The sequence below is a fragment of the Patiria miniata genome, unplaced genomic scaffold (genome assembly GCF_015706575.1).
Source record: "Patiria miniata isolate m_02_andy unplaced genomic scaffold, ASM1570657v1 HiC_scaffold_21, whole genome shotgun sequence".
Taxonomy (NCBI): Eukaryota; Metazoa; Echinodermata; class Asteroidea; order Valvatida; family Asterinidae; genus Patiria; species Patiria miniata.
Window position 1 is genome coordinate 2,393,341 of NW_024037060.1, and position 144,179 is coordinate 2,537,519.

The window sequence follows — 144,179 nt, forward strand, 5'->3', positions numbered from 1 at the left end:
ACACTAACCGAAGAACAAAGCAATACGCTTAAATTTTTAATAACACTTATAGCAGAAAGAAGAAGCTTCATCAATGAAGGTAAAATGATAGCGCTAGAATATATCGACGGTATAATAAGCGAACCTAGAGCGAGAGTAATTAGAAATGCTGGGATAACAATACGTGGGAGTCTTGTCGTGTCTGGTGATAATTTAGATTTTATTTCTCCGAGTCTTTTAGCGCCGTTACCAGCCGGAGTCACCGGTTCGGTCACCATCCCACCTGGGTGGTACGACGTCGATTGGTTCGATTTCATTTTAAATTATATACCCGGGGTAAGTTTTCGAATATTTAGAGAATCTAAAAAGGTGACGTTGGTTGTAACCGACGTCAATCTCAAATTGCGTTTAAACAGAGAAGTCTCTCGATTACTCAATTTACCCAAGGGAAGACTGATACCCAAAGTGGTGTATACGGGGTCTTACGACATTAATCCGTTTAAATTTTTGTTTATTCGCTGCCCGCAATTAAGTACGAGTGAAAACTTTTTTGATGGCCGTCCATCCGACATCTTAAAAATCGTACCCGTGGGTACGCGCAAACCCGAGCCTGATAGAGTCGAGGATTTCAAGAAACTTAAAAACGGTATAATCGACAAACTGACATTTTCAATCATAGGTGAAAAAGGACAGATCATCAACAACAAGGGTGTGAGTATCATGATCGAGTTGGAGATCTTTTAATTTTAAAATCTTTTTATATTAAAAACATGAGTGTAGATGGTAAGGTGTTATACCCCGATATTTCTGGAGATGTACTCCGATTAAATAGTAACGAAGAAACAAAAGTATACAGACTAAAAAAGATTGAAGAGATTCGATCTTTAATCTTAAAAGAGAGAGACCACCGAGAGCACACTTATAAAAAAATAAAGAGAGTGATCGACACTATTAATTACGTAGAGATAGGATTAGAAGGATTGGGGGCTATAGCGGGGGCTGTCGGTATTCCCGCTCTCTTGGGTGTTATATCAACCCCCGTTGGATTGGTGCTAGAAGGAACGTTTATAGGCGCTTTTGGTGTAGATATTCTGCTTAGAATCGCGTCTAGGCGATTATCCGCCAAGCTAAAAAAGCACGACCAGATTAAGATATTAGCAGACTCCAAACTTAACACGATTGAAGAATACGTGTCTCAAGCCATCAACGACGGAGATATATCGCACGAAGAGTTCTTACTGATTACGAGAGAGCTCGCCAAATTTAACGAGCTTAAGCAGAAAATCAGAACAAAGACCAGCACAAAGCTTCAAAAGATTAAAAACGATACAGACTTTGAAAAAGAAGTTAAAAAACGGGTAGACGAACGGCTGGCAAAAGAAAAAAAATCTCTTATCGAAAAACTTACAAGTTCAAATTCTCGGTAAATAAACATTATGAAAGCGATCCGCCGAGTTATACCTCTATTTCACCTCTTGGGGTGTTACCCTCGGCCCCGCCTTTATTGTAGTGGTCATCGTATATTTTTAGTGCTTTATTAAATTGATTTTGAGTCACTTTAAATAAATCTCTAACTCGTTCTTTGTCTAATCCAACGACGTGATGATAACACGCCGCTATTAACGACCGTTTGACGCAACCATTCCCCCTCAATGTTTTGTAATTAACGAGCTCGTTATATTTATTGATTGTTTCTTGGACATCTTCTAAGTCTTGCTCTGGACAAACAGACAAAATAAGTTTCTCCACAGTTTTTCTTTTGTTTCTCTTTAAAGTTGACCAATTGATACGATCTTCTTGCACATTTTCTGCCGAAAAATCAAAATAACGTGAAACTATTTCACCGCACGTTTCACAAACTAAATAACCATTCTCGATGATTATATGATGATCGCACTTATCCCCAAGTTGTGACGTCCCAAAGTATTCCATCTATTTAATAAAAACCGATATTATTTTTTATTCATTTTTCAAATACTCGTCGGTCTAAACATATTACTCTCCATTTTTATAAAAAAAAACAGCTTCTCTACCTTTTTTACAGGTAGAGGAGCTAATTTTTTTCTTTCTCTCACTCTCTCTCCGTTAGATTTATTTTTTTTATTTTTTTTTTCTTGAGATCGGGGGATTTCCCATTGGCCCTGTACTACCCACAGACCTATGACAAAGTCTGGTACCCAGACTTCTCATTAATGGCCCTGTACTACCCACAGACCTATGACAAAGTCCAGCACCCCCGCCTCCCTTACTACTTCAATAACGATCTCTGCCCTCACATGTGTCAATTTGTACCTGGGTGGGGAGCTCAACAATGAGTGGCAAATTAAGTGCTTTGCCCAAGGGCACACGCACCACAACCCCAGGGCGAAATAAGAATTATTTTAGTCCATACACTTCTCTTTTTGTCGCCATAACAGTTTGCAATGGTACCACACCAGTTTTGCTCTCATACCTAAACGCAGAAGTTTCAACAGTTCGTACAATGTGGCCATGAACCATTCTTACGTTCGCTCAGAGCAAACTTTTTATTATGACCTGCAAAAAAACAAGAAAGCCATAATAAAAACATGTATTTTTAGATGATAAACATATGTTGCATAAACTCCAATGACTCAGAAGCTCCGTCAAACTCCAAATTGAAGTCTACCGACACTGTTTCTGTTTTTGAGTAGTCGTAATGTGAACCCAAAAAAATATATAGCCTATATATCACGTCTCCCATATTAGGCAGCTTTTTTCTCCTCATACTTCGACTGAATTGGCTGGCTTTAAAAAAAATTGTCATCACAAATTAATATTCATGAGTAGAAACGAGGAAGAACGACTGTTTTCATCAGAGACAAATGGACAATAATTTCACCCTCATTTCCAACAAGCCTCCTTCTACAGTATCAGATTTAGAGGGGGCGGTTGCAACCCCCTCCGCCGTTCAGCAGCTGCCTAATTATTTGTAAACTATTAAAATGGGACCAAAATTAAAAGGAATGCTCAAATTCTTGAATTTATTCTTGAATTGCCTTAGAATGCAAGACAAATAATCATCGTACATTTCAGAACTTTCGGGGGGCATGCCCCCGCCCCTATCAGGGCGTGCCTTCTGCACGCCTTAGACTCAACCCCTCCCCCCCCCCTTTATATCACCGCCCCCGCCCCCCCCCCCCCCCCCCCCCCCCCTTGATATCACCCTCCTCCCGTTTTCCTGAAAGCTAGATCCGCCCCTGCCAAATTTTGTGAAGGTTCTGTCGCCCGGCGTCGAAAACGTAAAATATTTCATGTATTCAATTTTCCTATGTACTTTAGTGTTCGTTTTAATGAATGTACTTTTTAATTTGTTTTATATTGTCTTGTGACTGAGTGCCTGTGGGCAATAGTGATTAGGTTCACTGTTTGTGTTCCAGTCGTCACGTTTTGTATTGTACTTGTCTGTTGTAGTGATGGCAAATAACTAGAAAGCACTCAGAGTTCGCAAACCTCCGCCAAGGCTAAACAATTCCCCGCCATGTTGTCGGTACATGTGTACACCCAAAAGAAATACTCGCATACACACTGGACTTCCATATTTTATTGCACATTTAAAATGTCAACATGATTGCTCATATTCTAAATTTATTTATCAAAAATAGCAGCCAACCAACAAACAAACCAACGCCGATGAAAACATAACCTCCTTGGCGGAGGTAACAATACAAAATAATTTACCGATAATGGGTCACTAGGGGGACATTCCATAGACTTCCGCACAAACGTTTTTCCAACTTAAGTGACCCCTAACCCCAATTTTACTTTATCCTATCCCTTCGAAATGTTGGTAAATTAGAGCCAATGGAATGAAGGAGGCATCAATATTAAAACAAACGAAATTTCTTCCAAACGGCTCACGATCAGATGCAACCCTTTAGAAACATGACAACTTCTCCAAAAAAGTGGATTGTGTCTGACATCATCATGACGTCATAATATATTAACTTGAGCTGGGGGATCTTGCCCTGGGCAACATTTTTAATGTCGGGGCACAAAACTTCTGGACCTCTACTTACTACTTACCAGGAACTATTTTATACTGATAGCCTAGTACATTTTCTATTTTTTTTGCCAAAACTGATTGTAATCGTACCTCACTATTTCCTGTCATACTTTAATGCAGGAGAATCCTCACAATGTGGCCACGAACCATTCTTTCGTTAGCACTGAGCAAACTTTTATTATGCCCTGCAAAGACCAATTAAAAAGCCACACAATGCATTAATTTTTTTTTTAAATAAGCATAATTTTATTATGTAGCTTATGCAGAAAATTAATGATTCGTACAGTCTAGCCACGAACCATTCTTTCGATAATTTAGAATAAAGTTTTATTGCGTCTGTGCAAAGACAAAACAGCCATAAACCGTGTATTTATAGATGATAGGCATGTGTTACAATATCGCCAAAACATAATCATTATTACGGTTAGCAGCAGCGCTAGCAGCAATCGCACATGCTGGCCCTGTTTTGATTGGCAACCGTGGCGTTCACTATACTGTGAAAGCCAAGCTCTTTAAAACTATCATTAGCGTACTGTACTACAGCCCTTCAATTGTTTTAGTCATTACAGATATAAATTTGAGAAAATAGTCGTGTAGGTCGTGTCGTTTCGTACTTATGAGCCCGTGGTACACTTACTACCAAATTAAAAATCCACAGCAGGGGCGTAGCAAGGTCATTTTTATTGAAGGGGGAGAGTAAAAATTTCTTGAAAAGGGCACTCACACATCCGTGCTGAAATGTAGACACTTTTTTTCTCCCGACATTTGGCCTCCGTGAAATCTAATGGGGGAGGCTTGTACCCTCTTCCGATGGGGGCGCTGTTCAAAACAGGAGATTATGCACACTAACCATAGACATCACATGCGCGAAAATGTGAAAAAAGCACTAGTAACGGCCACTGCCACAAAAAGGGGCACGATTTTTTTTTGGTGAAAAAGGGCACTTGTTCAGAAAAAGGGGGCACTCGTTAACAATATGGGGGGGGGGAGTGGTGAAAAAGGGCACTTGAATGAAAAAGGGCAGTCTTTACAAAATATTTTGTTGGGGGATTTGTTTGTATCTGGGGGTTTATCGTATCTGGCAGCCAACATAGCTAGCAGTGACATAGGCGTAGCCAGCGGGGTGGGGGAGGGGGGTCCCCCACGCCGCTGGCTACGCCTATGTCACTGCTATAGCTATGCTGGATTCCAATTACGATAAACCACGTACAAAACCCGCTTAAACAAATGGAAACATTGGAAACGTACCTAGTCAGCGCTTTCAGGCAGACCAGACCTTTATATTCACGAGAAAGCCATTTTCGAGTTCCTTGAAACGATTATAAATAAATTGGCTTGTTTTCTCCCCCTCCCCCCCCCCCCCCTCTTGAAAATTCTTCTTTTTTTAAAGACACTTTGAGATTTTTTTAACATTTAACATTTTGCTAATTTGTGATTTAGAGGATTTTTTATCAATGGAAAAAAAAGTATGAGAACCTGACTTGCAAATCAACGTGCTTGGACACATACGCCAGCGAGTGTGCATTAGTGTTTGGTGAAAAGCCCTCAGAACTTGACAGAGGGCGCACTCTGGAACTCTCAACATCCAATAGAGGGCGCTCTGTGGAGCACCGTTAAATTCGTCTAGCCCGCGTCTTTTGTGCCGTGGGCGGGGTTATCTTTGCGAGGGCGGATGGGCGGGGTAATTGTTTTCTTAACCCTTCAAACTTTGGACATCATGGGTAAAACAGAGGCATGTAAATAACCCTTTCGCTTCATAGACTTTTATTTACTTGCATCACCCCCAAAAACTATACAGACCAATGCCTTTAGCGTCTGTACTGAATACCAACTTTTATGTATGATTTTATTTTTTTTTGAGGGCGAGGTTGACTGGTAATCGTAACGTGCCTCGAGTCAATATCAGAAAACTCGCAGATGAGCCACACCTTTGCTTATGATGTATATTAAATAGGGAGTACACATAACATATTCCTTGGAGATTCTGTCAAGATATAGGGCCGTGTGGTGATTGGTTTTTCTACTTAGTTTTAACAACAATTAAGCGATTAATGGCATACGGATTCAATCATGTGCGCAATGCACAAATTTTAAATTAGTTGATGTAATTATGGAAAGAAGGCGTGGTCGATTGTGAGGCAGCGTTGAACGAGTACACACATGATACCTCTGCACACATAAAGAACCGCCCATGCCCCGCCCATCCCTGGTATGTTCTTCACAGTTCTTGTGACCGACAGACCGAGCACTGAGCCTCGGTGGTCACTACAGGCCAAAAGTTTTGATCTAATTAGTGTGTGGTGTTTGATTGACAGGTGTAGGAAGCTTAGCCATGGTCTTACTACCCGTAGGTTAGTACAGTCCACTAGCCATGTATCCCACACGATCGTCCCTCGAGTGTCATGCCATTTCTGTCACTTCCGCTGAGGAAGTCATCAATTGCTACAGTTGTTTCCTGACACGCTGTGTGAGGTTCGGTGACGTCAGGAGGTATACAAGAACTAAGGGATAACTTGGGAATAAAGCTTAAAAAAAAACTACAAGGGGATGTAAGCCTGGGCTATGAGAAGAGTGGACGGGAGTACCCCCGCCCCCTTCTTGTGGCCTTGAGCAGCCGAGCCTTCTACCCCCCCCCCCCCCCCACGCCAAACAAACACAAGATGACGACAACGCAACAGAAAAATTGTATTCTCAAAATATCTTGTCCCATATTTTCGGTCATGTGGTTAATCGAACGTGTAAAGTCGTGGGGGACAAACCCTCGTTCATTCCCGATCCAGCCACGGCAACTCTAATATTTTCAATCACATACTGTAAAAATGTCTTGAACTTTTTCACACATTTCCCTTCCACAAAATGAAGGTTTTCAGCAAACCGTTTCCGGTCAACTTCAAACCCGAATCTTAGAGAGCGCAACTGACGAAGCAACACAACAAAATAGAAATTAAAATAAGTTATAAAACTTTGGTAATTTGTATTCTTTATGTTTGTTCTTTGTTCACGGCAGTCCACACCCAGATAATTACTATGTTGGGCCTCAGCTCGATACGAGTTGCAGCGCAAGATGACATCATCCATAGCAACCAATAGCCACACCCAACAGACCATGACCGCATCTGCCGCTTTCCCTAACCACTTCAAGATAAATTGCCCTGGTTACCATGGCAACAGATAAAACACAATTATATGACAAATAGAGTTGGACTCTGAAAATAAAAACAATGGTGCATTTTTAATCAGCTTTGCATTCCAAACAAATTCGTCATCGATTCCATAATTTACGAGTGAGAAGTCAGAATTTTTTTTAAAAGCCCGGGCACAATAAAATTCTGAGCTAGAAATATAAGTGACTGAATTTAAATTTTAATGGCTGGTGCAGCAGATTTGAAAATATTGGGTGAATGAATGGAATAATATTGAGGTCATGTGGGTCAAACAGTGACCTCAATTTCGACACTTTCCGGCCCTCTTGTGATTTCGGCTCACGATTGGATCTTTTTACAGCTTGTAGTTGAGTATAGCCACTGCAGGAGACAGATTCATATTTTTATGAATTTGGATGGAATCTGAAGACTCTGAAATGGAAAGAAAATATCCAAACTCAAATCGTTTCCCAGTAGTGAATGAATGAAGGCTAATTAGATGAATGACTTTCGGTGAATTTTTCTCACAATCTACACGTTGTAAAATATTTTTGAAAGCCGCAATGGCCGGGCGATACGTGTAGGCGTAACGTTAGCCGTCCAAAGATAACGTGATTAATTTGTGAATCCGGTTTGAAAACATGAAAACCACCTGAAAAGCCGTAACAAGAATGTTTTCATGATCCAAGGAAGATACCGAGATGTCGACACAAGAGTTGTATTGCAAGGTAAGATTTAAGTGAGGAATTTCCATGAATACGAACGGCGGTAGTAAAGCCGGCTTTTCCATTCGTTTACACAGATTATGTAGGCTTCAGTCATTCACAGGAAAACAGGTGTTCGGGTACGGCACCCACGGGTCACACTGGGATATTTCGCCTATACTTCCTCCCTTTTTACTCGCCCGGTGCAACGTAGATATTGCCAAATAACTGTCAAACTTTGAAGCATGGACAGTGATAGAAACTTAGTTGATGCTGTCCAAACAAACTGACACCGACAGTTTTAAAACTCAGTCAAGTCAAGCATTAAAAAAGACGGATGAGTTCTTTCATTTGGGGATTTGTTTTAGGCCTATTTATGCCTACAATTAATATAACGTTACACATTTTGTCATGAGAGGATACTGTATATGTTAGCTTACTACTACTACTAGAAAAATATTCTGAGATGATTATGAATCGTGAAAAAGTGGTTACTGAATACTGGTTGCATGATTCTGTGGTTTCTCTGCAAATCTGTTGTACAATGTATATGTAAAAAAAAAAAAAAAGATCAGGAACAATAACCAAGGAAATTTCAGTATCGTGCAGTTTAGAACACTTAATTTTCATTGATAACTCAAAACCCTGCCCTCTTTCCACAAATATGGAAATAAATATGGAAGTGGGTCCTAAACTACATGATTACCGAACATTCAGCTGAAATTATTGAAACTGATCTTGACTTAGTTCTTACAGTTTGTTTTAGATAAAAACGCCAGTTTATCAAATTGGTTTTTGTGACTGATGATACCATTTTTTTTGTTAGCAATTCAAATGCAGTTTTTGGCTAATAGCTAATGTATGCATCTAGATCTGTATGGTGTCTGTTCATTTCATTTCTTCTTTCAACAAGTTAAAACTCATAATTTGCATGATCTTTTCTCTCAAATTGATGTTTGTTCCATGTCAGATTTAAGTCAAAACAATATTAAACAAAAACCCCAAAACAATCAACAAAATCAAATCACAAGCACAATCATTGTGTTCAACATGGTAAAAAGACTCTTGACATTTCTTGTATAAATTTATAAAATGCCGCCCAAGGACAACCACTGTACATTGCATACAGTTTGCGTCCATGGACTTTATTTGAATGAAACATTTACAGCAAGACTCATTCCTCCGCAAATAGTGTACTACATGTAATAAGGTTTTTTTTTAATCAAACAAGTCATGAGCTGCAATTACGGTCAGTAAACTACATAGAACAGGTTTGACACATAATAAGGAATAGTATTTTTGCCATTTTGTAAAAATTATTTCTTTTACAAATAATTTAACAAAATTTCAGTTGTGTGTTTTGGACATGTTGTAATTCGAGTTTGAGTGGAAAAATAATTAGCTCATCACGTTTCCGAAGACTGGTACAAAAAAATTACTCATTTAAGACTTAACTGAGTTCATGATATATACAGTGACGTTCTACATGTACATGTAAATGGGCGTGTTTACTGAATAGCTGCTGGATTCGCGGACCACTTCACTTTAGAAACTTCTTTCAGGGTCTGGTGTCTGGTAGTACAATGAAAAAACCTCTAAAACACATATTGCATTCTGTACTCAGGGTCGTTGCACAGACTTGTACGGTACATTTGCCATATACTGGGGCCTATTGTTAAACTTTGTCAAGTTATTTCCTTTTTCTCATTGTGCTCAGTCTGTTTACCATTTATTGTAGTCCGCCAAACTCTGAAAATATTTGACACAATAAAACCCAAAGGAACATTACATTGGGTGAGCAACTCTCTCAGGAATTCCAGTGAATCATGACTTGCAAAGTTCCTAAATTTAATCCCCCCCCCCCCCCCGATCTTTCAAAATCCACCGAAGATTTTTGAGGATTTTCGCAGGATTGAGGAAGGAAGATCCCTGTCAAGAATAGCAACTTCACATGGGGCTTGATGTCCCTTTTAAAGTTTAAGGACAAAGAGTGTGTCTTTTATTGCCTGCATAGATGATTTTGGAACAATTTTGGTGGATTTTGGAACCCAATAATATTTTAAACCAAGTAAAAATGCCAACTTTGGTTCAAGAAGTTTCTTGTTGAATGTTTTGTCATGTTTTACTTACACTCACAGAGCCTTTTTGTGTTCAACATATATAGACAAATTAATTCAAAGACAGTCGTGTGAAAGATAATTTACATGAATGTGAAAGCCACATACTGTGGCGGTTTCTGGCAAATCCATCAAAACGAACACAAGTGCCCATTTATCCATCAATTGGTAAACAATTTGATTAATTACCAGGTTTTTGTGTACCTTGAAAATACTAAAACTGAAACCTATCCGAGAAATCTGGAGAGAACTGACCTGGACACGTGCAGTTTCACTACAATGTATGGAAATACCTGACAAGTTAAAACAAAATTTCCACAAGATAATTGTCTCGTTGTTACCAAATATTGATATTTTGTTATCAGAATTTTTCTAACCATTTCTGTTTTGTTTTGATGACACTGTACTTTCTGTACTTTCTGTACTGTCTGTATTTTGTTGGATTGTAAAGGCACACATGACTCACCATTGATTTCATGTATGTACATCACATTTTAGGGGAAAAAAAGGTATTTTTTTTATTACAGTAAAAAATTTAGTTTGAACGATATATGTACCGGTACATGTGCACAAATATTTACCAAATTTGAATCCAGGAAATGATAGGTCTGTTTACGGTAGTTTCATTTCACACTTTAGTGTAAGAATGTCTGAAGAATTGACAGCAGAATTGAAACTGTCACTTTAATGACACTTGGGCTGTACCACCCACCACAGCATAGATGTAATTACCATGCATGTACATGTACCTCTGGCAATTGTAGAGGTGTCATTTTTTTTACCATACCGGGCAGTCCCAACGACCTGAACCGGGTCCTCTCATAAATTAATTACATGTACATGTACCACACAGCCTATCTGCAGGGTTCATGAATGCACGGTCTGTCTGGTTTGTCAGGAAATCTCAAATACAATTACTGCGATATTTGAGCTTTTCATTTATTCAGAGTCATTGAACAACTGATTTAATTAAATAACCAAAGGAAGACAATTTAAGAGGGAATTAAGGGCAAATGTTGTGCAGTGTATCAAATCAACTTTTGACTTTTGAAATGTTTGAAACCTACGTGTACATGTACATCCATGTATGTTTTTTGTTCATTAGATTTTAACAGTTTAACACTTGTGTATTAAATTGTACTATATTTATTGTATACTCCTTCATGAACCAATAAAACCATATAGTGCTGAGACAGTTTGAGGCAGTCTGACTCTGAGGAGTAATAACAATTAACAGGGAAGTTTTGAGCAGCTAAACAGAAAAGATGTTGGCAATTAAAGGGAATATACAACATTTGCTTTTGCTGCAATTTTCAGAAATAAATGGATTTGGAGGATTAGTATGTTACATAAGATATTGTTAAACTGACTTGTTTCATGTTTTGGGCTTGTAGATGCTGGAAAAACCAAGAAAACCTATCATGTTCTTCTAGTCTGGTTCCCTGACCCCACTTAAGATGAAACGAAACAATTAATACACTTTGGGGAATTGTAAGGTCAGAGTATCAGTCTAGCAGGCTTGTACCCCTTCACAGGTGTGTGATCAATTGCAAAGAAAAGTCAGAATAACTAAATATGAAAAATTAAGAACAGTTTTTGAAAAAAAGCCAGTTTTCTCCAACGCTGGTAAAATGTCAGCCCACCAGGAGCCACGATTTTAAAGGATGCTTTAGACTGTCAGTCCCTAATAATCCAGTAAGGTATTTCGTGATAATTTGATCTTTTCGTTTTTTGATGTTTGCAAATGTTGTATTTTCCCTTTAAATTGGTATGCACCAAAACAACAAGCAAAAGCTGGGAAATTTGTAGTACATGTACTCTGTACAAACACTAGTCCTCTTCTGGGGGAACGGGTCAGTTTATTCAAATATTGATAGTGGCCATAAATTATCCAGGCACCAGTAATAATTTGGACCCACTGTCACAGGTACATGTACATGTACCGGTACACTGCACCTACAAGTATACAACAAACTACATGTACATGTATGCAGTGGTTGTTAGACACAGTATTCATCTTGAATCCAATATTTGATGACTCATTGTATGGTATAATAGGACAAAGTGCAATTTGCCATTGGATCACACACGGTGACTCCATCGAATGTCGAGTGCAAAAAGAATTGGCTTTTTCTGGGGTGTTATATCAAATTGATAATACTTACAATACATCAAATTGACCTCGTTGGGAGAGGGCAAAGGTCAAAGTTTATTTGCTCATCTGCGAATTATGGGATATGAGATTAACATGGATGATATTGAACACATGATGTACACATATATACATGTACATGTAGCATTATATCATTGTAACATTATTATGATTGGAAGCCATTGTGGTTATCATTTTATTTCTGCTCACTTCTTACATTTTCGCTACCATTGTACGCAAAACATGATTTTTTGGTGTAAATTGTGTGGTGATGGGTATCAGCGTGCTGCTTTGAAGCCTTTTCAGACAGGTTATAAAAATAACATTGAGAGAAAAAAAACTGAATTTTACTGTTGTGAATTGTTGAGCGGTCTTTACAGTTTGTTTTGTGAAGAGCAGAGTTTGCACATAATTCCATACATTATTTAATATCAAATCAAGCGATTACTAGAAGTGGAAGATGTCTTACAATACATGTGATCTCTTTTGTGATGTTTGCAGGCATCAACAAAATTTTCCACGAATATGAATGTTTTTTTTCCCCCAGTTCCAGTGTCTATTCGATTCCACTTCTAAAGGGCAGTTCTTACAAGTACCGATACATGCACTGCACCTGTAGGATTTCATGTGAATGGACTACATAATGAAGAACAGCACGCGATTTTGATGTCAGATACTTGTTATTTGTTTAAAATAGCACCTGCAGCTACGGGCCAGACAGAATTCAGATTTAACTGCTTGGTGAAAATGATACAGCAAATGCGTGCCTGATAAGTTGTTCTCGCTTAGATCCCTGAGGGGGGGGGGGGGGGTGGCGGGGATGGCAGTCATTTAAACGTTGAAGCTTTTTAGGGGATAAGAGAAACAGAAGACGCAGTCGGAAACGAGCGGCAGGCATTTGGCAAGATCAATACCCTGCGCAAATGGCTTGATGCGCTCGAGTGTAGCTGCTTAAAGGCAACCCTGTCAGAATTAACATACTGAATCATTATCATGTCATCACTTTGAACTGTTCAATCAGGCACACATACCGGTACTTAGTACATGTAGGCTTGGACTATATTTCAATAATACCGCACAGTGACAATATTTTTTGATACTGAACAGAACCGAATTATGTTTTCCAAATACTGACTAAAAAGTACTGTACTATGGTATGGATTTTCATGACTTTAATTTTCCCTCTTAATTTCTTAAATGTAACCAAATGCGTGCAATTTCCTTAAATTACAAAGTGACAGAAACAACTGGGCCAGATCTGCTTATAAATAGGAATAAATAATGAAACTCCTTGTGGTCACGGTGAAAATTGTGCTTGCCAGTCATCCAGCAGGGCTTTTTAAGTTCTTCCTAACATAGCGTTCTTATTGTTTTTTTTGATATCATAATTCAGTCCACCCAGAAAAGTACACCATAATACCGAATACTGCCATATTTTTGTGGCGGTATGCTGTGGATTCGCATTATCTAATACCAACCAAGCCCAACACAACACATAAACATTTAAAAAATATGATGTACCGCAGTACGTAGGCCTACTGCTTGTTGTCTTAGAACAGTCTAAAAGTTACAATTTAGTTTCTTTCTTCAATATTGTTTTGGTCTATTTTTATACTGATCTGGAGTTTCATTTTTAAACAGGAGGACTGTTTGATGACATACAATGTATACAACTGTACATGTATCAGGCATGCAACTTTTCCTCGGATCCGCTGATTTCCTCATTTTTACTAGATCATGATTGCCGTTACAAATTGAAAAATTGGAGTTTACTCATTTATTCTAATGTCCTTGTTGCATGCCTGATGTATGCATGCACACATGTACATGTAGTTGGTTTACACTATTCATGTATCATTCGGATGTGGAGTTTAATTATTTCACATAAATTTACAATGTATTTAATTGCATGGTGCAGCTCAGCATGTAAGGTGCTGTATTATGGATAATGGAAGAAGTTTGAATAATGAACATCAGCACATACGGATCAGCACATGAGGATAAGCACATGAGGATATGTACATGTACATGTACCAGTATGTATGTAAATGATGTAACAATGTTTAGGTGCTGCAGGCATCAAAGCTGTTATTGGACTGATACAGAGATGATTTAATCTTCAACGCATACATTGGCATATATAGGCCTACTGTATATCAGCCTCAAAAGGTTTCCTAAATTATTTCTTGCATCACTTCCTTGCAGTGTCACAACTGACAAGGTACATGGTACATACATGAATACCGGTATGTGGCATTACTCTTGCTGTTGTGCACATGAAATACTTAGTCTATGCATCATGTACATTCATGGAAAAATATGTGACGTGGTCCTGAAGGTGAAAGAAATTTGGAGTTTTAATGCAAACAATACTCCTGTACGTACATGTACATGTACGCGTGCAGTATGTTCGTGTATCTTCAAATCTAGCCCTTTTATAAAATACGATGCTCTTTTGTTTGGCTTGAATTGAAAGAGCAACAACAGGCATACTATATCGGTACCATAACCTAAATCAGTGGTAGATGTGCTGCATCTTTTCAAGGTTAATTTTTTTAGGTGACTGAGATTTTATAATTGGATGTCTGATTTGCTTATTCAGCCATTCAATGCACAACAGTGACTGAGAGATATATACAGATTTTTTGATAACATTTGTATGGGCCTTTTTTATTTTGTTTATTTGTTTGTTTATTTAGTAATTTTTGGGGCTAAGATGCCTACACTCCATACGATATGATGGTACCGGTACGTATGTACATGTACATGTGCCATTTACATAGCAGTTAAATCATAAATTGCCTCAGGAAATTAAGGCATTAAAATTTAGAAACTCCCGATCAAATTAATTTGGATTTCTCCAGGTCTGTTCAATATTTTCATGCATATTTACCGGTACTGTCCGACCTTAATTAAACCTGAGGGACAGGGTGCCCTTCATATTTCTTAGTTTTGAGCCTTTAGGGGATTAATTCTCATGGACGATTTCCTTCATTGTTTCTCTTCTGTTCAAGATTTTTGAAAGCTTGACACATTGTGCAGGTACTTGAAGCATTATCTAATCAAACATCAAAACACTGAAAAGTTGCTGCTGATTTCAAATAAAAGCATGCATGTCTTGCACGTGTGTACTAAGTATTTGCTGAAACTCCATGTCCAATGGGGCAATTCTAGTTGAAACTTGAACTTGGTTTCCCACCATTGTGAACACTGCCCTCTGTTGAAATGAAGTTGTTGGCGTGGAACCGGTAGTTGGAAAGCTATAAATAAATGATGCTGTACATACCTGTACCTGTACGTGTACAGTGTATAATTCAATCATTTTAAGTTTAATGGACAATGGTGTGCATTTACAGGTTGTACGGTAAACTGGTTGTATCTATAGAAGTAAAACGCAGGTACCGGTTCCTGGGTACCCATAAAAGAAATCCAACCCCAGAATTCAAATCCTGGAAGTTGCTGTTGAGATGGTTTACATAATTGACCTATCACTGTTTGCGACGTAGCCACGCCCCTTAGACAACCCCATGATTGTACGCTAACTTTTGTTTGTCTCAGATGTTGCGCGTTCTGTGTCCATTTGTATTTCATGTAATTGGACAATATTTCACAGACTGCGTTGACGCGATTCTAACGCGATTCTACCACGATAGGTCAATAAAGGTGCGCAGGACAACACTACTACCTACATTGTACCGGTACATGGGTGCATCAGTGCAGCAAGATACAAGTGTGGGCTAAAGGATTTGCAACTTTCAATTGCACAAGTACGGTACAAACGTGAAATCTGTTTTAGTTTATTTTCAGGTAGCCTGGTTTTCATTTTGAAATTTCCCAAAAGTGGCATTCAAAACCTTTCTTTTTCATTGTCTGAGAAGTTACTAAGTAATTTGTAAAGTTGGCTGCGGGTACCCAATCCCATAATCTGGAACCGGTTCCTGATATCAGCGGTCGGGTACTCTGATACCTGGCTCTGATGCACACCCCTTAGCCATGCCCCTTAGACAACCCTATGGAAGTTTTGTAGGCTAAGTTTTGTTTGTCTCAGATGTTGTGCGTTCCGCGTCCATATGTAACTGGAATATTTGACAAGCTGCGTTGGCGCGATTCTAACGCCATTCTACCGTGATAGGTCAATTGTGGGGTATGGGCCTAGCGCCTCATTTGAACTGTCGCCTTAACTGTGACATCAGCGACCCCTCTTTCTCTCCCCCTCCCACCCCCTTCCCCCCAGACACAAAGCCTTTAAACCAACAAATCCAAGATCCAGACATGCCATGCTTGTCACTCATCGTCTTCAAGTTGATGTGCATGTACGGTAGCTGGTAAAGTGGTAATTCCTTATCAGGGTTAACAAATCTTACACCAACGTCTTAATTGAGACAATGGATCCAGGGAAATCTGGAGAAAGCTCCAGAGATTTTGACAGTTAAGAACCCCACTGTTTTGTGTTCGTCATTGCCGGTTACCAAGTTCCTTTGGATTTCTTTTTTTCGTGGATGTGCCCCAGCCAGCTCAGCCCAACCACAACATTGCTTAGTCATCAAGTGAGACTGGGTCTTGAAGACACGCTCGAGCCTCTCAGTATTCCCCCCCCCCCCCCTTTTCCTCCCTTCCTGTCTACAGGTGAAGATAAGACTCCAGCTTTGACGTTTGAGGAAGTCTCAAGACCTTTGTAATCAGTGTGTATGTTTTGCCAACTTGTGAATCCAAACTTTTGAGTCCACATTAGGAGGTGCAGTGGGCACATGCAGACAGGGTAGCATCTTTCTCAACTCCCCATTTGAGCTGCTGTACGTAGCCCCTCAGTTTGCTCTCAAAAGCTTCCAGCTTCAGCTCTGATTTTGGAGAGCATTAGTCCAGGCTTCTCTCAGTTGTGATGGAAATCTTTGACTTTTAAACGGAGGATTCTTTTGGGACAGGAAATGGCCAACTTCTTGGATAAAAGAGAGCTCAAATGCTTGGAGTATTATGTGTGCTACTATCCAGGTTGGGTAAGTTTATAGACTCAGTGTACGAAGAGAAGACGGCACTTTTTTTTTACCTCTTTCGAGAGCATCAGTGCAAGGGACACACTGTACTGTCTTGTGCGCGTATGGCATGAATTACACGTAACTAATTCTATTCTGATTCTGCACGTTCACGTGAGCAATATCCCTCCTAGTGGTCTCTCCCATCTCTCTCTACCGGTATGTAACCATTGATGTAGTCTTGGATCAAGAGTTGTTGTTATGTGATAACCCACCGCCATGAGGGCCTCATTATGACGAACCGCTATCACCCAATAGCAGCAACGTCTTGGGGATCTTGTAAAATCTCTCCCTGAAAAATGGTGAAACTAGTGTGCATGCATTACTTCTGCAGGCAATAACGGTCCATGTTTAGTCCCACGCGTACTAATGTACATACTTACATTGTACCACAAAAGAGCTCCATGAAGTTGCACCGAAGTCTTGCTGCATCTTGTATACCGTATTTTGCCAAGCTACTTGTTTTTGCTAAGTAACACACTTTTGCGCTTAAAGGGAATGTACATCATTGGCTTTTGCTGTAAGTTTCAGAAATGAACTATTTGAGGGGTTAGTATAATAGATAAAATATTGTTACACTGACATGTTTGACGTTTTGTGTTCCAAAATGCTGCAAAAATCAAGAAAAACAAGAATGTTCAAGTAGTCTGGTTCCCTGACTCCACTGAAGATGAAATGGATATATTTATTGATGCCAGAAAATTGTAAGGTAAGGGAACCAGTGTAGCTGGCCTGCACCCGATCATGAACATGTTACCAATAGCAAACCCAATTTGGACTGAAAAAAAGGTAAATTCGGAGCAGTAGTTGAATAATAGTTAGGTTTTTCCAACGGTGGTCGGCCGACCATCGTTAGAAATTTGTACAAAATACCACTTTTCTTGAAAATGACTTCAAACCAGGTGCCATAATTTTACAGGATGCCTTAGACTGTCATTTACCAACACCCTAGTAAGCTATTTCGTAAAAACTAGGTAGTTTTATTTTTCGATGTTTGCAAATGTTGTATATTCCCTTTAACAAATCTGGATGAGAGCAGGGCCCGTTTTCATGGCACTGCTACATGTACACAGTATATGAGCACACGATTTTCTGGTAACAGTCTCCGTCTATTTCATAGAGACTGTAAGCAGTAAGCAGTAAGCACAGCAAAAGGCACGCTTACGTGCTTAAAAATGCTTAAAAGCTAGCACAATTTTCCGCTTTAGGTAGCACCACTTTTCTGCTGACTGTTAAGCAGTGCCATGAAATTGGCACCTGGTCGGTGTAATTGGCCTCATTTGAACCTGTGTTGAGTCAGATTGGAATACAGCGAGGGTTAACGAAGCAGAAGATTTGGGAGGATTAAGCTCCACCCCCTTCATTAGTCAACGACTTAGAAATGGTTCTGAGTCACTGGGTTACGAGTAACAAGCTACCTGGACAGTATTGGTGTAGTTAAAGGGAAGATACAACATTTGCAAACATCAAAAAACGAAATGATCAAATTATCAGGAAATATCTAACTTGATTGTTAGGGAATGCAGTCTAAACGCATCCTGTAAAATTGTGGCTCCGGGTGTGCTGAGATTTTCAAGAAAAAATGTATTTTTCCAACGCTGGTTGGCCGACCAGCGTTGGAGAAAACTGGCTTTTTTCAAGAAGTGCTCCTAGTTTTTCATATTTAGTTTGTCTGCATTTTCTTTGCAATTGATTACACACCTGTGAAGACTACAAGCCTGCTATACTGATTCTCTGATCGTACAATTCCCCAAAGTCTATAAATTGCTCCGTTTCATCTTAAAGGTATAGTCCATCATTTGTAATTTGTGCATTTTGTTCGTTTGAAGCAACAAAAGAGTTCAAAATCTAATGAAGGATACTGAGCAACTAACCTGATGAAGTTTCAGCTAAGCTTCAGCTGTACATTCCGAGAAAAACAGCATTCTAAGATCTCAATTTCAAATCAAACGTTGCTGAATCATGTTTTGAATTGTTTTGAATTGCAACTATACGCAACGTCGCGCACTGATCCGACGAATTACAACAACCGCGCGCGCGTGTGCGTCGTTCCAATACTTGTGCGCGCTTCGCTGAATAACAAAACGAACTACTAATTTAAATTTTCCTACGGTGCTTCTTAAGAATCACCGTTGGAAATGCCTTCTTTCGTTGATTACTTCAAAATGACAGGTTCCCAGAAAGAATAATTTCACAGGGAGTTTAGTCCCCTTACTATCTTTCAACCAAGTTAGTTTTTCAACAATAATTACGCCAGTTACTTCTCGGATGGCTGCAAATGATGGACTCTACCTTTAAGTGGGGTCTGGGAACCAGACAACAAGAGTATGATTGGTTTTCTTGGTTTTTCCCAGCATCTACGAACCCAAAAAGTGAAACAAGTCAGTGTAACAATATTTTCTATAGCATACTAATCCTCCAAATCCATTTATTTCTGAAAATTGCAGCAAAAGCAAATGTTGTACATTCCCTTTAACTCTGGAAGCTGCTTACTTGACGGAACATCATACAAATAGTATCAGCAATTATTCTAATGAAGGCCATTTCGTACTCAGTGTGAAAGCGAATACGAACGCGAATTTATGAGTCACAACAAGTACTGGTATTTTGGCTACGAATTCGCAGAAGTTTAAGAACACATTTTAACTCTGGCGAATTTCGCAGCGAATGTTTTGTGATGTCATATTTGCTTGGCATTCGCATTCCCTTGAAATACCATACACGGGAAGAAGGTCTACCAAATATCTTGTCAGCTTGAACACACTGCAGAAATATATGCGAGGAATTGATACGGAACAGGACACTGTCTTCAAAACATTTTTGCCTACATTTCAAGGATTTAGTCAAGTCCATCATAATTCCAGTCACAAGTAAAATCACAAATCCAGTTCCAAGTAAGAGTGGATGAACAATAACTATGAAATATCTTTGCAAATCAGAGTTCATTTGAATAACTTGTGAGTTGAATGGGACTGATGGAGGACTTGCGATGGACTTGCAGGGACTTGTGATTGACTTGACTACATTCCATACTTTCACACCTGTGTGAGATTAGTTGTAGAAATCCAGTGTTGAGAACTTGAGATACATGTACATGTACTACAGGAAATTCAAGGGCAAAATACATGTAAGAGCTTTGTGATGGTGAATGTACACGTATACATACATGCAACACTGCTGCTGTCAATACATCTTTGACATTTTGAATTCCAACAGATCATTTACTCATCTGTAGACGTAAGAGGAGAGAAAGAGGAGAGAGTATTTTGATTTACTAAGGAATGATGCAAAATTACCTACTCTCAGTTTTGGCAACAACATTCTTACACATACATAATATTTTTACCAGAAACTCCATTTACCTTGATGCAAAACGGGTAGGTTGAACCGCTTGAAGTCTGCTGGTGCAGTAAGTGTGTATAAACCAACTAATGTCCCTGTGCATTGCCTGCGAATTCAATTATTTATTGAGGACTGGTGCAAAATACCGTCTACCAACTCGTGATGGCTTTCACTGAAGTTCCGAGTCTGCGCAGCCATGAGTCTGCGTATTCAACTAGTTGGCTGTGCAAATCTGCAGGGGTCGAGCAAGAGGTCAAGAGCAGAATAATGTCTATTTTGTTGCAAAAAAGAAAAACCTGCACACTCCATTCCAATGCTTGGAAATATGAAAACCAGCCGGGGTTTGTGAGATGAAATGTCTGGGCCTCTGGGACTTGTAATTGGCAATCCGCCAACAGGTCACAGCAATAAGCTATGTACATGTACATCATGTACATTTGTACAGTGTTGCAAAACATAATAATAATAATAATAGTGGATATTTATAAAGCGCACGTATCCACCAGGACTGGTGCTCAAGGCGCTACATCATTATTACCCCTGCTCATTGGGCACATGAAACATTCCAAATACCATCTCAGCTCCCTGGGGAGTATACAGCTCGATGCAGCCTGTTAGGCGCAAGGAAGCTAATTCAATCACAATAACCATCTCTGCCCTCACAGGTACCCATTTACTCCTGGGTGGAGAGAAGCAATGAGTGACTAAGTGCCTTGCCCAAGGGCACACGCACCATGACCCCTCCAGGACTCGAACCCACAACCTGCAGCTTTACCCACAGACCACGAATCAGTGCCCTTAACCAGGAGGCCACAGTACTCCACATCAACATTTCCTGAAGCTCTTGTTGGAGTGGGGGGGGGGGGGGGGGGTTACTGGTTGATGGGGAGAGGGGGAAATGTACATGTACAATGAAGGTGTCCACAATACATGTTATCTACATTTGTACATAAAGAACGATCTGCATTGATGGAGCAGGGTCATACAAGCATGGTGGAAAGGAGACCATGACGACCATTTCATGTCTAATGAAAAGTTGATTACAGAAAAAATCGATAAAATTTGGATGTGTCAAATGTCAGTCTTTAGAGAAGAGAGGACCGCGGCCGATTTAGGAGTGAATGATGTACATTCCCTTTAATAAATATATTTAATTGTTCAAATTAAACCCACTACTTATACTGTACAGGGTAGCCATTATTTACATGTACCGTACGTACATGCAGGAGTATGTACCGGTACATTTACATGTTACAATGTACATTTGTAAGTTACTATACTTGAGTGGCAAGTACATTGCAGGCCACATGTCTGATATGTGTACATTTCGAAGTACGAGTGTCACCTTCACAGCTGGGTTAATCCAGGCTCTGTCAGTCATTGGATAGATCACCTGAGATGTCATGACATTTATGACCAGGTGCAGCGTCAGTCTCCAACTATTTACATAAACATTGTAATTACTGCGCAGCGCTTCAGTTTTCAGCAAATACCGTTCAGCTCACAGAAGTTGACTCTGTAGGGAAGAGCATCATTTCTAATATTTGCTGGTACTATGCATTTGTGCGTTACACCAGTAAAAGATTGACGTGCATACATGTATCCATACCTTGACCATTTGTTCATCAGTGGACAATCATACCACGGATCAAGGAATTTAAGGAAAACAATTTATATGACCGTGACACTCTCACTTTATAATCTTCCAGACAGAAACCTGCTGAGTTTGTTAATTTCAGAATTGTAGAAACAAACCAGATCATCGCGGGACATGTCGCACGATTGTACCACCTGAAGCGGCGCTATTTAATCATCAAAGATCGCGGTTGAGTTATGAGCAATGCAGCACCTGATCCCAGCTGGTCTTAAGCGAGATAATTTAATGACGTTCAGAGCGAGAGCTGACGATGAGTGTGTGGGAAAGAGGAGGGTCAGCGCGTAATATTTGCCTGGTGTGATTGGGATTGGTGTTGGCAGTTGTCACAAGTTTGTTCTTCATTGCTGTCGGCTTCTGTGCTCACCTGGCGTTGTGCGCCTTTGACAATAGGGATCACTCGTCGCGTTCATTTTGCCTTGGGTCAGAACCTGTCATCTTGTGCTCGATCGTCTTGTGGTGCATCGAAGGCTGTGTCTGAATGAAGTGTTGACATCTTTAAGAAACTGTCATTTGGTGAATTATCTGCATCTTTTCTTTTCTTCATGGAGCAAGTGTTGAGTGTCAGGCAATCTTATCGTAGATGTTGACGATATTCAGTTGTGATCTGGCATAATTGTGATTCTTTGGAACAGATGTGGACAGTTTTGATGCAGTCACTGAATCGTTTTTTCTGCTCTGCATTAATGTCAGAAGTTTAAAAAGTGAAGTTTGTTTTGTCTGTGTGAGTCACTCTTAAAGAAAAGGTTGTAGACACATTTCAGAGAATGAAAGTTTGTATTGAAACTTATTTTGCAAACCACTGAAACTGAACTTACTCTGTTCGGACGAAACTGTTTTTTTCACTTTCACAGCCTAATATCTCTGTTGATATCTGCTGTTGAAAATGAACTTGAGCACTGGTAGCTTAGCTATTGTTACTGATATTCTATTTTAAATACACCTGTACATCTATGGTTGTTTTTTTCACGATCAAAGGAATTAAATTAAGCTTGTGTGACAAAAATTGCACAAGTTCATAGCCGAAAATATTTCTTTATGGAAAGTTGGAGACAGCATTGAATCACGTACACATTGGATTATAGAATGCACCGCTGTCACCTATACCTGCGGAAAATCTCACCAGCTTGTGTATTGAATATGACAACAACTGGCATTGTGTTCACAGGTTGGCATTTGGGCTAGATGCCAAAAATCGTCTCTGAATATTTTGTTGTTGTGTGTGTATTTGTCTGTTCGACTTGTGTCAGCATGCCATATGGCCTAGCCTTAGTTTGACATTCATGTAAATGTACATTTGAGCCAGGTACGCACTTGGAGCTTCCTGTTTGTTTACTTGTCAAGTATATCGGGTCGTTTCTGGAATATAATTCACACATTAAGCGAAATGCAATTTTGACTGATTATACAAATGCAACAGGTAGGGCCTACATGTTCATACTTGTGTTGGATGGTTTGAGCCGTGGAATTACAGCAGTATAGCTCCCTTGAACTTGCGACTGCATCGTTTCAATTCCGACCAGTTTTGTGGAGAACAGAAGTAGAAATGACTGGAATGAAGAGATAGTGGCGATGTCATCTTAAAAGCAATCTGCCACAGCACTACGGTTTCCTGGGGCAATCTGCTAAAATGCTGAGGATCTGGAGAATAGGTACCGGTATCTAGTCAAAGTAGAGAGATATATTGCACAACTGTCATCAAGTTAGGTCGACTACAAAATAAAAAAGCATTTGACAACAGCCTTTTTTCAGCAAGCGAAGGACAGAGGAATCATTGGAACTGAGTTTTTAAATCCATTGGATTACCTGTTTTGATGGAGATACTTGCTGTGTGCCAGAAATCTTCCAAGCGGAATCCAATTGAAAATTGACTGGATCTATAAGGTGGAGAAAAACGCAACACAGAAGCAGTGTGCCATATTTGTCTGTGCTTCTATTGTGAACTCACTGGAAGTCAAGTGGAAAAGCTTAAGTTCTGGAAAGCGAAAGTGGAAAACTCTTTGGCCACCTTTGACCCAGCTGACATCTGTTTTCTGGATTTCATGCCGTCACGTGTCTCAAATTTCACCTGTGGATTAAGTTTCCTGGTGGCTCATAATTTCTCCAATATTCAGATATTGGTCTGCTGTCTGAACTCGGAGTACATATACTTCTCTTAATACCTGAAGGAGTTGTGCTGTGCAACAATACTTGGAAAAAATGTTTCATTAGTGAAGTTTTGGAGTGTTTCTTTCAGCTGGGCTGATTTTTGAGTTTTAAATTGTGGAATAACTAGTTGGTACTCCAATATGTCTTTGGATTGGGTAGGCCGATCTGTCAACTACACTCTCATTGATACAGTGGTTTACTGCAAGGTAAGTACCGGTACCAAATTGTACACATTTATAAGCATACTTCTATTCAACTTTTTGGTGTACTATGTACATGTACTTGTACACAAAGTCACAAGTCAAATTTTAGAAATAGTGCTAACTGTCAAATTTACAATTTTAATAGTCAATCATTATTTTGCAAGCCCTATGGTGATCTGGCAGAAAAAAATACTTTAAATTAACAGCGATACAATATAATGGACTTATTCATGCATGACTGCCTCAATTGTAGAATTTCAGATACAGTGTAATATCAAAGGAAGCCGCAGTGTTTACGATTGGGAACAGATGGTTAGCACCCCATTTTTGGACAGTATAAACTGCATATGTGTAGTTCCCCAATTTTGTAAAAGTACAAAGAAAAATGATCGGAACAAAATTGATATTCAAATCTTGAAATTACCTCAGTAATGTACCGGTACATGTGTCCATTAAATGTACGCTTAACATCAGTAAGAGTTATACATGTACCGTACATGTAATTACATGAAAATACAACTTTACAAGTACATGTACACTGTTCATTTTCATGAATTTTACATACCGGTACGTGAACATGTACATGTACATGTATACATGTACACTTGTATGCAGTTTGTACAAAATCGTTGAAATACCAAAAGTGTTTTGTACTTGGAGTATACCGGTGCATACACCGTATTGTACATTATTCTGGAGTTAAACTGTTCATGTACATGTACAAACATCATGATGAACCTGTACATTGTACATTTACAGTATGTAACTCATCTTTTTAAGTTAGCCTTTTACTGATTTTATTGTTACTTCTTTGTATTTTAACATGTGAAATGGTGGGTCGTTCTAAGCTCCTTGCGAGTAATTTTTTGCTGTTACTTTTTTATTATTAATGTGTGTAATAGCGCGTCATGGTACATTTTTAGAGTGTATTTTCTTGTATTTTAATTAATATTTTTACTGTACAGCGCATTTGAACAAAATCATATTGGAATTTGCGCTTTATAAATGAATAAATTATTATTATTATTATTATTATTATGTACTGGTACATGTACATGATGTGACTGTGTGCACATTAAATTATGTATGATATGTATACATGTGCATTTATTTACATGGATGTGTAAATACATGTAGAATGTACGTTGTACAAAATGTACATCACATGCTTTTGCCTACATTCATGTACGTGGGTGTACAAGTATGCGCATGTACCGGTACATGTATACATTGTACATGTACAATTGTACCATATGGCATAAAAATAGTGAACAGATACAGTAAAGACAATTGATGTGTAAAAGACAGCCGACCCAATTAAGTATTTAATTTGCAGGCATCATTTGTTCAATTAGTACTTATTTGCAAAGGGTAACTTTCCTAGTACAAATAAACTGAAATGCCAGAGGCTCCGCGCACTATGCAACACGCAAGTGTATGTTTACTGGCTAAACATTGGTGGGCCGGTAAATCATACCAGCAGATATTGTAATGATGTCATAATGTCAGCTTTCATGGGACTGAATTTGAGTTTGTGTCGGGGCCAGAAGTACCGTACATGTACACAAGGCTCATATTGGGCTGGAAATCAACTTATGGATCACATGACAATCATCTGATTATTTGTGCAATTCCATAAACACCAGATGGACTATACATACATGTACATTGAATGTGCATGTGCGTATACATAATGAAAGTAAAAGAGGGAAGAATTAAAGGGAAAATACAACATTTGCAAACATCAAAAAATAAAACTACCAAATCATTTTGAAATACCTTGCTGGACTGTTAGTGAATGACAGTGTAAAGCATCCTGTAAAATCATGGCACCTGGTATACTGTCATTTTCAAGAAAAGTGGTATTTTTGTATCAATTTCCAACGCTGATCGGCCGATCAGCGTTGGAAAAAACTGGCTTTTTTTCAAATACTGGCCCCAATTGACCATCACGCACTTGTTTGCAATCGATTACACACCTATGAACGGGTACAAGCCAGCTAGACTGGTTCCCTGACCTTACAATTCCCCAATATATGTAAACTGCTCTGTTTCTTCTTAAATGGAGTCAGGGAACCAGACTACAGGAAAACGATTGTTTTTCTTGGGTTTTTATAGCATTTTCGAACCCAAAACCTCAAAAAAGTCAGTGTAACTATATTTGATATATATTTCCAACCCCCCAATTCCATCCATTTCTGAAAATTACAGCAAAAGCAAATGATGTATATTCCCTTTAACTACTGAATATTTTTTGGGGGGTGGGGCTGGGGCTGGGGCTGGGGCTGGGGGTGGGGTGGTTAGGATGACTTTGAAAGCACCAAAAGGAGGTCCTTTCTCTACAGTTAAAGCGAGAGTTCCCACATTTAAAAGGAGGATCACCAAGCATTGACCCATGGGACAGTTGTTTTCACAGCTGTTTCACTTGAACGCCATCATTCAAACGGGAAATACTGAATTACCTAAGGGGTTGGTTTGGCTATTTGCAACACCTCTTCGGACAACCCAACCAGGCCAAGTAGTTGCCAATGTACACGGTGGTCCCGTGATCAACGACTTCCGTCTTTCTGCGAGGCAGTCAGCGTGAATCACAGCGATGGGGATTTTCACTCAAAGTTCATTCGCACTGGCCGGGTCAGTACTTTCCCCACCTGTGATTAGGAATTATATGCAGTTTGCTTTCAAAAATGTGTTTGTTTGTGTCACTCACTCTCGCTCACTCACTCGTTCACCCACAGGCGGGCTAAACATTTGGGGTTTTGTTTGTGTACCTGTATTAATTAACCCATTGTTAGTCCCTATGCTGCCCCAAGCTATATATTTTTTTTATTGAATAAATACATTAAGTAGCACAGGTGCTAATTGGTTAAGATTTGTGTTTTTTGTTGTATTTTAGGAGGGTTGTTGTTTGGATAAAATACAGTGTAGGAAGTTCTGGGGTTTGTTGACTATCGTATTGGGATTTCAATTCAAGACACTTTCTTGTATCATCCGAACTCGCGATCGATATACATTTATAAAGTCATTCTATAAATATTGGGTCCACATTTTTTCCTGACCCCGTTACATGCACATGACATCTGTGATTTTATAATTCTGATGCACTCCTTCCATCAGTCATCCTCCAAGAGTAATTATGAATAGCAAACTACCTACCCAACATATACAAAAATCATTTGAAGTACTTGAATCGCAAATTGCAAAGTACCAAGATAACAGGGACAGACAAAATGTCACACTCCGGACCCTATATTATTGACCTTAGTGCACTATTCATGTCCATCATGGAATATCAGTTTCATGTCATACTTTTGTGCAATTTAAACTCTAGGCTAAAACATAAATAGAGCTTTTGGAAATTCCCACCCCCCAAAAAGAAAGAAAATTGTAAGAAGCTGTTTTCTGGGGATATATAGCAAGTGCTTGGTAAACCCTTCATTAGAAGTCCATGACGTGACCTCCAAAAGTACGTCATTGGTTGAAGGAGTTTGGGTTGGACAAAAGGAACAATACTCCAAGAAATTTATTTGCCTGGCGCACAAGCTCAGTAAAGAGATTTTAAGGATAATCTCCACAAAAAAAGATCATTCATTCTGATCCTTGATTACTTTGATCAATCTCTCTGACCTTTTTTGTACATGGGTTTTAACCGGAGTTGATTTGATGTCAGGGATTTCATGACCTCTGTTGCCCGGATTCTGACCTTGTTACCCTTTGAAATGTTCCCACAGATGTTCAGATTTTCTCATTGAAGTTCCCGAACAACGGGAAAATGTCCTTGCTCTTTTCAAGGTTGAGCCATGGTCCTAAACAACGTACTGGATGAAGCCTTCTAAATCAAAGACTGCGCTAAGTAATAACCACAGAACTTTTTCGTCTAATTCTTGAATAATAGTGTTAGATGTGATCAAGACAGATTGTAGGACTATACTGGCAGCAAGTATTGCCAGCAATTTAGACCCTTTCTCAGGATGGATTTTGTTTATATGGGACCTTAAAAGCATTTTTTTTTAATTATAGATTTCGGAACCTAATGCGCTGAGTAAACTTCTATTAAAAAATTAAATCATATAGAGCTACAATAGCCTACATGCCCATTGTGTACTTTGTATTTGGGGGTTGGTTTGTTTAGAGAAGAATTGAAACTCAATAGGAAAACCAAAATAGTTTAAGTCCAAAATTGTGTAAATAAGTTGAGACATGTTTATTGACAATGGATATTTTACAATAAGTTATGACTTCAGTTGGATTTTATTGGAGTACCCAACAATACATGTGCCAAGTCTGTACATGTATGTATTTGTACATAAAATGTTCTGGTACCCCAGTCACACTAGACCATCAGTAGCAGCATGCTACCATGCATGCATCAATGAACCTGCTAATACCACATTATTAACTATAAATAGACTTATCTTCTAATCCCATTCTAGCAGATTAGCTACTGATAGTTGATCCTAATTTGCATATAACTGATTAACATGTTGAACTCTGCTGAGTAAAAGGGGGGGGGTGGCAGGGAATGAAGCAGCATCCTGCATATATGGAAGGACCGTTACAAAACTAAAACTATAATTTAAACAAATTCACATAAACATGTACAAATGTACAATTGTTTTGGTCTTCCCCCTAAAAAAGGGCAAAAAGCATCACATGTCCCTTTCTGTAGCCCAACAATCTCTTGTAATAACAGCAATTTCTAACAGACATATCCCAACAATTCCCATTTTATGTGCTGAACAGCCGAATAGGGTGGCACACGTACATGAAAACATACTGTCTTGTGTTGCACATTTTTGGGGTGCACTTTTTGTATGCTGTAAGCTTTACGTACACAATGTTCACATCATCATTTGAATATGATTGAAGCGGGATTCGAACCCTCATTCTTAAACCACATGTTTTATCGGTATCTACATCATCGTAAGGTATCTTACAGTCAATGTAGTCTTTCAAGTTTCAGTTAATAACTTTGCGGCAAGGCATGAAACTCAAACATGCCACCTAACCAGGGTTCACTGTTGCAAATTCTTCACTAGAAAAGATAGAAGACAAACAAAAAATTCTCCTTTTCTTTTTCTGCAGGGTGCCCGGGTATGGGTACGTGACCCTGATGTGGTCTGGAAGGGAGGGGAGCTGAAACAGGACTACAAAAAAGGAGACAAAGTCGTCAATGTTGAACTGGAGGATGGAGGGGTAAGTCGCCAGGATTATTGTAGTGACTTCGTTTTTTTTATTTCAGCTTCTAAATTTCAATCTAAAATTTACTGTCGAGTATTTTCTTACTTGATTTTGTGTCGGAAAATAATCAGAATATGTACGTATGTAGCACATCTTATAATAATAATAATAAATGGAGCATTTATAAAGCGCTTTTAACAAAGATCAAAGCGCTGTACAAAACTACAAAACTACAATCTACAAATAAACAAGGCAAAAACAAAAAAACAAAACAAAAAAAAACCCCTTAATTTAAGAATAACTCAAGGGAACCAGGAGATAATGAGGGGTAAAGATGAAGGTGAATTGATTAAAGAAACAGATGTGTTTTGAGAGATTTCTTGAAGGTGATGATTGAAGAAGCAAGTCGGATCTTCATATTAAGAAATGAGTTTCAAATGAAACTTGATGACAATTCTAATAACATTTTTGCTTACTGTAAATAACAACACTTCTGTAAAATGCATGTACTTTTATGAAGCTGAAATAAGAGCTACGCAAACAAAATAATTTTCCAGGATGTGAATTATATTATATTCTGATGTACATGTAAATTGCTGGTTTTATATGAATTTTTTTTCTTAATCGTCCAAATCTAAACCTGAAACAGGACAAAACCCTCCAACTTAAGACCAAAGAAGACCTCCCCCCGCTGAGGAACCCAGATATTCTGATTGGTGAGAATGACCTGACGTCTCTCAGCTATCTCCACGAGCCGGCGGTCCTCTTCAACCTCAACGAACGCTTCATTCGAAACAATGCCATCTACACTTATTGTGGTAAGTTTGGTAAGGCTGCGAACACCGACTAGTATTCAAGTCCTCAAAGCCTGAGTCCATGTTAAGAAGATGATGGTAAATGTGTTGGAAAAGTGCTTCCCTGAACAAAAATTAAGCGTGAAGCACAGCAAAAGACTACTAAGGAGCACTGTCTGTATACCGTTATGCACTGTGCGTGATAGTTCCAAAACACGACTCCAATTTCCACACACATAATGATGTGATTGCTACACATGAGTAACATGACCGTCAAGTATCTAAAAGGTTTATAAAGTCATAAATGCAATTGGTTTATGATTCATTAAAAAAAAAAAATTAGTCAGGAAGTAAAATGTTTATATTTACATTCCCCTCCTTTGGTTTTTATTTATTTATTTACTTATTTACACCTGGTAATGAAACCAAGGATTCCTCAAAAGCGCCCTAGGCACTTTAGCCCGAAAGCCTGAAGAAACCTGTCTAGAGAAGACAATGAGAAGAAGTTACAGTTTTAGAGGTGGGAGGAAAAGCCCCGAAGAGTATTCTGGGAAAACTCACGGAATCAGGTAGGGACTGAAAACCCAATCCACATATTGGCCCGGGCGGGATTCGAACCCGGCTCACATCGGTGGAAGGCGAGGCAAGTACCGCTACGCCAACCTGACTCCCCAAACTTTGTCTCAGTAACACATGTACAGACACACATGTTCCGTAGTTGTGGGGACTACATACGAGTTATCCCATGGTACTATGGGACAGCAGAAAGTCTCCACAACTGGGTCCTAATGTTCCTAACAATAAAAAAACTTAATGCGGTGACGGCCGGCCCATGTATTCATGTATGTACACACATATATATGCATGAGTGTTGGAATAGCAAAAGAAAATTTGTAAAGTGTAGTTTAGTGTTTCATTAACCTAACAATATATACCCGTATCTTAATTTATTGCCCAAATAATTTTATTGCTTTGTCCTCTGTCATTGCTATGGAGACCATCTTGATACTCAGAAATCAATGAATCGCCATATGTCATTTGTTTTTATTTTACACACGGTGGGTCCAAAGTCTGATGCAAATAAAACAACATTTGTTATTGTTTGCTGTGATGTTTGAAAGCAGTTTTTTTCTTGTTTATTGAAAACAAAGATAGAGCGACATGCGAAGACTTGTGTGGGTTAAGCATTAAAGAGCACCGCTGAATAATGCATTTTTTGGACACTTTCACTTCTTTTAAACAAAGTCTCTCAACCAAATAGATTTTTAAAATTTCTGACGGCTTAGATCTTAAATATAAAATATGCTCACTGTGATTTATGTAATGAAGCAAAAAATCTTCATCATCGTACTTGACTATGAATTAACAAGAAAAAAGTTAGACTTATGTATTTTGAGCACCAAAAGTGGGAATTTGTGGACAGCCTAATTTAACAAAACCATAAACCATTGAACCAAAGTGAACCAAAATACTATTACGTTTATTGAAGTACATGTAGTTTAGTACTTTTATTTAAATTTCCATAATAAAGATAAGATGTAATTTTTGAGCTGTAGTAAACTTACATCAATAACCTTGGATTCACGTCAGTTTGTGATAAAAATGGTGCCTTCGGTCATTCATGAATAAGGGCTGTTGGTCCCTTTCGAAAAAATGAACAGCAAGTGTTCCAAGTTTGGAAATGCTCCCTTTATCAAACAGTCCTCAAAGTCTAAGCTAGGGATGTAAGGGAGTCCATCACATGTCAGTTCAGAAGTCCAGTCACAAGTAACAGTGGATGAACAATAAAAAGGGATTATCTTTTTCGAAATGCATTTGAAGAGCTTGTGAGTTGAATTGGGACTGGAGGACTTGTGATGGACTTGCAGGGACTTGTGATTGACTTGACTACGTCCGCGTTCTAAACTGTGCGACTCGTATTTTTTTCCCCTGGTGTCCAGGCATCGTGCTGGTAGCCATCAACCCATACCAGCAGCTCCCACTCTACGGTGAGGATGTCATCTATGCCTACCGGGGTCAGGACATGGGGTCCATGGACCCTCACATCTTTGCCGTGGCGGAGGAGGCGTTCCGGAGGATGTCTAGGTAAGGTTTCAGCACCCTCTCCAATTGGCATGTGCATGCGCACAGGCCCTCTAAAGCAAAATTGTTGTTTTGCCATTGCCAAACTTTGGGTCTCATTTGACCTAGTCAAATTTGCACGAAAGTTTCCATCGTCTGTTTGGTTGCACGAAAAATTGGCAGAAGTCAGATTCGGTTACCGCGTCCATCGTAGTCTTTTGTGCATTCATCTGCCGTATTTATCCCGAGGTAAAGATGGTCGAATCTTGTTGTAGACATGCACAGTTGGATACCAAACTGGCTTGTTTTCTACCTGAATAGAGCCTCTCAAGTCACCCCGGTCCTGACCAGGATTGAATTTTACCTGTTTAGAGTGACGGCCCATGTAAAAGCCTTAATGGGGTCTTGTTAGGGTGAAAGGGGTTCCTGAAATCCAGGGTTCGACCCAGGTCCAACTCAAAGATTTTGAACTGGGTCAAAACATGTATTTATGCATGCGCGCGCATAACGTAGTGTCAAACTGGGCCAAGTAAATTGCTAGATGTGTCAATAGGTTGTGATGTGTGTGGCTATTGGTAGGAGATTAGTGCATTTCTCCAAGTTCAAAGCAACAAAAAAATTAAACACCCTAAACCAATTTAGAAAAGAAAAAAAATGGGGGGGGGAAATAGAAAAATATGTCATATTGGTCTTTTGATGTATTAATTTTTTGTACAGACAGCTGTACGTGTAATTCAAGAGTGATCATAAATAGTATAGTCCCATCAGAATTTCTATAATTTATTGGTCGTGCTCCAGTGATCATAGGATTGCATTTCAAGGTTTTAAATTGGAGCTGGATTTTTTTATTAGTTATGAAGCATTTCGAGCCCACATACATTGTACTTTTAGGCAGGGTCAAATAATTAGTTTTTTAATTATAATAATATATCTGCAGCACATGTAATTTTTCACTTTGTGCATTGTCATTGTCTTTGTTTTAAGAATTAATCTCAGCATGGAGATTCTTTAACAGGAACTTCTTTTTTTGTTTAAACTTTCGCAAGTTATTGTTATCATTTACATACAGCGACGAGCGTGTGTCAATAAAAATGTAGCAGTCAATCCATCAATATTAAAAATACCACCACTCTCTATTTTGCAAGCTTATCTATGGGGTCTGAAAGTAAAGTAAATACTTATCTATAGAGTCTGACTGTATAGTGACTACTCTACACAATGGTCTTTATCCCATCTCATTTGGACACCCCAGTCCAGAGATACAGCTAATTAAATGAGAGGACTTGAATTCCAAGTTGGGCCGCTTTTCAGATTATCTGGTATCTGATGAAATGCATTCATGGTGTGTGAATTCCTTTCATTAGATACATGTACCAAATAAACTGAAAAATGGCCCAAACAGATTTTGACAGTCTTTACTGGCTTTGCCGTAACTTTTAAACAAAAATGTCCAAATCACACAGATCATTAATCCTTTCGAGGATAAAGAAACACTCTATCATTTCATGTTAATTTGTTTTTACAAAAAAAGTATTTAAAAAAAAAGAAGCTTTAGTTTCCTCAGATAAAAATGTTCGACTGCTACATTTTTTTTAGAGACACGCTGTATGTACACAATGTTTGACTGTTATTATCTAAAATAAAATGCAATCATGTGGGAGGATCTGTGCAGGAGTATAAACCTTCTTTTGTTTGTCAGAAAGAGACTCACAGTAAAAAGATTTCACAAAGTGCCTTCTTTTGATTGTAAAGGTAGTGCAGCAAACCTCCATAACACCAAATGTAGATGTAGGAAGAAATATAGTCTGAAAAATTTAACCAAAGATATATTAACAAGTGTCTTTTTTGCACATGTTTAGAGAAAAGTCTAATTCAGAAATTCCTTCAAAATTCCCAGAATAGGTGTTCCTCAAGTCAGCCGAGCTTAACTCGTATTATCTTAAACCAGATCATCAGCCAAGGGGAAATTCAGACATATGTTGAGAGTGAAGTTGCAAACTCACTCACTTACTGGAATTGGGCCAAGAGATTGAAAGGGATTTTTTTCAGAGTTCCGGAGAACATGAAAGTATTAAGGCTTGGGCTGTAGTCAGGATGCACAGTCGGGAATGACTTGTAAGGATAAAAAGGGAGTTGCACTTTTGGATATGTGGCAAATGGAAATTGGAGATAAAATGGGATTTGTTGAAATGACGGGAAGTGACATTCAGGGAAGGAGGAAAACAGTTGCAGTTGTGGTTATCAACTTAAATGGTTATGGTGTTGAAAAAAAAATGTGATTTCCATTCAAGAGCAGTTACATACATATGTGCAATGTACATCTTTAATTTGTTCCATCTTTTTCTCTCTCTTTCCGATGGGGTGAATTATACATGTATGTATTTAGTTTAATGGTCATTCCATATATTGGGCTTGTATTGAATTAAATATGTCTTAGTGGATAGATTGGATGTGGAATTAAAATTTTCACTAATTTAGTTTAGTAGAATAGATAAAAGAAAACAATTCTACATTTACAAGGATCTTATGGCATGAAATATGTCAATAAGACTTTATTTCCATTAGTGTTCTGTTATGCATGATAGTGGAATTTGCCTACCTTGTGGGTAAAAAGAAACTCATGTAAAAGAGGTACTGGAAAGAAAGTAGGAGAAAATAACCCATAAAAGTTAAAGAGAAGAAATTGGCTTTCACTTAAAGAAGAAAGTCATCTTGAATGTCAACATCCTTTAATGTCTCTGTCAAGGATTTCACCCCCCCCCTTCCTTCCTTCCCTCTGAATGATGCTCTATGTTTTCTTTGCCCCTCCGCTGGTTTACCTTGTGACAAGTCATAACTGTTGAAAGTGGGCAAGACTGAACTATTGTACGGTAGCTTCCTTCACGTGTCCAGCCGAGACATAGCGTAACAAAACTATAAACCAGGCCATCCTTGCAGCCAGGAACTTAAAGGGAATGTTTTACAAGTTAATAATCTAACTTGAGTTTAAATGTCACCTAGACTACGTGTACGTTAAAGGTACATTGGATAATTTGCTTTTTTGTGTATGTTTTGTTCGTTTTAAGCAGCAAAATTGTCCAGTATCTTAAGAAGGGTGCATGACAACTAACTTGTCAAAGTCTTAGCCCAGTGGATACTTTACATTTTTACGAAAATAGAGTTATTCACAAATGTTGCTAAAAACTGTGCCAGCAGGCACACTTTCTTCAACCAACTTCAATGATTGGTGTTTTTTTTCCAGAATGATACCATTTCCGGTGGAATGATATCACAGGGTATTTGGTATCAGTCCAATCTTCACTTTGAGCAAGGATTTTCTTGTTAAATCAGATATGCACATTTCCGGGTAATTGAAAATGTACACTACGTTCCTTTAAAGGAAGCATAACCCCGTATCAGTCATCAGGCATAGGGAGTGAGATACCTCGGATAAGTTACCCCCCCCCCCCCCCCCCCAGCATTTGGAAAAACCAGACAGGATTATTGGAGGCACTGATAAACCAATAGCCCATAGTGCTGTGACATTTGGAGTAATTACAGTTTTTTGGAGTTCTGCCATATAGTGCTTGCGTATGATTTGTATCCTTTTTTGGGGGTATACACAAGCACACATGCCCTTGTTGCTAGGTGACACAAGGCCCTCAAGAGACGGCAGGTGTTACAAATAATAAACGATCAAGTAACATTAAAACAAAAAGAGATTTAAAAACGGGTAATTCAGGATATCCTACAAGGGTTTGGTAACATGGCATTGTCAGCTTTTGAAGATACTTTCAAATTTTCTCCATATTGTTTTGTTTCCTCCTAAATTAACAACACATGAATAAGTTAATGCACTCCGCCATCCATGCTGCATTAATTATCTGACTCACCCACTTGATTTGAGTTAAAACAGCAACAATATTTCACGTGCTGTCTTTTTGTCCACTGCCCAACACAACGAGTAGGCAGATGTCATCAAAAACTCAGCATTTTTTTATTGGCAGCTTTTGCATAAATCCTGTATAGATTGGTAGACCACCATATTCAGTTGAAGTCCCTCCTTGATTTTGTGGATTTATCCATTTCCTTGATATAAAAATATGTTGCTTGGGATGTTGCTGACTTCTAAATACTGTAAAATCATTTAACGTTTTCTTAAGTCTGCCTAGAATAAAGAACAAAGATACATGTACTAGAGTTGACACTTTAATGTTATGAAGACTGAAATTGAAAAATCATCACTTTGAATCAACATATTTCCGAATGTTTCAAGATCTACCACTTGGATGGATAATCTTTTTTTCTCAGTTTAACAATTTCCAAAGAAACCATCAGAGAAGGTGATAACATTATGCAAGTTAGTGTGAAAATGACCAGCAGATCCAACAATTAACGTTGAATTCTTCGCTTGTGACGTTTCCAGACAAACCGAGAAGCGACAAGCTACAGATGTTGTAGTTAACCAAAAAATAACAACATGTACAGAAAAAAAAATCTGCAAAGTTTGATTTTGACAAGGGTGTGAAACTTTTGAATGTTCTGACTCACTCTTATGTTTTTTTTTCTTTGTTTCCATTTTGGGTAATATTCTCCCCAGGTTTGATCAGAATCAGTCGATCATCGTCAGTGGGGAGAGCGGGGCAGGAAAGACGGTGTCTGCCAAGTACGCCATGCGATACTTTGCCATGGTGGGCGGCTCCTCAGCGGAGACACAGATTGAGAAGAAGGTCCTCGCATCCAATCCTGTCATGGAGGTAATTTAAACAAAAACAAAAACGAATGAAAGGTTTGCGGAAACACCATGTGCGAAGAATTTGTCAACTAAGAGGATGGTTCTTTCTTTTGGATTAAAAAGAAGGGCCTCGCGTCAAATTCTGTCAAGGAGTTTAATAGTAAAAAAAAGAAAGAACAAACAAAGACATACAAGAGGAAAGAAGTCCGTTAGTTTGTTAAAAACAATGATTGATTTGCCATATTGTGGATCTCCTTTTCTTCCAAGATGTCTGGTCCCACATCGAGTTTGTGGATCCGTAAAAATGCTTAAAATCTGTCAGTATGAGGTTTTTTTGTTAACATGACAACTTTAGCCTTTCATTAGAGGTTAGCCTTTTAGAGGTATTTCAGCTGTACAGCTTTTCTTTACCGACTCGCACAGTCTGCAACATACATTTCCATATCTGGAAAATTGACCTGGTCACTTATACTTAACAAAGTTTGGTCAGTAAATGTAACCACTGGGTTTGGGAAAAATAACCGAGATTTACCATCGTCTTGGTGAGTTTTACTCAAAAAAGTTGGGGAAACAGCTTTGGTGTCCCTCTGTGTTCTGAATCCCTTCTTTAATACATGTACATATATGTGACTTAACCCAGGCTATTGGTAACGCCAAGACAACCCGCAACGACAACAGCAGTCGCTTTGGCAAGTACATCGAGATCAGCTTCAACACCCAGCATCACATCATAGGGGCCAACATGCGCACCTATCTACTGGAGAAATCCCGCGTCGTCTTCCAGGCGGAGGAGGAACGCAACTATCACATCTTCTATCAGCTCTGCGCCTCGTGCAACTTGCCTGAGCTGGCGGCGCTCAAACTAGGTGAGTGTTTGTTGGAGGGTGATTCCATATATTTGGGGCCCAATTTTAGGGGTTATTGTCATCGCCTACGGTGTCATGGCCCGCCCCACATTAATGGAATGAAAAGATCTTTTCCCCAGATTTGTAGTTACAATGTAAGTCATCACTAGTCAATCACAAGCCAATCACAAGTCATCACAAGCCAATCACAAGTCAGTCACAAATCATCACAAGCTAATTACAAGTAATCCTTGTCATGGGAGAAGCTACATGTATTCAAATGAACATACCGGTAAATTGTAGGGTTTTCCCAACTAAAAGAGATTTTATCGTTTGTCTCACTGAGTTTAGTGTATACAAATTTTCACATCCATTTTAGAAACTATTCCGTCCACTTTCAAATTTTTTCCTCTCATTTAAGAAAGGCTAAATGTTCTCTTTTAATCATAGCTTTGATAAAATGTCTGGTAGAACAAAAATTAAAACCTTAGTTTATGATAACGTTTAGGGTTTCTCTGAATATTCTGGAAAGTTTATTTGAAGTGACTTTCTGCAGATAAAGCTAATTTATAAATTCTTGAGCAACACTATGGTACATGTTCAGATTGAAAAGCCGAGTTAAAAAGGCATTTGTATACAAAACGGGAAGTGTGTATGTAATTGTTTTAATAAATCAAAGAAACACGGATATGCCGAAGATGTCATGCAGTGACTAAGGTATCAGAAAAAAATCCCACTCTCCTTATAAACCAATCCACTTCTTGGAACAAAGGCAGCATTGATATTGCAATATCTGCAGGAAATGATCTGGTTTCACTTCCATATTTTTCTGATCGTTATCGGTTTGACTGAGCCACAGTCCACCCTGACTTCCTCTCTGTATTCCCCAATACAGGATGCTCTGTAATGTCAACTGCTTCCTCCAAAGCTACTCACATGAACTCATCAATTTAGCAGTGGGATTGGGTTTGGGGAAATTCTCAGCTGTGTCACTAAGGGATAAGAAACGGGAAGATAGGTGTATAAAACAAATGTTTTTTTTCTGTTTGCAAATAAATTTGTTTCCTTTTGAGATTATTCTCATTTCTGTTACGACTATTGTCATAATCATCTTGTGCATACAAACGGTATGTACGTGTCATGTAACTGTATTTAACGTCAGTTGAAATTTGCTAAACAATATTTTGTGAAAACATTTTTTATTTTTTATATTTTTCTTGAGAATGCGCAAATACATACATATTTATCATTTCAAAGCCCTATGTAATAGGTAAAATTGAAAAAGTTTCTGAACAATTGAAAAAAATTGGAAAAAAATTTACTGCAACTTTTCAGTCTCTTAATGAAACTATGTTTTGTTCCTCTAAGATAAATTTAAGTAAAAACGATGTAAAATGAATTGCATTATCGATTTTGTTTTTTTACTTCAAAACGTACAAACTTTTGAAGCATACGTTTTTGACAGCAAAAATTCATTGTCCTGATTCAAAGGCCACCTTTGTTACAGTTTTAAACACTTTGCGGTGGTGTTTAAACAGCGGTTTAAAAACCCACCCATGTGACAGGCTCTCGACTTATAGGAATAGGTAAACTGTCTCAAGTGTTTATGAATGACAGTTTAAAATAAGGACTTTTAATTTTGTCAATTTCTTACTGTATGTGTATTTGCGTAAGGCTGTTGCCTTGCACACTTGATAACTCCGTTTCTAGTTCATATATATTATTAAATCATACACAACACTCAAACTCTCAGCTGATAAGCCACAGTAAAATTTTGTATTTTATTATTCATGAAATATTCATATCACCCCTTCTTGAATTAGAAAGCTACCTTGTCAAGGAACTACGCAAATAAGCACAACAATTCCCTCCTTCCCCTACCCCTCCCCCTCCCCTTCCTTAATGATTCATTCTGGACATGTGAAACTGGCAAAGTCAGACAAGTCTCATAAGAAATGGATTTCCCTCCATTTATTTTCCCCTATCGTAAAAACAAAATGAGTTAACTGGAAGCAAAATGTCAAAGGGCGAACATGATTCTTTTTTTAGCTGTGCACGTGGGCTGTAGACATTTCCTTTGACACATGCAGCGTCTAGATTTGGCATTATTTATGGTGCAGGGTATACATGTATGTTGACGGGGAACTTGAGCAGACGACGGTTCTTCGTATGACGTTGGAATCTGGTGTGACGTGGGAAACTTGTCTAAAAGTCGCAGTTGTTGAACTGTAAAACCAGACAGGCCAAGATCTAAATAACTCTATAACTCTATAAACCAAAAAAGAATTGCTTGTGTTTGTTGGGTTTTTTTTTCATGGGGTGGGGTTTATATTTGTATTTTTTTGTCTTCTTTATTTTGGGGAGAAAATGTTCAGCTCTTGTAGATTCTTCTTCCTCAACAGGGGCAAGTTGTAACCCCTGTGTTTGTCAAAGAACTTGCCCCAAAAGTTCAAAGAACATTTAAATTTAGTGATGTTTGCTTTCATAAAATCTTGAAAAACTAAAAAAAAAGAAAATTAATGTCAAAAATTGTTGTAACACCAAAAATCAATTTGAAACAAATATAAGTCAGTTAATATTGGAAAGTAAGCGTTCCCCGAAACATCTCCTGCAATGTTTATGAAATGCAGCACAAATAGACTTGTACATTACTCGTTTTCAAATTCAAATGATGACTTTTTGTCATCCCAGGTCACCCGGATGAGTTTTTCTACACCAATCAGGGAGAGAGCCCAACTGTAGACACCATTGACGACGTAGCAACGTTTGAAGAAACAAGAGATGCCCTGGCTTTACTAGGTAAAAAGAAAAAAACTAGGTCAAAAGAAAAATATTAGGTAAAAGGAAACATTACCAGGGTAAAAGAAGAAAAAGTTCTCAATGCAAAGAGACTCTTTATTGTACATACGTACATGTATGTGTAACTGCGGCGCGGAACATTTCTGATGGACACAGATTTTTGGACGGCGTATTTTCAAAGTTTCCCCATAGGCTAGTTTCATCTCTGCAAATGGCATCAGGCCTTATTTACATGTAAAGTGATCTAAAAGATTAGGGTTAAGGTCTTTTAAAAATAACTGATCGTTTTCTAATAAAAGTCTCATCAAGGGACACTCTTACAAATAGTTGAACGAAAAACACACACAAAAATAGCCACTGTAACCTGTACTGCTGCGCACGCTATAATATTGAAATGAACTGACAAAGGTTCTGTGCCAGAGTTATTGCAATCAAGAAAAACCATTGATTCTCCACATCATTTACTTCCCAGGCATGCCGGTATGTGACATGATACACCAAAGCTTATCTGGGAAACAGTACAAATGTACAGTTAACATGATATATATTCCATTCCAGTGAAAGTTCTATTGATTTTTGTAGTCATTAGTTTTGCTGCCATATTGATTGTGACACAGTGACCACAGACAAATTCCGACGGAATTTCAAATAAATGTTATCATTCTGCCCCTGAAAAAAAAAAAAAAAACGATTGTGAAAAATTGTTCAAACCTTTAAATGCATTTTTCTTTTCAGAGCAGTTAAGTCAAACTTAACAAATTGTTAATTTTCAATTTTTTTTTTTTAAACTTGAACAGCTGTCAATTAAGTTTTAATCCATAGGTATGCCAAAAGTATGTACATTTTAAACATTGATGATCTAACACCCTAGTATTCTGGTTAGAGTTTATTTTATCCATTCCTTTTTTCAGGTTTTGAAGAAGAGCACATGCAGCAAATGTTCCGGATTATCGCCGCCGTGTTGCACTTTGGGAATGTGGACATCAGACCCGGCGACCATGAGAGCAGTAAAATTGAGGTAGGATGTCAGCCTAATAATAATAATTCTCCTCAGTTTATAATATCTGAATTTTGGTGAATACTGACATGATCGCAGGTTTTTGTTTAAGACTTCTTTTCTGAACTAGCTACCACATATCGTCGTGTCCGTGCAACAAGGTCGTATCTCCTAAAATGGGCCGTATGTTCAGCGCGAGTTTCAGAATTTCAAAAGGTCATATCTCACTTTAAACAACCCGGATGTACACACAACGTCGATGGACGTTGAGATACAACCTTGTTGCACGGAGCGCATTCGCGCGAGACACGACTTTGTCGCAGAATGGAGTTACGACCTTGTTGCACTGACGCGACGATATTAACTATGTTTAAAGGCACGTTGGAACAGCGAGTTGTAATTTCCTAGACACGGAGCTACCAATTTAATGAGAAAGTGAAGATAGTACTTGTACCAAAATCCCTGTGAAATTATTCCAACCAAAATGGTATCACTTGCAAGAAAACAATCATTGAATGTGGCTTTAAAAAGTGTGCCCGTGGGCACACATTTTTGTTAGCAAGGGAATCCGCCCAAAACTGTTGGCATTTGTTTTCTCAAAATATACAGTAGTCCACTGTGCTGAAACTTCCACAGGTTATGCACCTTATAATTTTAAGCAATTTTGTTGCTTTCAAAAAACAAATGTACAAACAAGCAGCAATTGATCCTATGTGCCTTTTAGCTGAATACATGAAAGGTGTCCAAACGTTTTATTGGTTGTTTGTTTTTCCCCATGCAGAAGAACAATGAGAACCTTACGGCGCTGTGTGAGCTGTTGGGAATCGAGGAGGTGCAGATGAAGAAGTGGCTATGCAATCGTAAGATCGTCACGGTCCGGGAAATCCTGACTAAACCGCTCACCAGAACCCAGGTACTGTAGTCACTGGATAGTCAAACTGCTGGGGGTCAGTCTTGAAATCTACATAGGAACAGAAGAAATGAGATATTCTGCACAATTTAATAGGATAAGAATCTCATTCAAATCCTAACCCAAACCTTAAACCGAACTCTAACCCTAACCTGAACCCTTACCCTAACCCTAACTGAACTGCTGAGAGCAAAAGACACAAATAATCTTTGGGAAATTTCAAAGCCATTTTTGAAGACAGAGTAACAGTTTTCTAAATCCACATAATTAAGGAAACCTGCGTGGCTATCTTGAAAGATGTTTTGCATTTTTATTCTATTTTGAAAATGGAAGTTAAGCTCAAAGAGTTGCCGACTGTTAGAAAGTCATTTAGGGCCGTTTCAATTCATATTGGGGACGAGTTCTAGACAAGTTGCGGGGAGAATCGTTCACTTTGTTCGGAAGAAGCTCTGCACTTGTTCCGGGACATGTTCTGGGGAAATTTCATAAGCAAATGCTTGACTCACCAATACTGATAACTTCATTGCGGGAAGATTGCGGGGAAGTTGTCCAGAAACCTGCAACTTATACCGGATACGATGTCCGCAACTTGTCAGAAACTCGTCCCGGATATAGAATTGAGACAGGCCCTTAGAAAGAATCACATTTCCTTTTACCCCTTGAAGTTGTAAACATGCATGTTTGTACCCATCTTAACCCGTCTCCATATTCTCCTCCTGTCTTGTAGGCTGTGTTCTCCCGAGATGCTCTAGCCAAGAGGATCTACTCCGAACTCTTCTCCTGGATCGTATCTCAGATCAACAAGACCATTCAGGTCACTAGTAAAGCTAAGAGCTTCATTGGCGTGCTGGATATCTATGGGTGAGGAATTGAAAAAGGAAAAACAACGCTCTGCTTACCAAGCTAAGACTTGTTTGGATCAGTCTAGGCGTGATTTAGCCACTTCCTGATGGGATGATTTTTGGCCAAAAACACCATTTTTGAAAAAGACAAGATATATTGGCCAAATTTGAAAATTAAGTCAAACACTACAAATACTGACTCTTGAGAGTCATTTGTGCAATATTTGAATGATACTTCTCACCGTGACTTCATATTTTGCAACACTCCGAGGCACCACCACAAAGTGATATTAGCTACGACGACAGGCCGTATACAGTGGCCAAGTTCAAGTTCAGATCACGGTGTGTGCCAAACCAATGGGAACCACTGGTGTGTATACACATCCACCGCCGGAGTCTCGGGGAAAGCTAGACAATTTAACCCGTTGCCCATCCCTGCGAATATACATCGCCAGATACACATTCTCCGTCATTACCTGGTTAATGATTGTGCTTAGTAGAATTTTTCAATTTTGTAACATATCATTACCTATGCTGATGTAAAAGTTCATGGAATACGGCACCTGCTTCTGTACCAGATTTAATTGTGCAAGCCACCTGTATTATACATAATTTTACATCCTGAAAACATTGAATCAAACAACAAATAGGCAAAAGCTTGAGCAGAGAAACCTCCCACATATAAAAAAGTTCAGGGTCGGAGAGAAAAGATATGAATCACGAATCTGTCAAATTAATAAGCATTTGCCAAGTACGACTTTGAGAAAAAAAGTTAGTCCTCAAACTGCTCTACAAATCGGCTAATCCTGTGGGTAATCCAATGACAGGTTGTTAGCTCAGTCACTTTCCCTCCACCTGTTGCATCTTTCCTGTACTTCTTGGTCCACTTTTGCGTGTTCCAAGGTAGAGACATCAAATCCATTGACATTTAGCTTCTAAGAAAAATTATAAAACTGGCCTTGGTTGCCAAATTGGATACACTCATGAGTAATTACGTAGGGATGATTTACAAAATTGACTATTTTTTCTTTGACTTTTTTTTTACAGGTTTGAGATGTTTCAGATCAACAGCTTTGAGCAGTTCTGTATCAACTATGCAAACGAGAAACTCCAGCAACAATTCACACAGGTAAAAACGCTTGCCCCACCCCCCCCCCCTCCCCCCCCCCAAAAAAAAAAACTCTTGAAAAAGGTGCAGTTGAGCCACAAAATTGAATTGCAATGTTTTCCCAAAACCTCTGGTTTTAACTCTCTACTAGGAAACAAATGACATGTTTTCCGTTAGGTATGTTGGAATTTACTCAAGTTTTATCAATTTTGCTTGGTTTGGATTCTCAGGGGAAAAAGTGTTACACTGTAAAAGCATGTAAAAACTTGTTCTTCAGTGCAATTGATTAATATCCTCTTGACCAATGAAATAAAAACCACAAACATAATCACAAATTTGAAGCTTTGGTTTGGAGTATCATCTTGATGTAAACAGCAACGGCAATAAAATGTTCAATTCAAAAAGTATAAATAAACTTGACTTTTCTGTTAAAAAGTTACATGAATTGCTTTTATTTCAAAAATGATCTTTTGGGTACAGGTCATTCAAGGAAGTCCTCTCGCAATTCCCTGATTTCAGGGTTTTGTTTTTCTCAATATGTCAACAACATATTGGCATCACACGTGTGTGTACTTTTCCTTTATACCTGAAATTTCAGGTAAAAATGTTGGGAGTTAAATCACATCCTGATCATTGTATGACGTTTTCAAGTATGACACTGTCTGAAGTGAAGGGAGCCCTCTGTTGGTCAATCAGTGAGCAGTTACCAACAGTTCTTGCATTTCTTCATTTCTGTGTTTGTCTCCTCGCAGCACGTCTTCAAGTTGGAGCAAGAGGAATACGTCCGGGAGCAGATCGAGTGGTCTTTCATTGATTTCTATGACAACCAGCCGTGTATTGATCTCATCGAGAACAAACTGGGTATTCTGGACTTGCTGGATGAAGAATGCATGGTGAGTAGAATTGGATATTGGATAAACAAGACGAAGCAAGCCTGGTAGAGCGAGTCCCAGAGCGCACAATGATTCGATTCAATTTATTCAGAAGGGCTAAAAAAGTCATAAAGTAAAAAACGTAAAGTCTGTCGTGAGCCAATGTGACCCATCAGGCCGGTGTTAATTTCCGGTTTCAGTGGCATGAAACGACTGAGAATATTTCTATTCCCCCTGGATGGGATGCTAGTCCATCGCAGTTTACTCCCCAGCTAATGCCAGTACCCATTTATACTCCTGGGTGGAGAGAGGCAAGTGGGGGTGAAGTGGCTTGCCCAAGGACACAACATATGATCAGCAGCTGGATTCGAACCCCTGACCCTCTGATCATGAGTCACAAACCCTAACCACTTGGCCACACTCCCCTATTCGTAAAATCAGCTGTATTGCTGATGAAAATGAAAAATCTGCTTTCGCCATTCGCATCTATAGAGATTTGACTATAGACCTTTATCATGCTGCCGCCATTTCAGTCATTTTCCCTGTATCCAATAACAGTACTGAATGATAATGTTTTTTGTGCAAAAAGGAACCAGACTATTTTTCCTTCCAGCCTCACATTGGTTACGTTGATTTGTATGGGAAAAAAATCAAGATGGCCGCAACATGATAATGGTCTATTGCCTACACATGTATCATGCAAATACTTGAAACAAGCAGTGCCTAATAAACATGTGTGGTTCAGATTGCCCTGGAAACAGGCGACAGGCAGCGAAATCGCCTTCCCCGCGAAGCAGGCAAGGTGAAGCCTCATCTAGAATATGCCAGACATTGTAGATGTGTACATGTATTATACATGGATGTACAGACTGAGGACAGCATTCTTTTCAATAAGTCATTTTGTGAATCTGTTGAATGCAGTTGCCCAAAGGGTCGGATGAGAACTGGTGTCAAAAGCTGTACAAGAGCCACAACAACAGCAAGCATTTTTCCAAGCCCCGCATGTCGCAGTCGGCGTTCGTCATCCACCACTTCGCCGACAAGGTGGAGTACCAGTCGGACGGCTGCGTGGAGAAGAATCGAGACAACGTCAACGAAGAACACATCAACATACTGAGGGGCAGCCAGGTAGGTTGATAATTCCTACCAATAGGGGGTGTTGTTTAATTACATTTGAAGATGCTGAGGGGAGTGTCTTATTTTTTGGGAGGAGGGGTGTTCTAAACCTCATCTGTCTTCAGTTTCAAGATATTTTCAGGCCCCTGGGTTTGGTAACTACAGCTCAGTACAGGTCCTATTCAGATTCAGAAATCAGATCCTCTAATATGATGCCAAAGTTAGGTGGATTTCTTTGGAGTTGAGACATCAAAGACATTCTGAATTATTGTGAAGCAACAAATGATACCAGGGATGCAGTTGATTCCATCACAATTTCATCACAAGTCCATCACAAGTCCAGTCACAAGAAACAGTGGATGAACACTTGTGAGTTGAATTGGGACTGGAGGACTTGTGATGGACTTGCAGGGACTTCACGGGACTTGTGATTGACTCGACTGCACCCCTGAATGATGCTGTAGCCAGAGTCTAAGCTGAGAATTGAAACCTCAAGACTCAATTCAAACTAGATCTGTTCCTTTTTTATCCTGTTACTTTGTTCTGTTGGGTTTTAAAAACTGTCACGAAAGCTCAGGCACTTTACCTGTATTTACCAAATATGTTGTCATTACAAATGAAATTGTTTTCGTCTTTCTTTCAAGGTTACTTGTGGGAATTTCGAATGTCAATGCAGGTGTAGATTACAAAATCTTGGATCTTTATTAGGATAACAATCTGTGGGTAGAATTTAGGTTGTTTTAGTCAAAAAATATTTCTTGGTTTGTGGAGTGTCTCCACCTACCGGTAGAAAGTTAATGTTTTATAAAAATTGTTCTCACTTCTTATGCAAATTTAGTTTGAGTTTGTGGCAGACCTCTTCCGCGAGAAGAAAATGGCTCATGAAATACAGAGAAAGACTGTGGTGAAGTCCGGCAGCGGTCCCGCTGTCAAGGGCCAGAAATCCTTCAAGTCGTCCGTCGGTAGCCAGGTGAGATTACTCTCATTGTCTCCGCGCATGACCAGTAGCTGGCGCTTTGGCAACACTCGTGAGAGCTCAAGTGGGAGACCACACACCGTGTACGCGTACTGGTTTGTGCGCACAGAGCGCGAAGTATGCAATTTAATTCCGAATGTGCACAATCACATAGTGTCTTTGAGCTAGCGTCAGTCCCAATCAGCAGTGTGTTAAAATGTACATGTGCTGTACATTGTCCTAATTTCAGAGTGTTTACTCCATCGGTTGACTTTCATATCCTTACACTTTTCTCTGTGTTTCAAGAAGGGATTCTTGAGGCACATTATCTGCAAGTCTCATAAGTTCACGCATTTACACCCAGCAGACCATGATGAAGGATTAAAATTGTCGCTTGACAACCTTAATACATGAGCGACCTTCACATTACAGTTATGCGGTATTAACCCATGAGTCATGTTACTGCCCAAAACCACCCTGCCAAGCGCTCCGAAAACGCCCTGCCCAGTGCATCGAAACTGCCCTGCCTAGCTCATCAGAACCCCCCTGCTTAGCGCATCAAAACCGCCTAAGCACTCCATGGCTTTATGGATTCAGTCAGCGAATAAACACAATGTTATACAATGTAGTACACGTGCTATATAAGTTAATTGTATTTTCCTGAAATTATAATCAATCTGGATTGAGTGTGTGATACAAGTTTGTCTGTTGCCTGACCCATTGTTCTTGGTGTTTTGCAGTTCCGGGAGTCGCTCAAATATCTCATGCTGAAACTGAACTCGACCACTCCCCACTACGTCCGCTGCATCAAACCCAACGACACCAAGACAGCATTCGAGTAAGTTGAACAAAAGTTTTGAGAAAGGAAATTTTATATTTTCCATTTTGAAACAAAAACAAAAAAAACTGTGTAAACCTTTGTATCTCTTCAGCTGTAACAATACATTTTCCCCCTGTTTCTTACTTGCAGGTTTGAACCCAAGAGGGCAGTAGAGCAGTTGAGAGCTTGTGGTGTTCTGGAGACCATTAGAATCAGTGCAGCCGGCTACCCATCACGGTAAGGGCTCATTACTGGTCCAAAATTTGTTCCAAAAATTTAAACTGGTGTATATTTTTTGAAAATCAGAAAAGTCTTCCCTAGGCAAAGTTTATTTTGTGTGTTATTGGTCAATTAAACAACTGAAAACGTTGAGTATTAAAACAAAGTAAATTGTACAAAAGGCGGACAGACAAACATGAAAAAAACGTACAAAATCAAATTATTTTCCTACCTTCCTACCTGGTTAGGGAGTTAGGGAGTTACCGTAAACATACATGGTTTTTCTCGGCCTAAACAGTATAGGAAGCTTTTTAAAAAGCACTGCATGAACAGCATATTATCTTTATTACTTTTCTCTTTTCACCCAGGTGGACCTATGCCGAGTTCTTCACTCGCTACAGGGCGTTGATGAAACCCAAAGAAGCCAACCGGAAAGATGTGCGGGGAACCTGTGAGAAGACGCTACAGAGATTGATACCTGTAAGTAATGGTTCTCTGCAGATGGTTACCAGTTTCAGAGTGTGGGTAATCAAAGTTTTGCCTTTGGCCATTTTGTCATTGCAAAAGCCGTATGCATAACTTCAGACTGCTTTGTCCAAAGAACTATTACAAGGAAACCATGCCAACATAAGTTGGCCCCACAGAATACGCTGAGAAGGCTTACTTCCTCGACAACGGTTCACACGCATTCTATAACGACAAATTCCATGTAGATGTACGTTTAGCACACTTGATCACGGACCACAATTTTATATTCCATTTTTATAGAACAGTTTCACAAATTTGTACAAAATGGTTCACTGCCTTTCATCAGATTGTCACAACATCAGTTACAACCACAGTGGTGCTTATTTTTGGCTTATTCACTGGGCCGTTGCAGTGCATGCGAACCGGTAATCGTGGTTGTGCCGAGATGACCTTTGAGTGACGTCATGACTACTCCAGAAAATAAGTTGAAGATGCCAAACCATGTTTGAAGTTTATACCAGTCCTTAAGAATGTCTACGCCCTAAGTGATATTAAAGTCCACAGCAGATATTGTGGTTCAGTTAATCTCTTGAAACACTTTAAATTGTGCTAAAATTTCTGATGATTGTTGACACGGAAGCAAGCTATCCAGACTTTCAAAACCTTTTTTTTTTTTGGCAATAATTCGTAAATTCCAAAATGTCCTCTCACAATTAGCAACAGTTACCGTCCTGTTGCAGTTTAAAATAGGCGACTGTTCTAATTTTAGTCAACATTTTTTAACTGATCCTCGGTCGCTGTCCATCATCATCATTCCGTCAACACCTACCACTCCCTTGTCAAATTATTATCGTTACTAACCATGAAAACAATTTTTTTTTACAGAGTTTGTGGTTTTTGTAATCTGCAGCCTTCTGTCAGAGCAGGCATTAGGTCTGTGTGATACCGAACGAACTTTCTTTCTAAAATTATCGCTGCCTCGCTCGTGGAAAGCCTGACCCGAGATAAACTTAATCCTTGTTTTCCTTTGTGGCCAGAAATATATCAGTGTTAATTAGAAGGATATGTGGGCTTAGCGTTTTGCTTAGTGCATTTTCTGAAGCGCTAGTTCTTGAATGGGTTTTTTGGTGTGTTTTGTGTTGAAAGTGTTTTTATATTGAATTTGGTCGAGTAAAGAACATTTTTCTTGCACAGTTTTCTGTATGTGTGTTTTACTCTTTCTTAAAAATATTTTTCAACAGAATTTCATTATTTGTCAAAGTAGCATGAGATTTTTTTCCTTCATCTTCCGTAGTCGTTGTATACAAGAGAATATCATAGGATTTATTTCCATTAAAAGATTTGCCATTTTTGCTGGTCCGAGAGGGCCATCCTTGTGTCCTCATTGAACATACATGTATCTCACTGAACTTGACTGCCACTTGTGAAGAGCGCTGGGCAGTGCTATTGTATAGGATTACCCCATAATGCCACCGAATGGTCTAAATCCGGCCCATTGTGAAGACGAGATGCATGAAAGACTCTCAGTGAATAGCCATTCTGAATCAATTGAATAGAAATGTGTGCACTCTGGGACCAGCGTTACTAGGTTTTCCTTATCTTGTTATCGACAGAAGTGCTTTTGGATATTTTCAAAGATCTGATATCCTCATTATGAAAAATCCAGATACATTGCTCCGATTCATTTTGTTTTATTTTAAGAGACACATAATTGAGAATATACAAACATTGCTTCAATTTTTTTTCTGGTTCAAGAGGGTTGGCCAAGTGTCCTTTTTGTACTACTGATCTGACTGACTGACTGACTGACTCCCCGTCATGTGACTTAGATTGTCTATAGACTGGTGATGAGTGTCGGGCAGTGCTTTCATATAGGATCACCTTTAATGCCAAAGTGAACCCACTCTGTAAAGTTTTTACAGGCAAACTTTAATTGTGAAATGCCTTGACTCTTACAATCTCATTTTAACACTATCCTTGCCAGGCCCCTGACAAATACCAGTTTGGCAAGACCAAGATCTTCTTCCGAGCGGGCCAGGTGGCCTACATGGAGAAGCTACGGGCAGACAAGCTGAGAGCAGCCTGCGTCTTGATGCAGAAGACAGTGCGTGGCTGGGTGCAGAAGAAGAAGTACACGCGGCTACGATTGTCCACCATCATCATGCAGAGGATGGTACGAGGATTCCTGGCAAGGAGGTGAGTTGGAGGACGGCAAATTTATGATTATTTTTTCAGTCGATTGCTCGATCCCTTAAAATGTTCAATGAACCGAATTGCTGATTTTTTTTTACAGTGCAATGGCTGGTCCAGATTCTGTATCCGAATGAGAGATTTTAAGGTTTGGTTCAGATTAGCGAATTTGTCCCTGTAAAACCTAAACCATCCCAGTGTCTGTTAACTCCCTTGACCGCCACAAAATACACAAGTATGCTATGGGTTCATGGATTCTTCAGTGTATAAATACAGTGTTAACACAGTATAGTATAGGTGCTGATGGGTTAAATTGGTACCCAAAGCCTAGAAACTGAGGGTGGTAGTCCAGGCTGATGCTATAGCGCCCTCATGTGATGATAACTATGAGTTTCCAGCCACTCACGAAGTTAGGAAAAACCTTGTAAATTATTTTCCATTTTTCCAGTCAGGGAAAACTTAGGAAATTTGGAGGGGAGGGGAACAACAATTAGGAAACTCAGGGAATTAGACAAAAAACGGAAATAATTTAAAATTATCATATGCACAGGCTACCACTCTGTTGCATATGGTGAGGAAAGGATGGCTGTAAGGGGAAAACGTAGTGGGGAAAACATAAGGGAACATTTCTCATGGAAATATCAAGGGAAAACTCAGGGATCTTCTTGGGCATCTCTGGTATAGCATATTTGTTTATTTTAATTTTGTTGGGAGATTTTTTGCCTCGTCAGTTTTTTGCCGTGTCAGATTTTGGCCTTGACCGTTGGATCTGTACGAGATGGAACTTTTTAATTTTCTTTGTAATAGAGCCTTCCCACGTCACAACACCTGTTTGGAATTATTTCACTCGGAGCGCAACTTTTGTGATGAATTTCATCGCTACCTGAATGACGTCACTTACACAGCTTCCTATCCACATGACCTTTTATTTCATCTGGGGCTGCCATTTCCAACCATATTCTGGCATTAAGCCAATTTGCAAATTAGTCACCGGTATAGACTTTTTCCCTATCGGCACAGAATACTGGACACTTTCCTGTTACAATCATCACGCCCTACAAAAAGGCGAATTACCGTACAACTGAGTGGAGCTCACTAGAGCTCCACGTTGAGCCTGGGTGTTCAGTCACGAATGCTTTTGGACTGTTTTACGTCTTCTTTTTCTATCGTCCTCTCGTGGAGTGTTGACAGCGATTTTAATCGTACAATGTTCGGAAGGATAGTACTTCCGTTTTGTAAAGATGGAGGATATAGATGAACAGTCGTCTTTCTTGGCTCAAATTGACAGGCTGACCAGGCACATGCGCCGCACCAACGCCGCCACCTATCTGCAGAAGCGATGGCGGGGTTACAGCCAGCGACAGAAGTACCTGCACGTCCGGCACGCCATCGTCACCATCCAGGCGTTCAGCCGAGGGATGTACGGGCGGCGGTACTACACCAAGGTCCTGCGCAGGGCCCGGGCTACCACCATGCAGAAGACGGTGCGTGGGTGGCTGGCTAGGAGACGGTACCAGAAAGCACGGAAGGCGATCATCCTGCTCCAGTGCTGCACTCGGAGGATGTACGCCAAGAGGGAACTCAAGAAACTCAAGGTGAGAAGGGAAAGGTTTAAAACAATAAAATGATGTATGAAATTATAAAATTATGGCGGGTAGATTTGCTAAGAGTATAACATTGAGAATTATACTGTGTTGTTTGCCTCTCTTTTAAATTTTGACAACAAATAAATCTTGACCTTTTATCAGACCTAGTTGACCTGCAGGTACACTTGACTCAACCCAACATGTAGGTCAAACTTAGCATTACCTTGGGTAGGCCTCAATCTGACGTTAGGTAAGACTTTGCTGGCCTCAGATCAGACTTGACTTTACCTAAGGGCACATTTAGCAAGTCCCTTGATTAAGACCAGACAGGACTTATCATACTTGACCTCAGGTTGTACTGAACTTGACCTAAACGTTTACTGTACAAGTTGACAAAGTTCAAGACTGAACTTGAACAGCATGTTGTTCAAACTCAAGATGGTAACCCATATCACACCTGAAAGTTATTAAATTCTTAAGATTGACATCAATACATTTGTCATGTTAATTGTAACGCCACACACAGCAATCGCCATTTGGTCTTTATGTTCTAACAAATTTGGACGGCAATGCATGCTGGTCTTTTCCCCCATATGTGGGAAAATATAAAGTGAATAATAATAGTCTTTAAATGTCAAGAAAATAAAATGCAGATACAACAAAATATTGGAAACAACCTTTTGTTATAACTTACCCATTATTAACAGTTTTTTTCCCACCATTTATTTATTCTGCACCTCTTACTGATATTTACTTCTTAGACCTTGTGCTAAAATTAACCTGTGAATGATATAAATACATGTATGTACCGGGGTAAAACAAGGTTAGATACTAAGAGAAAAAAATTAGCCTTGAGGTCCCTGGAATGGATCAAGTCGTCACACAGAGATTGAACCCCACACACTTCCCCCTCTCCCTCTTCCCCCCCCCCCCCTTCCTCCCCAAACCCCTACTCTCAGGAAATCCTTGACTTTGCTACCCTCGGCACAGGGTGATGACACTTGCTTCAGTCAGTCCTTGTAGGGAAAATTTGTGAAGAATTTGCCTCAAGGAATGTCATTTAATTACGCGAGTTGCTTCGTCGGGTTTGCTACCGAATTTATGTGCTGGTCCCAGAGGGCCGGCTAAGTGTCCTCACCTGACTGGCTGTCACTTGTGAGCTGGGCAGTGCTGTTGTATAGGATTACCCTGTTACGGCAATGAATGGTCCATATTCAGCCCATTGTGTACTCCACATGCATGAAAAGACTTATGAAAAGCCATTTTGATTCAACTGTATAGAGTACCGAAGTGTGATATCAGCTGCATTTGTTATGGTTCACGCACAGGTTCGCTTGCTGATGTCTTCCCACACTTAAGCTATGCGCTTGAACCAGAACACGTGGCACACTGCGGTACTCTGTAGATTTGTGTGCACTCTGGGACTGTCTTTACTAGGCCTGCCATGTCTTGTTTCTTTGTTCAGGCCTGTTTGATTCTCCCCAAATTAAAACAAAACTTATTGCTAAAAAGAAACTCATTGACATTGAGTCTCCCGTGAGAACTTTCTTGAGATTTGTTGAAATAATCCTTCCAATTTAGCAGCTGAACGGCATGACTTTGCAGAAATTGTTAAGTCTGTGATTCTTGTCATAATTACATACCGTGTCGAGATAAATTCGCTGACAAGCATTTTATATCATTAATCTGAACTTGACTGGTCAAATCAAGTCAGAATTTTTGAATCTTTCAGAAGTTCTCATTTTGTTTTAATGTTATTGCCTCATTCACAATTCATTCCCTGCAACACTCATACATTAAACACATAACATGGCTCCCCCTTCCCCCTCCCCCTTCCCCCTACCCAGGGGAGGGGTGACTCAAGTCCGTCACTCTCTGCATCCATGTTGCTGACTCCTTGCTTGAAGTCCCCTGTTCCTACCTTTCTTCCTTGTCTCCTAGTTTTGATTTCCTCTTCTATAAAAATTTTCAGCGGCTATATTTCAGAATGTCATCGGGCTGTCTGGTTGCTTGTGTAAACCCCTATGTGAGTCCTGCTTGCAGAGCTAGATGCATGAAATGCACCCGGCATGATATGAAATTGTTTTTCTTTTTTTTTGGGGGGGGGGGGATGTTATGTCTTCATAGAGGGCAAACTTTTGGAAAATGATCATTACAGATTTCAATTTTTTTTGGGGGGGGGGGGACTTATATGCTACATGTATGTCTTTATAGAGGGGTAATATTATGATAATGATAATTACAACATTTTAGATGTACTTGGAAAATCTGGAATTTATATAACTCTTTCAACTTTCACCAACTTTTTGATGCATAAATATCATGAACACATTACAATCTATTGGATGATTTAATACAAAAAAGCATGTAAAACGACTTAAGTGTAATAAGTTTAAACTTGTTTATTGTTCACTTTGATGTAACATCAACGGGTGTTTTTTTCTGACTGGAAAGTCCTGAAGAGCAGAAAGTTCTTGTCATAAAATTAACTTCAGTGCATGATTTTAAAAAGATGCATTTTCAATTCATTTGATGCAGTTTTTATAGCATGTGTTTTCAAAAAAAATAATCAGATTTTGCCTCATTGAAATTTGTTTTGCATGCTTGATGTAATTACTGGAAAATTTAAACCAAAAATGCAAAATGTAACTTAATGAAAAGAAGTCCAATGTCGCTGAACAGGTTTGTAGCTTTTTGGATTCGTTATTTGAGCCTATTTTTAGGATCAGAATTATGACGGGACAGTCAGAAGACACACCCACCGTTATGAAAATCCCGCATAATTTGCTTGTGTCAAACATCGCAACTCGCATTTTTTTGTCAAACGTCAATGAAACCAGCTAATGCTTGAGTCAGAATTTTTTCCCAGGGTCTCTGCTTAAACTTTCCTGCATGCCCTGATTCAGTGCTTCCTGTAAAAAAAAAAAAAGGCAAGAGACATTACTTCCCTTCCAGAAAGAAATGGCAGGCAGACTCTATTTTTGACAGATTTGTCTCACTTTTTTTTGCTTTGTTTTTCTGTTGTTTTCCAGATCGAAGCCCGTTCGGTTGAGCATTTGAAGAAACTCCAGAAGGGCATGGAGAATAAGGTTATCTCCTTGCAGCAGAAAGTGAACGAATTGGTAAGTTCTCCCTACTTCGTGTCCAACTTTTTGTTTAAACTTTTTTGTAAGCTGTGCATGATCACTGTGGGGAAAGTTCCCCGTGACAGCATGGCGGTAAGCTAGACTGCCGGTTACCGATAATGGAAAGCCTAAAAGACAGTGGAGTCATGGGCTGACTGGTACTCATCTCCGTAAGACTTTTTCATAACGTTTAACATGAAATGCAAGAAATGTTATTGTTTCTGTGTAAAGCTTTAACGATCATCGACACCTTCATTGAACAGGTAAGTACAGATGTTACTCACTTGTACATTAGAGTACATTATTCTCCCTTAGCTAACCCTGACTGCCCTGAATCCTTCAAAATTCTCTTTGCCAAAGTGGAGGAATTTGTAGGATTGAGGTTACATGGCAAAAGTGTGTTACTGATCTCGTGGGATGCACTTTGTCAAGGTCTTGGGCCGGACCTTGTGTTGTTTTTGCTCAGCCATGCATAAATATAGGCCTGGATTATGCTTGAAATCCTCCGTACTGCTCTAGGATGTCACTGGCCAAGCCTCAACATATTGACAGTCACCGCCGCAGGATTCAGGCAGTGGCCACCCCTCCATGGACCATGTTCAAGAAACAATGGAGGAATTTGCAGGATTGAGGCTATATGCCATTTTTCCATGAGGCCAATTGGAGGATTTTGCACGATTGAGGCTACATCCTAGCAGCAAGGCCTAGGGAGTTAGGGATGGGAGATAAACATCGTAAATAGATAAACTTTGATTTTTGTATTTGTCAGTTTATCTTGCTTGGCATGGGATATCTGTCATTTAGTTGTTGTTTTTTTACTTAAATTGATCAGCCCAATCTGTATGTAAAGATAAAAATATAATAAATTTAGTCAGAAGGAATGCTTTGCATGAAGGTGTGCAAAATTTGCAGATAGCTACAGACAGTTGCGCTGAGCAGAGTTGTTTCGTCCAAGATCAACTTCAATTTTGGATGGTCATCTACTTGTGTAGTCACTGTTTTACCCAAACTCCCTTAATAGAACAGAGTCAAACACAAATGAGACCAAGTAAGCTACTTCAAAACATAGGTGTGTGGTAAGCTACTTCAAAACATAGGTGTGTGGTCAGCTATAACCCTGAATCAAGCTAGCCCTTTAACGATGTGACAAACTCAACACCAGATTCTGAACGATGTCATCTTCATCGTTACTACACCGTATAATTGTTTGGATGAGACATTTTTACATTTTACACTTTGTTGTTAAAACTCTGGGCTAAATTTTAGGATACAGGTTTTCACATAATTTTCTCCCTAATGACCGCTTGTCCATTGCAAAGAGAACACGAGGAGTAGTAAGTTCCGGAATTACCCTGCTCACATCAGAGTCATAATTTGCTTAAAATAATGATGATGCTAATTTCAAACACATGCACAAGCAGGTCTTACTTTTAAAGTTTCGTTAAGATTAGCAGAATTTTTCTGCTATAGTTGCCACAGTCTGTTAGCAAACCATCAAGCGTTGCCGTGAAATTGGCCCCAAGAAAACATAACAGACATAGTGTCTGGAAAGATTCCCCCTGGCTATCATCTTCTTTTATTGACCCATGACTTCACCTTGACTTGTACCTTGCTGGGTGGGCAGTTTGTACAGGGATATCCCAACTATCCTCTGCAACACCACAGGTAAAGCCGTTGACATATTACTTAATTAATCATGACCGCCCAGAAGAAGAGAAACTCTCAACCAAACATGGCCGAAGCATCTGCGAGTTCAGGCTGTCTCAACTGCTGTCGTGAATCAGTAGTCAAGGAACAAACTCAGTGACCAAAACCCCCTGGAAACCGGAAGCTAAACCAATCATCACCAAAGTGTCTTTGAGTCCAGACTTAAAGCAGTTGCTGACCCTCAGTAAAAACTTCCAAACCCTGTAAGACACCCAGGCTGCAATAAATGGCAACCATATTATGCTGGGACTGAGCCTTCCAACCCTCGGGACCTGACCTCCAACCCTCGGGACTTGACCGATCCTGTGCCTTTTTCCCCAGTATCGGTTTCCTCGGTCTGTTTATTGTTACAGGAAGTGACGGAAGTAAGGTTGAACTTTTACCTTCAAACTCAAAAGGTTCTCCACATTCGGACTTAGGCGTCAGTTTGTCTGTGACATTGCAGAGCATGTTTCCTGTTGTGGTTTGACGCTTGGTTACTAATTCCGCAGGTATATTTTAACATTGAGGCCCACTAGGGAAATGTAAAGAGGCTGTTTCCAGAATGATATTGACGCCATTGTTTGACCTTTCAGAATCCTGCCTTCTCATAGTTTCCCAAAGTCAGTTTCGACAGCCGGTATGTAGTTAAACACAATTTAAAATACATAAAAACAAAAAAAGTGTACATGTAGATTAGAAACAGCTTTAATACTGTGTGCATGTTTGTTCTATAAATTTTCTTAACCCTGCAACTTTTTCACCCTTATTTAATTGGAAATATCACATTTTGAAACTACACTCTTTATAGTTACATGTATCTTAAAGGGTTCCATGTAGGTGATGGGTGGTTGTCTTTGAGGCCAGGCTCTGAAACCCCCCCCCCCCCCAACAATAAAACTCCAATAAACAACCTAACCAAAAAAGATTCAAATTAATTGCATACAACAGTGTGGCTCAGACGATCCTTTTCCCTAGGGAGCAGGACAGCCTTTCCATATGCAGATTAAAGGTAAATTTTGATGAACAATTTCCTCTTGTAATTAACTTCAAAACTTTCAGTGACAGATACACGTACTCAAATGTTGATGGCTTCGTTATTTGGGTGCAAGATAGTGCAATTAGTGCAAAAGTCTGGACTTTAAAAAAAAAAAATTGTATTATGTGCCAGAACTTATTTAATTTTCCAGATCTTTTGTTCTTCTCAATTCAGAAGTTTTTTTTCAAACATTGTGTGTCTTCCCTTTCATTCCTAGTAGCATTTCATCTGACATTCTTCAAAGTTTTTTTTTTTGCCGAAGAGCCAGTAAAATTGTAGTCATCCATGAACTGAAAATTAATTTGACAAGTCATCAACTCTGCCAGACAGCAAAATTATTTAGAAGTCCTTATAATAGTTATGTATTACCCCCCCTAGCCACACCCCTTTTGGAAATCTTTTGTTGAATCTGTTGTCAAAATTCATCAACTGCTTACAAGATTATTAATACAAGAGTTGTGTTTACTGTAGGACTTTACGTGTTACATGTTTATAAACAAAATTGACTTTGAAAGAATGAATCAGGTGGGTCCTCTTACACCCCAAGTTAAACCCTATCTCAACCACCACCCCTTCCCTAGTATTAAATCAAGCTCCCTTCATATCTGGAGCCCGTTTATAAAAAAGAACAACCGATGGCAAGTATCAGACGTGGCCGTGATGCCCGGACTAAGCACCTCCATTTCTCCACGTAATCTAACCATGAGTGAATTAGTCACCTCATTTCCTGGCCCGGGATAAGAATGATCACGAGTGTGGAGAGAGAGTCTCTCTGGGCCGAGCCCGACCTATGGAACCGAAACTATCGAAGACCTTAATGCCATACGCTCCATATTAAAGCTTTCAGCAGACAATGATGAGGAAAAAAGAGATCCAGGGAGTTGACGCACTAAGTGAAGACGATGAGTGTTTGGTTTTCAATATTCTCAGAGCTTGGATTACTTGTAGAGTGACGAACTGTTGCGATGAGTTTATCCAGAGGTCATCTTGTCTGTCGGACAATGACGACATCGTGAAACTTTAAGGAGACGTTAGTTCCTCCCAAGAGGTGCGATTCGGGGGTAATACGGTAACTTTCAGCACGCCTTTTGTTGTGTGAGAACAACGATAAGATGCCGCCTGTAATGCAAGCCATACTGAGACTGCCAACACGTTCTTAGAGATTCGTGCTAGCGGAGTTCATCGGAGAATGGGGATAGTTCTTTGACACACTTCCCTATCTTGAGCTGTCTACATCCTTTAGATTCTTAGAAGAAGCTATCAACTGAAGGTGGATTTAACAAAGGAGATACTGGTATGCTGCTGGAATTAATGGATGGATGTAGTTTTACAACCGTGAACAACACAATCTGCATAAATTCCTCTGGGTGTTTTGTGTTAAGATCAACATTTGAAGGAGTGGAGAAACTGTGCCCTTTAACCAGGACCTCTCTTCCAGGAATTTTGTGAGTTTGAAACCAAAACATTTCGGGCACTGCACCGAACGGAAAGAAAAACTTTGCTGAAACACATTTGCTTGGACACGTGTGGTTTCTGTTGCTGCGATGACAAATAAAATGTTATCGCAGTGAAAACTTCCTCATATCAGTTTCGTAGCCAGCAAAGACAATAGAGAATGTTGTTGCAATCCTGTGACCTGAATTCTGTTCTGCTTTAGTTCTGATCAAAATCACAATTCATAAAGTGATTCTCTACCAGAATCTTGACATTGTATACCTTGATTCTTTTGGAAGTGAGTGAAGACACTTCGCGAGCTTCATTTCAAATTAATGGACTTTGTGTCAACCTTAGTAACAATCGAAGGCCTTGTCTTTTACCAGCACAACCGCAAAGTGAAAGTCGGTGTTCTAGTGTCAGCACATCAGTCCTGTTCCAGTCTTGTCCCTAGGCAAACTTGTTGTCACAGATTAACATTGAGATCGTCTACAGAAGCCAGACGACGTATTGATCATTGACTCCATTTCCAACGAGCTTGAGAAAGTAACACTGTTCTTCTGCAACTTCACCTCTACACCTACATACACAATTTTTATGCACTTGAAGTGTAGAACTGAAAGTCAGCCGAAGATTGGAAATGTTGCTCCCAACATGTGAAATTTCTGTTTAACACCACACTGGATTTATATTAATCCTCCTTGGACTCTTCAAAACCTTCACTTGTGCACCCTTCTAACATCGAATGAAACCGTTTGTTCATATGTACATTGAGTGTTTTCTTGATGAGCGACTTCTTGAGGAGTGAAGATCTTCCAATTCTGTCAGAGCTTGTGGATTTTTACTGACTTTCTTAACGGTTGTTTATCATGAGTCGTTTCAAGTACTCTCGGTATTCGGGTCTCCGGGGTGACCCGGTCAAACTAAGAGTGCTCTTCTTTGAGGTAAGACTAATTTTTTTTTTTTTTTTTTTAAAGTACAACATTCTTATCAGTTTGCTGTTCTTGTTTATAGAGAGTCCGTCAATCTAGTGTCTTCTGGATATTACTTCAGTCTCATACTAGTTTTTTTTTCTGATCTTTTCCGTCTGCTTTGTCCATTATCCTTTTTCTGAGAAATGAAATAAAAATATGAGTGTTTTTAATATTGCGACTTGCCCTTGATTTGCTTTATTCTTTTTAGCATTGTATACCGAGTACGTTTGACAGCTTGCAAAAAAAGTTCCAAGCTTGCCAAGCTTGCTTGGGTGGGGCTAGAACCCAGGACCTTCCACTTACTAGTGCAGATGGCGAACCACCGAACCACCATGCCGAGTCAGCTGGCTTGTTCAAAAATGATACAGTGACATGAACCATATATATTTATTTATAGTAGCCCATATATTTTTCCTCCCAATCTTTCTGTCTGAAATAAAAAAACCAAAATTAAACAGTTTTATTTCATTTTATTTTCCGTTTTTTTTTGTAGACCAAAGAGAAAAAGGAGAGAGACGACCAAGAAACCACGATTGAGAAGCTGCGCAGCCAGGTCAAGTCCATGGAGCACACCCAGGCAGAGTCGGTCTCTCTGGCCAAGAGGGTCGCCGAGCTGGAGCAGGAGAATGCCAGGCTACGCCAGGAGCTGGAGCAGACCGTCTTGGAGAAGAACGCACTCAATGAGGAGATGGGACGGGTCCTGCAGGAACACAAAGAGGTGAGTCTAGGGTGCCGAGTGAGTTAGTTTGGGTTTTTTTGCGGAGGAAAGTTTTATTGCTAGCGGGAGAGGCCTTTTTTGAAGTGCGGTTACAGGAAATACCAGTACATTGTAAGTCAGTGCGTAAAAACTGTGCATTACCGGCATTTGTAACAATGAACTGATGAATAACTGTAAGATGCCAACTTGAAGGATGTCAACCATGACGTCAAAAAGAAGCATCTTTCAGGCACAATGCTTGGTGGCGCGCCTTGTTGTGAATCGTTTGTATTGCAAGTCTTGCCTGACTGATATTGGATCACTGATCAAGTTGTGGTATACCAAATCCTGTTTGGAATACAGCTTGGGTACCGGTGAATTTTCAGCCACCAATTCAAGGCAGCATATTGGTCATCTGTCGTGTTTTATCAAGAAAGCTAATTCCATCTGTCATATCACTTTGACAAACATACGGTAGTTGCTAAAATGTCTCAGAAAGGAGTAAATCTTCAAATCCATTCATCCAATCAAAACTTCAGACCAGACATTTGTTCCATTTCTTTTAAGGGAAAAAAGCTGCACAAATTGAACTTTAAAAGCATTTTATTATAACGCAATCTTTTTTGCGATTATCCAGACATATTTTTATTTGCATGTATGTCATTTCCCATTGTAAGTGTAGTGTTTTTTTGGTTATTAGCTCTTTCACAGATTTAGCTCACTAATGTCAATTCCTTTCATATCTTTGCAGAATCATTCTTATCATTTGCACAATCGATACAAATTCATTGTTCAAAAATTGCTCGTTGGCTCTTTCAAATAGAAAAGACTGTAGTGAAAAGCTGTGTGTCTGTGACATATTTGTTAATATTTATTTTTTTAGTCTGGAAATTTGAAATTGTTTTTCAACATTTTTTTTATAGTTACAGCTTGCAAATGTGCAAAATGACAGCAGAGTTCAGGGACATTTTAAGCTGTTGGTCTTACAAAACCAGCTTATCTACATTATAAGATTATCCAAAATTACCCTAATGTCTGAAGTAAAACCTAAAAAAAAAAAAGAGTTCACCTTTATAAAACTGCATGTCACGATGTCAGTGAGATTTGTCTAAGGTTAAACGTTACGGGGAGTGGATATGATTCATGTGCCCTGTTATCTACTGACTGATCTCGTGTCCCAGGGGGTTCCATGTGGTTAGAAGCACTGCCTATAAAATGATCAAGGTTTCATATAATTTAACATGTTGATAGACCATAAGCACACATTTTTTTAAGGGGGGGGGGGGGGGGATGGGGACTAGGCATTTTTTTGGGGGGGGGGGGGGTTGATATCACAAGTAGACACAATGTGATGTCAGATTTTAAACCCCTAAAAATGAATGTCATTTTCCCACTGTCTTTGGTTTCTTGTTTAATAAGCCATGTTGCCGTGCTCTTAGCTTTCCACTAGTGATTCTAGAACTGCAAGATTTTGCCTGCGTACCTCTCTCGTGCCATATTTCTATCTGGCTTGTTGAGACTGCTGTGGAGATGTTTCTTGCTACTGTTGATGCAATACAACCCTCATAAACCCACCCTATCTCAACCTACCCTTACTCCACCCAGTTCAACCCAAACAATCCCTCTTGGCCACTTGATTCAGAACCAATCTATCCCAGCCAAACCCTTGCCAATCTAGCCAAACCAACTAACTTAATTCGAACCATCATCACTATCTTCCTACTCTGTAAATTCCTTCTTTTTTTCCCCTTTTTTTTTAGCTTCATATTCTTTCCCTTCTCTGTGTATCCTTCACCTCATGTGGGTGTTTGTGGGGGACTGGGATGGGCAAAATCGATACAAAAAGAGAATACAAATAATAATTATTAAACCCCGACCCCAACTACATGTAAGTGCCCTCATCTCACAGCTTTGCACCCAACACAGCCTAGCCCAGCCAACCCAACCCGACCCATCCCAGTTCTACTCAATCCAACCCAGCCTAGCCCAACTTAACACAACACAACCCAACTCAAACCAGCCCAGCCTAGCCCAACTTAACACAACACAACCCAACTCAAACCAGCCCAGTTCTACCCAACCCATCACAGCACATCACAACCCGACACAACCCAGCCCAACACAACCAAGCCCAACACAACCAAGCCCAACACGACCCAACCCAACCCGACCCAACCCGACCCAACCCAGCCTAACCCAGCCCAACCTAGCCCAGCCCAGCCCAACCAAATACAACCCAACCCAAGACAACCCAACTCAACCCTTCCCATCCCAGTCCAACCCAACCAAACTCAACCCATCCCAACCAACTTACCAACCCATGTCTAAACCAATTCAAACCTACATAACCAAGCACAGCCCAGTCAAGCCCATCCAAACCCACCTCATCCCAACTCAGCCCAACCCCACCCAACCCTAACTCAGTCTTATCCAAACTATTCAAATCAAAAGTATACCCAGCCCGCCCAACGGTCATGAACTTCAACCCAGTACCACCCTATACCAACTATGCACTCTCAATGCTTTGTACCCAGCACAACCCAACTCAACCCATTGCAGTACCTTCTAAACCCATTACTGACCCAACACTTTCCCATTGCCTTGATGATGGGCCACTAACCCACTTGATGTTTGTTGATTCTTCTCTGGCAGGCTGTCAAACAATTTCTCAAGGTAAATATACCCTTTGCATGATAAACAAGAAAGGGGGAAAAAAAAAAAGTCATGCAATAATTGCATCATGGAGCTTCACGGTTGAAGTTTGTGGCTTCATCCTAAGAGTTTGTCCAGGCAACAATTTAGTTTCCTTTTTTTTTAAAAAGAGACATCTAGCTCACAAGCTTGTATTGCAAACTTTGCTGCTTCCGATTTATTTCAGAATGGGCTGTCTTGATGCTTATCATCATCATTGCTTATCATTTTTTTGGAATGGTTGACTTGAAGATGATTGCTGTCACATGTGGTTGGCATTGCTTTCTAAATTTGCTTCACGTTAAGATCAGTTCATCATCTTAATTGGCTGCTCTTGCGAAGCTATGATTGCCTGAGGAATGAGAATTTTGGTCAAAATACGAGTTTTAAACACAGTTGTGTCAAAGGATTGGACATGGATATGGAAGGGGGGGGGTCAGCTGGTCAGCCAATTGACCACGGACTGATTCAGAGTGTGTCAGAACCAGACATGGCCCGCAGGGTAAAGCAGAGGGCATTGCAGTGATTACACCCCGAATTATGGAGACCCTAATTACCTCCTAATAGGTCGTCTGTAAATTGGTTAAGCCCACCAGGAAAGGGGCGGATTAATTGATTGATTGACTGTTGCATTGTGGGCCAGTAGTAGCCTTGTCCGTAAAGGGTTGTGCCAGGGTCAGAGGGTAGCTTCAGGCTTATTGAGATTATGTAGACAGTAACAAAAAAACGCAAGTGGGACTTCATGGGATTTTGATATCATCCCGGATATCAATTTCACATTCACATGTAAGCAAACTAAAGCTGAGTTTGATTTTGCACATCAAAACTTTTTTCATGGTAAGGAGGTTTCATAGGTTTGCCTACTTAGAGAATGCTGCTGAGCAATTTCACATTTGTGTCAAGCAATCTAAAGCTGAGAACTAGTTACACATCTGTCTGCGCTAACCGAAAATCTACTCATGTTAAGCAAGTTTGTGCGCTTGGCAAGTGTTTTAACTCAGGCCATGCTCATCATAACTCATGATTGGATCAGGGGTTTATGCTGGAACATTCACCCCTTGGAGCCCCTTTTGTTGAGCTCAACAAACATTGTTCTTTTAACCCTTTGGGGCACAGGGCAGTCGCTAGCTACCGTCCAAGAAACTTTTTTTATCTGTGCATCTAATCCGAGTAATTTACGCACCAAAGGGTTAAATGTGGATATTGAATTGAGCCCCATCATTCATGATACATGGGTAGGAAAGTATGCATTACGTCAAAGTTTGATACCTCACAGGGAAGATAATGTGAATTCAATTCTGTCAAGGAAGTGGCATCTGTTAGTTAAGTCGCTCACGACTTCCTTGAAAGCTGATCCCTATAATTGGGCAACTTGTATGTATTTCGTTGGAATATGAATTCAGTTGGGTAATGTTGAAAGTCACAGTGAAACTACAATCGTTGACGTCATGAAACATGCTTGCTTTCGATATTTGCAAGCTTTTGTAAGCAAGAAATGCTCCGGCTAGCACAGTGTCACTTCTGGTTGCGGAATTTCATTGTGTCTCACCAATAAGATTCCATCACTTTACACGAGGAGACAGTAAACTAGTTTACTCCTTCTTGCCATATATGATGCCTTATTCAAATCAGTTAAATGCAGATGACGGCAAATTGCAGATATGGCTTCATTTCTTATTTCTGGCTGGCCATATGTTTCATTTTTTTTGGCTGCTTTGCCTCTACTCTCCTATTTTTCATTTGGTAGCATGTTGGCATGGTTCATTTTTAAAGATTTTTGTTATATTTAATTGAAATTGTAATTTGGAGATTGAAAACATGTTAAACCCTATCTGAGTGGTTTGGGGAAATGAGATCACTGAAGTCATGCGACAGTTGTTTCTTGACAAATTTGTTTGACTTTGGTTTCTTGGATAACAGAGTTACATGTAATTGTATGCTTGATAAAAATCAGTATCTTGTTTTGTTCAATGACTAATACAGAAAATGAAATGTTAGTCTGAATGATAACACATTATCCAGGCCATGAACCTTCTCCTGTCTTCTGTAGCTCGATTCATGTGACAGTTTATGCATACTTAACTAAACCATCATTTACATACCCACAAAGTCTTACATAAAAGTTATATTGTATATCTAGTAAACAAAATAATGTGTGGTGCTTGTAGTGCTTTCAATTAAAGGTAGATGTGGGTCTCAAAGCACTTCACAATTATTACCCCGGTTCAACAGGCCATGAGACCACTTTTCTGCAGCCGAGATCAGTGCAATCTGGTCCCTATCCTTACAGATACCCATTTATACTCCTGGGTAAAGAGAGGCAATTGTAGTGAAGTGTCTTGCCCAAGAACACAAGCACCATGTTCTCCATTAGGGTTTGAGCCCACGTACCATGGCACCTGAGTCGAACACCGTAACCAATGGAACACATCACTCTAGTAGTAGCTCAGCCCTTGTATTTCTAGATGTTCTGATCGCCAATTTACACACAGCAGTTTTTAGCTTCCTTTCCTACCCCCTTGGGTACTTTGGGAGGGGAAGTCTCTCACACTCTCGTCCTGTCTGTGACTTTTCACCTTGTCCTTCTTCCTTCCCCTCGGAAATTTTGTTTCTGTCTGAGGAAATTTTACCCTAGATAAATGCTCCTTTTTTTAAACTCTGGCTCATTTTAGTGGGCTAGTGTCTAAATTTGCTGTGACTTTTGGGGCACTGGCTTTACATTCAGCACATGCACGGGACCATGGGGTAGTTGGGAAAGGAAGGGGTTGGTCGAGTTCACTTAGGGTAAAGTCTATGTATGGACTCTACGTATGCACAAAAGAGGGCGCCAAACTGTGCTGTGGTTGAGTCCATCACAACTCTTCCCAAGTCTGCACAAGTCTTCACAATGCCATCACTAGTCAATCACAAGTCCAACACAAGTCCATCATAAGTCATCCAGTCTCAAGTCTCATTCAGTCACAAGCTATTCGAGTGAATTGTTGACAAAGACATTTTTTTTGTTATTTTCATCCCCTCTTGCTTCATGTGAGCAGACTTTTGACCTGACGTGTGAATTAATTGCGACCGGAATTGTGATAGACTCTCAGGCACAGTGAAATGGTGTGAAGGACATTTAGCTGGTTCCCACACGCTGTTCACCATTTATAAATCCTACGGCTACCAGCATGCACAGAGCAACATAGCACGTAGTGGATTTTCTATGTTGTTTTCTTTTTCAAATTTCAGCTTTTTTGGGGGGCACAGAGCATCTTTCACTTTGAAATAAATTTAAATTCTTACAATAGATGATTAATTTCACCAGGGGTTCAATCAAAAACCTTGTTGTGGAGGATGTCGTAGTATGAAACACTCAAAACCCTATTTATATTTATTGCAATTGGGGACTGTTATTGCTCCATGTCAATAACCTTTCACCACTGCTTCTGAAACAAACTAAAACCACATTCCTCAAGTTTAGTTTCTGATTGGATTCAGTTTCCCTTTTTGTGATTCAAATAAAAAAAATAGTATATGTTTCTAGGAGAAATCCGATGTAAAGATCTTACTTGCTGTTTCTTAAGTAGACATCTTGGGTTTTTTTGTTTCCGTCTTACAGGAGAAAGACAAACAAGAAGCAGAGAGCGAGAAGCTGAGGAAAGACCTGCAGGAGAAAGAGAATCAGTACAAGGAATTGGAGGAAAGCTCGGAAGGTAAGAAAGGAGGCGGAGCTGGCATAAATAGAGGCGGAGCTCGCATAAATGGGGGCGGAGCTCGCATAAATAGGCCTATCTGTTAAGTCCGCCCTGTACTATTTTGGCCAATCAGAGCACTTACGAAGTGACCAAATGTCTGACAAAAGTTTGACACATGCATAACAAGCGGGGGCATATCAACAAAGGGAGGAGGTGGTTTCCCCCCCCCCCCTCCCACCTGCATAACTAAAAGAGGTGGGGGGGAAGGGAGGGGGTTAGCTGTGCATGATGATATGCTGAATGAGATCTCTGCACACAATCTTGTTATTTGACTTGTGATGGACTAAACTAACACTCTCTTATTTTTTTTTTTTTGCTCCTCCTTCCAGAGCGAGTCAAGAAGGAGGTGGAAGCCGCCCAGGAGGAGATCCTCAAGGAGCTGGCCGAGGAGAAAACCCGGCACCAGAAACTCCTCCAGGATTACTCCAGGATGGAGCAACGCTGCGACAACCTTAAGGAGGACCTCGAGGCCGCCCAGAACCCTCCCCAGCAGTTCATGCAGCACGTCAGGACGGACAGCAGCGAGGGCGGGGAGTCTGGCTACGGCACGCTGTCCACCACTCAGGTGGAGGACGTGGAGAACGTGGAGGATGAAATACAGGTAATGTCGGCTGACTGGTCATGGAAATATCTTAGTTCTTAATTATGTTCAAGAGCAAACTGTGTAATGTTCACGTATAAAATACTTGCTTGAGAGAGAATGTTCACCTCACAAATGCTTTTAGTTGTCAGGTGGACTTCTTAATTTTCGTGTATCCGATCATCATTCTTCACACTGTGCTATTCTCAAGAGTGTTTCTGAGAACAAATGACTGAACATGTTCTGTCATCAGATAGTTGTATGGTGCAAATCAATGCAGTCAATGCCTTGTGACAGCATGTAAATTTTAATCTTAGGTCCTGCTCTTCACCGACATAAACATAAGCTTGTGAAATTCTTAGTTGGGTCAAGTGTTGTGAGACTGCTATCTTGAACAAAACAAAAAAATCTGAGGATAGCATTTGAGTTCTTAGTTCTTGGTTTGGTTGCTGCTTCAGTGAGCAAATTCTAAAGCAACAGACCTGTATGTCATCATCTCTCGATGGATGTCATTTATAAAGTCTTAAATCTCAGGAAGGATGACCTATGCTTTGCTCAGCACTGACATTCAAGACGCCCCGCAAGGGGAGGAAGAAAATCATTAAGAAATGCTTCGATTTAGAAGCAAACATCGCAAACCGCGGAACAATTCGGAGTCAAGCCCACGTGAGGAAGGAAAGTGCAAACATGATGCATACGTGTCGAGCTTAAGCAGGATTTCAGGTCTTAGCACAGGATGGGTGTTGGGGAAAGATGTGTGATGAAGTCAGTCTTAAGTCAATCCATCTGGGCTTGGTTTGAAACTTTTGAGCAAAGTTTTATCAAGCACCATCTACTCTTCCCACACGGAGCCCATACATGTACAGGTAGTTAGTGTCAATGACCCCTCAACTGAATCATCCCTAGTTGGACTACCGGTCAACCTTTATTTCTAAAAGCTCACGGTCCTGGCTTCTTGCTGTGATATGACCTTCTTTTGAAATTGCAAATTCTGTAAGCTAAGTTTTGACTTAAGCTCCTCAAAACTGCTTTGGCACAGACATGGTGAGCTAAGTATGAGTGTCTGCACTTTATTGTCATGAGGCGGTTAAACAACACTTATAAAAAGTACCTACAGTATTTAAAAGTGTCTGCTGTTGCAAGCTGCAAGTTGTTGATTACATTAACTATATAGCCCCTCCCAGACCCTTCAAAATATTTCAGGAGACTTTCAGGATTAACTTTGATGTGCCAAAGAAAATACCACCAGTCTTTAACACAGTTGTGGATTGGTGGAAGATTCGTGAAAGGTCTTTGGAAATTATGCTAGGGAAAAAGATGCGAAGGGAGTGAGGGATTGAGGATAGTCGTGGATCACATTGGGCCAATTGACACAAACCCTGCCACACGCAGCACAGCGTAACAGTGTAAAAGTCTGTGGGACCTTGTGGCATTGGGCCATCGATACCAGTGCATTACCTGCCAATTCTGTGACAGTGGGAACTAATTCCATTAAACAGTTCCTCTGTTGTATCCTGTTGCATTTGAAGACCACAGACTCTGAGGCAGTTAGGTCTTTGGAATTTCACCAGTTGGATCTCTTTACACTGGGCAGGCTCCATTTTGAATGAGTGTTGCAAGTTGTCACATTGGGCAGGGTTCCAGGAAAAAATTGAGTTTGCATCGGAATTACTTGGCTACGACTGGATATAACACGTTGGTCTATGCATGTTTGATTTAATTCGGACACTGCCCTTCCCCTGGAGGGTTAGCTTTAAGCAAGTGTTTTGATGAGGTGCGGCTTTTTTCAGGAGCAGGGTCAGGAGAAAGCCAGCATGGACATGAACGTCTTCCTGAAGCTGCAGCAGAGGGTGCGAGACCTGGAAAAGGAGAAGCGACAATTCCAGGTCAAGCTGGAGAAGAGCCAGTCCGACTCCAAGACGCGGAAAAGCACCATGGAAGGGGACCTGGACGCCTCCCATGCTGAGGTAGGATCATCATGAGAATCCCAGGCTGATTTCACTGAACTGCTATAGACAAATTCGGCAAACAAAATTAGAAGCCAATTAGAAGCTCCTTAAGACCAATAGGGCTACCAATTGCTCGCGGAAGTGGTTCCATCTAAAAATTACTTCTAATTTGTTTTTGCTGAATTATTCTATAGACCAGGGCCCAATTTTATAGCTTTGCTAACCACAGAATTCTACAGGTACAATCACCTTTCTGTGCTACATAGCGCTAGCAAAAAATGAATTATGTGCCAAATCTTAATTACAGGTCGTACACATGCACATAAGCCAAATTTCATAACCAACCTGTGAAGTAGGCTAACCATAAGCACAGAATTATCTGCTACAGTAAGGGGGAATTTTATTTTTCTATTAAAAGGCAAGCGGAGCCATGCAGTTATGACATGCACTGGTGACATTGTCTATGAGCAGTAAACATTTTACTTGAAACAAAATTTGCTTAGCAAAAACAGGTTACCAACTGAAATCTAAAACTGCTCAGAATATGTGGGTTGAAAAGAAATGATCACCACTTTGATTTGTTAAGTAACAGGTTAATTGTTTTAAGAATAATAAGAAAACAATGCATGATGGTGTTCATGCTGATCAATTGGCTCATGGTGTTTAGGGGGTGCCATTTCAAGACAGTTATAGTATCCTCAGTTCATTCCTTAATTTATCTTATCTTTCAAATATTGTCTGCGTTTGCAGTTAATCTCCTACAAGGATGAGAACATGATGCTCAAGAAAGACCTGGGTCATTGCGACAGGCCCTCCAGAGTGATTCACCGGAGGATGACATGTTGAAGGTTCTGACCAATCAGGTGTCGGCGCTGGGCGACGAGAACCACAAACACAGGCAGGAGATCCTGAGGTGAGTCCAGATGAAACGGAGGACAAAATTATTACAAAGATTGCCCAAAAATGAGGAGAAACCACCAAGATAAACGTTCTGTAAACAGTACAAATCACTCCATTGAAAACCTTCAATCACCTTTACTCATTGCTGCTCACACAGTAGAGCATGTAAGTTGACCTCAAAAACCTGCGACATTTTACGAAAATACAGCACATCCGCGCACCATGTATGCCATCTACAAAGTGTGTAACGTCTGGGGTTTTTTTGGTTGCTTTTATTTATGTGTCCTGACTGGGCCCATCCAATCGAGGAAATAAATGAGGACTTCAAAACAAATAAAAGCATCACAATGTACAACATATTGCAAAAATTGCGAATTGATGACTATTATAATAAAAATTGTTGACTTCAACTTCCGTTCAATCGATCACGCATATTACAATTAGGTGAATTCTTAACGCAATTCAAAGCGTGAACCACTACACGAAACCCACAGACTCTTAGTCAAGTTGTCTATGCAATTTAAGTAACAACATGGCCACAAAAAAAATCATCTTTTCTCCAAAACTCAATAGAAAACTTTGCCTGATTGGACAATTGTGGTGTCTCGCCTCACAGGTTAAAGACAGAACTGACCAATCAGCAACGCCGATGGGAGAACCGGTACAACGGGGAGGACTCCCCCGACAGCGGTGTCAGTAAGGAGAGAGAAAACCTCATACAAGAAGAGATTGCCTCGCTGAAGGATGACGACAACTTGGATGTCGCCTACAAATCACTGAAGATGACAAACCAGTAAGTAGACATCTCCTTGTTTATTTTAACTCAGGATGCAATCCTCACTACATCTTACTTTAAATTCAAGAAATAGCCTTTTCTGGCATAGCGTCTAACATTCCTGAAATTAGAGTAAAAACTTTTGGAGGACATTTATCTGATGTCCGGGAATCTTTTAGGGCAGTGACAAGAAATTTCTTCTTGAATTAAGAAAACTCCTTTGGCTTCAAACAATATGTGGCATTTCGTGGGTATGGTGGACAAACATTTGGCGCCATACCCTCAACATAGGGAATTGTATCGGTTATGCAGTAATTGTAATGCAGTGTTGTTTATTGGATGGTAAAAATGCATGCAAACCAGTTAGATTAGCGCTTTCACTTCAAGTCTGGTTCCCCGCCTCGCCAATTAAACTCTAAGATACAACCAGTGGAAAATCTTGGAAAAATTGGCTCACTCGTTGAAGTCTTAAAGTTGGATTTTCTTAAAGGGTGAAAACAATTTTCATTGACACTGCATAATACTGCCCGCAAGTCTGGTCCAAATTTGACCTACTCCAACAAACATTGTAGCGGATATGTATGTTATATGTAACAACTTTCACTGACTGGTTCATTGCTACACCTGTTAATGTGTGTATCTCGTCTGATAACATAAAATAACACAAATTAAAAAAAGGTTGAGGGTCTTACGTTTAACACTAAGATTGTTTTCCATACGTCTGGGTTCTGTTCGTGCCTCATTCCTATTTACTTGTATGACGATATTTGTTAAGTTTGTAAACTGGTACAAATGTTACTTGTTTCCGTTTCCGTAAGTACTCTGAATGAAAACAAAACAAAAAAAATAAGTAAACAAGATAATAATGTTGCAGAATATTGCTGTGAGTGTGAAAGAAACCAAAAAAGGGCCAGACATGCAACAGAAATAGTTCATATCATTGTGTGTGTTGCTTGCTGACGGAATAATATTGGGTTTTTTTATATGTATGGTAGCCAAATGTGTGCATACTTTTGTGTTTGCTTTTTTTTCACTTTTTGCCTTCCAGTGTGGACAGACTTATACTCATGTACTTAGGACAGAATTTCAGATTTCAAATTTTTGGAGCCTACTCCCGATCTCAAACAAATCTAAAGTCATTTTGATGGGCATTGTTAATTTCTAAATGTAATATGATTAGTGGAATTTAGTTGCCATTATATGGCAAAACGGTGCAGTGTTTGGATTCTGTTAGACCCTCCCTTCCTCCTACTGTTCTTGCCCCGCCCCCTCCTCAACCCAATGGCAGTACTTACTTTTCCGACCAACTTTGATATAAAATCATCAGAGTTTCAGTCACTCACTCTAAGTGATCTTTCTTTGGTCAGTCAGCTTGGACAATAAACATCCAAAGTCTCCCCTCCCCACCCCGAAAAAAAATTAATAACTTTAAAGGGAACTGTAATCTCTGAACTTCAATCACAGAATACTCCTTTTTTTTTACATACCAACATTTGCATAACTGCTTTCCGTTCCTTTGTTGTTGTTTTTTGGTCAAAATTTGATTTCTACTCGTACTTGACATTTCATGGGATAGTTGGTTTGGTTTCATTTAAAGCTTACATGTACATAGTGCATTCCTGAGTGCTGTTATTTTACATGTGTGTCAACTTGGCCGGCAATGTATCCAGTGCAACTCTCAAGTGTTTAGTTAATTAACAAGAAACGTTTGCCTACCGGTATATTTACATATTAAACCCGAAGAAACTTTAACAATTAACCTATGGATTGATGGTTGTATGGGCTCCATGTGTGACTACTTGTTAACATTGGTGAGCAGAGGATAGTTACTGACAGAAGATGTGAGATTAAACTAGAACTGCAAGCATGCTTGCAAAGAGTGCTGGAAAATGTTCATGAAAATTTGAACCTATTCACCTTGTACATTGTTAGTACATAGATGTGCACATGTGGTTTCCCCCTACTAAAAAAAAACCAGTCCACTAAGAAGAACGTTTACCTTTGCAGATGGATCAAAATCATTATCGAAGACCCAGTCAAATACAAATCTGTTTGAAAAGTAAAGCAAATTTTCCAACAAGCAAAGCCTGATATTTATTTCCGTCAGAGGCTTGGCAATGTCTGCCCATGGATCCAACTTTAAAGTGTGTGTAAGACATGTACATGTACAAGCACGGAGCATGTAGTTCTTAACACACAGAAATAATTTTAAGTCTTTCATGATGGCTTCTTTTTTTTGCCATAGTATGAATTTCAAAGGATTTTTACAAAGTTTGTTTAAAGAAACATTTAACATAAGAAGTTCCCTTAATTCCCAAGTCAGTGTTTTACTACCAGGTTAATTCAGCTTCATTTACATATATGTCACACCAAATCTGACCAATCACAGGCTTGCATGTCAAACAACTCCAAACCCACCCCCACAAACTCAAAAACAACCCAGAACCCAATCCCATTGTTCACCCATGCTTTTTGTTGTTATTATTTCCCCCAACACCCCCCCCCCCCTTTTTTTCTCCTCCACCCTATTCTTTGTCGCCGACCGTTTTTGTGTATATCTCCGCCTTCTCCCAGTCTGTTTGCTGCCCTCACTGCCAGCCAGACTAGTTTGCGCGACACGGTCTCAAAGTACGGCAGTCTGGCCGAAAATCACAATGACCTTCTGGTGGGCAAAATGTGAGTAAATACCCCCCTGTCCCCGTTCCTGTCTGCCTCATGCCTGTCAGATTGTGTTTCTTCTTTTAGTTTGTTTTTAATCTATGGAAAAAATAGCTTGGGTTTAAGCTCATCTGAGATACTTAGCCTGGTCACTGAATGTGCATAGTTTCTCTTGTCATTTATTAGCATCTTGATGTGGATAGCACAACATCATTCCATTCATGGTCACATATGTCTGATTGCTTTGGGGAGAAAAAAATAACTTGAGATCACATACAAGTGCTGATTTATTGTGTGATCACTTCATTTTTCAATGTGGTGCAGTTCTACATGGTAGTGGGGGGGTAGTTCCTTTAACTCCACTTGGCCACACACCACAAAAAACGCCTTTTTTAGTCCCCCCCCCCCCCCCCCTCAAAAAAAAAAATGAATAAGAGAATTGTTTTTTTGGTGAGTAAAATTTTGCTAATAATGACCAACATTTTACAAATATGTAAAAAATTTGTAAAGCTGTCAAATTTGGTCTGTGTTTTGAAACAAACAAAATCTGGGGGTTTTTGTAGTTTATTTATTTCATAATTTGATCTCAAGTTTTGGGTTTTTGGGGATTAACTAAAGATTTTCAGTTCAGAACTGCACCTACATGCGTACTTCCACCAAAATAGTCACCCCAATTCAAGGTCGGCAAATACATGTATAGTCTTGCACTCTGGTTCACATCGGGAAACGGGTCATTTGCTTTTGAAATCTCACTCCTTACAAAAACAAAGACTGTAGTTTTGATCATTCGTACTTTGTGTTTGGTTTTCCTGCACAGTGCTTCACTCATGCATTCGGCACGACCAATTAATATCTCTTCTAATCATGCATCTTGCCTGTATCATTCAAAAATACTCCTATAAAAATAATCAGTCCCCTGAAAAACAGTACCCAGGAGTCCCCTTTTACAAGTTCCCATCAATTTTTAAAATATAAACTCAGATCACATTTTCAATTTCAATGTGGTGTCATTATGTACCAAAAGTGTGCTTTACTCTCCCTGTTGCGTCCCCCTCCCCCATCCCTAATCCTCTACCAATGTTAATCCCTCCTTTTTGAAGTCTCAAACCATCTAGACTAATCCTCACATATATGCATTTTGTATTAATCTTTTTTCTCAAGACAAAGCTTGTTCCATATTTTCGTTGGCCTCTGAATGAATACTAATACATAAAGCTTGTTGTATAGATTTTAAGGGATATAAAAAAAACGAATTTTTAAAATTCTGCCGAGCAAAAAATTGAATATCATTTTTTTAAACTGGTGTGGGACGAACCCTTCATGGAAAGCACTGTAGTTGTGGGAATGACATAATAAAATTAAGATTTCATAATTAATTCTACAAAATTGTCAAAATAGAGAAACAAACTGGAGGATACTAGCTCATGTACTTCCATTCCAATTCTGGTACAAAATACACGACATTTGCTATTGTCTTGTAGCATCAGCATGTCATCTGCATATCATTTGCATATTTGCATGTCGGGCAACTGGTTCCCTGTTTGGCATACTAGTGATAGTGCTTTTTCACCGGTTCCACCATAAACCAAATGCCATATAGATAATAATGGCAGCTCGGCTGACTGACCAAAGATAGAAGCTAGAAACTCTAACACTGTGCATGCTGCATATTAAGAAAGATCTCCCTACCCATCGTGTATTAATGCATTTTGCTTGGATTTTTGTAATTTTTATCTTATTCCAAATTCATACATACTTACGTTTGCTCTTCGCAAATGTTGTAGATTGATACAATGTTTTATTTTCTATATGGTACATTGTAGTTGAGAATGTTTTGATGCATGTATTGAATGAAGTAAGTTGCGAATCTGATTTTTTGTTTCCAAAAAACTTTTGTTCCAAAATCAAGTGGAATATTCCTTTTACTCCAATTAAAATTCAGATATTTTGGAATGCTTCTTCCACTGAAACTTGCTGCAAATGAAAATCAAAGAGTACTTAAGAACTTTTCTAAAGGTTGACTTTTATTCTTGTCTGTTTCAAGCATGCAATGGGGATTGTTGTCGGTTGGGGGTAGGCTGGGGTTGAAGTTGGGGTTGGGATAATATTGTTATTCATACATGTAGTTATGCTTGACAAAATGTGTATGATTGTCGCACCTTCCATTGTTATCCATTGTTATAAATTAGAATGGCCTGACTCAGTGGTGCACCCAGGATTTGGCTGGGGGGTAGGGCTCACAATTTTTGTTTCAATTTTTTTAGAAGTTTGAATGTTGTTTTTTAAATGGACTATTTTGACGTTGGTGGTGCCATTTACAGCCCTATTATACTGCTCGAAAATAGGCCACATATGCTACATATCACTATGGTTAAATCGTGGGACTAAAAAAATGACCCCCCCCCCCCCAAAAAAAAAAAAATTGGACCCCCTTCTGGGGGCTTGAGCCCCACCCCCAGTGTGGCACTTGCATGACTTTTGTTTACCTGAGCAGATTGTCTCAACGGCTCTGCAAATTTGAGTGCACCCAAAAGATTTTGTAGTTTCATTATCAAGTTTGGAAATTTGGAACTACCATAAAATATCAATAATAGAACAAACTTTTCTAGAAAATTAGCATCAAAATACATTTATATGCTTTCACCATTTTGTCTGGATGTTTTGTGGATTTTTTCTTCAAATCCCAAGTTCTTTTTGACTTTCGTAATTTATTTTAGGTCAAACCCACCAGGTACTTCAGAAACAAGACGGTCTGAGTATGTATCTTGAAAACGGAAGACGTTTCCGTCAATGTGCACCTCCACACATGACACCAATTATGTTAATTAACATGACATAAATAAATTAATTAAATAATTATAATAATTAATTATAAACTCATCATATATTTAATCTTTACTATGAAGTAACATGACTACAGGAACATAACATGTTTACAAAACAAAATATACATGCCCCCCCCCCCCTCCCCGAGTAATCTAAACCCTTTACAGTTTGACAGAGTTTGAAATTAATTATAATTAATTGAATAATTAACTATAAACACATCATATTTAATCTTAACTAATACAAAATGAAGTTACTGGACCGTTCAGGAACCTAACATTTTTATGAAACAAAATATATTTGCCCCCAGTAATCTAAACCCTTGACAGTTTGACAGAGTTTGAAATTGATACATAACAACAACAAATAACAATAACAACAAATGCATGGTCCTGTCTTTCAAAAATAATACTGCCCACAATTATGTGTAACCTTTCTGAACTTGTGAAAACTATTTTTTAGACAAGATTTAACTTATGTTACTGTGGAACTCATTAGATAAAATACATGACAGTATATATGTAATTGTCAGAATTTTTGGAAACGTTTAAAGAAATACCATTGAACAAAATCAATAAAAACAATTTACCAATGTTTGTTAGGATTCCTTTCCGTATTTCAACAGAATTTCTTTTAGAAATTTTAGGCCTTGGCATTACAAGTTTTGATCCTTCATAGATAAAATTTTTCAAAACTTCCATATTTCAGACATCCTTATTCCTTTACTAACCCTGATGTAAAATTGTTCCGATTTTCCATCTGTGCCACTTCATTCTGTATTCCTAATCTATTAACAACATCGATCTGGCCTGGACCCGATTTCGTGGAACTGCTAAGTGGCGAATACTTCTAAGCAAATTACCCATGCTTAGCAAGAAACAGGGTAACTGTACACTCATAAGGCCCCCTTCAATGGAGAAGCCATTGTGAATGCTATTGTACAAAGCAACTGTCCCGTGATGGATTATCTGAACAATAGCTAGCACAATGCTTTCGCCATTGAAGGGGGCCTTCATGATTTGACAGCGTGGTCTGTAGCAGTAGATACTACGGGACAGTGAGTGTTGCTGCTAAGCTGGTTTTACTCAGCAATTTTTAATATTTTTTTGTGTGCTGAGTACAATTTCGCACTAAAATTTGGTCCTTGTGATTCATGAACACCTATTTCTAACTTTTAACAAATGTAGACTCAACCTAAACAGATTTTCCTGACTTTTTTTCTTTCACAACTATTTCTCTGCTTTTTATACACCACGGATTTCTAAATCCAACAATATCAAATAGGTAAAAGTTTGTATTGGGTTTTGTTGAACTCAAACCATCTACTAGAGATCTTTTGATTAAATGATTGAAATCGACCAGAACAAAAATGTCAGGCCTCTTAAAATTATTGTCTCAAAGAATTATGGAAATCCAGTCTACTTACCTTTTTTTTGTTTGCATGATTTGCATACGTAGCTCATACAGCACTCTGTCTAGTTTCCCAGCACTTGCACAAAACCATACATTAAATGGGTGGCAGTTTATGCTTTCACAGTTAACATTTTGACGCCAGACTAATACATGTATGTGTTTTACCTGCATGTTTGAACTGTAGATGTAGTTGCACTGAAATCGCACACATTGCACAATGTTGTAAAATTATATTTTAGTAATGAATATACTGGATAATAACATTTCTTAAAACGCATTTTTGTATGAAAACTGAAGTATATATTTGTTTCTTGCACAATGTTTTGAACGTTTTCTGTCATAATTTGTCCCGACTCACAGAATTTTAGAGAAAGAAATTCAGGCACTGAAGAAGAACCACGAAAATGAGGTCAAGCAGTTGAAGGAAGCGTTGGAAAGTCTGAAGAAGGATAACGACAGACAACAAGAGATTATTGGACAGGTTGGCATTTTCGCCTTTTTGGGTTTTTTTTGGGGGGGGGTGGTTATGCAAAAATAACTTAAACAAAGTGAGGGGCAAGGTGAAATCCTGTTTAAGTAATTGATTTAAGTAGTTTTTTTACACATTATTTCAAACAAAAGGAAAGTTTTGATGTTATTTCACCAGTCTTTATTCAGCCAAATTGTGTCAGTATTTTTTTTTTATATTTTCTAGTTTGCAAAGCTTTCCTTTGTCATTGGTCACCTCTTTAAAAAAAAATCCAGATAATTCTGGTTCCAAAATTATGTGTGAGAGCCTGCCGTTTGTTTGGAGGTGTACATATAGGATAGTGCAAGAAGATATTTGCCAGCTATGATTTTTTACGACAGTTTTAGAATCTCACTGCTTCAGTTGAAATCTTTGGATTGTAATTTCTGTAACTTTCTGTCCGACATGTCCAAGTAAAAGTGTTGACTTTGAGCCGTGTTCAACAGCTCAGTAAATAAATTTGATGTTTGTTGTGCCTCCCTGAGCAATTTGTCTTGAAGGAAGATTGAAAGTATCAATGTTTAATTGTTATCTTCATCTATTTTTTTTTGACAGAGTCTTAAGATGACACCAGAGGCTCGCATTAACCAGACAGTCCAGCATGAAATATCAAGGCTGACCAATGAAAACCTGGTGAACAATCCATGATTTCTCAATTTTCTTTCTTGTTCCCTTTTATTGTACGTTCCAAAGACTGTCTCAGCTACCTGGGGAGTGTACAGCTCCACGCTGCCATTACGGCGCAAAGCAGTTAAAATCAACCACATTAACCATCTCTGCCCTCACAGGTACCCATTTACTCTTGGGTGGGGAGAAGCAATGAGTGACAGACCTTGCCCAAGGGCACACGCACCATAGCCGCAGGCTGGACTCGAACCCACAACCTGCAGAATTACCGGCAGACCACGAGTTCAATGCTCCAGACCTCGAGACTGCTTATTCAACTGTACACCTCTCATAGCCTTTTCTTTTGTAAAATATTTGATGGTTCAGAGGAATGTTATTTGACAAAAAAATGTTATTATTTTATTTCACTAGGATCTTCTTGAGCAGATCGATTATCTGGAGAAGCAGGTGAAGAAACTCAAGAGGCAACTCAAGGTGGCCTACAGGAAGGTCACTAGCACCTTAGAGTCATCAGGTATGCATTCTTATCCTCTTGGCTTAATGGAACCTGTGCATCACGTGTAGAGGGCAGTAGACAGCCTACCTACTAGTCTGAACATATCTAGTGTCATTGGTAGATTGATCTAAGACTTGGTGTGGGTTGGGGGGGGGGGTAAAACAAGTTAATAGATCACACAAGTATGAATAGGGTACTGTATTCTACTTGACTTGTAAGTGTCCTAGAGATGCAGTTGAGTCCATCAAGAGTCCATTGCAAGTCCAGTCACAAGTAACAGTGGATGAACAATAAAGGAATGCCTTTGTAAAAGCTCCTCTGAATAGCTTGTGAGTTGAATTGGGACTGGAGGACTTGTGATGGACTTGTAGGGACTTGTGATGGACTCGCTGTTCATTTGATTTATGTCTCTGTGTATATAGTGCTTTTCTAATTACACTTTGCCTTTTATCTACAAGATTGTACACATTGTAAAGAATGGTAGCATTAAAATAAACGCACTAAATAAAAAAGAATTAAAAGTTGTCTTGCGCTATTGTCAATTGTTTCATCTTAGGAATGGTTTGTGTTTTTGTTTTCTTCCCTCAGCTACCCCAACGTCACTAAGCGAAACAACCATTTCGTCGCACTATTCTGCGCCGCCCAACCTCAGCGACACAACACAGATAGCGCCGGCCAACGTGAGGATGAAAGAACGCGAGATCCTGGGAATGCTGGAGTACAGGCAGGAGGACGACGTTAAGATCATTAAGACCATCATCATAGGTCAGTGTGAGATGTCATGTTGTCTTATTGATTAACCCTAACAGAACTCAACCCATCAAACTCCAACAGCATGTTTTGTTGGAATCTGTCGGGATGGGTACAGTACCCCTAAACTGACAGTCTTTTACATTGGGTTGGCACACCTCCAGAATCAGTCAGAAATATGTGTGTACAGTTTCCCATATGGTGTTGGAATTCGCCAGGTATGGTTCCTAGTAAATCATGCTAGGGAGTTAGGTTAATGTTGATACATTGTGTGAATGCATTGCAGGATGATACATTGTTATTAGTGTGACCCTCAGCACAGAACCAATCGGAAGTTGCACAGCCGTATGTTGAGATATAGTCTGTAATACATTGTACAGGCCAAATTTTTTTTTGAAATTTAAGCATTCACTTTCAGTGAAGTTAATTTGTAAATTTCCTAAGGAGTTCATTTGGGAAACTTTCAACCACAAATTTCTCTATTTTTTTTCAACTTTCCAAGGCATAAGTACATAACATATCCACCACTAGTTGATCAAAGATCATCAATTAAACTTACAAGTACAATTATTAAGGAAGCGATTTTCAAATCTTGTCTCCTCCAGACTTCCATCCCAAGAATGCGGAGAGTCATCTACCCGGCTTACCGGCTTACATGATCTTCATGTGCATACGTCACGCTGACGATATCAACGACGATCGGAAGGTCAAAGCGCTTCTCACGGGAGTGATCAACGGCATCAAGAAGACCGTCAAAGTAAGTGCAAATGAACGTTGTATTAAATTTGGGGGTGGGGGGAATCCAGCTGCTGGCCATATGTTGTGTCCTTGGGCAAGCCTCTTCACCCTCACGTGCCTCTCTGCACCAAGGAGTATATGGGTCCCAGCATTAGCTGGGGAGTAACCTGCGATGGACTAGCATCCCATCCAGGGGGAACATTATTTAAATTGACTTAAAGTTTTAACATTAAATGCAATATTTCTTGCAAGGCATGTTTATGCTCTATACTTCATATTTAAAAATTAACGTTCAATGTATTTGTTTAAGTTGGTGTTTTATCATCTTTATTTCGGCAGAAACACTTTGAGGACTTTGAGTATGTGTCCTTCTGGCTGACAAACACGATTCGGTTGATGCACACACTCAAGCAGTACAGCGGTGAAGAGGTGAGTACAAAGCAATGCTGTAGTCAGGGTGCCAGACCAAGACTAAAAACAGAACTTACAAAGTAGAATGTAAGTGCACTTCAGTCCATCAGAGTACCAAAGAGATACGGATTCAATCTTTTCAAAGAAATGTTTGTAATTGCAATGCTTAAGCAATTTTTAAATTTTTTTTTTATAAATATGTCGGTGAAGGGCAAAAGCCAAAGTGGAATTTATGTCACCCCGCCGCAAATTCTATCTTTTGAATTGTTTGGTTGCGGTGCCCACTGCTATATCAGATTGGAATTAGCCAGCATACCCCTGCAGACTCAATGGTTCAATGGTAAGACGTCTTCACAAGTATTGAAGGAGGAGGTTGTGGGTTTGAACAACACTGAGTATACAGTGTTTATAAAAAGAAAAATTAAAATATGTCAATGAAGGGAAAACCAAATATTAAATCTGCAAAAATTGGTAACCACACCAAATGTTATGCAGTGTTTATATCTTGTGACTGGTTGTCTACAGGATTTTTCCGTAGCACTTGAATTTACGAAACAATTTTATGGAAAGAATTCAAGCATCGTTTTGACCTTGTATCTGTTTTTTTGTTGAAATTGTCCTTCCCAGAACCTCTCCAGTCAGAACACACACCGGCAGAACGAGCACTGTCTTCGGAACTTTGACCTGTCGGAGTACCGTCAGGTCATGAACGATCTCGGAGTTCACATCTACCAAATGCTTGTCCACATCATTGAGAACAAGCTACAGCCGATGATTGGTAAGCCGGATCAAAATTGTGGTCAAATAATTCTAAGTGTTTTGGTTTTCCAATTCAGACATTGGCTAAACGTGAAGAAATGGCAGTGATTATTGATAAGTCTTTTGAAAATGAAAATTGCCACATGTGGTACAAAACCAGGCGAGAGTTTGAAAACTTAAAATTCACACCAGATGACTGTTTTAGTCTGATAACTTAAATATGGTTTGCTAAAACTTACACCCATGAATAGAAAGTGAACAAATTCATCAAATATAATGCTTTGCAGAAATATAATCCAGTATTTGAACATTTAGAAGCAAAACAAATTCATCCACGTATTCAAAACATTTTCAAATTTTAGGAACAATGTACTGGTCCCTACTTACGAACATGATATAATATGTTTGTTTTCATACTCATTTGTCAGGATTTTTTTTACTTTCATGAAATTAACTTTAAGCACAGGTCCAGCCATGCTTCAGAGTAAGAGTACGTAATGCAATCCATGATTCAAAATTGCTCTTTTTATTCTTTGCTAAACTTCCCTTGGTCTTGCCGCCGCTGTCCCCCCTCCCCCCCCCCCCCCCCCCCCCCCCCCCATTTTTGACGTGATACAACAAAAATCAAGTGTAGTGTTGTGGAATAATTATTACTGCAGCTCTTTGCTTTTTTCTCCTGGGTACTGTAAAACTTGAAGCACTATCTTCACAAAGTTTTGTGGACTTTTGCATGGGAAAAAAGGCTTCTGGAATCTTTGGCCCTTTGAGCGCAGAACTTGACCCTTCCTGGGCCCCAAACCCTCAATCTACCCCTCCCCCACACCCACAGGTTTGTTAAGGTGAAACTCGGAGAAGGTCCATGTTGTTCTTGGGCGACTTGGCAAGATGTTATATGAGTTCAGTTTCATCATTTTTGTTCTTTCCTCATGCAGACAAAAATGAGAAGTAATGCCATTTTTGCAGCAGCTCTAAACATTTTTGAAAAAAATAAAAACAGAATGTAAACAAATTTACAAATCTTCTACACAAAGAGTCAGTTTGTTGAAGGTTATTTCTTTGTGAAAACCATCAGATGGATAAAGAAAATCAAATGTTTTTTACATTTGCCTGGTGTAATACTGGTATTTTTTGAGTCATAAATTCAGATTTTCTAAATAGCTTTTAAGCCCGGTTCATAAATAGCTTTTAAAGCCCGGTTCATACTCGTGGCAAGTATTCGCGCTGCGAATTCGCAAAAGTTGAACATATTTCAACTTGGGTGAATTTCGCAGCAAATGTTTAATGGCGTCAAATTTGATTCGCATTCGCACGAAGTATGAACCGGGCTTTAGATTACTCGGAAACAGTAATACTTCACATTTATTGATATTTGACTCAATTTTTGTTTTCTTCAGTTCCTGCCATGCTGGAAAGTGACGTCGCCGGTCTGTCCACCAAACCATCGGGTCTGAGGGGCCGTAGTGCCAGCGTGTCAGTCGATCACGACAGCCAGAATTTAACCATAGAATCCTTAATCAAACAGGTTGGTCAGTGTTCTGTGTGCGTGAACGGTAGATGGTGCTTTGTGAACATTATGGAGAGCTCTAGTAAGGGGAGACACAAAGCATGCACATGATGGTTCGCAGGCGTACCGTACTGTGCACAACTTATTTTATTTTGAATGTGCACAAAATCGTGGCATCTTCTCATGAGTGTCAGGCGGAGATGCGCTTGATTGTCTTTCCCAGTGGTCTCCCCTGACTCTCTCTTCGTGACCCTTGAGGGGGTACTTGTGCACGAATCCACCACAGAAGGAAGGTGCAATAATATTTTGAATTTAAGTGCTAACTTGCTCAAATGATGTGGTATGTTCTGAGGTTTATGACACAAAACACTGTAATGTGGGCCACAAAATTTCAGTTGTGTTAGGGGCCATTCAGAATTTTCAATGTTTTAAAATTTCGACTTTTTTTCCAAATTATTTTGACCCACCCACCCACCCCTAATTTCGATTAATAAAAAACTGAACATGTACATGTACATGCACTTGCATGTACAGTGTGTACATATACTTGAACATGTACATGTACATGTATACCCATGTACATGTACATGTGTACCCATGTACATGTGGGTCTAGTTCAGTGACGGCGTGAAGTTGTCGGTCTTCCTCTTTTGCAGTGGTGGCCTTCAGTTTTCTTGTGTTTTGCCAGCTGATATGCTGTTTGGAAAGACAGGTTGCAGTCTAAGAAGCCACAAAGATGACCGTGGTTTTGTCATTTTTTGGATTAGCCCCATAAATGTGGCCAATTTACTGGACTGCCTCTGTAAATAAAGGTTACACTGCCACCATGTACAAAAACATGTCGAACTTTGTCAACTTTTTGTCACATTTAGGCTTAGTTTGTAGTTTATTTTTGCTTTAGAAGCATACTCACCCTCTTTATAGTTTTTATAGCGATTGGTAATCGACACCCGCGGCGTGTTATAGAGCCGATCTAGTACACCAGGTACCCTGCTGCAGTGGCGTAGCCACCGGGGGGGGCGTGGGGGGCGACCGCCCCCCCCCCCCCATGAAACCTTGTCGCCCCCCCCCCACAGTCGCCCCCCCCCCCCCCCCCCCCAACTGAGATTTTGAGTTTCTAAAAAAATTATCATTGATCTACATGACGCCATGGGCCCTATTATGTACTACAATGTATCTTTTGCTTAGAAAATATTGGTTAAAGTGGTCAGAAATTGCCTCAGATAGCACCACAGAGCATTTAGAATCCAAAATTTTTGGGGGCCCTTAAGCGGGCCCCGAACCCCACGCCTATAGCTCAGAATTCTGGTAGCTGATTCAATGACTCCAACCTCGAAAACAATGTTCACAATATGCCTTTAGCTGAAAAACCCTCGAAAATTATGTTTAAAATTATTATCTTTTGTGCTAAGATAATTATTGGTTAAAGTGGTAAGAAATTGCCTCAGATCACACCACAGAGCATCGAAAATCCTTTTTTTTTCGGGGCCCTTAAGCGGGCCCCGAACCCCACGCAATAGCTCAGAATACCGATAGCTGATTCAATGTCTCCAACCTCGAAAACGATGTTCAAATAATTATCTTTTGCCAAGAAAATATTAGTTAAAGCATGGAGGAAAGTCGTAAGAAATTGCTTCAAATCACATCACAGAACATCTAGAATCCATTTTTTTCCCGGGGCCCTTAAGCGGGCCCCGAACCCCACGCCGTAAGGGCTTTCCGCTTCGCGCTCGCATCAGTAATGATCAAGGTATTCCCCCCCCCCCCCACTTTTGAGAAGCGATTGACGCCCTGCTTGACGCCCCCCATGAAATGTTCCAGCCTCCCAGCGTCCCCCCCCCCCCCCCCCCCACTGAAAAATTCCTGGCTACGCCACTGCCCTGCTACCTCTGCACGGCCTAACCGCTAGAAACGCCCGGCATCCAAGTCTACTGAAAAACCACCTCCCTCTCATGCCACAGTGGGTCTATATACACGTACATGTACATGACGTACATGTACAGTACATTCAGGGGAAAGAAACACGCATCGCGATATCGGAACGCTTGCGCGTTGTTCAGGCAAGTCAAAAGATCTATTTTTTTTTTTTTTTTTTATCCTTTTTCCATGGAAAGTGAATTTCGATTTTCAATTATTTAGCTTGACCCACCCACCCACAATTTGGAAAAAAGATCGAAATTTTAAAACATTGAAAATTCTGAATGGCCCCTTAGCAGTGTTTCTTAAAATGTGGCTGTAAATTGTTGCCATCTACTTGAACATCCATGAAAAATTGTTCGAGTGATGGATTGGCTAAAAGGCTAGAACTGGATTGAAATCCACTCGTGGATTTTTTTTCGGGTGAACATTTTTTTTTTAGTTCTGACTGACATTCCTTGATGGATTTTTTCGTTACTTGATTTGTTTGATTTCTAATTTCTTTATTTTTTTTTATCTGCAGCTCACCACGTTCCTAACAGTAATGAATAATCACGGCACGGACCCTGAAGTCGTCAAGCAAGCCATCAAACAGGTATGAGACTTCTCTCTCCCTTTTTGTTGTTGAAAATTGACCTTATGTGTCCAAGTCCTGGAGCAAACTGAAGCACAAATCAACTTGAAGAAAACGAAAGATGTATTTCTTCTATTACATTTGTTCAAATTCATAGTTCCTTTTTTTCTGTCGTTACCGTAGTCCTTCTACTTAGTAACCGCCAGTACTATCAACAACATACTGCTGAGGAAGGACATGTGTCATTGGTCCAAGGGCGTCCAGATCAGGTAGGTCAATTTAACCATTGGAGAAATCTCCATTTCAACAAATCAGGAGAAATACTCACAGCGCTCCAAGGGCTTCAAGATGTACATCAAACAAAGCCTGGTTCACCCTCTTTTACTTTGTTTAATTTTTGTTTAGGTTGATATTTCCTTCCAAAGATGACCACACTCTAAAAGTAGTCAAGAAATCATCGTCATTTTGAAACTAATCCATCCATTCCGTTGCAAAAGTAGAGCAGTTCCCAGTCCAAGTTTAGCCACATTTTCTCAGAAATTGTAGGCCTAAATCTTGATCAGAGCTTAAACCCTTACTTGCTACAAACCCTCAAGTGCAAGGCCCGCAAAATTCTTTTTAAAGAAAGAAAACTTAGGGTATAAAGTTGATAATTTTATTGTCTCCGTTGTGTTCTTGAAAGCAAAGTTTTAATGTATGCAGTAGGTTCAGGAAATATAAGTGTTGTAGTCAAATACTTTTATCCGAGTACTAAGTACGGCCGAGTACCAAGCTATCGGGTACCACCCGCATCCAGGTACTTTGACCCTTGAGAACAAGTACAGGTACCCAAGTCTAAAGAGTTGGACCTTTGAGTACGAGTACGAGTTCTTGGACCCGATCCCACGCAGACGCTGGTCACTCATTGTACATAAAGACAAACCGTGTAGTCTGCGCAAAGACCGACACAAAGGATCGATCTTCTCCACAGCCTGTTACTATTCAGTAAGTATTGATAAAACGGAGCACGTGCGTCTCCAAGTGAGGAGATTTTTGTTTCATTCAAAACTAAAGTACTCAATTTTTCCCCGAGTCCTTATAATCGATGATGGAGTACGATGTTGAATAGTCGAGTCATAGTACTTTGCTTCTCGAGTACGAGTGCTGTGAATTCGAGTCCAAGTATTTTGATATGCGAGTGCGAGTGCGAGAATTCTCAAAAAGTAGAGTTGTACTGGAGTTGTACGGAGTACGAGTACTGCAACACTTAGAAATGCTGACAAAAATGTTTCAACATGTTGATATTCCTTGGGCTTAGGTACAACATGAGTGAGTTGGAAGAGTGGCTACGGAGCAGCAAACTCTACGATCACAACATGGAGGAGACGTTGGAGCCCCTGGTCCAGATAGCTCAGCTGCTTCAGGTCAAGAAGAGAACGGAAGATGACGTCAGGCTCATCAGCGAAACCTGCACGAAACTCACTACAACGCAGGTAGGTCTTCAGTTTGTCGAAGACTTAAATTTGATAGAAAATTCAGGACAGCAAACTAATAAATTGCATTATTGAAAAAACTAGCACCTAGCACATAATGATAAATTAACAGAAATAGAAACCATACTTTGAAACCATTGTATTAAACCAGAAATTGCCATCTGGTGAATTTGGTTATTGTTTTCATCGGTGCAGGGCAAATCCAAAACTATTTTTCATTGTTACTTTGTGAAACCAATTCAAAGCACCAATTGTTTTTGCCCCCCCCCCCCCCCCCCCCCCCCCCCCACAATTTACAGGTCGTGAAGATCCTTAATCTCTACACACCCGACGAGTACGAGAAAAGACAGAAGTGTCTTTCATCCGCAAGGTGCAGGGCAAGCTAGCGGGAAGGATGACGCCCAAGAAAGATGCACAACTCCTGATTGACACCAAGTACACGTTCCCTGTCACCTTCCCCCTTCAACCCATCCTCCGTACTGCTCAATGAGATCACCATTCCCGACACTTTCAAATTGGACTGCGTCAAGCGAGTATGAGGGAATTTTCCCACGTGTAGTTCGTGATTTCGTCCTTATTTTGTGCATTCCGTAACTTTTATTCCTAGCCTCATGTTCAAATACCATTTTCCCTCCTTTTTTTAAGGGGCAAGCGTCTTCATTTTGGATTTTTTGTTGACTTGTGGTCTGTCATCTTTAAACTATTCAAATTTGTCTTCTTTGATCCATTGTCTTCATTGACATTCTTAAATGGGTACCCATTTGCAGATGGGAAACCAACAAAATATTGTTCTCAAAAGCATGTTGCATCCAGCTAGATTGCATTCAAAGTCGAAATCGTTTAGTTCAACCACAGTAGTATCCGTTGGTCGTAACTTGTACTGTTTTCAGCTGGTGAGGAACAGAGTTAAAGTGGACAAAATAAGGATACAATGCTACAGATCTATAAAAATATAACCATTCAAAATTTACTTGCATATAGAAAACAGACCCCACTACATGATTCCATTTCCACTCACGCCGGTGGGATAACAAAATAATAGTACATGTATATGATTGCATCAGGCAGTTGCAATACTGACAATGTCTTTCACACCGTTCTCTTCAGTAGATTTACAATTCAAACTTATTCTTAAAACCAGATTCGCAGTGTGTTAAAATGAGTGTGTGCAAAGTGCTGGGGCCAAAATTGGAAGATTTAAAGTTCTTTACCAGGTTATAAAAGAAAATGTTGATTGTAAGTTTAGTTTTGCAATAAAAGAACCGCTTTTTTAGGTCCAGTCTGTACTGATAAAGTCTGATAAATTGACAGTGAATTTCTCATCCGAGATTTTTACATTGTTGTATTCGTGTCTCTGTTGTTTCCATTGAGGCTGAGAATTTGGTTCAATATTTCATCGAACAAAAGTAAGTTTTCGTGATCTTGAATGACAAACCAGAAAGATGATCTGTGCGGTTTCCACTGCGGAAGGTAAAATAAAATAAATCCACAAATAATCAGTGATTCGTTTCAGTCAAAGTCGTTAGAATCACAAGGAGGAAAAAGCTTTGAAACAAAAGAAATGGAAATTCTCAAGGATTTTTATGGTTGACAAACGGGTCGCGTTTAATCAAGGTATTACAAAAAACATGAGAGGATTCTTCTGTGGGACGAACTTCCAGTTTTTCATGGATGACATTCTTATATTTACCTTACTTTGTCCGAGGTTAGATTTTTTAATAATGTTACACAGATAATGAAAACTGCTCTAGATATGCTTTCATGAGGTGATTTTGTTTGGTCTTTTAGGGAAACGGAACTTTGTAAGTCAGTTATAGGATGCTTTAAAGAAAAAAGCGACCACCTCGGTCGAAATGAGGACTAAGTCAAAGTTTAAATAAATATTTGATGTACAACCTTTTAACCTTCCTGCTGTCTGAACAGTCACAGACAGTCAAAAATTAATCCTCTTCCCCTGCCATGCCTTTTACACAGACAAGTCACTAACAGTCGGATCATATTTTGAGCAAGCACTTTGACTAGTCAATTCAGTCAACAGACAAAAGCATGCAACTGGTAGGCACAGCTGGCTTATCAATCACCTACAGTCAAAGCATAGCTGTATCAAGTTACATAAACAGTCATAGCCAGTCAACCCTGCATTAAGTAGGCTGGGAGCTCTTAACTTCTGAAAACAGTCACTTGATTGATTTTGACTGAAATTACAACTTGGCACAGAATGTGTGTTTGCGTAGGAGGGTTAATATGTATCAAAAGTTGGTCCCTGTATCTCCATAAACCGCCCTTGCCTGTTACTCCTTATACCGCCCGAAACCGCCCCAGCACTTTATTAGTTATATGGATTTATCAACTAATACAGTGTATTACAATGTTACACATGTAGTAATGTGTTATATCATGACTTACTGGAAGTAGACAATTAAGTGTAAGCCTCACATGGTTGTGGTTCAAATCGCGGCATCAATTTCTTCAATGATTTTTAATCACATGAAGAAATTTGGGTCATTTTAAGACTTATTCCTCATTTTGAAAGAGTGGGTCCAAGTTAATTTTCACTCAATGTTTTGTATTATACACTCAGTATGTAGCTGCCCTGTACATATATTATTGTTATTATGCATCGTGTAATTAATAAGCATTTTTTTGTGTATACATTTTGTCAAATATTACCAAATGTTTCATTTGATTTGTTACCGACATATTTGGTGAATTGCAAGAATTATTTTTTCTACTTATAAGCCAAATCAGTGTTGCACATTGAATTTCATTTTAATTGCGGGGAAAAATTTAAGTTTATAAAAAGTGGTGAAGTAATTCGTATATTTGCTTTGTAGCCTAGAGGTAATTCCCAGATAGCTGTGCTATTAATTAGGAATATATAATTCAATATTTTATTAAAAAAATGCGAGGTTGTGGCAGTAATGAAAAGATGATTAAAAGATAAAATATGGAAAAGGGGTTGGAAAACTGGTGCCCAGCAATTTTTCAACATTATTTGGTGTGTGAAATGGGAACCAACCTAGTGTTTAAAAAAAAATAATAAATAAATAAAAAGGTGATAAGTCAACAATTGGTGTATAGATTGTGTATACAAATTTAGAGCGATACATATGAACATTTGCTTCAATGTAAATAGTAATATTTGTTATAATCATGTTCAAATAGAGTAATATATTAATACTACTGTTGGCCATGATTAAGTTAGATAGTTTGTAATTAGTTGTCTGAAAAAAAGGTAATGGAAAAAAAGTTTTCATTTTATAACTTTACAGTTGAACCTCTCGGTTGTGTCTGTTGGTTGATGTAAATCCTGCTTAAAAAAAAGCCACAAATCTGATTGGTCAGTCAGATGTAATGCTGAAAGCTGATTGGCTGAAAGAGTTAATATAATAATGCCCTCCATTTTGGGTTTGAAGCGTGCCAATGATGCTATGAAAAACACAATTTTGAACTCAAAACTTTTTTTTAACGCAAGCGCATTCTAGATATTTTTTTAATCACTCAAAAAAGAAAAGAATTTATTCACGAAATGGTACTTATTCCGATCAAAGAATTAGAGGTATGTTGCATGTTCTTTTGTCATGTCGAACCCGCGATCAGGTAGATCCATGTAGTATCAGTCGGAAATAATATTAGTGGCTGTAGCAATCCACAAAAAAAACCTATTTATGACAGATTTTAATCATACATATAAAGCTGAAATTATTCGTAATACAAACCGCTATACCCAAGTATAATTGTATTTAAGTTATGCAGATGAAATCATGTATTCAAGCTCATTATTTGTAAAAGTTCCGTAATTTGTTTGTCAATTCTCCCAAAGGTTTACATCTGCTTATTGATCGCAGTAGCAATTACGATAGCGAGATGTATCCACTTATGTTTTTTCGTTCAGTCATAAAGAATATATTCTTTAATGTATATGTGTATGTCTAGGTCTAGTTCCGAGATTTGTCAAGCTTATGTTCCGTTTTTTTGTACGTGTATTTAATCAATCCTTTTTAAGTCGTTCAGTTGAGTATACACATGTACCCTGATAGTTATATAATAATCGTTCTTGTAAATTTAATTGAAAGAAGCCTAGGTATTGAGTACACTGTGACCGACTTCCACTACAGATTATGAGATATCGCTGATTGCTAACGGCTGAGGCAATAAAACGTTCCACAGTAAAACTGATGTTAGTTTTTTTTCACTTGTCCATTTTCTTGCTGCACCCACATTGAAATGAACATAAATATTCAATTTTTCTTTTCTGATTGTCCTCCCCTTCCCCTCCCCACCCCCCCTCCCCGAAAAACCCACACATACACAACAACTTGAAACTTGTACATCAAAAAAAGGTGTATACTTCTAAAAACCAAATTTGACCTTAAAAGGCACATAATCATTTCTTTTCATGCATTTGTTCGTTTCCAATAATGTCTCAAAATCCGAAGAAGATTCTTCAAACCCTAAACCCGTTGAACTTTAATCTCAGTGAATATTACACTTTTCGAGAAAACAGTGAAAAAAAATGCACAATCTTTTGATCATGAAACACGTTTTCATCCGAAGCACTCTATTTCCAAAAATCCCATTAAGAAAGTTAAATATCTTTTTCTGTCAACTCTCGGAACAAAAGTTACCAGTGAAAATCTTACTGGACATCTTTTTTATTTCGCCTTATATTGCCTTTATTTGCTGAATACCTTTCATATATTTTGTTCATATGGTAGTTAACAGTTGTAAAGGTAAAATTGCATTAATAAACTCAACACCCATTGAAATCAATGCGCAGAGCAACATTGTGAAATCTGTTTTTAACAAACTCACTGCAAATTTTGCCTGCCAAAGAGAATGTTGTATCCTGATGCCCCTTGTTTCCATCAGATAGCCTATTATCTCAATGACCGTCAGAATCGCAAAAAAAATGTTGAAAAAACATGAATCTGGGACGAAAAACATTTCTAATTTTGTAAAATGCACTCGGAACCTCCATAGAGTATGTGGCACTTGGATACCACATTGTGGAAAGATTCCCATATCTGGCCATCAGTTGTCACCCTGTGCACAATTAACCGTATGAGACTGGTCTGAACATTTCTAAGTGTTTTCTCAGTAAATGCTTCAAATATTTTCCCTGCTAAATTTGACTTTTTTGGATATATTATCACTTTCTGATAGCTGATAGGTCACTGAAGGAAAAATTTGTGATGGCCAGTGTGCAAATCTTTCCTATACATTATTCCAATTCTGTGCCTATCAAAATCCCCCAGCCCGTGCTGCCCCAGGTCCAGTAATAGCATGTTTAACGTCCCCGTCCGTTTCCTTTTTGGAGACCGCCTCCTTTCTTTCTTTCTTTCTTTCTTTTTTTTGAAAAAAGAAAAAAATGATACATTTTAAACAGTGACATCAGTTTTGCCTCTTTGTCTGTTGCATCTAGCCCATTTTAAAGCTGGTATGTCATTTCGTGAGTCCAAGTGGTGGCCATTAAAAAAAAAAAAACCTGGCTGCCATCTTGAAAGATATCCCGGTCGAGGGGGGAAAAAGGGCCTTCTCCTTCCTTTTTTTTTTCTCAAAAGGACAGGACGCTAATCATATTTTTTTTTCGGCCTTTCTAGACAGTGTAACAAATATCATCAACTTTGCTCGTATACGTACCAGTCTCGCCCATAAGGGTCCCAAGCTGTGGAACTCCCTTGATGTTTGTATAAAGAATATATGGAATCTTCCATTATTTAAACAAAAATATAATATATATCTATTCATATTCTCACAGGGTTACAAGACTTACTGTCCTTTCTGGTTTAGTTTTATTGTCTTATTGTATATGTATTTTGTGTTTAACAATACAACTTGTTAAGGTAATTGTTAATTAATATTAATGGGGATCCCTACTCGACAAGCAGTTGCTTTATGGGGACCCCCATCCATCATATCCGTAGACACTAATTATGTGGAAATAGAATGAATGAAGGAATGAAAACACAAGAATTACATTTTAGTTTTACGACGCGCTCTGTCCTGCTGCGATATTCCCCACAAAAACAGTCTTGTGACGTACGTCACAATATCACTGGTAACCATGTTACCCTGGTTATTCGTTACCATTCAAGAACCTCTCAGGGCGGCGCGGGACCAGTTTATGTGATCATCGGGGAATTCCCCGTAATAGCTTGAACTTCGCAGTAAAATGCATAAGTGTTCTTGGTTCTTGGTTGGTTCTACTGCTAAATACTTCACGTGGGAGTTTATACAGGAGGCCAGAAACACCGGGGCAAACCCCTTCTCTTAGCGATAAGTGTTTGTCTCTTAGCGATAGGTGTTCACTGGGTTCTTTTACGTGCATTTATACAACACACGGGACCTACGGCTTAACGTCCCATCCGAAGACGAAGCAATAATGGTTAAGTGCCTGGCTTAAGAATAAGAGCACAAGTGTTCGCCGGTGGGCTCGAACCCCGTCACCGTTGCCTCTGAAACACCAGAACATGAGTCTGGTGTTCTTAACCGCTAGGCCATGACACTCCAATAAGTTATTGTTATAACTTATGTTATGGGTACTTTGATTGTATAAAAACTGTTCAACACAACAGAGATACTAACCTTTCCGAAATGGAAGAAGAAGGTTATATATAATTCCTGAAAGCGAATTGGCACATTTAAAGCCAATTGGTAGTCGGGAAAGCAGCAACAGTACGGTATATACGGCGTTGTGGACCCACGAAGGTGCAGAACGCATGGTGGCTGCAAAAAGCTGCAATAACTTCCGGGAGGAGGAAGTCAAATTCTGGCAGCACTGCGGCACAAAAATGTCATCGAGTTTTTTGGACTTGTGAAACTGAGGTTCCCTCCGGATGGTTTTTTCATTGTGACTGAGTTGGCTGAGAAAGGCTCCCTCTGGTGCGTGATCGCTCAGAACCGCGAAAACTGGCAAGAATACAGGCAGCCAGTTTGGATGAAATGGGCTAAGGAAGGGGCTGCGGCTCTGAGGTACATCCACCAGAAGAACTACCAACATGGGATGTGAAATCGCCCAATTTTGTTATTACAGCTGATAATACATTGAAGATCTGTGACTTGGGCACAGCAAGAAAGTACAGTTGCACTGCATCCACTAACACCGTGAGAGGATCTTATCCCTGGATGGCGCCAGAAGCCATGGGCGTCAGTGAGCGACAAGAGGTAGATGGTCAAACCAGGAAAGCTTGCAAAGTCACAGCCAAGGCAGATGTTTTCTCGTATGCTGTTGTCCTTTGGGAACTGATTACTGGCAAGGTTCCACATGAAGAGAAGATGGGGCAGTTTGGAGATTTACCAGGCTGTTGTTAAGAGAAAAGAGCGTCTTGAAATCCCTGCTGAGTGCCCTGATACTAGTCTGGCTGAGCTCATGGCGTGGTGCTGGGATGCAGATCACCGTCAGAGACCCGACATGAAGGAGGTGCATCAATTCCTTGTTGAATTTGACGCGACAGATGCAAGTAAGTAATGTCACTTGTTAGACCTAGCTAGGCTGCCAAGGGAAAAAGGAAAAGGAAAACTGGCAGTGCCTATATGTAAATGAGACTTTGAGAGAGTGAGATTAAACCGTATTTACTCATGACATGATCATGAACATAATATGTTTGTGGTATGCATTAACCCTAGTCAGACCTAAGTGATGCCCATTGTTATTAGGTATTGTTATTAAGTTTAGACCACTTGCCAACAACCAACCAAGTTTTTGGGGTTACTGTTTGTGTTTTATTCCCTCAGCTACCCCAACGTCACTAAGCAAAACAACCGCTGCATCACACCACTCAGCGCTGGCCAACATCAGCAACAGGACGCAGATAGCGCCGCCGGCCATCATGAGGATGATGTTTTTTTTTTTCCCTCAGCTACCCCAACGTCACTAAGCAAAACAACCGCTGCATCACACCACTCAGCACTGGCCAACATCAGCAACAGGACGCAGATAGCGCCGGCCATCGTGAGCATGAAAAACGCGAGATCCTGGGAATGCTGGAGTATAGCAGGAGGACGACGTTAAAATCATCAAGACCATCATCATAGGTCAGTGTGAGAAATGTCATGTCTTATTGATTAATGTTGATGCATTGTGTGAATGCATTGTGGGATTATATATTTTTATTAATGTGACCCTCCAGCACAGAACCGATCAAAAGTTGCATGGCCGTATGTTTGGATAAAGTATATAATATATTGTACCTGCAAAATTATCAAAATTTAGGTGTTAGAAGCAAGACTAATGAACATATTTCACTTTCAGTGAAGTTAATTTGTAAATTTCCTAAGGATTTCATTTGGGAAACTTCCAACCGTAATTTTTTTCCCAACTTTCCAAGGCATAAGTTACATCACATATCAACCAGTAGTTGATCAAAGATCATCCAATTAACTTACAAGTACAATTATTAAGGAAGGACTTTTTATCCCCCTGGCTTTAGCCATACAGGGGGATATTGCGATCGCGTATTCCTTCTGTGTGTCCGTGTGTGTGTGTCTGTGGTACGTGTGCGTATGTATATGAAAGACAGAAAGTTCCATTTTGATAAGGTTCACTGAAAGTACAGTCATCAATCTCAACAAAACTTGATGGGTGGTTATTGCTGGTACCGCAGCTACCCAGCTCAGGCCTTGGTACATGTCAATTTTTTACCCTAGTGCCGATAAAGTTGTAACGCACACAATACACTAGGACAGCTCACTGGTCCCTAGCGACACACGCGGCTACAGAGCACAGGCCTTTTGGTACATGTCAATTTCTTTCTCTAGTGTCGTAAGTGTATAACACACACAAGTGCCTGACTAACACGGCTCCATGCCCACCAATTTCTTTCGCTGTTTTCTGGAAACCTGTAGGGTTCCCTTTTCTGTAATAAATGCACTGTTCAGATGTACAAGGAGTTTGCTGTTTCAATGGAAGGTCACAAGAAATATTTATTGTGAACAATAGATCATTGCTGATCAGTGCCCTAATAACAATGTTCAACTTCCATTCCAGGCTCCCATCTTCATTCCACTTGCCCAATACAAAAACACTAACCTTGTTCTACCTTTATTACTAAGTTTATTGTTAATCCCTGTTGCTAGGTATGATACATTCCATTTTGGTTAGGTAGGCCTACACTGAAAAGTGTCCTTACTAACTGCCTGAACATTTATACAAACTACCAGGATGCCAGGGGGATCGCGCAAGTTTCACTTTCAGTATTTTGAAATCTTGTTTCCCCCAGACTTTCATCCCAAGAATGCGGAGAGTCATCTACCGGGCTTACCGGCTTACATCATCTTCATGTGCATACGTCACGCGGACGATATCAACGACGATCGAAGGTCAAAGTGCTTCTCACGGGAGTGATCAACGGCATCAAGAAGACTGTCAAAGTAAGTGCAAATAAACAGTTTATGATTTGAACTTTAAAAAATTAATTTCTTGCATTATATGTGTGGGAGTGCTGGTCATTTTTTTTGACCCCTTAGGCCAAAGGTCAAGTTTATTATGATTAAAACAACAGAAAAAGTTTTCTCAACATGCATTTGCTTTACTAAATCAACTTGAGACTTACACCATAGTGCATGTATGTGCAGCTCCGCAGGTTGTTCTTAGGATTTCGAGTCACCTTTAGACCGCACAGGCCAAATGTTCTCATTTATCTCAAGCTTGTTCAAATGACCATATATTATTTCAGGTTTTGATTATTCAAGAATTTTATTTTTATGTAGGCCTTCTGCCAGACATTATGCTCAAAGTATTCGCCGTTGAGAAATGTCTTACTTGAGACTGAAAATATTAGGCCACTCCCAATCCAGTTAGTTTGCTTAAATCACATACAATGACTTCCCAAAAGAAAGCAATTTTTAAAAAAATTTATTTTGGGATCATAGGCATCAATACATAACATATAACCTAACGAAAACAATACAATGCCATTGAACGTTCCATATTGGTGGGTGGGTGGGTGGGTGGTGGGTTTGTGGGTTTGTGGGTGGGTTTGTGGTTTTGTGGTGGGTGGGTGGGTGGGTGGGTGGGTGGGTGGGTGGGTGGGTGGGTGGGTGGGTGGGTGGGTGGGTGGGTGGGTGGGTGGGTGGGTGGGTGGGGGGTGGGTGGGTGGGTGGGTGGGTGGGTGGGTGGGTGGGTGGGTGGGTGGGTGGGTGGGTGGGTGGGTGGGTGGGGGGTGGGTGGGTGGGTGGGTGGGTGGGTGGGTGGGTTGGGTGGGTGGTTGGGTGGGTGGGTGGGTGGGTGGGTGGGTGGGTGGGTGGGTGGGTGGGTGGGTGGGTGGGTGGGTGGGTGGGTGGGTGGGTGGGTGGGTGGGTGGGTGGTGGGTGGGTGGGTGGGGTTGGTGGGTGGGTGGGTGGGTGGGTGGGTGGGTGTGGTGGGTGGGGGTGGTGGGTGGGTGGGTGGGTGGGTGGGTGGGTGGGTGGGTGGGTGGGTGGGTGGGTGGGGGTGGTGGGTGGGTGGGTGGGTGGGTGGGTGGGTGGGTGGGTGGGTGGGTGGGTGGGTGGGTGGGTGGGTGGGTGGTGGGTGGGTGGGTGGGTGGGGGTGGGTGGGTGGGTGGGTGGGTGGGTGGGTGGGTGGGTGGGTGGGGTGGGTGGGTGGGTGGGTGGGGTGGGTGGGTGGGTGGGGGTGGGTGGGTGGTGGGTGGGTGGGTGGGTGGGTGGGTGGGTGGGTGGTGGGTGGGTGGGTGGGTGGGTGGGTGGGTGGGTGGGTGGGTGGGTGGGTGGGTGGGTGTGGTGGGTGGGTGGGTGGTTGGGTGGGTGGGTGGGTGGGTGGGTGGTGGGTGGGTTGGGTGGGTGGTGGGTGGGTGGGTGGGGTGGGTGGGTGGGTGGGTGGGTGGGTGGGTGGTGGGTGGTGGGGTGGGTGGTGGGGTGGGTGGGTGGGTGGGTGGGTGGGTGGGTGGGTGGTGGGTGGGTGGGTGGGTGGGTGGGTGGGTGGGTGGGTCCGGACAAATCTTGTCAGCGCGATAACTTGAGAAATACTTTACATATGAACTTCAAATTTGGTTTGTGGATTGTCCTTGGCAATTCTAAGAAGCCTTTTGCATTTGGGGCCAAAAGGTCAGGGTCAAGGTCACAGTGGCTGAAACAATAGAAATTTTGTCAGCGCAATAACTTGAGAAATACTTTACATATAAACTTCAAATTTGGTTTGTGGATTGTCCTTGGCAATTCTAAGCAGCCTTTTGCATTTGGGGCCAAAAGGTCAAGGGTCAAGGTCACAGTGGCTGAAACAATAGAAATTTTGTCAGCGCGATGACTTGAGAAATACTTTACATATGAACTTCAAATTTGGTTTGTGGATTGTCCTTGGTAATCCTAAGAAGCCTTTTGCATTTGGGGCCGAAAGGTCAAGGGTCAAGGTCACAGTGGCTGAAACAATAGAAATTTTGTCAGCGCGATAACTTGAGAAATACTTTACATATGAACTTCAAATTTGGTTTGTGGATTGTCCTTGGCAATTCTAAGAAGCCTTTTGCATTTGGGGCCAAAAGGTCAAGGGTCAAGGTCACAGTTGCTGAAACAATAGAAATTTTGTCAGCGCGATAACTTGAGAAATACTTTACATATGAACTTCAAATTTGGTTTGTGGATTGTCCTTGGCAATTCTAAGAAGCCTTTTGCACTTGGGGCCAAAAGGTCAAGGGTCAAGGTCACAGTGGCAAAAACAAAAGAAATTTTGTCAGCGTGATAACTTGAGATATACTTTACATATGAATTTCAAATTTGGTTTGTGGATTGTCCTTGGCAATCCTAAGAAGCCTATCGCATTGGGGGTGGAAAGGTCAAGGGTCAAGGTCACAGTGGCTAAAACAATAGAAATCTTGTATTTATTCTGAGATCATAGGGATTAGGGATTAATTCATATAAAACCTACAGAAGACACTGATGCTGTCAATGAACGTTCCATTTGACCAAGTACATGTAAGTTGATGTTAGAGTGGTGTTATGTCATGGAAACAGTCACGGTTGCGGGGCATTTGTGTTTGTAAACACACCTGACTTGTTTGTTTATATTTTTCGAAACCTTTCGAATGCTGCACTTTTAAAATTTTCAAATTACCGGTAACTCTCAAATGGATTTTTTTAAAGTTAGTGTTTTTCATCTTTCGGCAGAATCACTTTGAGGACTTTGAGTATGTGTCCTTCTGGCTGACAAACACGATTCGGTTGATGCACACACTCAAGCAGTACAGCGGTGAAGATGTGAGTACAAAGCAAGCTGTAGTCAGGGTGCCAGACCAAGACCAAAAAAGAACTTACAAAGTAGATTTTCAGTTCACTTCAGTCCATCAAAGTACCAAACCCCGACACGAATTCTATCTGATGCATAGTTAGGTTGCGGTACCTGCTGCTATATCAGATTCGAACCAGCCAGCTGACCCTGGCAAGCTTGATGGTTGAGTGGCAACACGTCTTCACTAGTAAGCAGGAGGTCGTGGGTTCGAGTCCCACTTAAGTGATGTTTTTCTTCTCACAATCACTAGGAACAACACTGAGTATACAGTGTTTATAACAAAACAAAATTTAAATATGTTGATGAAGAGAAAAACCCAATATTGAATCTGCAAAAATTGGTAACCGCACCAAATGTTATGCAGTAGTTATATCTTGTGACTGGTTGCCTAAAGGATTTTCCATTAGCACTTGAATTTACGAAACAATTTATGGAAAGATTACAAGCATCATTTTGACCTTATACATGTATCTGTCTTCTTGGTGAAATTGTTCTTCCCAGAAATTCGCCAGTCAGAACACACACCGGCAGAACGAGCACTGTCTTAGGAACTTTGACCTGTCGGAGTACCGTCAGGTCATGAACGATCTCGGAGTTCACATCTACCAAATGCTTGTCCACATCATTGAGAACAAACTACAGCCGATGATTGGTAAGCCGGATCAAAATTGACGTCAAATATTTAGCTGCTTTGGCAGTACACTGCCGAAGCAGCAATTGTTTTTGTTCTCTGCGTTTCCTTGCACACTTTGCCCATATATTTTAGCTATTTGTTTTGTACATGTTTGTTCTGCGCATGCACTTTGGCACTTTCATAGGTCCGATCAATTTAAGACTTGGCACACACTTACACCACTAACTGAAGATGTGTGCCAAAGATTTTCAACGGGATTGCGTTATCAGGAGTCAAGGTGTGATTCCAGCAATTAAATTGTTATGCCATGTTTTTCAATAATGAACACACGGTACTTTTTTGATTGTTAAGGGTGGGTCTTGTGATCAGTTGTTCTGGGTTGGAGGAGTTGGATTTGTAAGGAGGTGAAAAAGGTTAACACAAAGGGATGCATGATGGCGGATCATGATCATGATGCATGATCTACAGAACTTAAGGCCCGATTCAGTTGAAGCTTCTTGTTATAGTGTTATGTGCTAGATACAATATTGACATAATGATGATTCATTTCGCCCTTCCAAAAACACACGAAGCAGCTTGTGTTCGTTCACGAACACATTTCTAGTTTTAAGAGTTGCTGTTTTCCAAATCAGATATTGGATCAACTTGAAAAATGGCAGTGATTATCCTGAACAAACGTTTTGCAAAAATTGGTCTTTTGCTTGAAAATTGTGACGTGGTAGAAAACCTTGAAAATTGTGACATGTGGTACAAAACCAGGCGAGAGTTTGAAAAATAAAAATCACACCAGATGACTGTTTAAGTTTGATAACTTAAATATGGTTTGCTAAAACTTACACCCATCATTGAATATAATACTTTGCATAAATATAGCCCAGGATGTAACATTTAGAAGCAAAACAAATTCATCTACTTATTCAAAATATTAAGATGTTACGAACAGTGTACTGGTCCCTACTTACATGTACGAACAATATGATTGTTTTATACTCATTTGTCAGCATTTTTTTTACTTTCCTGAAATTAACTTCACATGCAATCCATAATTCAAATTCTCTTTTTTTTGGGGGGGGGGGGCTAAGGTTCCCTTGGTCTTGCCGCCGCTGCCCCCCCCCCCCCCCCCCCCCCCATTTCAACACATGCGATACAACAAAAATCAAGTGTAGTGTTTTGGAACACTTATAACTGCAGCTCTTTACTTTTTTCTCCTGGGTGCTGGTAAGCACTATCTTCACAAAGTTTTGTGGACTTTTGCATGGAAAAAGTCTTCTGGAATCTTTGGCCCTTTGAGTGCAGAGATTGACCCTCCCTGGGCCCCCAACATCTCAATCTACCCATACCCCCTGCCCTCTCCAACCCCCCCCCCCCCTCCACCCCACACAACTACAGGTTTGTACTTGATCCATGTTGTACTTGGGCGACTTGACTAGATGTTATATGAGTTCAGTTACATCATTTATTTTCTTTCCTCATGCAGACAAACATGAAAAGTAATGGCCTTTTTGCAGCAGCTATAAAGGATAATGTTGACAAAAATGAAAAATTTCCAAATCTTCTGGACAAAGAGTCAATTTGTTGAAGGTTATTTCTTTATGAAAACCATCAGATTGATAAAGAAAATCAACGATTTTGACATTTGCCTGGTGTAATACTGAAAACTTTTTAAGTCATAAATTAAGTTTTCCAAATAGCTTTTAAGATTAAAATAGCTTAAGATTACTCAGAAACTCAGACGGTTTCCGTAGGTGAACCTGAGAAGGATCATTACCGGTCAGAGAGAGACTCAAAAGCGATAAAAGTTCACATTTATTGATATTTCACTCAAATTTTTTTTTCTTCAGTTCCTGCCATGCTGACACCATTGGGTCTGATGAGGGGCCATATAACCATAGAATCCTTAATCAAACAGGTGGGTCAGTGTTCTGTGTGCGTGAACGGTAGATTCCGCTTTGTAAACACCATCGAGAGCTCCAGTAAGGGGAACAAAGTATGCGCGTGCTGGTTCTCGTATGTTCTGCGCAAAGAATGCATGACTTATTTATTTTGAATGTGCAAAAAACTGTGGCATTTTTTCATGACGGCTGTGTGTTTTAAGCGTTGAGGGGGTACTTCATGCACGAGTCCATAAAGGAAGATGCAATAATTTCTGAATGCGAGTGCTAAACTGCTCAAATGACGTGGTATGTTCTGAGGTTTGTGACACAAAAAACAGTGATTTGGGCAACACAATTTCAGTTGTGTTAGCAGTGTTTCCCAAAATTTGGCTGTTGAGTTTTTGCCTGTGCTGGAACATCCGTGAAAAATTGTCAAGTGATGGATTGGCAAAAAAGGCTAGAACTGGATTGAATTGTCATCACCTACGGCATCCGTCCATCAGGATATCTGTTCAGGCATCCGTCCGTCCAGGCCGCTTAGTTTCCCGGATGATAACTTGAGTTAGAGTGAGATTTTGGTGTTTAACTTCAGTAGGGGGTTGCCCTTGGGAACAGGCAAGTCGGGGTCGGTTTGGCGGTCTAAAGGTGAAAGGTCAAGGTCACCGTGGTGAGTTAAAGGTAAATGGTTTTCCGGATGATAAGTTCAGTTAGAAATATGATTTGGGTTTCTTACTTTAGAAGAGGGTTGTCCGTGGGTACAGGCAAGTTGGGATTGGTTTTGGGGTCAAAAGGTCAAAGGTCAAGGTCACAGTGGTGAGTTAAAGGTTCCTGTTTTGGCTGAGAGGTTTCAACGGCAATGCTGTTATTTTTTTCTGTTTGATTTCTATTTTCCGTCCTTTTCTGCAGCTCACCACGTTCCTAACAGTAATGAATAATCACGGCACGGACCCTGAAGTCGTCAAGCAAGCCATCAAACAGGTAGGAGACTTCTCTCTCCCTTTTTGTTGTTGAAAATTGACCTTTGTGTCCAAGTCCCAGACTCGAGTCTTACATTGAAAAAAACTGAAGCACAAAACAAGATGAAGAATTACAATGATTCAAAGTGTATTTCTCTATGACATTTTTTCATATTCATAGTTCCTTTTTACCCCCCTGGCTGTAAGCCGGAGGGGGATATTGCGATAGCGTATTCCTAGTAAAACATGACTACGCGTGTTTATGGTGTAAATCGAGGACACACACGTGCAATATCATCGATGAATCGAGGACAGACACCGAATCGAGGACTCCTTGGTTGGAAAACGTGTACAAAACCAATGAGAGCTGTTGCGAAAAAGTTAAGAGTACAAACAAAGGAAAAGGGAAGAGGAACAACTTGAAAGAAAATACTCAATATACACCATAAACAAACGTGCTAGTCTCCGTTTGTTTATGGTGTAAATCGAGGACACACACGTGCAACATCATCGATGAATCGACGTCAGAAACCATATCGAAGCCTCCTTGGTTGGAAAACGTGTACAAAACCAATGAGAGCTGTTGCGAAAAAGTAACAAACAAAGAGACAGCACAAACAAAGGAAAAGGGAAGAGGAACAAAAGGAAATCCTTGATTTACACCATAAACAAACCACTGCTGGTGTCTGTGTGTGCCGTGTGTTATGTTGTGGTTAGGTTAACTCTTGTCAGCGCAATAACTTGAGAAATACTTTACTTAGGATCTTGATATTTGGTTTGTGGATTGTTCTTGATAGTCTTAACAAGCCTATTGATTTTCAAAGGTCAAGGTCACTATTGCTAAAACAATAGAAATCTTGTCGACACGATAACTCGAGAAATTACTTTACTTAAGAATTTGAAATTTGGTTTTGGGGTTGTTTTTGGTATACTTCAGAAGCCTGTTGCTTTTGGGGCCGACAGGTCAAGGGTCAAGGTCACTATTGCTAAAACAATAGAAATCTTCCAACGTTAGGGGTACTGACTTTATAAAACCTGCCAGCATGCCAGGGGATTGCGCAAGTCTCACTTGCAGTATTTTTTTCTCTGTCGTTACAACAGTCCTTCTATTTAGTAACCGCCAGTACTATCAACATCATACTGCTGAGGAAGGACATGTGTCATTGGTCCAAAGGTGTTCAGATCAGGTAGGTCAATGTTGGTGAGACCTGTGCCTATACCGGCTCCCACCAGGGTGCAGACCAGTAAATACATTACCACTTCAAAAAAATCAGGGAAAGTCCTTACTCTCCAAGGTGTTTAAGACATACAGCAAAGCAAAACGTGGTTCGATCACCCTCTTTTACTTAAAATTTTGGTGGGGTTGACCAATGACTTCTGATATTATTCTCGAAAGATGACCACCCCTAAAAGTCCATCACAATTTTGAAAATGTTTTGTTGACTCCATTGCAAAATAAACCGATTTCTGGTCCAATTTCGTCGAAGTTTTCTCTGGAATTTAAGTTCAAATCTGGATAAGATCCTGGAGCCGTACTTGCTACAAACCCTCATGAGCAAGGACCACAAAACTCTCTTTAAAAAAAATGTGGGCATAAAAATGGTGATTTTGGTGTCCTTGTTGTGTTCTTGAAAGACAAATGTTATTTTTTTCAGCAGTTTTATGGAATGCTGCTTAACTTTATAACCATTTTCATATTGTGTGGGCTTAGGTACAATATGAGTGAGTTGGAAGAGTGGCTACGGAGCAGCAGACTCTACGATCGCAACATGGAGGAGACGTTGGAGCCCCTGGTCCAGATAGCTCAGCTGCTTCAGGTCAAGAAGAGAACGGAAGACGACGTCAGGCTCATCTGCGAAACCTGCACGAAACTCACTACAACACAGGTATGCTATCGATGTCTTGAAGTTTAAACGTGTGTGAAAACTGACAAAAGTGAGACTAAATAAAGACTGTTCTTGCATAGTTGGGTTGGACCCAAATGTCTCACTTAAAGAAATTATGGGGAGTTACTCACTCACTTACTCACTCATTGGGCAATAAGCTGTCCCGCTAGATCGAGAAAAAAATAACCTGGAATCATGAGAGAGGCACAAGAGTTTTTCTTTTGAAGTCATTCTGTTGACCCAACAGATTGTTTGTGACTAATAGTTGATTCTTTTTAATAAAGTGTTGTATTTTTATTCTTAGGGGGATTTTTTTTTTATTATTATTATTTTTAGAGGGGATTGGTTGTTATTGTTTTTTTAAAGCATTAGGGGAAATGGAATTTACCCTGATATGCTCTGAACATACTGATCTGAAAATTATGGCTATGAAGAGAAAACAAAACACCTGATTTTGAATTCCAGGGATGTAAATCCTCCTGGCACTTGCCCGATTTCAGGGTTTTTTTAATTTGTAAATAACGTATTGGCACCATACATGTGTGTATAGTTTTCCTTTATAGAGGAATCCGGCGACCAGGATTACAGGCTGTTGCTGCGGTGGTACCACGCACATGCTGCACGTGTTCTTAAAGACAAGGCTTACATACATTTTGGTTACCCTATTGGTTGAAGGAGCCCAGAGTGCATGCATACTACCCGAGTGCGACTCAAGTGAGCCTGGCACCACCGCAGAGAATGGCTGTCGCCGCGGATCTATATATATAAGAGAGAGTTTAACTTGGCCTCCGAGACGATGTTTGCTCATGAAAGGATCCGAGACCGCGGGCTCCCGCGGCGCCAAAATCGCTCCACGTCCGTGGAAAAATACGGAGGGTGTCTTCCGCCGGGTCGGACGCTTCGGGTCGTCCTGATTTTCCCGTACGGACCGGCGATCCTTTTCGTCTATTTTTCGTGACTGCATTTTGCACAGGAATTTTCCGTCGTGTGCGCTTTCACGTTGACTGCCTGGCCGCCCCCTGTGCTGGCTTTTCTGCGAGTCTAGACTGTGCAAGGTCAGCGAGGTCAACGTAGGGGTTTCGTTTACGTGTTCTACTCAGCCGTACTGCCAAAGCGTTCACCAAATTGTGATATGGGGTGACCTTGGTAAAATATTTTTTCTCCATGGTGCGTGGCCACCGAGTGCCCCTATTATTTCATATGCTTCGCTTGCCGCCCCTGCGCCGAGTGCAACGAATACTCAGAAGGACTACACATTAAGTATGCCTTGCGCGGTCTGACCAATCGAAAGTCTACACTGCGTAGTATATCCGGGCTATGCAAAACTGTCGATGGCAACGCGTACTGCAGCCTGCTTCACACCCTGGAAACGAGGTTGGGTCTACGGTGCTCGCTATTTGCATGATTTGAAGCACAAGCATGTGAGTGACGTGTATAGTGCTCTGTTGCATCCATCGTGTGTTAATACAGCTCCATGCTTCCACCAAGGCTGAGCGTTGTGAGTTCGCTGCCCGCCACAGTGTTGCGTTATAATTTCGGGGGCCTGTCTGGGATCAACGAAGGATCGATGCATTGCTTCAAACATCGCGATCTTAAACGCAGTCACACAAAAAATCAACGAAAATGTGTCCGATCCGGCGGAAGACACCCTCCACATTTTTCAACGGACGTGGAGCGATTTTGGCGTCGCGAAAGACCGCGGTCTCAGATCGTTTCAGGAGCAAACATTTCTCGGAGGCCGAGTAAAATTTGCTCTTATATAGATGGTTGACCCAAGTTGAATAACAGTTGACTCGACAAGTTCCTCGCAGACAGTCTCGCAAATTGTAAGACGTTCAAGTTTACGTTTGTTGAAGAGTCCAATATACTGAAACTTAATTATGACCTTCTTAATCAGCCTTCGCCTGTGTACTACGGCAAGCCTTTCAAGTACGTTTTCTCACAAATGCCACTGCCTCACAAAATGCCAATTTAACAGACCAAAGGGAACATTTACAGACTGTTGCCATGGTACATAATTATCATGGGCGTCAATCGGTGGGGGACGGGGAACCCCTCCACCCCCCCCCCCCAATTTTAAAGCGGTGGAGACTTTTTTGGTCCCCCCCCCCCACTTTTCTTCCCCGAATAAAAATTGTAGCTACTACATGTATAATGATTCCATTACTCAGAATAGCTGATTCAATGACACCAAACTCGAAAATGATGTTTAAAAGATGATCTTCGTTTTCCAAATGCGACTGCCTCACAAAAAGCCAATTTAACAGACCAACGGCAACATTTACAGACAGTTGCCATGGTACATAATTATCATGTGCGTAAATCGACGGGGGACAGGGGAACCCCCCCCCCCCCCCCCACACACACACACACACCCCCACATTTTGAGGGGGGACATTGTTTGGTCTCCCCCCCCCCCCCCACACACACTTTTTCTTCCCCGAATAAAAATATTGTAGCCTACAATAATGATTCTATTGCTCATAATACATGTAGCTGATTCAATTACTCAAAACTCAAAACTTTCACAGATGATCTTTTGCTCAAATTGGTTTTAGTGATCAGAAATTGCCTCAGATCACACCACAGAAATTGATATTCTTTAACTGCATGTCTCACCAACTATATCCCCCATTTACATTTAACTCCCCACATTTTCATCCCCAACACTACGCCCTACCCGATCTATGATCGGGTAAACCAGCTTGTTAGTCTATACACCTCAAATTTCAGACAAATATGTCAGAATTCACTTTACATCCCTTAAGTTCACATCTCTGTGATGTGAAAAATTCCATCAAAATTGGTTGCAGTACTCACTGCTACATCAGATTTGAATATTACAAACAGTTCAGTCGCATCTTCCATAGACGACCACGCGCGTGAACATGTAGTGGCATGAACACGACACGCTCTACTCCATAGCGATTCTACACAAAGCAAAGAAAAAGACGGCCTCACGGCTGTTTCCAAGACTTTCAGTTTAATGCACACCGAGTTTAAATCAGAAGATATATTACTTAAACATTCTGGAGGAAAAGTTTTACAAAATGAACAACTAAACATCCGTACCTGGTACATTTCCCTACTTGTGACAACACGCACATTTTGACTATTAACAGCAGAATGAGCAACGGAGATTTGCACACAATTGACAGCGTGACCGGCGGGCTACCGTAGTGTGCGTACTGCACTGAAAGTTCCCGGATTCATGATGCGCCGTTACCTCAAGTAATAAATGCACACTTGGCACTGTAAAGAGGATTTTGTAAGCTTCATTTTGATCGGTCATTCAATCCAGTTGGTAAAACTAAGACCCCGTACCTAGGACCAAACAAATTTGTCTACTCAACAGTCCTTTGGCTGCCATAAAATATGGCGAACATCATTTTGCTACGCTCCACCACTGTGTTGTTACAAAAGTAACAACTTAACGCGCGCGCGCCCACGCGATCAGGCGATGGAAGACTTGTACTGACACACACGGCGTATACACACATGCAAGGGATAAACGCAATTGCTGCGACAAAAAACGTTCCACACGCACTTCACATAATCAATAACTGACTTGATAAAGTTGAATACTGCTGTTCATGTTGCGACTCGCCGTGTACAAACTGTTTGTAATGACTAGCCAGCTGACCTGAGCAAGCTCAGTGGTTGAGTGGTAAGACATCTGCACTAGTAAGCAGGAGGTCATGGGTTCGAGTCCCACCTGAGAAAGCATTTAATTTTCGTTTCCAGCAAGCTCTTGTAAAACATTGAGTGTACAGTGGTTCTTTATTACGCCATTGAAGGCCAAACACAAAAGTATAATTGGTTGTTTTTTAATAAGATGGAATTTTTATCGGCGGTTGAGGGGACATCTGCACAAGTAAGCTGGAGATTGTTGGTTCGAGTCCCGCCCAACTAAACTTGTGAATTTTATCTCGCAAGCCCTTGGACATCACTGAGTGTACAGTGTTTATATATGTCGGCGAAGATCAAATCCCATAGTGACATTTCTGATTGATTGATACTTTATGAAAGTAATTCAAAGCAACCACATGTTTTTGCCCCCCCCCCCCACTTTACCCCAATTTACAGGTCGTGAAGATCCTGAATCTCTACACACCCGACAAGTACGAGGAAAAGACAGAAGTGTCTTTCATCCGCAAGGTGCAGGGCAAGCTAGCGGGAAGGATGACGCCCAAGAAAGATGCACAACTCCTGCTTGACACCAAGTACATGTTCCCTGTCACCTTCCCCTTCAACCCATCCTCCGTACTGCTCAATGAGATCACCATTCCCGACACTTTCAAATTGGACTGCGTCAAGCGAGTATGAGGGAAGTTACCGACGTGTAGTTCATGACATCGTCCTTAGGGCCCGTGACCATTCAGCCCCGGTATAAAAAGGGCACCCTGGTTAGCTCGTCCCCTCCCAAGAAGTCCTCTCGTACCCAGAAGTCCTCTCGTAATGGGTACCCATTTGCAGATGGGAAACCAAACAAAAGATTTGTAAAAGGATGAATTTTGTGCCCGCCATTTTTTTGAATTCCTATTAAAGTCCCCCAGAGTTAGGTCATGCACTTTCTTAAAAATGTGTGGGTTGTTTGGCAGCGCGTGTGGGCGGTTGGTAGCAGAACATGCAACCAACCACAAAAGTCCTTGAGGAGGAACTGTATAAATTCAGTGACCAGTGAACTTTCCTTTCACTTGCCCACCGACTCAACTGCAATTAACAGAGACAGGTAGTTGGCAGCACCCAGCTCCACTGTTTAAACTGTCTCTGAACCTGCCATATTCATATATTCATCCTCTGTCCTGCTCTAGGTGAGTTTGATAATACTTTTATCTTACCGGTACTTTTACTCCTAGGTTAAAGTGTTTATTCTTTACTCGAAGTTTAGACCGAGTCGTCACATGTTGTTATTATTACTATTATGTTCCTTTCATGCCATCACTGTATGTTGAGTTGAGAGAGTTGTTAAGCTTGATAGATGAATATTGAGTTCTTGGACATTCCAACTTTGGCCAATTTCCACTTGAGAAGTTCTTACTGCAGTTGACATTTTTTTATTGATTCGTTGTTGTCATTTCTTGAAACAAGCACAATCTTCTTTTGGATGTTTGATGCATTAATTTTCACATAGCTTGATTTGAGAAGTAACCATGTTCTCTAAAAGTAGAACAAATTCCAAATTGATCGATTCCCTAAATTGTTTTGAGTTTTCTTTGATTGATCTGAAAGTTTACGTACTAAGATTTGCCATTTTTGTACGAAAGACTTGTGGCGACTCTAGTCTAAATAAAGTTGAACTTTATTTAAGAAAGAAGAGTTTGTCCAAAAATCATGATTTATTATTATAAATATCCATGGATTATTCAGTTCACTTTTTGGCATGCTCCAAAAGACAATCAGCATCTGATAATCGTTCCCAGTTACTTTTGGATAGAGTGAAAAGAGGAATAATTTCCGAAGTACAAATTCTGTAAATATTTGTAACAGTTCTCTTTGATCATTTGATAAGTGTATTCATTTTGATATATCTATTGTAGTCTTTTATCTTAGCTTAGTTTATTCCAGTAGGTAGCCTTTTCTTTATTTTCTCTATATCCAAGTTTTCCATCTTATATATTCTTTTTTGTTTTAAGACTAATTTGATTATTCAGGACCTTGGTATTTTCCATCCTGGTCAACTTTTACTTTCTTATTATGAGTCATTCGTATTCACTGAATTGTTTTAAGTGTTATATTGCAACAGGTGTAACCTTGTCATGCCTGAGGCATTGGTCTTGGTATAATGTCCTTGGGGTACCTTACTCACTTCTGGGTAAGACTAACCTATGTACGTATGCACACTAGTGGTAGAGGGCATTGACCAGCACTGGTGACCGTGACAACATTACACACAGCCTATTGTTTAAAGGGACTTTCACTTTTGCTTATATGAAGAATCCATTTAGTTAGTATTTTATGAAGTTAATATTGATATTGACTTGACCACGGAACTGCAATTAACAGAGACAGCTAGCTGGAAGCACCCAGCTCCACTGTGAGGTTAGGCAGTTGATCCGAGATATGCTTGATGCAGGCGCAATCAGGGAGTCTACTTCGCCATGGGCATCACCAGTTGTTCTTGTCAGGAAGAAGAATGGATACCCTTCGGTTCTGCATAGATTATGGTAGACTGAATGAGAGAACCGTCCGGGATGCCTATGCACTCTCTCGTATCGAGGAGACTCTCGATGCCCTGCTTGGAGCTAAGTGGTTTTCATCCTTGGATCTGAAGTCTGGTTACTGGCAAGTCGAAGTACGAGAAGAAGACAAGGCGAAGACGGCATTCACAACCCCTCTTGGGTTCTATGAAGCCAACCGCATGCCATTCGGCCTCACCAATGCACCAGCAACAATTCAGAGGTTGATGGAATGCTGCGTTGGTGACCTCAATCTGAAGACATGTCTTGTTTATCTGGATGATGTCATTGTCTTTTCTCGTACTTTCGAAGAACATCTCGAATGTCTGCAGTCAGTACTCACCTGTCTTCGGGAACATGGATTGAAACTGAAGCCGTCCAAATGTCAATTGCTCCGTACTTCTGTCAAGTACCTTGGGCATGTCATTTTAGCGGATGGTGTTGAGACTGATCCTGACAAGATTGCTGCACTAGAGAGTTGGCCAACACCCACAAATCACCAGGAGGTCTGGTCATTTCTTGGGTTTGCTGGGTATTACAGACGCTTCATTGCTGGCTATTCCAAAATAGCGAAACCCCTCCATGCTCTTACTATTGGCCTCCCCGCCAAGCGTAAGTCACGCCCATCGTGTCATCAGAAACCCCCACCTTTCATCTGGACCCCTGACTGTCGGAGAGCCTTTGAGACATTGATTGCCCACTTGACGTCAGCACCGGCACTTGCGTATGCCGACTTCAACCAACCTTTCATCCTACACACTGATGCAAGTCTTACTGGACTCAGAGCTGCTCTGTATCAGCTCCAGGATGGTAAAGAACGTGTTGTGGTGTATGCAAGCCGTGGACTGTCGAGGAGCGAGCAGAATTACCCTGCTCACAAGTTAGAATTCCTTGCTCTCAAGTGGGCAGTCACGGGAAAGTTCCATGACTACTTGTATGGAAATCAGTTCCGAGTTGTAACTGATAACAACCCCCTGACGTACGTCTTGACGACTGCTAAACTTGATGCCACTGGGCATCGCTGGTTAGCTTTGTGTCTGCGTACAATTTCACATTAGATTACAGAAAGGGCAGGCAAAACGGTGATGCAGATGGCCTATCCCGTCGTTCCCATTCCAAATCAGAACAGACCGCCATGAAGACAGTCAGCAAATGAGGTGTTTAAGGCCATTGCCGGCTCTCAGAGTGCAAGCTGGGCCAGACAGTCTCCTGCTCCTCATGTCCCGCTTGTGGAAGCACTTGCCTTACAAGGTAGTGCGGTTCCTTCTGCAGTTGATGACCCTCCTCTGTGGCCTGGGCAAAGCTCCTTACCTCGGGTAACTATGGAGGCATGGAGAAATAACCAGAGGAGTGACCCTATTTTAACTAGGGTCATTGGCTATATATAGAACGTGGTCATCATCCCGACAAACAACAGAAGCGATCTGAACATCGTGATGTCCGCTCGATCTTGCGAGATTGGGACAATTTGGCGTTTTGGGACGGTGTCCTCTTTTGACATCAAGAGCAAGATGGTGAGAATTTTTTTTAGCTGCTTCTCCCGAAGATCTATCATGACATGGTTTTCAAGTCTCTTCATGATGAGGCTGGTCATTTTAGTTGAGAATGCACATTGGATCTTGTTCGTTCTAGATTCTTTTGGCCTTACATGGCTGAGGATATTGACAAGAGAATACGGACATGTCCAAGGTGTATTCGGTGGAAGCTTCCACCTGCTGCTGTATGGACTGTACCTCTTGTTAATATTAAGACCAGTAAACCGATGGAACTTGTCTGCATTGACCATCGTTCTCTGAAGTCATCTGGCGAAGACCAGTCAAGCATTCTGGTCATCACAGATCATTTCAGTCGGTATGCACAGGCATTTGCTGTCCCTAATCAGACTGCAAAGACTACAGCTCGAGTCTTGTTCAACAACTTCATAGTGCACTGAATTTCCAGGTCGACTACACTCCGACCAGGGAAGGGGTTTTGAATCAGAGGTTATCAAGCAGTTGTATCAGGTAACTGGCATAACGAAAAGCAGAACCACGCCGTATCATCCCCAGGGCAATGGCCATGTGGAAAGGTTTAATAGAACCCTCTTGGAGATGCTTGGTACATTGCCTGAGGATGGTTATGGTTATGGTTTATTTTTTTCACATCATAGCATGATAGCACATCAACATAATAAACAGGAAACTATGTAAAGAATGACAAACAATGATACGAGGGATCAACGTTTTCATGTAGTTTTTGAAGTTTTTCATTGATCTAAAGATATGCATTGGTTTGAGGTGGTTCCACAATAGAGGTCCCTGGTTTCTGACAGTCGATAAGTAAAGAGATGTTCTAGCTTTATGGAGATGAAGGTTTGAGGCTGACCTTGTTTTATGAGAATGGATATCCAAGTTTTTGTTAAGGATATGAAGGCTGCATGGATAAAAAATCTGGCGCCTCTGGTTCATGCTTACAACTCAACAAGGAATGATGCTACTGGATTCTCACCATACTTCTTCATTTATGGTAGACATCCCAGGCTTCCTGTTGATGTTGCCCTTGGTCTGGAACCAAGAAATCCACCAAAAGGATCCCATAGTGCCTATGCTGACCAACTTCGAGAACGCCTGTCTATCTGCTGCCTATAAGTTGGCCTCAGCACCTGTAGGCAAATGTGCTTTGAAGAACAAAACACAACATGATCTAAATCTACGGGCTGCAGTGCTTCATCCAGGTGACCGAGTCTTGGTGAAGGTAGTTGCACCAACAAGCAACTACAAAATATCTGACCGTTGGGAGGAGAGCGCATACAGCGTAGTAAAACAGGTTAATCCTGATATCCCCGTGTATATGGTGAAGCAAGAACAGGGTGGAGGTTTGACTCGAACACTTCATAGGAACCTGCTCTTGCCATTTAATACCTTGCCCCAACCAGTTCCCACAAGTCCACCAAAACAGTCCTCGTCATCAGATGATGACAAGTCTGAACATGATACAGGTGATGTAGGTCAGTCATTGGAGGATGACGGCACAGAGAATTCCCTGCCTCAAAACACCCCTCATGACAAACCCCAGAAACAACGACCGCGACGACAAGTCGAACCCCCAGATCGGTTAGGATTCTCCAATGCCCAGATCGTTCATGTACCAGAATGGAAAGAAAAAGCAAATTTGCTGTATTCTATTTTGGAAGATAAGCCATGCGAACGAACGAAAGAAATGTGTCTTGAAGCGATAATTGTATTTAAGTTATGCAGATGAAATCATGTATTCAAGCTCATTATTTGTAAAAGTTCCGTAATTTGTTCGTCAATTCTCCCAAAGGTTTACATCTGCTTATTGATTGCAGTAGCAATTACGATAGCAAAGTTTCTGTATTTTATTTTGGAAGGTAAGCCATGCGAACAAACGAAAAAAATGTGTCTTGAAGCGATAATTGTATTTAAGTTATGCAGATGAAATCATGTATTCAAGCTCATTATTTGTAAAAGTTCCGTAATTTGTTCGTCAATTCTCTCAAAGGTTTACATCTGCTTATTGATTGCAGTAGCAATTACGATAGCAAATTTGCTGTATTTTATTTTGGAAGGTAAGCCATGCGAACAAACGAAAAAAATGTGTCTTGAAGCGATAATTGTATTTAAGTTATGCAGATGAAATCATGTATTCAAGCTCATTATTTGTAAAAGTTCCGTAATTTGTCAATTCTCCCAAAGGTTTACATCAGCTTATTGATTGCAGTAGCAATTTCGATAGCGAGATGTACCCACTTATATTTTTCGTTCAGTCTAGTAATTTTCCAGAATATATTCTTTAATGTATGTGTATGTCTAGGTCTAGTTCCGAGATTTGTCATGCTTATGTTCCATTTTTTTGTACGTGTATTAATCAATCCTTCTTTTTAAGTCGTTTAGTTAAGTATACACATGTACCGTGATAGTTGTATAATAATCGTTCTTGTAAATTTAAGTGAAAGAAGCCTAGATATTGAGTACACTGTGACCGACTTCCACGACAGATAATGAGATATCGCTGATTGCTAACGGCTGAGGCAATAAAACATTCCGCAGGGAAAAACTGATGCCAGTTTTCTTCACTTGCTCATTTTCTTGCTGGACCCATATTGAAGTGAATATAAATATTCAATTTCTCTTTTCTGATTGTCCTCCCTTCCCCTCCCAACCCCCTTCCAAAAAAAACCCCACAAACACAACAACTTGAAACTTGTACATCAAAAAGGTGTATACTTCTAAAACCAAATTTGACCTTAAAAGGCACATACCGGTAATCATTTTCTTTTCATGCATTTGTTCGAAGATTCTTCAAACCCTAAACCCGTTGAACTTTCATCTCAGTGGATATTACACTTTCGAGAAAACAGTGGAAAAAAATGCACAATCTTTTGATCATGAAACACGTTTTCATCCGAAGCACTCTAGTTCCAAAAATCCACAATGAGTAAAGTTAAATATCTTTTTCTGTCAACTCTCAGAACAAAATCTTACTGGACATCATCTTTTTATTTCGCCTTTATAGTGCCTTTATTTATTGAATACCTTTCATATATTTTGTTCATATGGTAGTTAACAGTTGTAAAGGTAAAATTGCATTAATAAACTCAACACCCATTGAAATCAATGCGCAGAGCAACATTGTGAACCACACTCGATTCCACAACGCTAATTTGCCGATTAGGCCCCCCCCCCCAAAAAAAAAGTCTCCGGTTTCTGGTATGGAGCTTGCCCAAAAAAAAGTGGTGCGGCGACGCGGCTTTTTTTTTACCTGTTTTTTTTTTTTTGCTTCAAATGTCGGCTGATGACTGCAAATGGTGCCCGACTAAACTTAGTGCAAATATATGGGAGTCCAGAAAGGCCACATAAAGCTTATTCTCGATCATAACCCCATCTAAAAACACGTTAAAATTGTGCAGCAGCAGGATTCCAGTCAAACCAGTGAGTTTGGCGGTTTTGAGACATCATCTTTCATTGAAAAAAAAACGTTTTCATTTTGCCGACGCGCATGGCTTCGGAGACGCGCGCGCATACCAGAAACCGGAGACTTTTTTTTTGGCCTTAGGAAATGTATAATGTGAGGTTGAATGTCATTACCTTAATATTTGCAGTTAATAAGTGAATCTCATCAAACTAAGCTCTATACCTATAAAGGAATATTGTTTCATAATTTTACATTCTTTCAAGAATGTCTGTTTAGTGATATACTCCACCAGATCATTTCTTCCAATCTTTTTCAGACCCTTGATCAGATGCTTTTTCCAGGTAGAGGGTTTCCTTTTCCTCAGGTCGCACAGCATCCAAAATGCCGGATTCCGGCGGTCTTCCTTGTTTGGGTCGACCTCATCAGAGCTAAAACCACAGTGAATTGCAAGCTTTTCCCAGTCTGGTGGTATAATATTAGCCACTTTCAGGAACAATTTCTCACACTTATTTATGAATAACTTTCGAGCTGCCATTGTAGAACATCATGTACTATGCCTGTGTGAAAATAAAAAAAGAGTAAATCACAGTGAGTCTCCATTTATACGAACTATTTACAAGGAGAACAAAGTTCTGCTTTTCTACTTCTGACATCAGTACATAAAGCTAGTAAATATAACTTACTAACTACATGTAGCTGCAGGTATGTGCCAGTGCATAATTCATGGAATTTGTTCAATGCGTAACCAAATTAAAGCAGCCTGGTTTGTTATCTAATACTTATATTTATAAATTAACAGATAACAAATCAATAAATTAATCAACTTATTATTACAGATTTGTACTTATTCCTGATTGTTCACTCAGGCATGCAACTTGGAATTTAGACAAAAATGAGGAAATTACACAAGACTTTGTACAGTATTTTTAAATGTGGCATTCATGAGAAGTAAAAAAACAAATGGGGAAATCAGCGGATCCAAGGAAAAGTTGCATGTGTGTTCACTGTATACTTTTTCAGAACCCATGTGATCATGGTGATTTGATGTACATATGTACATCACAATTTTGGTCAGGGATGAATATTTGCCAGCCTTAATCATGTTTAATTTATGTGGATGAGTTTTACCAGGTTGATGCTGTCTTGAGAAGTTGAGATGTAGGCTTAATTACAACGCTATATGATTATTTGTTGTGAAAATTCACTACATATGTTTGCAATAATGCATGTCATTAAGCTGGCCACCTGTGGCACCACACCGGTAATCCTGTCGTTATACAAAAAAAAATATAAGCATGAATCATTAAAGAGGAGACTATATGAGCCATTTGGGCTACTAGTACTACCGTAGTATCTCATCAGATTTGCATTTTAAGGTATTTGCAAAAGAACCTGCTGCGATGCCGGTTGACGGTAGCTTGGTATACTGTCTACAACTATCAATGGGAGATCTAATGGACTATAAAATAACCACATCATTAGCCTAGAGGTGTACGAAAGCCCATTAGCGCCACTGCAAGTATATATGTTGCGGATTATTTTATTCGTTATTACGGATTATTAATTCGTTATTACGGATAACTAATTCGTTATAACGGATTATTAATTCGTTATTACGGATTATTTAATTCGTTATTACGGATTACTAATTCGTTATAACGGATTATTTAATTCGTTATTACGGATTATTAATTCGTTATTACGGATTACTAATTCGTTATAACGGATTATTAATTCGTTATTACGGATTATTTAATTCGTTATTACGGATTACTAATTCGTTATTACGGATTATTTAATTCGTTATTACGGATTACTAATTCGTTATAACGGATTATTTAATTCGTTATTAAGGATTATTAATTCGTTATTACGGATTACTAATTCGTTATAACGGATTATTAATTCGTTATTACGGATTATTTAATTCGTTATTACGGATTACTAATTCGTTATTACGGATTACTCATACGTTCTGAGTCATACTCGGAAAGTATGGCACAGAGAACATCAGACCTAATTCGTAATAACGAATTAATAATCCGTAATAACGAATTAATAATCCGTAATAACGAATTAATAATCCGTAATAACGAATTAATAATCCGTAATAACGAATTAAATAATCCGTTATAACGAATTAATAATCCGTAATAACGAATTAATAATCCGTAATAACGAATTAATAATCCGTAATAACGAATTAAATAATCCGTAATAACGAATTAATAATCCGTAATAACGAATTAATAATCCGTAATAACGAATTAATAATCCGTAATAACGAATTAAATAATCCGTTATAACGAATTAATAATCCGTAATAACGAATTAATAATCCGTAATAACGAATTAATAATCCGTAATAACGAATTAAATAATCCGTTATAACGAATTAGTAATCCGTAATAACGAATTAATAATCCGTAATAACGAATTACACAATCTGTAACATATATACTTGTAGTGGCGCTAATGGGCTTTCGTAGGTTTCCAACCTACAAAAGGTCAAGTGTACATGACATGTGACCCAGAAAAAAATTACTGCATTAATCTGTTTTTAACAAACTCACTGCAAATTTTGCCTGCCAAAGAGAATGTTGTATCCTGATGCCACTTAATTGTTTCCATCAGATAGCCTATTATCTCAATGAACGTCAGAAATCGCCTAAAAAAATGTTGAAAACACATGAATCTGGGACAAAAAACATTTCCAATTTTGTAAAATGCACTCGGAACCTCCATAGAGTATGTGGCACTTGGATACTACATTGTGGAAAGATTCCCATATCTGGCCATCACTTGTCACCCTGTGCACAATTAACCGTAGGAGACTGGTCTGAACATTTCTAAGTGTTTTCTCGGTAAATACTTCAATATTTTCCCTGCTAAATTTGACTTGTTGGATATATTATCACTTTCTGATAGCTGATAGGTCACTGAAGGGAAAAATTAGTGATGGCCAGATGTGCAAATCTTTCCTATACATTATTTCCAAATCCGTCTGTGCCTATCAAAATCCCCCAGCCCGTGCTGCCCCAGGTCCAGGTTGTTCATAGCATGTTTAGAGTCCCCGCCCGCTTCCTTTTTGGAGACCGCCTCCTTTTTTTTCTTTCTTTCTTTTTTTGAAAAAAGAAAAAAGAAAAAAATGATAAATTTCAAACAGTGACATCATTTTTGCCTCTTTGTCTGTGGCATCTAGCCCATTTTAAAGCTGGTATGTCATTTCGTGAGTCCAAGTGGCGGCCATTTAAAAAAAAAAAAAACCTGGCTGCCATCTTGAAAAAAATATCCCGGTCGGAGGCCTAGGTGGAAAAAAGGGCCTCCTCCTTGCTTTTTTTTACAAAAAGGCAGGACGCTAATCATATTTTTTTGGCCTTTCTGAACAGTGTAGTGTAACAAATATCATCAACTTTGCTCGTATACGTACCAGTCTCGCCCATAAGGGTCCCAAGCTGTGGAACTCCCTTGATGTTTGTATAAAGAATATATGGAATCTTCCATTATTTAAACAAAAATAATATATAATATTGTGGCGAAAATCGCCAGGATGCTTATTAATATCACAATTATTCCTTGCTAGCTTAGTATTTTAGTGCTTGAAACTTTGTATACAACTGACCTTTTCCTTAGCTGGAACCTTTAAGTTAATCTAATAATATTTGTTGAATTTATTCTTTGATCCTGTTGCAGTCATAATTCCTCGGGGCTTGACTCTCAGCAGTGCCTACGCTGACTTCATGTTGTGTTGTTGCCACATGCACAGGTTTACTGAATGAACGTACATGCTGTACGTTACCGTACGACACAACTGTGAGCCAGCGCATGCGTACTGCTGTGCTGTTACAAGCTACCGTAGATTGTTGTGTTATTTAGCCAATCACTGCAGTTGTATGAGATGTGCGTGCCGCGCGCATACGCGTGTGCAGAGCGCGTCCGCACTGTGCCTATAAATTCCACAGATTTCCGAGTATTTGGGTTCTGTTCCCTTTTGGAGTAGGCCGCGCAAGACCTCAAGACAAGACCTCAAGACCTATTTATTGCCCCACGTTTGCGTGCACTGATTAAGCAAGCAACCGTGTACAGGCTTGCGCTATTAATTGGGCTTTGTCGGCGGAAAACCACACGAGCGCTTTTGTGTGTGGAAATTCCGACACTTTAGGCAAAATATAAGAAACTACTTTATGCGCTGTAATATTTTGAGATTGTATAAAAGATTACAGGAAAAGCGGCCATCGAATCAATACGCTACGCACGCTACCACTGAGCAACTCATACCACAGCTTCATTATAATTTCCTTACTTCCTATAATAGAGGGCGCTGTCCCAAAGATGTTCAAGTTTACTCAAGAAGATTAAATAAACTGAGTTTACCGTTTTGATCGGTTGAAAGAATTACTCCTTGTGGACATCTTTTATTGTTCATTATCTTGTGGTCGTTTGTAAATAATTCCCCCATCCCCTCCAAGAATCCCGTCTCACTCATCGACTCTTCACTCAAGCTTCCGGCAGATAACTGGGACCCGATTTTATTTGGGTCTTAGCCCAGACTAATATTAGGCAAGCCGGAATCGTTACATTTTGGTGGCAGCGGTGGGATCTCATTTTTGGTGATAAATTAGAAAATATGGAAAACCAAGTATCCGAGATCCAAAACGAATCCACGATGAGTGAGTCAAGAGAAGAAAATGAGGGATTAGTTGCAAGTTCCGATGAACAAGAAGCCGGGGAAGATAAATTTGTTCAAGTAACAGAAGGTGGAGATGCAAGATCAAGTTTTTCAACACCGTGTGACCAGGAACAACTCATACAAGATGGTGAAGCTGTACTCCAAAGACTGATGACAGAGGGAGAGATTCTCAAACGGGAGCTTCAAAAGGCTAAGGAGAAAAACAAGACACGAAGTGGGGAAACGTTGGAAAAGCAAGAATCAAGAGCATTGAAGGGAGATGTTAGAATGAAAATCAAGCCGACGACTTATGATGGAACAAGTTCATGGAAAGATTACGTGGTTCAATTCGAGATGTTGTCCGAGATGAATGGATGGGATGAGAAGATGAAGGCTATGTATCTTGCGGCAAATTTAAGAGGTTCAGCGCAGTCCGTACTTGGGGACTTGGACAGTGAAAGACGTCGTGATTACAGTGCATTAGTTGCAGCATTGAGCAATAGATTTGGATCTGATAACCAACAAGAACTGTTCAGGGTGCGTCTGAAGAATCGGCAGAGAAAAAGAGAAGAAACCCTACCCGAACTCGCACAAGTTATAAGGCGACTGACAAGATTGGCGTACCCAACAGCTGCATATGATTTGCAAGAGACATTGGCCAAAGAGCACTTTATTGATGCCCTCTGTGATACCGAGATCAGATGGCGAGTATTCCAGTCCAAGCCTAACAGCCTAGATGATGCTGTTCGTATTGCCGTGGAGTTGGAGGCATTTCAAGCGGCTGAGCGACAGCGCGGGTTTTCAAGAAAAACAGCAAGAGTTGTGTCATCAGCGGACCAGGATGAGAGTAGCAAGAAAAGTCAAGAGATGGAAAAGAGAATTTCAGCGATGTCCGCCGAAATCCGCGGTATTTCCGAGGCGATTGGCAAGCTAATAAATGACAGGAACCCAAGAGCCGTTTCCCAAAACAAGTTGCAAGAGACAAGTTTCAAGGACCAAAATCGACAGTACGGTAGACAGCCACATTATGGAGATAGAAGACAAGCTCCAATTTGTTGGAATTGTGATCAAGTTGGACACATTGCACGCGAGTGTTTGAAGCAAAAGCAGAACGGTTCGCATAACATGCGACAGGGAAACGGACAGCAGCCGAACCTATGGTCCGAGCCTCGGCTGAGAAATCAAGAAACAAGGGACCAACAATAGAGACAAGTCTTTCACCAGGAACACAAGGCATGGAAGTGATTGCGCAAGTGCATGGTTTACAAGTACATTTCCTGGTAGATACAGGTGCAAGTTTGACAATTCTGCGTCCAGATGTTTATTACAAGATTCCGCAGATTTCAAGACCAATACTGAATTCAAGTGACGTAAAAGTGGCAATGGCTGATGGTGAACTCACTCCTTGTCTAGGGTGGGGACAATTGGAAGTCGAAATTAGTGGCACTTCGAAGAGCATAGTGCATGATGTTTATCTGGCAAACATTGAACCTGAAGGAATTTTGGGTTATGACTTTCTTCAGAGACATAACTGTTCATTAGATCTTGGAAGAGGTGAAATGCGAGTTGGTCGCAGACAAGTTAAATGCTGTGTTTATACGTCGTCAGCAGTTCCGACGTGCAGTAAAGTGACAGCAGACAACACCGTGACGATTGCACCAGGAGGAGAGGCATTAATACCCGGCAAGCTGCAACAGAAAGACAGAAACTTCAAGTGTGGTGTTGTTGAAGCAGAATCAAGATTTTCAAGAAATCACAATGTACTGATAGCCAGGACTTTGGTTAATGTTCAGCAAGAATTAATACCAGTGAGAGCCTTTAACCTCAAGGATGAACCAGTAACTGTTTACAAGGGCGCATGTATTGCTATATGCGAGTCAATTGACAGTAACTGCATAGTTAAAGATCAAGATAAACAGCGGGTAGCTGTTTTGAAAGAACATCATACTCAAGAAAATGATGAGGAGATCCCAGATCATTTGGTCAAGTTATACAAGACGAGTTGCAAAGATTTGGACAAAGATCAACAAACCCAGTTATCGAGGATGCTGAGAACCTATCAAGATGTTTTTGCAAGAGATTCAGACGATCTTGGCAGAACATCGGCAGTTCAACATGAAATTGAAACGGGATCGACGAGACCAATCCGACAACCACCGAGACGACTACCAATTCATCAACGACAGGACGCAAGAGAGGAAATTGACAAGATGCTTAAGCGGGGGGTCATAGAACCATCGTCTAGTCCCTGGGCTTCGCCCATTGTTTTAGTGAAGAAGAAGGATGGGTCCACAAGATTTTGTGTAGACTACCGAAAGATCAACGCGGCTACAATCAAGGATTCGTACCCTTTACCAAGAATTGACGACACATTAGATACGTTGTCAGGGTCCAAGTGGTTTTCCACTTTAGACTTGGCAAGTGGGTACTGGCAAGTGGAGATGGCGGACAAGGACAAACAGAAGACGGCATTCATCACCAATCAAGGACTTTATGAATTCAAGGTGATGCCATTCGGGTTGTGTAATGCACCTGCAACCTTTGAACGGCTCATGGAAAGAGTTTTGTCGGGTTTGCAGTGGCAAACATGTTTGGTGTATATTGACGACATCATCGTGTACGGAGACTGTTTTGAACTGTCTATGCAGAGATTACAAGAAGTGCTGACAAGAATCAGAAGGGCAGGGCTAAAACTAAGTCCAAAGAAGTGCCACATTTTCCAGAGGCGTGTCAACTTTTTAGGTCACGTTGTGACGCATGAAGGAATACAGACAGATCCTGTCAAGACGGAAAGTGTGAGAAAATGGCCAACACCGAGAACAGTGACAGACGTTCGAAGCTTTCTCGGGCTGTGTTCGTACTACAGAAGATTTGTCAGAGGATTTGCAGAGATAGCAAGACCATTACATCGACTGACTGAAAAGGCGCAAAGTTTTGCATGGAGTCAAGAGTGTGACTGTGCATTCAAGAAGCTAAAGACAGCGCTAATTTCGGCACCGATCCTGGCATATCCTTCAAGTGATGACACTTTCATTTTGGACACGGATGCAAGTAACCAAGGTATAGGAGCGGTCTTGTCACAGGTACAAGACGGTCAAGAACAAGTCATTGCTTATTTCAGCAGAGCGTTGACGAAGGCTGAGAGACACTACTGTGTAACAAGGAAGGAGTTATTGGCTGTTGTCGCATCAACAAAACATTTCCACCATTACTTGTACGGCAAGAAGTTTCTCATCCGCACAGACCACGGCGCTTTGCGTTGGTTGATGAATTTCAAGAGTCCCGAAGGCCAAATTGCAAGATGGTTAGAGGTAATGAGCACGTATGACTTTGAAATTCAACATCGGCCTGGCAAACAACATGGAAATGCAGATGGTTTATCAAGAAGACCATGTGTTGAGTGCCGACAGTGTGACAGAATAGAAAAGAATGAAGAAGACGCACAGATCATCAAGCACAGTTTAAGACAGCCCCGTCAGTCTCGAACTGAAAACAGAGTTACAGAAACAGGTCCAAGCTCAAGTAATCCACATTGTGGAACAGTCACAAGAAAATCAAGCAAAACATCAAGGGGAGAAGACATCGCTGACGAACCAATGGAGGATGCACTAGTAACAAGACAAGAAATCCGAGAAGAGCAGAGGAAAGACAAAAGCATTGGCAAGATACTTCAATGGAAAGAAACTCTCGAAGTCCGACCTGAGTGGTCTGATATATCCCCTGAGTGTGCGGAGGTAAAGAGTTACTGGACACAATGGGATCGATTAGAGGTCCGTGACGATGTTCTATGTCGACGATGGGAAACACCGGCAGGCGACCGAGTGACGTGGCAAATTGTTCTTCCGAAAGGTTTGAGAAAAACCCTAGTGACCAGACTACACAGCGACAAGACATGTGGTCACCTCGGGCAAAACAAGACAAGAGGACGAGTAAGATGCAGATTTTACTGGCACAAATGGCAACGAGATGTGAACCTCATTTGTTCAACCTGTGACAAGTGTGCAACCAGAAAATCCCCAAGCAAGACAAGACGAAGTCACATGAAAACCTACAATGTTGGAGTGCCCATGGAGAGGGTTGCCATGGACATATTGGGACCGTTACCACTAACGGATGGAGGTAACAAATACATCTTGGTTGTAGGTGACTACTTCACGAAATGGACAGAGGCATACGCATTGCCTAACCAAGAGGCGGTTACAGTAGCCACTGTTTTCGTAGAACAGTTCATATGCCGGTACGGAGTGCCGATGGAGCTCCATACTGATCAAGGACGGAATTTTGAGTCACAACTTTTTAAGGAAGTTTGTGAGCTCCTTGGCATTGACAAGACAAGAACTTCGGCCTTACACCCTCAATCAGACGGGATGATTGAACGCGCCAATCGTACACTAGAGAATTTACTAGCTATGTTCATAGATGACAAACAGAAAGACTGGGACAAGTGTTTGCCGTATGTAATGATGGCATACAGAACCGCTGTTCATGAGACCACTGGGTGCTCACCCAGTGAGATGATGTTAGGAAGAGATACAACTCTACCTGCAGATTTACTCATGGAACAACCAAGAACACAAGACAGCCAAGAAAGTCAGACAGAATATGCATCTACTCTTCGAGAACGACTAGAGAAAGTCCATGACTATGCAAGGGGACACATCAAAATTTCAAGTGACAGACAAAAGCGAAATTATGATCGCCAGGCAGACTCTGGAGGTTATCATGAGGGTGATACAGTTTGGTTGTACAGTCCGAAAAGAAAGAAGGGATTTTGTCCCAAGTTTCAACTACCGTGGGATGGGCCCTACGTAGTTACACACCGACTAAGTGACGTCACATATAGAATCCAGAAGGGTGCAAAAGGGAAGCCTCGAGTAGTGCACTACAACAGGTTAAAGCAGTACACTGGGGAAAATGCGCCGACATGGTTCAGAAACAAGACAACGTCGCCGCAAGTGACAACCCCGAAGATAGTAGATGAAGAAATACCAAGTCAAGACGAACCCGAGGACATGCCTCGAAAGGAGACACGGTCCACCGGAAGGGACGACATTGGTTCTGCAAAGATTCAAGGAACACGTAGTCGCCGAGAAGTCCGACGACCAGAGCGATATAGAGATTAGCATGCGAGCAAGAAATAAAGGCGAAGCTTCATGGTGAAGAATTAACAATTAAATTCAAGAATATTCAAGATGAGATATGTTGCTGTATTAATGATGCAAGAACTTTAAGATGATGCTGACGTACAAGACAAGAATTCAAGAGGAATTCAAGGTGTAAATGTAGTTAGTAGTGTAGTGAACACTACGGAGAACTTAATCAAGTTATTGCAAGAGATTATGGAGAATACAAGGGCAAGAGTGGATGAAGTGTAACGAAAGACGTCATGACGCTACAAAGATGATGAACAAGTGACACAGATTTGGGAGAAAATATTTGTTTACTGGCCATGAACAAATTATTCTAAAGCCCAAGAGAATGTGGCGACATTCATCACAGAAAAGCAAATTCAAGATGTTAAAATGCCTAACGCCTTTGACCTACGTAGAAGGACCATAATCAAGTTCTGGACTCTGTTGTTGTGCTCGTGCGTTATGGGAATACGCACCGGAGCAAAAATGTTTATGAAGGGCGCCCTCATTGTTTTGCGGAAGAGCCGCATTGATGTATGTGATGTGAGAGTCCAGTATTGCAGTGTATAATTTCAAGAAACTGTGATAAACAGCGAGAAAAGTGATTTGAGAAGTTGCTCAAGAATTAATTTTTAAAGAAGAAATGGTCTACAAGCCAGGAGAAGACAGTTGACTTCCAAAATTGTGATCCAAGATGGATGAAAGACAGCATCATAAATGCAGCATTACATTTCAATGTTGTTTTCTTTGTTGGAAAATAGATTCATCAAATTAATTGGAAAAAAGATTTTGATTCAAGAATAATGAAAAGAGAGTTCCCCCCCCCCAAAAAAAAAGAAATTAAAGAAATCACGGTATATATTGACCGAGAGCGGTGGCAGATGAAGCCACGCACGAATAGTGACTTCACGCAATTGGGCGCCAAAATGGGATGACAAGAAAATTTGACAAAAATTGAGATGCGCGCGCCGGTATATGTCCTAGTACTGCATACGCGCATGCATCATCATCATTATTATATTCGACATCGACAAGAGACAGGAGCATTGCAAGAGCGTGACTACATTCAAGCTGCCAGATCCACAATGAATCGTCAAAAGTCGGGTTGGGGAAGGTCGGAGGTTCCAAAGCCACTGGAATGCTCCCTATGCAAGGCAACCTTCCCGGCAACAAAGTTTGCACATTTCCAACAACACATGATGAGACAGCACAAGATGCACCCAAGAGATTGCAGAAAGAAAACCGAAGTGGCCCCCCGGCAAACATCACGCCCGGCCCGCCCATCACGAGTGCACGTGAAGTCCAAGGTCGTACAAGTAGGCCTACAGAAAGACGAAAGAAACAAGACAGCCAATCGACCGGAGCCACTAGTCAAGACACAAGGAACAAGCTCCTGCAAGACGGCATCATCGCCAAAGCAAGAAAAGAAAGAGGTCGTCGGGCGAATCCTGGAGGAGATGGCCACCATATCGCTGCCGAGGTTGTCACCAATCTCATCGATCGTTGCCACACCTTCACCCCCATCCTCCCCGTGTAACGTATCCGAGAGTTCCGGAGAGGAGTTTGCGCCATCTACCCCGGACAAGACCCTTTTCCCGGATGAGGGGAAAGTCCAAGACCAAGACCAGGCAAGCAAGCAGGCCCAAATCCAAGGAGACCAGCACAAGCAAGACACCGGTGCCACCATCGCCAACCCGACCGTCAAACCACCATCCACAAGCAAGCCCCCAGTGACAAGCGCACCCCGTTACCTGAGGAGCGGTCCACCGCAAAGCTCCGCAGGGGCCGAAGTCCACACGATGAGGAGAGAGGCCTATGCTAGAGGCCTTGTCAACCAACAGAACGACAGCCTACACCAGCTCGAGCACGGAGTCATCTATCGCCAGGTGGTTGAGGCAGCTCACTTCCCCGACGGAAGGATCTACTCCGTGAGATTTAATGAATACCTACTGCCGGCTAATGCTGCTTTCGGCCGACCGCAATGGCAGGTCGGCTACGCCAAGTCCTCAGCCGGCGAAAACGAACACTAAATCCCGGTAGAACTGGCCCTAGTCTGCAGCAGTAACGCATTTCATTAATTACGGTCATGACGGTAGGCTATATTTACTGAATTAACGATGTTTGTTTGGAAATTTAGGCTTAATAATCGGTAAAAGAAGTGTGAATTCTGTGTTACGTTGAGTTGAAATCGCATGTTTTACACTGTTCATGTTACGCGTTAAATCCTATACTCACTGTTGATAAATATTTTGTGCTTCGAAATTACCGCCTTCGGGACTTCCAGTTGTTTATTGACTGACCTGGGAGCTACGTCATGGTAACCGCAGGAATCTTTAGCCTGTGATTGGTTGGTATTTACCCACAATCCTTATCTCATCTATCATTAGGCAGAGCCTTTTGCAGCTAGGTGTGAGTATACTAGTAATGCAATAGTATTTTGAGTCTAGGAATCAGACCTGTCTTTTTCTTGTTTACAAATCGACCCGAGATATTGACACTGTCCCTTTGTCAGCTGTCAAAAACAGATATATCTTCAGTATTTTGATAGTTTATGGATACCTTAGATCAATTCCGTTAGGTCATGTAGGTTAGGAGAGATCTTTTGATACTTCTGGAGTTGGCTCCGATGTTTGAGTCAGCAAAGTTGAAAGACTTAAAGTAAGTTTTTCTGTTGAAATTTATAGGTTAATTTTCCCTATGGATGGGATGATCTAGAGTGCACGTTTCGACAAGACAGGATTCGCAATCTGAGCACAATATTTATTTGGTGAAGTAAGTAGGGATTCAATATTAAATCTAACGTGAAATGATTGCGATTAATTTTTGTAGCTTTGTTAAGTTCAGCTCCCCCAATGGTCGTAAATATGTAGATAGAATTGTTGAAATGGTTGAGGAAGAAACTAAAATGTAATTAGCGAAGTATTTCTACTTACATGTTGTGGACAAAATTCTTTATGTATGATGTTGAGAACAAACTTTTATCATTTTATTGTTGCTTACAAACTGTTTTTCTTGTTTTATTGTTGAAGACAAGTTTGAATATTTCCAACCGAAATAATTTAAAATTGTTCATTGGTTGAAGTGTCTCAAGTTTAACATTTTTGGAATAATTGTTCAGCTCTTAAATGCGAGGACGCATTTGTATTTTAAGTGGGGGGTAGTGTGGCGAAAATCGCCAGGATGCTTATTAATATCACAATTATTCCTTGCTAGCTTAGTATTTTAGTGCTTGAAACTTTGTATACAACTGACCTTTTCCTTAGCTGGAACCTTTAAGTTAATCTAATAATATTTGTTGAATTTATTCTTTGATCCTGTTGCAGTCATAATTCCTCGGGGCTTGACTCTCAGCAGTGCCTACGCTGACTTCATGTTGTGTTGTTGCCACATGCACAGGTTTACTGAATGAACGTACATGCTGTACGTTACCGTACGACACAACTGTGAGCCAGCGCATGCGTACTGCTGTGCTGTTACAAGCTACCGTAGATTGTTGTGTTATTTAGCCAATCACTGCAGTTGTATGAGATGTGCGTGCCGCGCGCATACGCGTGTGCAGAGCGCGTCCGCACTGTGCCTATAAATTCCACAGATTTCCGAGTATTTGGGTTCTGTTCCCTTTTGGAGTAGGCCGCGCAAGACCTCAAGACAAGACCTCAAGACCTATTTATTGCCCCACGTTTGCGTGCACTGATTAAGCAAGCAACCGTGTACAGGCTTGCGCTATTAATTGGGCTTTGTCGGCGGAAAACCACACGAGCGCTTTTGTGTGTGGAAATTCCGACACTTTAGGCAAAATATAAGAAACTACTTTATGCGCTGTAATATTTTGAGATTGTATAAAAGATTACAGGAAAAGCGGCCATCGAATCAATACGCTACGCACGCTACCACTGAGCAACTCATACCACAGCTTCATTATAATTTCCTTACTTCCTATAATAGAGGGCGCTGTCCCAAAGATGTTCAAGTTTACTCAAGAAGATTAAATAAACTGAGTTTACCGTTTTGATCGGTTGAAAGAATTACTCCTTGTGGACATCTTTTATTGTTCATTATCTTGTGGTCGTTTGTAAATAATTCCCCCATCCCCTCCAAGAATCCCGTCTCACTCATCGACTCTTCACTCAAGCTTCCGGCAGATAACTGGGACCCGATTTTATTTGGGTCTTAGCCCAGACTAATATTAGGCAAGCCGGAATCGTTACAATATCTATTCATTTTCTCACAGGGTTATAAGACTTACTGTCCTTTCTGGTTTAGTTTATTGTCTTATTGTATATGTATTTAGTGTTTATACAATTGTTAATTAATATTAATGGGGATCCCTACTCGACAAGCAGTTGCTTTATGGGGACCCCCATCCATCATATCCGTAGACACTAATTATGTGGAAATAAAGAATGAATGACGGAATGAAAACACAAGAATTACATTTTAGTTTTACGACGCGCTCTGTCCTGCTGCGATATTCCCCACAAAAACAGTCGTGTGACGTAGCGTCACAATATCACTGGTAACCATGTTACCCTGGTTATTCGTTACCATTCAAAAACCTCTCAGGGTGGCGCGGGACCAGTTATATGTGATCATCGGGGAATTCCCAGTAGTAGCTTGAACTTCGCACTTCGCAGTGAAAATGCATGAGTGTTCTTGGTTCTTGGTTGGTTCTACTGCTAAATACTCCACGTGGGAGTTTATACAGGAGGCCAGAAACACCGGGGCAAACCCCTTCTCTTAGCGATAAGTGTTTGTCTCTTAGCGATAAGTGTTTGTCTCTTAGCGATAAGTGTTTGTCTCTTAGCGATAAGTGTTTACTGGGTTCTTTTACGTGCATTTATACAACACACGGGACCTACGGCTTAACGTCCCATCCAAAGGACGAAGCAATAATGGTTAAGTGCCTTGCTTAAGAGCACAAGTGTTCGCCGGTGGGCTCGAACCCACGTCACCGTTGCCTCTGAAACACCAGAACATGAGTCTGGTGTTCTTAACCGCTAGGCCATGACACTCCAATAAGTTATTGTTATAACTTATGTTATGGGTACTTCGATTGTATAAAAACTGTTCAACACAACAGAGATACTCCTTTCCGAAATGGAAGAAGAAGGTTATAATATAATTCCTGAAAGCGAATTGGCACATTTAAAGCCAATTGGTAGTCGGGAAAGCAGCAACAGTACGGTATATACGGCGTTGTGGACCCACGAAGGTGCAGAACGCATGGTGGCTGCAAAAAGCTGCAATAAATTCCGGGAGGAGGAAGTCAAAATTCTGGCAGCACTGCGGCACAAAAATGTCATCAAGTTTTTGGGACTTGTGAAACAGAAGTTCCCTCCGGATGGTTTTTTCATTGTGACAGAATTGGCTGAGAAAGGCTCCCTCTGGTACGTGATTGCTCAGAACCGCGGAAACTGGCAAGAATACAAGAAGCCAGTTTGGATGAAATGGGCTAAGGAAGGGGCCGAGGCTCTGATGTACATCCACCAGAAGAATTACCAACATGGTGATGTGAAGTCACCCAATTCTGTTATTACAGCTGATGATACATTGAAGATCTGTGACTTGGGCACAGCAAGAAAGTACAATTGCACTGCATCCACTAACACCGTGAGAGGATCTTATCCCTGGATGGCACCAGAAGCCATGGGCGTCAGTGAGCGACAAGAGGTAGACGGTCAAACCAGGAAAGCTTGCAAAGTCACAGCCAAGGCAGATGTTTTCTCGTATGCTGTAGTCCTTTGGGAACTGATTACTGGCAAGGTTCCACATGAAGAGAAGAGGGGGCAGTTTGAGATTTACCTGGCTGTTGTTAAGAAAAAAGAGCGTCTTGAAATCCCCACTGAGTGCCCTGATACTAGTCTGGCTGAGCTCATGGCGAGGTGCTGGGATGCAGATCACCGTCAGAGACCCGACATGAAGGAGGTGCATCAATTCCTTGTTGAATTTGATGCAACAGATGCAAGTAAGTAATGTCACTTGTTAGACCTAGCTAGGCTGCCAAGGGAAAAAGGAAAAGGAAAACTGGCAGTGCCTATATGTAAATGAGACTTTGAGAGAGTGAGATTAAACCGTATTTACTCATGACATGATCATGTACATAATATGTTTGTGGTATGCATTAACCCTAGTCAGACCTAAGTGATGCCCATTGTTATTAGGTATTGTTATTAAGTTTAGACCACTTGCCAACAACCAACCAAGTTTTGGGGGTTACTGTTTGTGTTTTTTTCCCTCAGCTACCCCAACGTCACTAAGCAAAACAACCGCTGCATCACACCACTCAGCGCCGGCCAACATCAGCAACAGGAAGCGTAGGCAGATAGCGCCGGCCATCGTGAGCATGAAAAAACGCGAGATCCTGGGAATGCTGGAGTATAGGCAGGAGGACGACGTTAAAATCATCAAGACCATCATCATAGGTCAGTGTGAAATGTCATGTCTTATTGATTAATGTTGATGCATTGTGTGAATGCATTGTGGGATTATTGGCTGTTTCGGCACTTTTGCCGAAACAGCCTTTGTTTTCGTTAAGATTTTTCTTTTTTTCTTTTTTTTTTCTTTCTTTTTCAGTCATTTTGCCCATAGCATTTGTACACGTTTTTTTGTCACCGGCACTTGGGCACTAAAATCGATCCGATTGACTTTATACTTGGCACATGTTTAGACCAGCATCTGAAGTTGTGTGCCGAACATTGACGTCATCGTGACGTCATCGACTAATTTATTATAGAATTTTGAATATTTAATTTTTCCCATAGACTTTGTACACAGAAATCAAAAAAAAATTGTCGATTTTCAAAGGGCATTTTTGACTCTTTGCCAGTAATTCATTTGCACCAATCTTTGTCCAAGCAAAGACCCTAATTCAAACAACATTGTGTAATGATGACGTCATGATGACGTCATCCGGTGTGTATTTATAGGCAATTAAATTGTGACACTTTTAATATTTAAAAATGCATAAGAAATCAACCGTACGCGTCCGCAGCATTCTGTTACCGGCAAGTGGTAGAGTAGGTTGAGGTCTTTATTTCATTTAGTGTGCGTGAAATCACGTGGCCCTTGCTTCCGGTCGAAAAAGGCCAAAATCGGAAGTGGCTTATTATTTAAAAATGGTAATAGCGATGAACTTGCTTTTAACGGTGTTAGTCTCTTGGCTAAAAGTATTCTTCAAATCATCTACCAATGACGTCATGCAATCTTCGAGCGCCCTCTAGCGACAGGTTAAAAATTTGCAAAAATGTATTTTGAATAGATGTCTGTGGCGAAGTTTGTCGGAATCGCCTAAATATTGGTGTATATGATGACCTTGATCCACTTAAGACGTGTGCAAAGTTTTAGGCGAATGACGTCATCAGACCGGAAGTTATAATAAAAAGACCCTTTTTCATTTGAAAATTCCTGAAAAATCAACCATGGCAGTTATTATGTTAGTTTTTACTTTAATTGTCGATTTAAGGGTAGGTCTAACACATTTCAAAGCTTCAAGGCAATAAGCGAACTCGGACATGCCCTGCGCACGCTTAAAACTTCAGGTTGACAATACATCTGCTCTAAAACATGCACAGAACGTCTATATGTACATACACGTACGTTACGCACATACTGTACATGTACATCGTACATGTAATGTCAGTCAGCCTGCAGAGCACGTGTTGCCGCGGTCAAATCCTTTCCACATCATATCACAGTGACCGTTTTAGCCGATTTTCGGCTAACTTTGACAGATTTTTTGTTCGTGCATGCGCATAGTCAGGGACGTATAATAAAAAATCGTAATGCCGAAAAGCCCTATGTTACGTATTTAAAGGTGCAGTTTTTCTGCAGTGGGATTTTCCACAAGTCTTTTCCTATACAACACTAATATCTTACTGAGTAGTTCTGAACTTCAGCCGAGAATTACTATGAGAAGGAAAGAGAAATCGTATTTTTTTCGCGCTGTCATTCGATTGAACATATTCCTAAGGGTCAGAATATCAAGTAATATTTCATAAAAATGTTTCAGTTCAAAGGCAAATTACAAATTTAAAGGTGCAATTTTTCTGCAGTGGGATTTTGTTTTTAGCCCGTTAATTTAGTACACGTGTTAGCCCATTGACTTTGTACACGTTTTCAAGCCACCATTTCTATAACTTGGCGATCTAGAATCGTCATCAATGTTACAGCCAAGGAAGACCCTCATATAAAAATTATGCCAAGACTATGACGTCATAATGACGTCATCACCTAATTTTTTTTTATTGATTTTTGAAAATTTACGTGCATATTATGAAGTCCTATATCTACAGAACTGTAAGTCTGACTGGGTTGAAACTTGGTATGTGGCTAGACCGGAATGTGTTATAGGAAGAAAAAAAAATTAGGTGGTCGAGACCTGAACATGATTTTTGCGGGAATTGATAGAATTAGCGAGGGTCTTCATTTTTAAATATGTGCAAATAAATCACGTGACCCTTTCTTCTGGTTGAAACCGGAAGTGCTTTGTAATTTAAAATTGGTGAAAGACGCGAACTTGCTTTCAACGATGTTTGCTCTGGCTAAGTTGTTCTTTACCATAATATTATAGTAATAGATGAAACTTTATGTGACGTCATCATGACGTCATCACGTGACATGTGACGTCATAATTCAAAGCCCTATGCGAATGGAATCACATATTACATTTATATGCCACCATTTATTATAAACAGAACTACACATCCTTCGTTGATGGAACACATGTCACATGTCACAAAAAGCTACCGAAACAGCCCTATGTTTGTCCACAAACATATGTCTAGTATATTTTTATTAATGTGACCCTCCAGCACAGAACCGATCAAAAGTCGCATGGCCATATGTTGAGATAAAGTATATAATATATTGTACCTGCAAAAATTATCAAAATTTAGGTGTTAGAAGCAAGACTAATGAACATATTTCACTTTTAGTGAAGTTAATTTGTAAATTTCCTAAGGATTTCATTTGGGAAGCTTCCAACCGTAATTTTTTCCCCAACTTTCCAAGAGTAAGTTACATCACATATCAACCAGTAGTTGATCAAAGATCATCCAATTAACTTACAAGTACAATTATTAAGGAAGGAATTTTTATCCCCCTGGCTTTAGCCATACAGGGGGATATTGCGATCGCGTATTCCTTCTGTGTGTCCGTGTGTGTGTCTGTGGTACGTGTGCGTATGTATATGAAAGACAGAAAGTTCCATTTTGGTAAGGTTCACTGAAAGTACAGTCATCAATCTCAACAAAACTTGATGGGTGGTTATTGCTGGTACCGCAGCTACCCAGCTCAGGCCTTGGTACATGTCAATTTCTTACTCTAGTGCCGATAAAGTTGTAACGCACACAATACACTAGGCCAGCTCACTGGTCCCTAGCGACACCGCGGCTACAGAGCACAGGCCTTTTGGTACATGTCAATTTCTTTCTCTAGTGTCGTAAAACGTATAACACACACAAGTGCCTGACTAACACGGCTGCATGCCCACCAATTTCTTTCGCTGTTATCTGGAAACCTGTAGAGTGAGCTTGTAGTATATTCTGTTCTCTTTTCTTGCTGTAATAAATGCACTGTTCAAATGTACAAGGAGTTTGCTGTTTCCATGGAAGGTCGTAAGGAATATTTATCATGAACAATAGATCATTGCTGATGACATATCACCATGCCCTAACACATGTTCAACTTCCATTCCAGGCTTCCACCTTCATTCCACATTGCCCAATACAAAAACAGTAACCTTGTTCTACCTTTCTCACTAAGTTTTTTGCTAATCCCTATTGCTAGGTATGATACATTCCATTTTGGTCTAAAGGTACACTGAAAATTGTCCTTACTAATTGCCTGTACATTTATACAAACTACCAGGATGCCAGGGGGATCGCGCAAGTTTCACTTTCAGTATTTTAAAATCTTGTTTCCCCCAGACTTTAATCCCAAGAATGCGGAGAGTCATCTACCGGGCTTACCGGCTTACATCATCTTCATGTGCATACGTCACGCTGACGATATCAACGACGATCGGAAGGTCAAAGCACTTCTCACAGGTGTGGTCAATGGCATCAAGAAGACCGTCACAGTAAGAGCAAATTAATAGTTTATGTTTTGAACTTTGAAAAATAAAATGCAACATTTCTTGCATTATATGTGTGGGAGTGTGACCTAGTGGTTAGGGTTTGTAACTCATGATCAGAGGGTCAGGGGTTCAAACCCTGCCACTGGCTATATATTGTGTCTTTGGGCAAGCCACTTTACCCACTCTTGGTTCCTTCAATCCAGGAGTATAAATGGTTACCAGCTTTAGCAGGAGAGTAATCTGCGATGGACTACCATCCCATCCAGGGGAAATAATTTCGGTCGATTCATGTCGTGGGAACCAGAGATAAACATCGGCTTGATGAGCCACATTGGCTCTCGTCAAAATTTTCTTTTCTTTTTTTTCCTTAGGTCAATAATAAATTGAATTGGGTTGACTCAAAGGTTGTTTTTTTTGTTTTTTGAAACCTTATTTAATTATGTTATTGTTAAAAGAAAGGAATGGTTTATGTTTTGAACTCTTAAGACTTGAATGTAACGTACACCTCTTGCATGTTAATGCTGCACATTTAAGATTTTCAAATTAACTCTCAAGTGGATTTTTTTAAGTTAATGTTTTTCATCTTTCGGCAGAATCACTTTGAGGACTTTGAGTATGTGTCCTTCTGGCTGACAAACACGATTCGGTTGATGCACACACTCATGCAGTACAGCGGTGAAGAGGTGAGTACAAAGCAATGCTGTGGTCAGGGAGCCAGACCAAGACCAAAAACAGAACTTACAAAGTAGATTTTCAGTTCACTTCAGTCCATCAAAGTACCAAACCCCGACACGAATTCTATCTGATGCATAGTTAGGTTGTGGTACCCGCTGCTATATCAGATTCAAACCAGTCAACTGACCCTGGCAAGCTCGATGGTTGAGTGGCAACACGTCTTCACTAGTAAGCAGGAGGTCGTGGGTTTGAGTCCCACCCAAGTAATTTTTTTCCAGTGTTTATAACAAAACAAAATTTAAACATGTTGATGAAGAGAAAAACCCAATATTGAATCTGCAAAAATTGGTAACCACACCAAATGTTAGGCAGTAGTTATATCTTGTGACTGGTTGTCTAAAGGATTTTCCATTAGCACTTGAATTTACGAAACAATTTTATGGAAAGAGTCCAAGCATCGTTTTAACCTTATACATGCATCTGTTATACATCATCTGTCCTTCCCAGAACCTCTCCAGTCAGAACACACACCGGCAGAACGAGCACTGTCTTCGGAACTTTGACCTGTCGGAGTACCGTCAGGTCATGAACGATCTCGGAGTTCACATCTACCAAATGCTTGTCGACATCATTAAGAACAAACTACAGCCGAAGATTGGTAAGCCGGATCAAACTTGACGTCAAATATTTAGCTGCTGCGGCAGTACACTGCCGAAGCAGCTATTGTTTTTGTTCTCTGCGTTTCCATGCACACTTTTGCCCATATGGAAGAAATTAAGGGATTTTAGCTATTTCTTTTGTACATGTCTGTTCTGCGCGTGCACTTTGGCACTTTCGTAGATCCGATCGATTTAAGACTTGGCACACACTTACACCACTACCTGAAGATGTGTGCCGAAGATTTTCATCGGGATTGCGTTATCAGGAGTCAAGGTTTGATTCCAGCAAGTAAAATTTTTATGCCATTTTTTTTCCAATAATGAACACACGGTACTTTTTTGGTTGTTAAGGGTGGGTCTTGTGATCAGTTGTTCTGGGTTGGAGGAGTTGGATTTGTAAGGAGGTGAAAAAGGTTAACACAAAGGGGATGCATGATGGCATTCATGATCATGATGCATGATCTACAGAACTACAGGCCCGATTCAGTTGAAGCTTCTTGTTATAGTATTATGTGCTAGATACAATATTGACATAATGAATCATTTCGCCCTTCCAAAAACACACGAAGCAGCTTGTGTTCGTTCACGAACACATTTCTAGTTTTAAGAGTTGTTGTTTTCCAATTCAGATATTGGATCAACTTGAAAAATGGCAGTGATTATCCTGCTTGAAAATTGTGACATGTGGTACAAAACCAGGCGAGAGTTTGAAAAATAAAAATCACACCAGAGGACTGTTTAAGTTTGATAACTTAAATATGGTTTGCTAAAACTTACACCCATCATTGAATATAATACTTTGCATAAATATAGCCCAGGATGTAACATTTAGAAGCAAAAAAAATTCATCTACTTATTCAAAATATTAAGATGTTACGAACAGTGTACTGGTCCCTACTTACATGTACGAACAATATGATTGTTTTATACTCATTTGTCAGCAATTTTTTTACTTTCCTGAAATTAACTTCACATGCAATCCATACTTCAAATTTCTCTGGGTTTTTTTTTTTGGGGGGGGCCTACGCTTCCCTTGGTCTTGCCACCGCTGCCCCCCCCCCCCCCCCCCCCCCCCCCAATTTCAATACATTCGATACAACAAAAATCAAGTGTAGTGTTTTGGAACAGTTATTACTGCAGCTCTTTGCTTTTTTTCTCCTGGGTGCTGTAAAACTTAAGCACTATCTTCACAAAGTTTTGTGGACTTTTGCATGGGAAAAAAGGCTTCTGGAATCTTTGGCCCTTTGAGTGCAGAGATTGACCCTCCCTGGGCCCCCAACATCTCAATCTACCCATACCCTCCGCCCTCTCCACCCACACCCCCCCCCCCTCCACCCCACCCCACACAACTACAGGTTTGTACTTGATCCATGTTGTACTTGGGCGACTTGACTAGATGTTATATGAGTTCAGTCATACATCATTTATTTTCTTTCCTCATGCAGACAAACATGAGAAGTAATGGCCTTTTTGAGCAGCTATAAAGGATTTTTTTGACAAAAATGAAAAATTTCCAAATCTTCTGGACAAAGAGTCAATTTGTTGAAGGTTATTTCTTTATGAAAACCATCAGATTGATAAAGAAAATCAACGATTTTGACATTTGCCTGGTGTAATACTGAAAACTTTTTAAGTCATAAATTAAGTATTCCAAATAGCTTTTAAGATTAAAATAGCTTAAGATTACTCAGAAACTCAGACAGTTTTCGTAGGTGAACCTGAGAAGGATCATTACCGATCAGAGAGAGACTCAGAAGCGATAAAAGTTCACATTTATTGATATTTGACTCAAATTTTGTTTTCTTCAGTACCTGCCATGCTGGAAACTGACGTCGCCGGTCTGTTCACCATACACGACAGCCAGAATATAACCGTAGAATCCTTAATCGATCAGGTAGGTCAGTGTTCTGTGTGCGTGAACGGTAGATGCCGCTTTGTAAACACCATCGAGAGCTCCAGTAAGGGGAGACACAAAGCATGCACGTGCTGGTTCGCGTATGTACTGCGCAAAGAATGCATGACTTATTTATTTTGAAAGTCACGGTGCACAAAACTATGGCATTTTTTCATGACGGCTGTGCGTTTTTAACCGTTGAGTGGGTACTTCGTGCACGAGTCCATAGAAGGAAGGTGCAATAATTTCTGAATGCGAGTGCTAAACTGCTCAAATGACGTGGTATGTTCTGAGGTTTGTGACACAAAAAACAGTGATTTGGGCAACACAATTTCAGTTGTGTTAGCAGTGTTTCCCAAAATTTGGCTGTTGAGCTTTTGCCAGTACTGGAACATCCGTGAAAAATTGTCAAGTGATGGATTGACAAAAAGACTAGAACTGGACTGAATTGTCATCACCTACGGCATCCGTCCATCAGGATATCTGTTCAGGCATCCGTCCGTCCAGGCCACTTAGTTTCCTGGATGATAACTTGAGTTAGAAATGAGATTTTGGTGTTTAACTTCAGTAGGGGGTTGCCCTTGGGAACAGGCAAGTCGGGGTCGGTTTGGCAGTCTAAAGGTGAAAGGTCAAGGTCACCGTGGTGAGTTGAGGGAAATGGTTTCCGGATGATAAGTTGAGTTAGAAATATGATTTCGGTTTCTTACTTTAGAAGAGGGTTGTCCTTGGGTACAGGCAAGTTGGAATTTTTTGGGGGGTCAAAAAGTCAAAGGTCAAGGTCACAGTGGTGAGTTAAATGTTACTAGTTTGTGGATGATAACTTGACTTAATCGGGCTTAGGGGTTTCAACAGCAACGCTGTTATTTTTTCTGTTGGATTTCTATTTTCCGTCCTTTTCTGCAGCTCACCACGTTCCTAACAGTCATGAATAATCACGGCATGGATCCTGAAGTCGTCAGGCAAGCCATCAAACAGGTAGGAGACTTCTCTCTCCCTTTTTGTTGTTGAAAATTGACCTTTAATATGTGTCCAAGTCCCAGACTCGAGTCTTGCATAGAAAAAAACTGAAGCACAAAACAAGTTGAAGAATTACAAAGATTCAAAGTGTATTTCTCTATGACATTTTTTCGTATTCATAGTTCCTTTTTACCCCCTTGGTTGTAACAGGGGTGTGAAATCTCAGCTTAAAAGCTGATTTCAGCTTTTTTGGGGTTTTGGATTTCAGCTTTTCCCCTCACTTGCTGTGTACAAAAGTATAGTAGATCTCCAAAATTCAGCCTTTTTACACCTTTTTCAGCTGTTTTCAGCTATTTTTATCTGTGGTCACTCACACCCCTGCTGTAAGCCGGAGGGGGATATTGCGATAGCGTATTCCTTCTGTGTGTATGTCTGTATGTATGTGTGTGTTTACGTGTTCTACATAACCCACGAGGACCGACACACAAAGGGAGAACAACAGATTCTTTAAATTTAGTCTTCGGGCTGTACGTGGTTTTTTTGTTTAAAACGGTCCTCTATGGTACGGTTATGTGCTTAGTCTATGGGGGAGTGTTATATTACAGGGACAAAGGGAAATGGAAAGCATTGTCTTTGAGAGTATAGTAAAACACAACTGCGCGTGTTTATGGTGTAAATCGAGGACACACACGTGCAACATCATCGATGAATCGACGTCAGAAACCATATCGAAGCTTCCTTGGTTGGAAAACGTGTACAAAACCAATGAGAGCTGTTGCGAAAAAGTAACAAACAAAGAGACAGTACAAACAAAGGAAAAGGGAAGGGGAACAAATGACTTAGGATCTTGAAACTTGGTTTGTGGATTGTTTTTGATAGTCTTAACAAGCCTATTGATTTTGGGCCGACAGATCAAAGGTCAAGGTCACTATTGCTAAAATAATAGAAATCTTCCATTTTGGTTACGGACACTGACTTTATAAAAACTGCCAGCATGCCAGGGGGAATTGCGCAAGTCTCACTTGCAGTATTTTTTTCTCTGTCGTTACTACAGTCCTTGTACTTAGTAACCGCTAATTATATCAACGACATGCTGCTGTGGAAGGACAGGTGTTTTGGGGCCAAGGGTGTCCAGATCAGGTAAGTCAATGTTGGTGAGACCTGCCCCTATACTGGCTCCCACCAGGGTGTAGACCAGTAAATACATTACCACTTCAAAAAAATCTACTCTCTAAGGTGTTTAAGAAATACAGCAAAGCAAAACGTGGTTCACCATCTTTTACTTTAAATTTTGGTGGGGTTGACCAATGACTTTTGATATTATTCTTGAAAGATGACCACCCCTAAAAGCAGTCGTGAAGTCTATCACAATTTTGAAAATGATTGATTGACTCCATTGCAAAATAGAGGGGTTTCAGGTCCAATTTCATCCAATTAAGTTTTCTCAGGAATTAAAGTTCAAATCTGGATAAGATCCTGGAGCTGTACTTGCTACAAACCCTCATGAGCAAGGACCACAAAACTCTCTTTAAAAAAAACGTGGGCATAAAAATGGTGATTTTGGTGTCCTTATTGTGTTCTTGAAAGACAAATGTTATATTTTTCAGCAGTTTTATGAAATGCTGCTTAACTTTATTACCATTTTCAATGGGCTTAGGTACATTGTGAGTGAGTTGGAAAAGTGGCTACAGAGCAGCAAACTCTACGATCACAGCATGGAGGAGACGTTGGAGCCCCTGGTCCAGATAGCTCAACTGCTTCAAGCCGAGAAGACAACGGAAGCCGACGTCAGGAACATCTGCAAAACCTGCACGAAACTCACTACAACACAGGTATGCTTTTGATGTCTTGAAGTTTAAAAGTGTGTGAAAACTGAGAAAAGTGAGACTAAATAAAGACTGTTCTTGCATATGTGGGGAACTCGCACAAACTAAGACTCTATGGGGATTAACTAACAAAACTAAACTAAACTCGGGATCTTTGAAGGGAACTGTCGCGAGGAAATTGAATTAATAGAGACCAGAGACCAATTCTAGATTTCTAACAAAAAAGGACCAAAAGAATTTATTTCCCCCCCCAAAAAAAAACTAAAAGCAAAGAATAAAACCTAAAATCCAAAGACTTCAACCAAAAACCAACGCAGTGTGAATAGTGGATCTTTCAAAGAACACTCAAGCAGGAATAAAGTCAAAGCAAATGACTCGGTAACAGACTAACTTCAAGCAGAACAGGCACTCCAGTTAGG

The 144,179-nt window shown here is 40.2% G+C and overlaps 3 protein-coding genes across 3 annotated transcripts; all 3 read left to right on the forward strand.

Moving 5' to 3' along the window:
• Positions 1-23,922: 23,922 nt before the first annotated feature.
• LOC119729753 (unconventional myosin-Va-like) lies at positions 23,923-93,380 on the forward strand. The gene is given in 43 exon segments (XM_038202480.1): positions 23,923-24,499; positions 29,582-29,692; positions 30,327-30,495; positions 32,412-32,556; positions 37,112-37,268; positions 37,887-38,112; positions 40,783-40,890; positions 41,802-41,908; positions 42,669-42,800; positions 43,525-43,658; positions 44,687-44,768; positions 45,500-45,640; positions 46,541-46,747; positions 47,574-47,705; positions 48,431-48,528; positions 48,661-48,747; positions 49,098-49,209; positions 51,182-51,393; positions 52,676-52,982; positions 56,006-56,095; positions 61,725-61,949; positions 68,218-68,311; positions 68,683-68,954; positions 70,724-70,900; positions 71,633-71,675; positions 71,678-71,795; positions 72,399-72,575; positions 75,132-75,233; positions 77,933-77,971; positions 79,815-79,935; positions 80,518-80,595; positions 81,001-81,103; positions 81,674-81,850; positions 82,441-82,592; positions 82,913-83,002; positions 83,612-83,762; positions 85,138-85,265; positions 87,688-87,759; positions 87,922-88,007; positions 89,036-89,210; positions 89,510-89,549; positions 89,552-89,667; positions 89,669-93,380. Coding segments are annotated over 43 exon segments (5,640 nt in total). The 5' UTR covers positions 23,923-24,433; the 3' UTR covers positions 89,750-93,380.
• Positions 93,381-96,477: 3,097 nt separating this feature from the next.
• Positions 96,478-111,157, forward strand: LOC119729827 (unconventional myosin-Va-like). Its single transcript, XM_038202622.1, has 10 exons — positions 96,478-96,677; positions 97,073-97,201; positions 98,432-98,582; positions 101,310-101,399; positions 101,932-102,082; positions 103,906-103,973; positions 104,845-104,916; positions 105,996-106,081; positions 106,606-106,780; positions 110,867-111,157. The coding sequence occupies exons 1-10, from the start codon at positions 96,478-96,480 to the stop codon at positions 111,104-111,106; spliced, it is 1,362 nt and encodes a 453-aa protein (XP_038058550.1). The 3' UTR covers positions 111,107-111,157.
• Positions 111,158-132,618: 21,461 nt separating this feature from the next.
• LOC119729829 (mitogen-activated protein kinase kinase kinase 20-like) lies at positions 132,619-143,715 on the forward strand (the record flags this gene model as incomplete). Its single annotated transcript, XM_038202623.1, has 9 exons — positions 132,619-133,639; positions 133,914-134,096; positions 137,601-137,752; positions 138,343-138,432; positions 138,932-139,082; positions 140,892-140,977; positions 141,881-141,952; positions 142,989-143,074; positions 143,592-143,715. Coding segments are annotated over exons 1-9 (1,812 nt in total), but the record flags the coding sequence as incomplete, so codon positions are not given.
• Between the last annotated feature and the right edge of the window lie 464 nt (positions 143,716-144,179).

Bases quoted from the DNA above. Each gene is read 5' to 3' on its own strand.
- LOC119729827 (XM_038202622.1), top strand. From the start codon at position 96,478: ATGAAGAGAAGATGGGGCAGTTTGGAGATTTACCAGGCTGTTGTTAAG. The intron at 96,678-97,072 runs GTAATGTCACTT...TTTTTCCCTCAG, and splicing joins GACGCGACAGATGCAAGTAA to CTACCCCAACGTCACTAAGC. The intron at 106,781-110,866 runs GTATGCTATCGA...CCCAATTTACAG, and splicing joins CGAAACTCACTACAACACAG to GTCGTGAAGATCCTGAATCT.